General features: G+C 38.8%; 1 protein-coding gene across 1 annotated transcript; it reads left to right on the top strand.

The window, feature by feature from the left end:
• The first annotated feature begins 40,973 nt into the window (after nt 1–40,973).
• Nucleotides 40,974–128,994, top strand: SNX7 (sorting nexin 7). The gene is made up of 9 exons (XM_084755765.1): nt 40,974–41,179; nt 60,755–60,937; nt 67,763–67,873; nt 68,941–69,105; nt 72,004–72,202; nt 75,971–76,170; nt 79,214–79,300; nt 105,620–105,772; nt 128,482–128,994. The coding sequence occupies exons 1-9, from the start codon at nt 41,018–41,020 to the stop codon at nt 128,557–128,559; spliced, it is 1,338 nt and encodes a 445-aa protein (XP_084611891.1). The 5' UTR covers nt 40,974–41,017; the 3' UTR covers nt 128,560–128,994.
• The last annotated feature ends 15,185 nt before the right edge of the window (nt 128,995–144,179 follow it).

Below are 144,179 nucleotides of genomic sequence, written 5' to 3'. Positions count from 1 at the left end.
CTCTCTGCACTCCCTCTCCTTCCTTCTCTCTCTTCAACCACTTCCACTGTCTATTCTATTTCCACTTCTGAGTGAGATTTAATCATCCTCCCTTGGGCATTTATCTTCTTGTTACTTATTTTCTTTGGGTCTGTGACTAGTCATTTGTTTATCCTGTACTATGTGGTTAAAATCTGCTAATAAGCAAGTATACACCATGTGTGTCTTTCTGGGTCTCTGTTACCTCACTCAGGATGATCTTTTGTAGTTCCATCAATTTCTAGTCCCATCCAATCATTAAAAAATTAATGCTTTCCTTGCTTTTAATATCTGAGTAGTATTATGTTGGGTAAATGTACCACAATTTCTTTATTCATTCTTTGGTCGAGAAACATTTAGGTTGTTTTCAGAATCTAGCTATTATGAATAAAGCAGCTATAAGCATAGTTGAACAAGTTTCCTTGTTGTATAGTGGAGCATCTTTTGGGTATATGCCCAGGAGTGGTATAGCTAAGTCTTGAGGAAAGCTATTCTTAATTTTCTGAGAAAGGGCCAGATTGTTTTCCAAAATAGTTGTACAAATTTGCACTCCCACCAGCACTGGGGGAGTGTTCCCCTTTCTCCACATCCTTGTCAGCATGTTCTGTCACTTGAGATTTTTTATCTTAGCCATTCTGACAGGTGTAAGATGAATCTCAGAGTCCTTTTTATTTGAAAAGTAGGAGGATGAAGGACATGGAAATGACAGGAGCTCCACAAGAAGACCAGCACAGCTGTTGGTCCAGGACCAAGAGGGGCGGTGGTTACTGAAACACCAACCAAGGACCATGCATAGACTGAACCTTGGCCCTCTCTACACAGATGCAGCAGATGGGCAGCTCAGGCTTCATATGAGTCTCCTAGTAAGGGAAGCAGGGGTTGTCTCTGACATGGACTCAGTTGCCTGCTTTTTTATCACTCCCTGATGGTGGGGCTGCCTCACCAGGCCATAAGGAAAGAGGATGTGCTCAGTCCTGATGTGACTTGATGAGCTGGGGTGGGAAGGTGGAGGGGTTCCCTTTTCCTAAGGAGTAGGGGAGGGAAAAGGAGACAGTAGAGAGGCAAAGAGGATGGAAGGGGGAGGAAAAGAGGGATTGGGCTACAATCAGGGTGTACAGTACACTAACTCATTTATTCATTTGTTTATTTAAAAAATAACCCAATTAAAATGGGTTCTGATCTAAACAGATTTCTCAAAAGAGAAAGCTCAAATAGGTGAGAAACACTTAAAGAAATGCTCAAAATACTTATTCATCAGGGAAACACAAATCAAAATTACTCTTGAGATTTTGTTATATACCTGTCAGAAAGATTAATAAAGCATATACCATTTAGCTCTTTCTGCTTCTGGGTTAACTCACTCATTATGATCATTTCTAGTTCAATCCATTTGTCCACAAATTTCGGGAATTCCTTGTTTTTAATAGCTGAGTAGTGTTCCATAGTGTATATGTACCACAGTTTCTTTATCCATTCTTCTATTAAGGGACACTTAGGCTGTTTCCATGTTCTGGCTATTATGAATAAGGCTGCTATGAACATGGGGAGAATGGCAAAGTAGGATCCAGAGGTTCCTAGAAACCTACAAGAAGAACATTATGATAGGCAGATTTGGGCCCAGCGGTTCCACTCAAGCTATGGCACCAGCCAAGGACAATACAGGCCATAAACTTCAAACCCCTACCCAGATCTTGCCAATGGACAGGACATTCTCCACAGTTGAGTGGAGAGTGGGTTCTGACTCTCACACGTACTCTGGTGCCTCATATTTGACCACGTCCCCTGAATGGGGAGACCTAGTGGCACTCAGAGGAAGGATAGCAGGCTACCAAGAAGAGACTTGATACCCTATGAACATATACAGGAGGAGTAAGTCCCCCTCAGGCACAGTCATAGGGGAGGGGAGTAAGGAGAAAAGGGGAGGGAGGGAGGAATGGGAGGATACAAGGGATGGGATAACCATTGAGATGTAATATGAATAAATTAATAAAATAAAATTTAAAAAAGAACAATAAAGCAAATGAAAGCTCATACTGGTGAAGATGTGGAGTAAGAGGAACATTCATTCATTGCTCATGGGGGTTCAAACTTTTATAGACACTATAGAAATCAGTATGGCAGCTCCTCAGAAAGATGGAAATTGAGATACCCACAAGTACCAGCTACACTACTCTTGGGCATATATCCAAAGGGCACTTCATCCTACCACAGATATTCTTGTTCAACTATGTTCATCGCTGCTCTATTCATAATAGCCAAACATTGGAATCAACCAGCATGCCCCTTAACAGATGATATGCTACATGTACTCAATAAAATATTACTAAGCTATTGAAAGCATGAAATTTGCAGGTAAAAGTATAGGGGAAAACATTGTGGAAGACAAATATACTATATACTCACTTATGTGTGGATATTATCTAGGTCAATGATACCCAAGCTGTAATCCCTAGAACCACAGAGATTAGGTATAAAGTAAGGAACTAGGAAAGACAGATCAATATCCCTAGGACAGGGAAATAGAATAGATAACAGTGGGTAGATAGAGAAGAAGCTGGAAAGATGCATCAAGTTGGGAGAAGGAATAAAGAGGCTGATGAGGGAGCAAATATGGGAGGATACACCTAAAATTAAGGACCATTTGAGCTGTAGTATAAAAACCTAATAGCGTAAAAGCTTCCTAAATTGCATACCAATATCATGGTGATCTAAATGAAGTTGACAAATAATGAGACGGACAGAACCCCAACTGGCCATCTCTTGTCACAACATGAAGCATCCAGTATATAAAACCAGTTATATCTAATAGAGTTGATAGCTATGGGTCCTATGGAATCACTGAACCATCTTAGGATATTGCCAAGACGATAGGTTGCTCTCCATAAACTTGTCCATTGCTGAAGACATTGCTTACACAATTTATGTAATATGGAAAAGCTGAGCTGGTCCCCACATAGAGCCATCACTCCTCCATGCTGGAAAGTACTTTGTATGCTACCAAAGGTTTTCCAACACAAACCTTGGTTCTTCAGTAGTGTCCTGCCTGCAAGTTTGCTAGTACTAATGGTGGCACAAAGGTGGTAGCAGTAACCAACTATCTGATTTGACTTAAACACCTCTACACAAGATGGAACCCATACCTAACACTGCTTGGGTGAGAAAGAACCTGAGAGTAGATAGCCTATCATCCTAGAGTAAAAAAAAATAAATACTACTATTCAGCTAAAAGAGCATAGCAATTAAATGACTCCTAATGACATTGTGCTGTACTCATAGATCAATGTCTTGCTTAGTCATCATCAGAGAAGCCTCCTCCAGATGCAGATAGGAACAAATACAGAGACAATATGCAGAGAGAAATGTTGGAACATTCCATCTTAAATGCAGTGTCTCCTTCCAATCCCTCCCCATAGGGTTCAGGGAACACTGTGGAAGAGGAGGCAGAAAGAAGAAAGAGTGTAAAAGACAGAGGGTGTGGACAACATCAGGAAATCAAGGCCCTCTAAATCAGCATGGTTGATTCACACACTAAGACTGAGGCAGCATGTGGGATTGTACCATTGCGGTCCTGGAACAGAAAGGAGAAGTGGGCAATGTGTCCATTGTGGAAACAAACTACTCGTAAGGGTAGGCTGCATACCAGCAATCGATGGTACTCAGAAAAGGAGCTCTTTAGAGGTTCCTTTCCCCATAATGTAATGTCACTGCTGTTGATGTTGTTTTAATTTTATCTTATTTTTATTTCTATTTTAATTCATGTGTGTGTGTGTTGTGTGTGTGTGTGTGTGTGTGTGTGTGTGTGTGTGTGTGTGTGTGTGTGTGTGTATTTCTCTCTTTTTACACTTCAGGTCCTTTGTACACAATATGTACAGCACATATCATATTTTCTGGTTTACTCTTTTTGTAGGACTCCTGAGTGGGCAGACATATGTGTCTCGGTGCCTATGTCTGTTTCTTATGCCATTTCTTGGGCTTTTTACTTATCTTTTTTCCCTACTATGAAGTATTTGGTTTTGTATTATGTTATATTATTATTCCTTAGATGCTTGTCCATTTTCTAATGAGAGACACAAAGTGTGTAGATCCACATAGGAGGGGAGATGGGAAGGAATTGGGAAGAATAGAGGGAGCAAAATCCTTAATAAGGATATATCATAAGAGAAAAAAATCTATTTTCAATCAAAGAAAGGGAAGATAGAAAAAAAGAAACATCAATGAGAAATAAGAGAGCTAATAGAAAATGAAATTAACAACACATCTGAAAGATGACTTCAAGGAATAGCAAAGTACAGTATTTACAAATAATAGGGAATGAGGAGCTGCAAAGCATGGTGACTTCTGGAGAGAACTGAAGGATGGGGCCCCTATGTTCTGCTGTAGGTCATTTAATACTAATCTAACTCAGATAACTTTAATAAAATGTACACTTAATGTAAAATATGGATATACACATCTTCATTATAAGCCACTTCAAATTCGCTTAAGCATCAGATAAGTACGATTGTAAATAAACAAGGTGCTTTGTGCAGAATCCTATTGACCACCAGTCATCGATTTTCTAGATAATGGTCCCAATTGTATGGAAATGCATTTCTATAATGCTCTATCAGAGGATTATGCAAAGCTTCTGGTTTATCTGACTCAGCATTGAGAATTTAGTATCAGAAGCTGACTAACTGTGACAGCGTTCAAACAGGGCTGGGCAGTAGCTCCCTCCTTCTTAGTCCAAATGGATGATGTTATCATTTTAGGATCTGGATATGCATCACTCTTTGTCTTGACAGTATGGATCATTTCTGCAAAATGGAGCATCCTCAAACACTCATGGCTGGCTGAGAGTGCAGCCCATTCTGGCACCTAACTTTTCCTTCAGCTTCAGAAGCAAAGCTCACTGGGTGCTCCCTTCCCAGTAGGCTGCTGATGCATCGCACTATTACTGATGGTAGCTGGTCCTCCATAGACATTGCCCCGTCAGCACACCTTTCTTTTCTTCTTCTAGTTAGAGTATTTCACTCATTTCTGGGAATCTGAAAAGTCACTATACCAGCATGTAGAATCTGGATGACTCTGTTAAGCACAAAGCCTGACGTTGAGAGCCTGGTCTCTCTTTGTCTGGTGGCAGAATGGAGAGCAGCTACATACATCATATGGCCACAAAGTTCAAAATGCTCCCTGATTCCTTGAAAATAGACTGTGCTGTCATCTGCTCTGTGTTAGTGCAGAAACCACCATCATGCCTTCTTTTCTCCTTGCCGCCCTCCACCAATAAATTCTGTTCAATCAAAGTCCAAGTTGTACACTTGTCCCTGATACCTATTATATCAGGTGACATAATAAGAAAAAAAAAAGCCCACTGTATCTTCATTGGAAAAATGCTGTAATTATCTTTGTCTTAGTTTTTTTTTTTTAACCATCATTCTGTGATGTTCATCTACCCTGTTTGCATCTTGCTGTCAAGTTTACCTCTCCGATGGCTGCTGATGGTAACGTTTGTTGACATCAGAGCCCCGTTTCTTTGAATTTCCAACAGGAACTGAAGACCAGTGACATCACAGGAATCCCCCAGCACTGGGGACCGAGTTCTGAGCTCAAGGAGTGCGCAGATAGCCATGCCTCTGCCTCTCCAGTCTGAAGACAGCCATCATTGGATTAACCAGCCAGGATTGTGTAAGCCAATCTAATAAATATCTAATAAATTGATTGTGTGTGTATTCATAGGAATTATATCAGTTTTATTACTCAAGAACTCTGTTTAATATACCATCATTCTTCATAATACGTATGCTTTAATGCATATGAAAAGAACAAATGGAAAATTAAGCATCTGAAATGAACAGATAAATAAACATTAAAAAAGGGAACTCATTTATAGAAAAACAGAACAATTTTTAAAAACAGTTCTTTCCAGTTACAAAAAGCTATTAATTGCTCAGGCTACTTTCTTCCAAGTACAAATATGAATTTTTTTTGACAGTAGTACTTCTTGGTTTTCAATCTCTGCCTCTTAAACATCTTGGGAAGAGTGTATACTTATCTACCTTTGTCAGATGTTAAATCCAGTTGGTTCTGTCTCCAAGAATATTCATTGTTCATCTCTTTCCCACTGCCATGACTACCCTCATGCTGTTCTCTGGGTTACTTGTGAATTTCAGGGAGAAACCTGAGACGGCTACCACTCAGTCCTCTCATGTGGAAGGAGCAAATTTCCTCTACCCATCTATCTCCACTCTGGTTTTGATGTTTCCCACCATCCCCTGTCTGGTTGACCACCCTTAAGAAATAAGCCAATTGGGGTGTTACTAAACCAGTAGAAGTCCAGATATCTGCACGTAACTCTCATTTGTGGAATTGGCATTTTAGCACAAGTTCCATTGACTTGTTTAATTTCCATAAGTATCCTTTGGGAGATAATTGTTCCAGTCCTTACTTGACAAATGAGGAAAATATCATTCAAAGAAATTCACAAGCTTGCACCTAACTGTTGGCTGCAGAGGCTGAACAGCATTCTTGCTTTAAAACCCAAAGCCAAATGATAATCAATAGGGTTCTTACAGAAAATGAAATCAGACAAATGGAGCTAATTTCACATGAGCCGCGTTCAGAGGTGATGAATATCCGCTGTCTACAGCAGAAACCTTATTCATTTTCCTTGTGATTCTGTGTTCATCTTCCAGGTTAGAGTGGTTGGTCAATTACTGTGCCAGTCTTTTGCCCTTTGGTTTATCTTCTCCGTATTCCACATCTGTTAACACTGCCTCCAGATATATTTGAAAACATCAATTAGGTTACAATTTTTAATGGTGAAAATGTTGAGTGTATGTTTTCTCTCTCTTTAGAGTGTATATGTTTAATATTAACTAACAAATGAAATGAGTGTGTGTGTGTGTGATTCAGCATAGTGTTTTTTTGCATATGTTTACCTTGGGAAGAAGCAAAATAATAAAATAATTAAAGCAATTCAAAGGAGGTCAAAGGTCAAATAGTCACTATTTGATATCTAGGATAATATAAAAGCTACAGGTCTGAAATAATGAAACAAAAAATGAGTCTGACGAGACGATGGACACAGAAATATGTGAAACAGCATGGAACCTAGAGGGGAACTGATCCTTGTACAAAGATGCAATGGTAGGTTCAATGGAGAAAGCAGTCTTTGCAAAAGTTGTTGAAACAATCAGATGACCTCATACAAAAAAAGTGAATCTTACTCAAGAATAGATTGCAATAAGTAACTGAAAGTGGAATCATCGACAGGGTGTTTAAGTTAACAACATTAAAGGTTTTTTTATTTATTTTTATTTTTTTCCTTTTTTATTAATTTATTCTTGTTACATCTCAATGGTTATCCCATCCCTTGTATCCTCCCATTCTTCCCTCCCTCCGAAAAAACTTTGACCTTCCATGTTGCAAAGAATTTTTAGAATTGGTTCTAAGATGAGATATGATAGATACTGATTTACATTCAGAATTTTAGACTCACCATGATATGAGAGATATTTTCATTGAGGCTGCAAAATACAAATAGCCAAACCACTATGAATGTAAGATTGATATAACTGGTGATTGTTTCGTGGTTCTTCTTGTTGTATGTAGTTTATTTTATTCATGTGCAATAATTTAAATGTATAAAATATATTTTAAAAAATAAAATAGTCTTTAAAAGGATGGACATTACCACCATTAAAATATTAGGTGGGTTCTGATAACTGTACCAATAACAAGCTAGCAGTACCATTTTATTACCCAAGTGAACTGAAATAGCTTGTTCACATATGAATGTTTATGAATTATTTTATAGAAACATGTTTTCATATGCACAATCATCCAGTGCTGGCAACAGCACATTTGACCTCTAGTGACTGTGATAACCCTTACATCATATGTATGAAGTTGACCATGTGACTAGGGTAGGTGTGAGCCTGAAATATCTTAGATGTTAGAAAGGTAACCCCTGGTACCAAGGAGAATAAATAATTAACTGGACAAAAATAATATAATGGAAGCATGTCAAGCAAAAGGAACTCTTAGTGGCCAAACCTGTGACTATTTGAGTCATAGCATTAAGAAAATATTAGTAGATTACTACATAAAGTATACATAAGTAATAAAATTAATAAAATAATAGGGAAATAGTACTTGAAATAAGAAACAATTGCCCAGGATCCCTCATTACACTAGATAGAAGTGTTAGCTCATTGTACTCTTAAGTAGACAGTAAATGTTCCAAGCATTGCCACATACAACACTTGCAATCCTTGCTTTGACAGAAACCATAGTTTTATAAAAATTCATTTTTTATACAGGCTCTCACTATGTAGCCAATGCTGACTACAAATCACGATCTTCTTGCCTCATCTTCCAGAGTTCTGATTTTACACAAATAGGATTATATGCAGGGGATTCCATGCCTGACAAAAATCATAGTTTTGACTGTTAAATAAATACACAGGTTCTAAGAAAATCAATAACTTATTTGAATTAAGCCTTTTCTTCAAATATGAATATTATGTTTCTTTGATTCTTCTAAATTTTTGAAAGACAAGAAGCAAGAAAAGAAGGAAGGAAGGAAAGAAGAAAGGAAGGAAAGGACAAAGGAAGGAAGGGAAGAAGGGAGGGAGGGAAGGAGGGAGGGAGGGAGGGAGGGAGGGGGAGAGAGGGAGGACAAACAGAAGAAAAAGAAGGAAGCAGGTACAGGAAATATTAGCATTTCTTTCATTGCTTAGAGAAATTTGATATAGAACTCCTATTTTCTATTAAATATTTGGTAGAATTTGCTAGAAAAGCAAATTGGATCTGAACTTTCCTTTGTGGGGTGGATTTTAACTATAAATTCATTTTCTTTGACAGTAAACTATTGTTCATTTTATGCACTGCTCCCTGTCTATTACAGAATTAGCATTCCATCTAGGCTGTTAATTTGTTTAGCAGAATTTCATAAAATTTTATTCTAATTCATTTAATACCTAGAGGAGCCATAATTCACTTTAGGCTACTTCTCCCATTTCTAATGTTGGTAATTTGTATCCTTTCTGTTCCTTTTTTAAAAAAATAATTTATTTCTTTACATTTCTATCACAGTTTCTTCCTCCCTCCTTTTGTCCCAATCCTTCCTTCTCACCCAAACCTGCCCTATCCCCTTACTCTTTCTTTTGTCCTTAGAAAAGAGGAAGTCTCTCATGATCAACCAGTCCTGGCGTATCAAGCTACAGTAAGTCTAGGCTCATCTTCTCTTAGTGAAGATAGGCAAGCATCCCAGTTAGGAGAAAAGGATTCAAAGGCAGGCAAGAGAGTCACAGTCAGCCCCTGTTCCTGCTGTTAGGAGCCTCATCTGAAGACCAAGCTGCCCATCTGCTACATTTGTCCCATGAGTGCTCTCTGGTTGAGAATTCAGTCTCTGTGGGCCAAGGTTGTTTTTGCAGGTTTTCTCATGGTTTCCTTAAGGTCTCTGGCTCAATTAATCCTTTCTTCCCTCTTCCTGAGGATTCCCCCCAATTCTGCCTGATGTTTAGCTGTGGGTCTCTATATCTGTTTCCATCAGTTGCTGGGTAAAGCTTCTTGGATGACAGTTATGCTAGGACCTGTCTGCAAATACATCAGAATATCATTAATAGTGCCAGGGGTTGGCTATGGCTCCCATGACATGGGTCTCAAGTTGGGACTCTCACTGGATGACTATTCCCTCTGTTTTAGCTTCATTTTAAAGCCTGCATACCTAGTAAATGGGAGAAAATGTGGGTCTAAGGCTTTATGATTGGGTTGGTGTCCCAATCCCTACATTGAAATCCAGAAATGATGATACCTCCATGAGTTCTTTTTTTGTGCAGCATTGTTTTAGCTTATATTGGGTGTTTGGTTTTCCATAAGAAGTTGAGTATTGTTCTTTCAAAGTGTGTAAATAATTGTGTTGGTATTTTCATGGGAGTTGTGTTGAATCTCTAGATTGCTTTTGGTAAGGTGGCCATTTTTACTATGTTAATCCTACCAATTCATGAGCATGGGAGATATTTTCATCTTCTGATATCTTCTTCAATTTCTCCCTACAAGGACTTGAAGTTCTTGTCATACAGGCCTTTCACTTGCTTGGTTAGAGTTACACCAAGATTCTTTATAAAAATTTGTGGCTATTGTGAAAAGTACAGTTTCCCTAATTTCTTGATCAGCCCGTTTATCCTTTGTATACAGGAGGGCAGCTGATTTTTTTTTTAGTTAATTTTGTGTCTAGCTACTTTGCTGAAGGTGTTTATCAGCTGTAGAAATTTATTGGTAGAATTTTTGGGGTCACTTATGTACACTATCATATCATCTGCAAATAGTGATACTTTGACTTCTTCCTTTTCAATTCCTATAGCCTTGGATCTCCTTTAGTTAGTTTTCTTGCTCTAGCTAAAACTTCAAGTACTCTGTTGAATAGATATAGAGAGAATGTGAGGCCTTGTCCCTGATTTTAATGGGATTGCTTTAAGTTTCTCTCCAATTACTTTGATGTTGGCTATTGGCCTGCTGCATATATCCTTTATTATGTTTAGGGATCTGCTTTGTATTCCTGATCTCTCCAAGACTTTTATCATGAAGAGATGTTGGAGAGGGTCAAAGGCATTTTATGCATCTAATGAAATGACCATGAGGGCTTTTCTCTTTCAGTTTGTTTATATGGTGGATAACATTGATATTATTTTGTGTGTTGAACCATCCCTGAATCTCTGGTATAGTGCCTACTTGATCATGGTAGATGATGTTTTTGATATGTTCTTGTTTTTACTGAGTATTTTTGTATCAATGTTTATAAGGGAAATTAGCTTGAAACTCTCTTTCTTGGTGGAGTCTTTGTGTGGTTTAGGTACCAGGGTGACTGTGGCCTCATAAAATGAATTTGATAATGTTCCTTCTGTTTTTGTTTTGTGGAATAATTTAAGGAATATAGATTTTAGCGTTTGTTTGAAAATCTGGTAGAATTTTGCACTAAAACCTTCAGGTACTGGGTTCTTTTGGTCGAGAGACTATCAATGACATATTTAGATTGTTTACCTCATCCTTATTAAACTTTGGTAAGTAGCATTAATCAAGTAAATTGTCCATTTTATGTAGATTTTCACATTTTGTGGAGTACGGGTTTTTGAAGTAAGACCTAGTGATTCTTTGGATTTCCTTGGTATCTTTTGTTATGTCATCCTTTTCATTTCGGATTTTGTTAATTTGGATAGTCTCTTTCTTTTAGTTACATTGTCTAAGCATTTGTCTATTTGTTGATTTTTATCAAAGGACCAAATCTTGGTTTCTTAGATTCTTTGTATTGTAATCTCTGTTTCTAATATGCTAATTTCATCCTTGTCTTTGATTATTTCCTGATGTCTATTCCTTTTTGATATGTTTCCTTTTTTCTTCTTTTCTTCTTCTAGAGCTTTCAAGTGCACCAGTAAGTTGCTAGTGTAAGATTTCACTAATTTCTTTATAAAGACACTAAGTGCTACAAACATTCTTCTTAGTGCTGCTTTCATTGTGTCTCTTAAGTTTGGGTATGTTGTACATTAATTTTCATTGAATTCTAGAAAGAAATTAATTTCTTTTTTATTTCTTCCTTTACTGAGTAGGCAGTTGTTCAGTTTCCATGGGTTTGTAGGATTTTAGTTGTTTGTATTGTTGTGGAAGTTGACCTTTAATCCATGGTAGTATAGCAGTATACATGGGGATGTTTTAATTTTATTATATCAGTTGAGACCTGCTTTGTGACTGAGTATATGGTCAATTGGGAGAAGGTTCTGTGAGATGCTGAGAAGGTATATTCTTTTGTGTTTGGGTGAAAATTTCTGTAGATATCTATATTTGAGTCCATTGGAGTCATAACATGTTAGTTTCATTATTTATCAGCTTAGTTTCTGTCTGCATGACCTGTCCCTTGGTGAGAGTGGGGTGTTGAAATCTCCCACTATCAATGTGTGGGGTTTGGTGTGTGATTTAAAATTAAGTAATTCTTTCATGAATGTGGGTACCCTTGCATTTGGGCCATAGATGTTCAGAATTGAGATATCATCTTGGTGCAAAAGTGTTGTTGTTGCTGCTGTTTTCTGATATAATTGTCATTAAATAAAACAAACTTTTACATAATATGAGTGGAATTTATCTGGTCCATTGAAATCTCTCAAAGAAGGACTCCCACTCCAGATTACACAAAGGGATCGTGTTGGAGTTTCACCCTTTAGATTGAAGACTGACATCATCTGTATACCATCAATCATCACTCTGTCTGAAACTAGTTCTGTTTATCTTGGGAATCTTAACTAAGAGTTCTTAGAAGCTGGGAACATAGGCATGATGGCACACACCTGTAATCACACTGCTAGTTGGACAGACGTGGGTGGATTCCTCGGGCTTCCTGGATAGTCTGCCTAGTCTTTCGAAAGCTACAGGGTAATAAGATTCTATCTGAGAAAATAAGATGGGCAGTTCTTTAGAAATGACCCCTGAAGTCTGACCTGCACACACAAATGCATACATGTGTGTATGTTTCCTTCTACACATGAACAAACCACGTGCACAAAAAGAAATAAATGAAAAATGAAGTTTTCAAACACTTGGGGATATTTAAAAGATTGTACTATTTGTGGCATAATTGATTTAGTATATTCAAGCAACATAGGTTACATGATTTGATGCCTGTGAAATTTAGTGGGAATTATTTAATTACCAAAACAAACCCATGTGAGTAAATGTTAAATATGCAGTTAAAAATACTATAGTCTGTTGTTGGGGTCGGGGGTAAGAGTGGCCCAGAAATACAATCTAAGCCAGTTGTTTAAATTAGTTGTCTGGATTAGTGTGTGGCTCAGCTTTACTTGTTTAGTATTCCTATGGGAAGTGCTGGATTGCAACCATGGTTCTGAATATGCCGCAGACACTACACTGAGCTTCGTGTCCAGCCAACCATATAAAATGTTTACCTTATTATATTCTATTTTTGAAAGAGGAACATAAATATGTACTATGACAATTGTTGGTTTGTCTGTTTATTTGCACAGTTTTATTAATTTTTGATTCATTATTTTCACTTTGCTATGAATGAATAAAATGTTTAGGGGTGTGATGTCAAATCTACATATTTCAAATTAAAATAGTGTTTTCAGTTTCCTTTGGTTTAGTGTGGTGTTGGCTTTATATTTATTCCCTCTGCTCTCATTATTTCTCCAATTGGCCTTTTCTCCAAGTGTTTCTTCCTTATGCATTATGTATTTTCCACTCAATATATGTTAATATATTATCTATGACTTGTCTGTGTGTATGCTTATGTGTGCATGTTTGTATGTAAATGCATGTTCATGTGTGTATGTGTGACTGCTTGTGCCTGCATGTATATGTGAATGTGTGTGCATCTGTGTGTATGTGAATGCCACGTGCATATTTATGTATATGATCTTGTGAAGATGCATATGTGCTTGTGAGAGTGCATCCACACCTCTGCACTTGCATGCGGAGGCCACACAACAACCTTGGGTGGCATTTCTTAGGTGGCATCCACATTATTTTATTATCTTATAAGATAAGGTCTCTCTCACTGGCCAGCACCTTGCAAATTAGTCTAGGACCCAAAGGGATTTTCCTTCTTGTGCCTCCCAGCTCCAGAATTTCAAGCACTTGACAGTATGTCAAAGGGATCAGGTCTGTCACCATGCCTAAAAGGTATTCACTGTACTGACTTGGATAACTCTTCAGCCCCTTATGCTTGCTTGTTGTTAGTTTTAATGGTCCATTTAGCACTGACAGAAGACATTCCCTTATCACAGCTTTATGCTGGTAACATTAAATCCACCATAACTTGAGAGCGAGTTTCTTATATTAGTTTCCTCCCATTTTCCTCCTCCTCCAGCATTTGTGTTGACCAAAATTTACCTCTGCCTGTCATAAGCTCCCCCACACAAAAGACCTACACCCTCAAGAGTGTGCATTTTGTTCTGAAGAACATTTATATGACAAGATACCTGACTTATGTTCAAACAGGCCCCCCTTCGTTAGATAGGAAAACATGACTTCTGCCTACTCATACCTAAATGAGCCTGCAACAGAACAAACAAACTGAGGCTCCTAATGCATTCAGTAAACTATGTTCCACTTGAAAATATCTGCTAGAGTAGTACTAGAGTTGGAACTGTTTTGACGAACTCCAGCAAAGGATTTTCTTTTTTTCTTTTGAAGATACTAACCAAGACTCACACTTTCATTTTGTGACCTTGTGCTTTACTTGACAATAGGTAGGTTATTTCTGTGAGCATTCAATCTCTGTAATTTAATACCAAATGTCCATAATGAGGAGTAGTTAACATGTCAACTTTTTGCATCTTAATGTAATCCACATGACGGCTATGGGAATCATGTGCATTCTTGAACCTCTTGGCTCAGTCACTTAATAAATTGGTTCATGTCTTCTGAAAAATGGATATAATCATTGGCAAGGACAAGCACATCTCAAGTAATGAATCATCTGACTCATTAATTATTGTATGAAAAGACAATGAAATACATGTGTAGGCAAATAAATCATTCCAGTATCTTTGTAAATTAAGATGCAACTGAATGGCATATGCTGGGCCACATGAGGCAATTTTAACAAAGAAAATTAAACTTATTGTAGAAAACTATAAAATTTCATTGAAAGAATTTGACCCAAATAAACATTAAAATACCGCACTGTCTGCTGTTATTTGACCTGGCATCTTTAAAGTAGCAATGCTTTATGAATGTCTATATTTCTGTTTTTACCCATGTCGATAATGGAATTCAACTTATATGGAACGCACTTGGTAAAGTAAATTTTTAATTGCAGAAAATCACTTCATAGGATAGAATAATACATGACAATTTTTCAGAACTTACTTCTTTCTAATAAATAAATACTTCTAGATAATAACTTGGGAAGACAAATGAGATGTGTTTGATTGAGCACTGTATATTCACACCTATATGTTCATATACCAATAATAGCATACTCCTCGTTGAAGACGGATATGTGTTTGGCTGCTTCTGTTTATGCTAGAGAAAACTTGGAAAGGTTATAGATCAAATTAACTTCAGCAGCACATACTGATGATCTATACGACAGACTTGGTGAGATATGTATATCACTACTTCATTAAATCCTTGGAAATGTTTGCTGGCATTACAGTGAGTGGCTGTTCCTATGGTCCAGGTTCAAACTCATGCCATAGAGGATGCGCTGTCAAGCAAAGATACTTTCAAAATAACTTCTTGTCCTTATTTGCCTTTCTTGAAAACTGTGAAGGGGAAATGTAGCTCAAAATCGCACTCCCTGTAATCCCTTATGCTCCTCTTCCTCACACGGACTATTCCTTCAATACTCCCTTCTTTGAACCTCTCCCAAATGTAAGCCTAAATGCACAAATCTTTGCCTTTTACACTGACTCCTTGCATTGGTGTATTTCACCAAAACCCAAAGAACCAAAGCCCCACAAAATGGTTTAATCAAATGTAATGCACTTGAACTGATTTCCTCACTCAACAATTTCATAGAAGTACGTTTCTCTCATGTACTGAAATAGTGCTTCTCTCTTTTGGGGAGAAGGGGTGGTTTTCAAGATAGGGTTTCTCTGTGTAGCCTTGGCTATCCTGGGCTCATATTGTAGACCAGGCTGGCCTTGAACTCAGAAATCCACCTGCCTCTGCCTTCCTGAGTGCTGGGATTATAGGTATGCACTACCACACCCAGCGAAATTATGCTTCTCCAGTGATACTTTGTGACCACTGATTATGTATCTTCTAATATATTGTGTGTTCAATGACAACACAAAAGACAGACCATCTATGATGAGGTTTTAACACTGCTTTGGCATTTGAAGTGATGGCCATCTTTCCAGGAATGGTGTCCCTCATCATCATTAATAGAGAATATGTCCCCACAGGTGCTCACAGGAAAATCCTCAAATGGGAGTTCCTCTCTTCCTAGGTGGCTCTAGTTACTGTCAAACTGGCAAAAACAGGAAATAGCACAGAATATTCTCAGAAAACAAAAACATATCATATGTTTAAATAATTTGAAGCTGCTTTCGTACTTATGAAGAGATACAAAACAAAACAGTTCCTGCCACTTTGCCTGTTACTTCAGAAATGAAAAAAAATGTTTGAAAACCACACTGCTGGAGAAAGGTTATACTCCACTATTGCCAGTGGGGCTGTAAGTTGGCATAAATACTTGGAGAACAATTTCAATATTAGTTTCTCCATTTTAATGTATGTGTCACTTCATCAGTCACAGTGAGGCATGATAGACACAGAGTCTTAGGCAGAATACTATACTGCCACCTGCAGAAGACTGAGGTGTTCTCTAGAAGGGGCATCTACTGGGGTGAAGTCAGCAGTCACAGTAGATCCACAGTAAAGAGTTTCAAGTATGACCCAGTATAAAGCAGATTTGGAATTTCTTAGCAAAAGGTTTTTACACAGGATTAAGTGTGGAAGTTGGTAGAAACAGGAGCACGTGGGAAATGAAGTATGGAATTCTTGAGAAGGAGACATGACAAGATGCTGTAACAATAAATGCAATTTTGTTCTTCCAAAGTTATACTCCAAAGGGTATATTACAAATAAGGAGGCATAAGTCATTGAAGAAATAAATTAAGTAATTTACTTAAATCATAATAACTAATTAATTAATTAATCATCACTGACTCTTTTCTCCAGCTTCTGCAAACTCTCTGATATTTCAAGAACCTCTGTTATCTCGTCCATAGTACCACCAAAGAAGACTGCTGATTAAAGCACAACTAAAAGGATTACAACTCCTAGGCCCTATGCTGCAAGGGAAGACATTAGCACAACCTATCTCTGAGAACATGGAAGTGTCAAGTTTAGTACTGATAAACTGATATGAACAATGTACGTTACATAACATCTTCCCGAATGAAGAGTGATTTATTTGAAGTTTTCCAGTTTGTTTTGTTGTTGTTGTTGTTGCTGCTGCTGTTGACTTTCCAGGGTTTTTACTAGTCAAATGCACAGGACTGGTTCATTTCAGCTCCTTCACTTCCAAACCAGAGTTAGATACTGCCTCAGCTTCTCTGCCTTCTCCTCATCTATAATGACCAGGGTGTAGAGGTACGTGGTTCAGCGAGCCTTGAACTCCACATTCTCCCTGTTCTTCTTGTTCTGGACAGACTTGCCATCTTTCCACTAGGCTTTGAACAGAAAGTCTTTGATTTACTCAATTTTCTAAGCCATGGTGAAGGGCGATCAGTGCTGGCGACTGCACCCAAAACACTCACAGCGGCAAGAAGCCCAGCTTTTTTTTTTATATGTATGGTAATACACAATCCATATGGAAGAGATGAAGAGAATTCATTTTCTAAACACAGCTCAGTTTTCTTTAATAAACTATAAGTTTTCATGTACTCAAATTTCAAACAGGTGTAAGTATTAGCCACAAGCCGAAAAGAAAAATAGGTGTAGGGTGACTCAGGGAGCAGACGCAGAATGGATGACAAAGGATTCATCTCAGGTGTGTATTACATGAGGGCTAAGTCTTAAGATGAGAACACTCCCAAGCACTCAACAGTTCTTCTGACTCGGACATCAAGGCACATACCAATTACATTCCCACTTATGAAATGAAATGGTTCTATTTTATCTCTTATGAAAAACCCACAGCCATCTTTATAAGCGAGCAGGTCAAACCAAATTGCTTTTCTATGGTATGTAATTACGCTTCCTTTGTTTTGCCTACTGCCACTCTGATAATACTTCTAGGTAAAAATCAGGCTTTCAAAAATCTAAGAACCGAAGTGCTTGGCCATGTCTCTATGGGAATTATTTAAGGTGTTGATGATTCTACTCAGAGAGGGGAATTTGAAAGCCCTTGCTAATTTTTATGTTAATATCAATTCATTGGAAAATCTTTTTAGATTTACTTTCTGATTTATTTTATATTTTCAGTCTAAATATTTTAATATTAGTTTATCTATAGCCAATCAAACATACATCAATAATATTGAGCACGTTTTTGACAATTAGCATTTCAGCTTTTATAACAGAAGCAGATATGCAATATATATATATATATATATAATTTATGTAATTAAAGATGTGTTTTCTTACTTATTCAGTTTTTAAATATTTCAGTTTTAGCACAATGATGGGGTATCCATAGATGTAAATTGCTAGTCTATGGTTTGAAGATATGCCCGAAATTTTATGTCTTCAAAACTTAGTCTAAAGATCATTTCACTGGTACTTGAAAATGTGGAGTCTGGATGGTAGCTAGAGGGTGGGATCCATGGGAGAATGAAAGGCTTTATCAACATTCCAGGCAATGCTGACTTGAGGTGGATACAGTCAATGGAAAAATGCCAGCACACTTTCAGGGTACGTGATTTTAATATGCATAACATATTAACAATGTAACATATTACTTTATTTTTCTACCCATCTGACTAACTAAACAGTGGTTAAGTTTTGTCTCTAGCAGTAGTTGCCAAGTTACCTATTATTTGGCACTGAAAGTGTACTATATTGAGCTATTTTTTTTCCCTGCTAGCAACATGGATAAATCCTAATGCCATATCCATAGGTCTTAGTTCCAACTTTCTCTTTTACCAAGAGAAATACAAATGTTCTACTTATTTGCCACATTCCAATTTCAATATGGCATCACAATTTTATCAAGGATGTAATCATTAGAGATTAAAATAAAAAATAGAAAAGTATTCATAAATGCACGTAAAACCAGATAAACTGGAAGCATAAATCTAGAACTTTTGACTATTCTACTCCAGACTTAGGTTTTAAAGTGATAGAAATTAAACTAATTAGAAATTAAACTAATGCAAAACCAATATACTAGCAGGGGGTTCTTTGTTTTGTTTTATTTTGTTTTGTTTGTTGCTGTTCCTGGGAAACTACTAAACTCCAGTCAAGCAATTGATAGCACCCCCTGAAGCCCAAGAGGAAATATCTGAAGAGAGGTCAGAAAGAGTGTATGAACCAGAATATAGAGGAACACCTTCTGGGCATTACATAGCCAAAGCAACCATGGCCTTATGACAACTACGAGTGACTATTTTGGGTCTGCACAAGAAAGGGCTTTCTACACTTGGCATGGGTGGAGGAGGACTTCAGTAGATTTTACTAGTACCATTGGACTGTTGAATACTGAAAGACTATAGGAGATGGGGTTAGGGGTGGTCCTTGTACCCACTGGTGAACTAACAGTCTCCAATAGACAATTCCAAACCCATGGTTACACAGATTGTTCCAAATAAACTTAAAGGGCTTATAGGGAGAAGGTAGGGCTGATAAGGAGGGAGGGAGGGAGACAGATAAACAGGATGGAAAAGAATAGTAGACAGAACGTACTTGTATGTGTGTGTGTGAAAATGTCAAAGAAAAAAAACTTAATTAATAAAATAGGTTCTTAAATAGTTAACTTCATTCACCCACAGACATCTATTGTACAACCCCCAATTAAGCAGGTCCTCTTTCAGATAAAGCAAATTAGATGTGATTTTGTGTGTGTGTGTGTGTGTGTGTGTGTGTGGACCTCTCTCTAGATTCAGGGATGGGAAACAGTATGTAAGCACATGCTCCTGCTAAATGATTAAACAGTTGTGATAAGGGCTAAGCAGAAAACAAGCCAAAAAAAAAAAAAAAAAAAAAAAAGGAGAGAGGATAATGGGTGGAGAAACGATGAACTCAGATCAGATAAGAGGTTCAAGGTTGCTTTCACTCAAACCAGCACTGTGACTAACCAAGAACTGGACCCCAGTGTGGGTGAGCAGACCAGCAAGGTAGGAGGTAGGCTGAGATAACATGGAAGGCTTGCCAGAGTCCAGTCACTCAGGAATTCACTGACTAGCAACAGGGAAATACCTTGGATTGTAATACACCCTAGCCCTAAGCAGTACCATCACTCCCCTTGCCTTGGCCCTCCTTAGTTCAACTGCCCCTTCACTATTTTTTTTTCCTGTAATCTATTCTGCCAACAGTCATCAAAGCAGATCTAAATTTCTATATGATTGTGTTTTTTTCTTTGTTGAAAGATTCCAACCTCATGATCCTCCCGCCTCTACCCACTTTCAGCAAATACTACCAGAACGTGCCGTGCCACTACAACCAAAAAGACAGATACTATCAGTGTATTGATTAGTCATCATCAGAGAAGCTTCTTCCTGGAGTGGATGGGAGCAAATACAGAGACCCACACCTGGGCAATGTGCAGAGAGGGAGTGACCTTACAACACCTAGCCCTAACTGGGATGTCTCTGAGAAACTTCTCCCCTCAGGGCTCACAGTATTCTGTTCAGGCTTTCCAACTTCAGCAGATCTGATGTGCGGAGTCACAGAGACTGAGGTGTCATGTACACTGTCTGCACAGGTCAAATACAGATGGGGTCCCAGCACTGAAAGGGAGAAGTGGACACAAGCCCTGATCCTTAACCAAGACGCTGTCTCCACCTGTCAGTCATTCACAGAGGAAAAATTGGTTTCCTCCAATGGGATTTTCCTGGGCATACAATCCAAACACTGTAGTAACCAGGAAACTCAAAATGAATTCAATGCTATTTTAGGAGATTTGTTTGTTTGTTTCTTTGTTTTTTCTAGTATTTTGTTGTTGGTGCCGTGGCTGCCATGTTGTCTTTATCTTGTTTTGGTTTTTGGTTTTGTTTCTTTGTTTTTTAACTCCATTAGTGTTTTTGCTTACATATTATGGTTTTCAATTTTCTGTTTTGTGAGTAATTTTTTGTCTGTGCGTGTGTATGTGTCTTTGGTGTTCTTTTTCTCTGTTTTGTTGTTGTTGTTGTTCTATTCTTATATGTTGGATCTAGAAAAAGATGAGGAAGGGGAAAGGGTGACCAGCATATATTTTCAATAAATTTTGCTTATTTTCAATAACTGAAATAAATAAAAATTTAAAAAGCCAAGCAACATGAAACCATTGCAATGAATGAATTAGATCAGAGATTTTAAGGTTTACATGACTATTTTTTATTTCCTATTTTAAAAGTCCCTAAGATTATAGACAGGCTATCTTAGAAAAGCCCATATGGCTCTCCCACACTCCACCCCTCCCACACTTACTTCACCCCTCCCACACTTACTTCACCCCTCCCACACTTACTTCACCCCTCCCACACTCCACCCCTCGCACACTCCACCCCTCCCACACTCCACCCCTCGCACACTCCACCCCTCGCACACTCCACCCCTCGCACACTCCACCCCTCCCACACTCCACCCCTCGCACACTCCACCCCTCCCACACTCCACCCCTCCCACACTCCACCCCTCCCACACTCCACCCCTCCCACACTCCACCCCTCCCACACTCCACCCCTCCCACACTCCACCCCTCGCACACTCCACCCCTCCCACACTCCACCCCTCCCACACTCCACCCCTCGCACACTCCACCCCTCCCACACTCCACCCCTCCCACACTCCACCCCTCGCACACTCCACCCCTCGCACACTCCACCCCTCGCACACTCCACCCCTCCCACACTCCACCCCTCGCACACTCCACCCCTCGCACACTCCACCCCTCCCACACTCCACCCCTCCCACACTCCACCCCTCGCACACTCCACCCCTCCCACACTCCATCCCTCCCACACTCCACCCCTCCCACACTTCACCCCTCGCACACTCCACCCCTCCCACACTCCACCCCTCCCACACTCCACCCCTCGCACACTCCATCCCTCCCACACTCCACCCCTCCCACACTCCACCCCTCGCACACTCCACCCCTCCCACACTCCACCCCTCCCACACTCCACCCCTCGCACACTCCACCCCTCGCACACTCCACCCCTCCCACACTCCACCCCTCCCACACTCCACCCCTCGCACACTCCATCCCTCCTACACTCCACCCCTCCCACACTCCACCCCTCGCACACTCCACCCCTCCCACACTCCACCCCTCGCACACTCCACCCCTCCCACACTCCACCCCTAGCACACTCCACCCCTCCCACACTCCACCCCTCACACACTCCACCCCTCGCACACTCCACCCCTCGCACACTCCACCCCTCGCACACTCCACCCCTCGCACACTCCACCCCTCCCACACTCCACCCCTCGCACACTCCACCCCTCGCACACTCCACCCCTCCCACACTCCACCCCTCCCACACTCCACCCCTCCCACACTCCACCCCTCGCACACTCCACCCCTCGCACACTCCACCCCTCGCACACTCCACCCCTCGCACACTCCACCCCTCGCACACTCCACCCCTCCCACACTCCACCCCTCGCACACTCCACCCCTCGCACACTCCACCCCTCCCACACTCCACCCCTCGCACACTCCACCCCTCCCACACTCCACCCTTCCCACACTCCACCCCTCCCACACTTCACCCCTCCCACACTCCACCCCTCCCACACTCCACCCTTCCCACACTCCACCCCTCCCACACTCCACCCCTCCCACACTCCACCCCTCCCACACTCCACCCCTCCCACACTCCACCCCTCGCACACTCCACCCCTCCCACACTCCACCCCTCCCACACTCCACCCCTCCCACACTCCACCCTTCCCTTACTCCATCCCTCCCACACTCATCCCTCTGATTATCCTCCCCAGTCTTCCCAGTAAATAACAATTTTAGTTATTTGACTTTGAGTATTTCTCTTATATAATTATTTTGTATGCCTCACCTTTGACCATGTCCCCTGGAGGGGGAGACCTGGTGGCACTCAGAGGAAGGACAGCAGGTTACCAAGAAGAGACTTGATACCCTATGAGCATATACAGGGGTAGGAAATCCCCCTCAGGAACAGTCATAGGGGAGGGGAGTAAGGGGAAAATGGGAGGGAGGGAAGAATGGGAGGATACAAGGGATGGGATAACCATTGAGATATAACAAGACTAAATTAATAAAAGAAAAAAATAAAAGTAGATCTTCTGACCTCAAAATACTTGGATCAAAGGTGGTTCTTTCCACTTTAAAAAAAAAAGTGTTTTGTCTTCATATATATATACATATTTATGTGTATATATAATATGGATACATACATATGTATATATGTATATGTATATATGTATATATAAGCATCTAGTATTTGCAGAAGTCAGAAGAGGGAATTAAATTTCTGGAGACTGGAATTACAGACACTTGTGCACTTCTATGTGGGTGCTGGACACCAAAGTAGGTTGTCTGCAATAGCAAGTGTTCTTAACTGATGAGCCATCTCTCAAGCCTCTAGATGTCAAATATTTCAAATTTTAATGACAACCTAATACTATGGTTGAGATAAAAGTGCCCTATAAAAATTCAATGATTTTGTTTTTTTCCCTAACATCAAACAGATATCATTAAGTATGGATATGACAGTATCTTACTTAATGCCAAGAAACAAATTGTTCTTTTATTTCCCTTTGTCTACATCTATAAAAAATCAAGACCCTTACATCCACCATGTCCAGAGGTGGCTGGGGTTGTACAGCGGTATTGGCCAGAAAGAAGGTCCAAAGGGTTTTATTCTAGGCCTACTGGGCGTAGGAACTGGTTGCTTCTAGCCTTTCTCTCTGTACTTAAACTTCTAAACTTTCAGGCTATTCTTTGTGCCACAGGTCTTGGCAAGAAACTCTGAACTTTTCTTTACTCTGTCTCTGGCAAGTAGCTTTGCTATTTGGGTCTGTTGGTTGTAGTGAAAAGAAAGAAAGAACAAAAGAAAGAAAGAAAGAAAGAAAGAAAGAAAGAAAGAAAGAAAGAAAGGGAAATCCATACATTCACATAAACATTAGGAGCTCCCACAGATGATCCATAAATCTACATAAAGACATAGACAATTAGACAGAGAGACACATACTTAGTGGATGGTGAATGGAGGAAAACTCCAATCAAAGAAAAACAACTTCTGTCCTGTGTTTTTATAACATTTATGAAAAAATTACCTCATTCAAAAATAGATACAACCATTACATAAAAGGGGAGTTATAGGGGCTGGAGAGATGGCTCAAAGGTTAAGAGCACTGTCTGCTCTTTCAGAGGTCCTGAGTTCAATTCCCGGCAACCACATGGTGGCTCACAGCCATCTATAATACGAACTGATGCCCTCTTCTGTCCTGCAGGTGTACATGCAGGCAGAGCACTGTATTCTTACTAATAAATAAATATTTTTTAAAAGGAGAGTTACAGTAGGACTTTTTATTTTGTTACTTCATTAGAACTCTATCTAACTAGATATTTTTGTTTATTATAAGTTTAAAGCAGTGTGTTTTATTTACATGCTCATTATGAGTTCAAAGCTGAAGTTTTATGTTTTTCTTATTTCAAATGTATGTTATGTATTCAAGGCAGGAATTTTTATGTCAAGCTTTTTTTCTAAGACATGGGAGTCTGTCTTGTCTTGTATAGATAACCATTTATTCTTTGTTTCTGTATTTATATGGTCTTTATTTTAATATTTCTTTTTTTACAATGCATTTATATTATTACCCATAAATAAAATAAACTACATGCTGCAGGAAGAACCATGAGACAATCAAGAATTATATAAATGTTACATTCATAGTGATTTGGCTATTTGTATCTTGCAAACTTGAAAAAAAGATCTTTCCTATTTTGGTGAGTCTAAAATTCTGAATGAAAATCAGCATCATATCTCATCTCTGTTAACTTAAAACATCTATCTAGACCTAAAGAACATCTTAACCCCTAAACAACTAAGCTTAATTGTAAGACTAAACTATCTGGTCTTCAACCACATCAAAGACTTGAGAAGGAATAAAACTTAATTGCCTGAGTGAACTTGAAGTGCAGATTAGCACCTTTCAAAACGAAAAAATGACAGAGACAGTTTGCTGCCTGAAAACTCACCCAAAACTCTCTATAATGTTGGAGCATCATCTTCAGCCTTCATGCTCAATGTATCTGACAGACATATTTGTGAGGCAGGAACTATTGAAGATTTGCCTACCCTGTCTTGGCAGAGTTTGACCATTGATTCTGCTTGCATCCAAGCTTGCCCATTTTTAGGCAGAATTCTGTCTATGGCAGAAATGAGGACATTTTGCCCAGTGGCTGATTTGCCAAGTTTGAAGCCATCTCCATAAGGAGGTTCTTTGATGCTCATCATCTTCTGTGAGGAAGGCTGGGTGTTGCCAGGAGTTAACCTGTCTTATTGTCAAAGAATCTGTAAAATAATAAAAGCTCCTTTAAATGCCATATCCTGTAGGTCTCTGAGGTTTTTGAAGACTTTATATAACTATGTTACCTTATATATCTATAGAATCATATCTATCTGTTAAGCCTGGTGTATTCCTGTGATAAAAAAATAGACTAGTAATTGACATGACTGTGATTTGATCAGCTAGGTTGAAAAGAAAGAAGAAAGGATATAGAAATATATGGATGTTAGAACATCTTAAGGCATTAATGGTTACTCACAAATAAAGTTATTCTAATTCATTATATAGAATTTCACATATTGATGCAAAAATAAGTTTAATTTTATACTTTGGTATAGAATTCACATTTAAGATCATCCTTTACACACATTATATAGATTTCTACTGTAATATGAGATATTGTACACATACAACTCAATTATAATACAAGATTTACCTGCAATACCTTGAAAGTGGTATTGCAGACTGTTTAAGATAATTTAGTAATACATATGGTCTTTCTGATCATAGGACACACCTCTGCCTTATCCTTGGACTAAACTGAGAGTGAATGTATTTCCTTTATTATTAATTTGTTTCAATCTTGTTTTTCTTCTTAGTGTAATTCACATGGAGATTTACATAGCTCCTTACAGGTTTTGCTATATTGCAGGAGTGTTTACAAATTACCTGAACCAAGTCAGGAACCATTATCAGGAATTATAAAATCATCTGTAGGAAATCTGCCCAACAGAGAGAGTAGCACCTATGGAGGAATAACATTACCCTATAGGCAGTGAGGGTCTATTCATACTCAACTGCCTTATACCAGGCATATGAGACAAGAAGCCTTGAAGCCAAAATCCCTGGGGCTTTGTCTACCAGGGATATTCCCATTTGTCATCCATGCAAAAAAGAGGCAAGCCACCTCCAGGAAGCTCACTTGCTTTCATTTGACAACCTAGAATGTTATTGCTCCCAATACATATCTAATTTCAAATATCACTTTTGATACCCATGTTTGTTTTCAATACAGGTGCAGGTGAGGAGGACATAGTGCCCTGTCTTCTCTCCTTGTGACAATGAAATCTTAATGCAGATCAAAACGCATGTTTCTCAAAACTTATGCTTCACTGAAGAAATAGAACTAGATAATGGTGTTTAAATGTGTATTTGATGAAATGGGTTACAAGGAGGAGAGGGGAATAGGGAGTTTACATTAAGATTTTCTGATTTGCCATTTTTTCCAGGCCATTTGCAGTATTCTAGAAATAGAAGTGAAATCCTAATCAGGAATAGTTAACCTTGATTGTCAAATTGACCAGATTTAACACCACTCAAGAGACAATCAAAGCATGCTTCTATGAAGTAGTCTTAGAGAGTTTTAACTGAGGTAAGAAAGCTCACCCTGACTGTGAAGGATCCCAGTGCAAAGAGGTCTGAGATTAATTAGAAAGGCAGTAAGCTAATCATCCATCTCTCCCTGTTTCCTGACTGCAAACACAATATGGCAGCTGACCCCCATATGAGACAGAATAAATGGGTATTTTATAATAGCACAGAGAAAAACCAGGGACACAGGGAGGTGGGCAACAAATTAAACATCACTATCAACTTGAGACACAGAAAAGTGTCTGATAGGATGCATTTTTTTCTTCTAGGCAGGTTATAAGAAGGTGGGAATAAAAGCATAATGTTTTATAAAAAGCAGAAAATAACTGACAAACTTTTGTCATATTTTAGCAAAGACAAATTCTTCTTTTCTGTTGGTATTTGATACTAGAGCTTCCTTTAAAACTCTTATAAATGAACACCAAATCTTAGGTTTGAATTTGAGAAGTAAATTTATTTTCTTTAAGACTTATGTAAGCTTTTGTATCTATTCAGTTTTGCTCCATATTCTCCCTTTCTCCTTCTGGAACAATCTACCATTTTACTTTGCACAAAATCAATCCTGCTCTGTAACAGAGAGACAATCTATATACCTTGTATAAATAATTTATCACTAGTCTAAGATTTGAGGTTAGCAAAAGACTTTGGAAACTTCTTTCATACTGACATGAAACCCACACAACATAATGATGGTTGAAATAAAATTCTGGCAGAATAAGTTCACCTTCATCAGTTTCTGAGAGTCCTAGGAATATCAGTTTCAATGTAGGGAAAAAGAGATAGATGTAGCGATGAGAAGAGGGATATCTGAGGTGAGCTGGGAGTCTCAGTTTCTTAAAAAAGACTACTAAAGTTCTTAATTGTCTTTAATAAAGTTTATTTATTTAAAATATTTTTTACATTCATTTATTTATTTTTCTGCATATGGTGGCAGGGGTGTCATATGTATATCAGTCAGAGACAGTACAAGTTGCAGGAGTCAGTTTTCTTCTGCCAATATAGTATATTGTTTATAACAGTATATAATAGGATATTGTTATTGTTTATAACAGTGTAAACAACCTATTCCTAAATATAATTATTTTTAATTTTTAATTTTTATTTATTTATTTTGGTTTTCCGAGACAGGGTTTCTCTGTGTAGCCTTGGCTATCCTAGACTCACTTTGTAGGTCAGGTGAGCCTTGAACTCACAGCACTCCCATCCAATCCCAGGCAAGTATCCATTGCTCACCTTCACTTAACACTATGTTGTTGGAATTTCTCTCATTATTTCTGTCCACTGAAGGCTTTGGAAAAAATTTGTTCTCTATTTCTCTGTCTTTACACATCCCATCATCTCACCGACATCACCAGTAATCATCTTCTAAGTTTCTGTAATGGGTATTTCCTTCAAGACTCTTTTCGTGATTCCACACATCGGAAGTCATGCTTCCTCCAGGGGCTCTCTGGGTACCTCCTGCTTAACCATACAACACAGACCACATACTATCACTTTTTCGTGGTTACCTGTCTAGAATGCACATCCTGTGAGCTCAATGTTTATGTGTGTCTTCTTCACCATTTTATCCAAAATCAAGAGTATTTACACTGAATATTTAAGTACACATTGAATTCATATCCTCGGAGTTATTCAATATGCACACATTGATACATCCATTTAAATACAAAGTGGGGTCTTAGACAAAGCTTCTGTCTTTAAAGAACACATCATTTTACTTCCAATACACTAGAAGAACATGAGAAATATTATTATTAATAATATTTTAGTGTTATTCTTTGCATTTTGAAATAGTTTGGTTATTTCCTTTAAGCCTCTAAATATTAGTCAATATAATAACTAAAAAAATATACCTATGTGGAAGACTACATGGAAAAAGGGGCTGCAATGTGTAATTGGCTAGCATGATAGGTTCAAATGAAAATAGGCTTCCCCTTCAACATGCATCTCTTTCTCTTTTTCAATCTGTGCATATGTATTCATGTCCCTCTTTAAAGAAATGATTTAATGGAGTTGATATCCTCTAAAAAACAATTCTTTCCATTTCTCCACTAAAGTTACTCCAGAAACATAATTCTTAAAACATAGAGAAAATGATAAAAAGAAGTATTCATCTAGAAATTATCTATAAATAAAGTTTAACATATGCACATATGTTAAATTCATTATAGTTTAAGATAAAATTAGTGAATTTAAAGATTTCTTAAATATATGACAAATGGTACCAATAAATGTTTTGATTGATGAGCACATTTTATATCATGATTTAGGCTATGGATATACAACTACATATAAGTGTCAAAACTCATCAGAATGTACATTTAAAAATTGTAGAATATATCAAGTATGAGTAATACATTATTAAGGCTGATTTAAGAATTTAAAGCTATGACAGCCTCTGTTTCCAGTAGTATGAGATTAGGTATCTCAAATAGACTTTTATAGATGAATTAGGTACTCAAAATAAATGACATGTAGATTTGTCTTGAAGTCATGTGACAACCAAAAATATGACATTTTCTCCTGTATAAACAGACAAAAATGTTTATGCTAGCTAATATTGGGCTTTACTGGGAGACCCCTATCTCATTTACCAGGATAAACTGTGCTTCCAAATGACTACATTTGTCATGGGTGTATCAGAAATTGGATTATCAAGATAGCTAGATAGCTAATTCAAAATAACCATATGCTTGGTAGGTTTCAGGATGTGGAGAGCACTGTACTGTGAAAAAAATTAACAAGGAAAAATACAAATGACTTAATTAATAGGACACAGACTGTTCATTTCTTTTATAAAACAATAGAATTTCTGGTATGGATGCTTTCAGACATGTCTATTTTTAAACACTTAGTACCATCACTGTTGATCCATAGATTTTCTCATCTTCATATCCACTCACTTCATAAAAGCAACTTTGTTTTCAGAATATCTTCTTACAGTTCTCAAAATGCTCTTAATTGTGCAGATAGCATTTCCAGAATGAGCAACCTTTCGGTTGTCATGTTACTTTGGAGAAGGCGGTTTTTCATGTGGAAAGACACAACTCAACCTGTGTGTTTAAAAGTTGGAGCCTTACTTTCTTTAGAAAACACTAGATGAAGTCATTTGATGGCAGAAGTCCAAGGGTAATAAGACATTTTAAATTGGTCATCATGTGGAGTAATAATCAGAGTTGAAAAAAACAAAAACAAGAGTATCATTGAGAAGGGAAGTGAACTGCATCACTGACAACCATTATACTGATAACCAGTGATCATGTCCAGTGACTCTGCTTTTCCAGGAACTCTGAACTCCTCAGGTGTGAATAATAATTCACGTTGGAGAAAAATAAAAGGATGTGCAGCAAAAAGCAGATGAATGCATAGAGTATTAAAATTCCCACAATGAAGAGACCAAACATGTCAATTGCATGGTGATTTATTAGAAAGCGTGGAGAGCCACACCCCGAGGCTGCAGTAAGTGACAGAATGACCACAGAGGGAATATTGGTGAGAATAAAACAGAACGGGACTGGGGAATGTAGGTCAATGGTAGAGTGCTTGCCTTCATGACAAGGCCCCGAGTTCAATGCCCAGTACCAAACAGAAAAAAAGTTAGAGCAATAGAAAACTGCTCAGAAAACATAATGATTGAACTAGATGACAACATAAACTTTTAAATTTAAATTTTGTATAAATCAAGAAACATTAATGGGTTTCCCTCAGAAATCACAAGCATGTAGTATTTATTTTATGTGCATTACATACATAGAAAAATTAAAATACATTACTGTCCACATACATATTTGCTGTTCATGTCATAAAACTGACATCATGTGTTGCACTGTTTCCATTAATAATCACATCTGATTACTTTTGATGAATCTACCTGCTGTTTATTCCTTTCAGTAACTGGATCATTTCATTATAGGATTAGGTAGATGGTTCCATTGCTGAATTTAGTCATTTTTTTCACAGGAGGAAATGGTACATTTATGCATCAGTGGTGCCTTGCTGTATCAATCACGCTTGCTTCAATGCAATAAATAAATAGTTATATTGTAATCATGCAGATAAAATAGATTTCAACTTAATACTTACTAGAAAGGCTTGGAATAAAAGATCTTCACTAGGCTTTTCAGGAATATCTCCTAAAACAGTAAAAATCCTTACCAATTAAAACATACACTGTGCAGAAGTTAAAATAAAACAAAACAACAAAAACACCTCCCACTGCTTCCACCAAAAGTAGACTAAACATGTTGGAAGATGGTGGTGAATGGGTCCTGGGAAACCGCTGCCAGGAGAACAATTCAAGCAGCAAAATTGCATATTTCTGCTAGTGTGCTTAAGAAATGAGGTGAGGACTGGAGAGATGGTTCTAGCTGTTATGATAGAGCACCTAGATTCAACTCCCAGTCCCTACATAGAGGCTCATAACTGCTGTTTGGGGGCTCTGCCACCCTGCCATTCCCAGTGGAGTGATGGAGACCTCAGCCAGTACGTGAGTGCATGAGAACAGAGTCTCCAGAGGCAAATTTCATTGATCAACTTGCTAACTTGGATGGAAAAAAGACTATTTGAACCATTGGCAAGTGGGTGGAGGCTTTTGGAGTGAGTGTACACTATTGGCCTGGGCTAAGGTGCTGGAAATGCCTTATTTGCATGAAAAGGAGTTCCAGGTGATTGCTGGACTTGATGTTATGAGGAGAGTGGAAGTTAACTAATTGACCTGGGGGGATGGGCAAAGATTGAGTGCGCAGGACTAGGTGCATTAGGACATGCAGTCCAATGGTCCCCACTCCTACTGTTCTGAAGAGGACATTTCTGGGGTTGGACAGGATTCAACCCCACTCCTACTCCTGACCAGCTCCTCTGTTTCATGGTACTCAGGCCTCACACATAACCATCTATGATTGCAGACTTGGGAGTCCTGTGCCCTCTTCTCGCATCTATGGACACTGCACATGTAAGTGGTATGCATAAATATATGCAGGCACAAACCCCAATACACATAAAAATAAAAGTAAACAAATCTTTAAAATAAATAAGTGATATGAAGGAAATGATACCCTCCATTTCTTCCTTTAAAATTTTAAAGAACGCATCTTGTTGATTAACACTGATTTGTTCTATCTGCAAGAGTCTCCAGCTTTATTCTCTAACTTTTAAGAATATGAGATAAAAATGGTATTGAATCAAGCTAATACCTCTGTCATGGATTGTTCTCCCCTGAAGATTTTAAAAGTTGAAAACTTAATGTTCATTTATGTCTTCCATGATCAATTTTTAAATTGGGTGATGGAAAGAAAGTCTGAGGAAATAATTTAAATGATATCTATAGAATGTATCATTTCACACACTTGATTAGTGAGCACTCAAATGGAATAAAATATTTTCAAGATTTTTGGACAAAAAGGGAGATCTTCCCACAGACACACACTATCAGCAGATTTCCTGGTTACCAGTTTTCTAGTCATATTCCTGTAAGTCCTTTGACCATTCAGATGCAACAACTGGGCATGGCCCATGAAAAACTGAATAATTCATACCTGATGTCTTCCTCTTCTTAGACAAGTGAACAGCCAGATGTACTGTTTCTGTTCTATTCAGTCATTTAATTGGTTAAATGAGGTGTATCTAACTAGGAGAAGAGAATAGTGGCAATTTGCTTCACCCAGACTACCAACTACCACTGTCTGAGGACCAGCCAGGTTGACATAAAATATGAACAATCTCTTGTATGAAATGCCAGCCTGTGATCTCCAATAATGTTGACTAGACATTAGAGAATTTTGTTTTTTATTTTATCAGACTGAATTTTTTGTTGAATGCTTTTTCTAAAAGATTTTTTGGCATATATATTTATCTTATTACACATAAGTAGAAAAATTACATACAGCAAGAAGAACCACAAAACAATCAGGGATCATATGAATGTTACATTCAAAGTAGTTTGGCTAACTGCATTTGGCAACCTTGCAGTATCATAGCTAAATTTGAATTTTTCTCAGATTTTCCTATATGCATTAGAATGATAATGATGTATTTGCCCTCGTATTGTAGAACTATCCAATGGTTAAGCAGTATGAGAATGATATAATTTCTGGTATTCTTGGCCAGGTAGACCACCCATCTGAGCAAGGTTCTCAAAAAGGATTGCATGCCTAAAGCAATGTATGTTTAAGTTTAGGGTGATTTCTCATTCCACAAATAGGATACACCAGTCCAGAAAAAAAGTATTGGAAAAAAAGTACTATCCTCAGTAATCCACCAGCAAAGTGCTGTTTCTTGTGCTCTTATCTGCCTTACTAGAAGAAGTCTAAGTTACAGAGGAAGGAATGTGTCCACCAGGGAATCCAACAATGACTCCATTGAGTTGGGGGTTAAGATTTCTTTATGCCTCCCTTGAACCAGCAGGAAAAGAAAGAAGTTACTGTGTTGACTGATGTGATTGAGACCAATGAAAACGCCAATAAAACAATTAAAGGTTCTTCAGAGAATAATAGTTGAGAATAGGAGAGCACTGAAGTGCAAATGCTCATGCCTTAGTGAAGCATGGTCATATGCAGAGAAGTTGTGGCCAAAGGAGTCTTCTAAAGATAAAGAGGAGGAGGATTGCGTCAAATACTTTGAAACAATAATCTCTGGCCACAATCATCAAGAACAGTGGTGCCATTGGTCTGAAGTTGAACAGAGAATTGCAAAGCATGTCTTTGTTTAGTACTTTTTGTATGAGTCTGTGCTAGCCTGTGTGCACACTGGCGGTTCTGATACTCTTTTGTGATTGTTGCTATCGTATAACCAAACCTCCTAAGATTGACCTCTTTCTATACTTTGGTATTTGTTTATTTTATTAGAGTTGAGAAAAAAAATGACTCAGTTTTGATTTTACTAACTTTCACATTAACAACCAAGAGGAAATTAGGCCTCTCCACAATATAATTAAGGACTAAGAAAAAAATTCTGCCTAGAAGAGAAGGGAATCCTTGGGGCATATATTTCTAATATACATTAAAGATTTTTAAGGTCAATTATGATGGAGAGCTAATGGAAAATTACAACAACTCAAAGCTCATAAGACTACTAATGGCCTAGCCCACAGTGGAGTGGAGACTTAGGTCACACACTGAGGTAAAATGATACAACCGTCTGAGGAGCTTGTTTAAGGCAAAGGGAAGACAGACTAGAAATTGACCAAAGTATCTTAGGCTAATTATAAATATGAGTTACAACTGCAGAGCAGTGACAGAAGTGTTGAATAAAAAATAAAAACAAAAATGCCGATGGTAGTTTTCTTGAATATTTATTCTTTTGTTACAAATACATTACTGTATGTGTGGCAAAGGTAAATATCATGGCTTTTCTTTATTACGTGATGTATTGAACCTTATTGCAGTATTTGAAAATTAGTGATTTTTATATAATCTTATATGTGTCCATGGATTTTTTTTCTTTGTATTATTTGAGTATGGGTCTCTCAGAGAAACATGTGTTAAAGTCGTAGTCACTGATATGCCATGAAGTTTGCTCTCGCAACAAGCAGAACCATTGATTCAAGCAGCTGAACCTTGAAACAAAATCGACTCTGGTATTTTACCATGGTACCAAAGCTGCCTAACATGTCATCAAACAGAATAACCATCACCAGTATCGAGTTGGTTGGCTCTTCATTCCAGAGAAGGTCATCAGTGTGTTTACCCCTCTATTTAGGATAGTTGTAGCTCATGAGGGAGCATCACGACTGTGTTATTATCTGTATGTGTGGACTGATGCTCCAGGACTCACTCTGCTAGATCAGTGCTCGGGAGTCTTACTAGCTGCAGCCACATTTAATAGTCTCTCAAACCATAATTATAGACCTCTGGTTGGACTAATCTGAAGTTATGAAGTTGGTTCTCTTTATATATGTCCTACTTAGGGCTTATTGATTTTTTTTTTGTTGGCCCAAGACACTGGTGGGTCTCTGTACCTGCGTGCTGTGGTTCTCTGAGACATCTTCGGCAACATAGGTATAATAGCCATAACCTCTGTCTTACTTGGATACCAGTACTGTGAATCACCATATGTTCTGCTAGAGTTTAACTTAAGGTGACTACATAGTGGGGCACAGAATGTGGAGATGAACATCTGCAGCAAGACTCTTTCTTTGGAATAAGCCGCCCTCGAGATCTTAAACTTGACACTTTTGCATGGGAAATCTTCTCCCACAGTGGCCTTAGAAAGGATTCTGGGTCATGCCATTTGTCTAGGACAGGGGATCTTGCCTTCTGGCCAGATGATTGACTGACTGGCTATCCTTCCTCTGAATGCCACCAGGTCTCCCCATCCAGAAGACGTGGTCAAATATGGGGCACCAGAGTTCGTGTAAAAGTCAGTCTCCACTCTCCACTCAACTGTGGAGAATGTTCTGTCCATTGGCTAGATCTGAGTACGGGTTCGGAGTTTATTGCACATATTGTCCTTAATCCATCTTTCTTACCACACCCAAGGACAAATCATACAGCCCCTTTAATGTTTTCCTCAAAAGTTACCTTCACCAAACATTCAATTGCATTTCTCATGGAGATCACAAAGCACCAAGATCAGAACATAATTCAGCTGTGTTCTTGCTACTTTACATTAGCCTTTCCTATTTTCCAATACCACGTTCTTGTTTCTAGCCGAGGCCCTGAACCATGGTGGTGTTCATTGTATGCATTCCTCCTCTCCTGAACCCTCACAGTCAACTGTTCATTCATGGCAACCCGTCTTTCTTAATTCTAACTTCAAGACATTTTCAGTGTTTGCCTCTTACTCAATTTCAAAGCTATTTCACATTTTATGTGTTTCTTATAGCATCAGACCTCCTTAAGAATAATAATTTTCAGGTTATTATAACAAAAATACCATGGACTATGTGGATAATACAACAGAAATTTAATTTTCATAGTTCTAGAGTCTCAGATTTCATGTTATGCTTAGGGGACTCATACACACATGCATGCATATACATGTGTATTAAACAATGGCTATGAAAGGATTTAAAAGTTTCAGTGTTCCAAGAGGCTAAACTAAGGCACAGAATGGATAGAAAGGCATAAGGAGTCATAGGAGTTAAATCTTAAGAATATCATGCCGAATGGCAAGTCAGTCCTAAAAGACAAGTTACTATTTATTGTTGTTGTTTTATTATTGTTATTATTATTATTATTATTATTATTATTATTATTACTTGTGAAATGTGAACTATGGACAAAACTAGAGATTGGAACCTTAGATCAGTAGTTCTAAGTCCTGAGCCTGGGTGTACTTGGGACTGACTGCTAAAGTAGACAGAGCCTTCCTTGGGGGCGATGAATACGTTTTTACAATGTACTTTGTTGATGTCTGTACAACCAATGATTGTAAACCTCTGACTTGAGCCTTTTACATAGAGAAATCTTATGCAGTATAGATTAAACTTCAGCAAAGATTTAAACCATCATTAGGCTCACTTTTATGAAAGCGTTCCTCTATATCCAAGAGCACCTTCCTTTAAGGTTATCATCAGAATGTAAAGCAATACCTTTATCAGAAAAATATTGTACGGGAACAATTTTTTGTCAAGTTTAAGTAAAAAAAAATAGAGTATCTTCAAGGGAACTATAGATAAAATTGACTCTGTATGAAGCTTTGGCTGCGTTCCGACTAATCTTCGTCCCTGCAAAGGCAATGCAGTGAGATGAGGAGGCTAGAAAACAATGAACAATTCTTTCGGTTAAAAAAAAATCACTTTAGAAGCAGATTTTTCTTTATTTTTATTGTCCTAATTAAACATTTTTATTTTTATATATACATTTATATTATTACACATATATACAATAAGCTACCTATAGCAAGAAGAACCATGACACAATCAGGAATTATATAAATGTTATGTTCTTAGTGTTTGGCTACTTGTGTTTGACAGCCTTGAAGAAGACATCTTTCCTACCAACAATATCAAGCTGTTATAAAGTCAGTCCACTCATGAAAGGAACTGGGTAACGTTTCTTGAACAATGATCCACTGTGTCTAGAGGCCACCCTCACTCTGAGTTTTCCATGGTGTTAAATAACACATGTGCTTCAAATTCTGACTGATCATCGTGCCTAATATCTGTATTTTAAGGCAGGGTCAAGACAGAAGTAGGCTTCTCAGATCATGGAATTACAAGCACAGTCCACGCTTGTTGAGATATCCTAAAGTAAATATGTTTAAAATTGTGCCTGTTTATAATTTCTATTTGTTGCACACAAAAAAGTGACAAGGGACTTGGAATTTCCAGTGTACTACAGTACCATTGAAAACACGTATTTTAGTGAGAGCTGCACTGCTTGGGACTCTGAATGCAATTACAGGGCAAACGTGGCAGCCTGATACTACTACTTAAGTCAATAACGCCAGCAGTAAAAAGCAATAAAACAATTAAGATTTAGATAGATACTTAGTTCCTCTATATTAGTTACTTTGATCTTCATAACCTTTGAAGTATCTATTATTAACTATCGTTACTTTGCTGATGAGAAAATTAAAGTTAATAACTTGAAACACATGCCTGAGTTCTCAAAGCCAGTAAGAAATTTCATGTAAAGAACTGTGTACTTTCAGATAATTGGGTAATAATCACAGCCTTGAGGTCATAGCCCCTGTATTAGCTTGTCTTTGCCTCATGTTAAGCACCTAGCATTAACTGCTTAAAGGTTACAACCGTCATTTGTGCTATTAAAAATATTTTTGACTCACTGCCTACTGAACACACAGTGAGATGGTACTTCATGGCTCCTTCTATATTGAGTAGTGCCATGTGATCTGTCTTGGCCAATGAACTGACACCAACCTAACACTAATAACAGAAACAACAATAATAATGAGGATAGTTGCTTCTGAGCCAGAAAGGTTGGATAGAAAACAAAGTGCATGTTAGTGTGTTATGAGGGATATAGTGACAATATCACTCTTACTTTCATTAGTCAATCATGGGCCACCATGTTCCATTCACATGAAGTCAGATCAACTTACTGTATCTCTGTGCATGGTACATACTGCACCTTCTTAGACTCCTGCAAAGAACAGTAACACTGTTCACTAAGCCAGTCCATATTTTGTTCTTTGTAATGTCCAGGCTATGTAACAGATGGTGGCTCCCTATGCTGGAAATGTGCTTTTTGATCAGATGTTATACTATGTGCAATGCTTACATTGAGATTTTTTTTATCCATTCAGTGATGTCAGAAAATTTAATGGTGGCGAATGTACATTCATATCTAGAATGTGTGCGTTTTAGTGAAAACGACTACTCTGTATGCAATCCTCAAGAACAGAAGTCCAATGGAATCAGTCTGCTGCCAGATGGGGGTGCTGGCTTATGTCCCATATACCAGTCATGTTGCCACAGGGACGGACGATATCATTACTGATGTGTGTTGTAGACAGACTAGACATGCTATAGTAGAATCAGCCAGGCCGACATTGGTGAATTACTGACCTGCACATGAACTCTGTTATCCCAGAGTGCGTAATTCTTTCTACCTTATCTATGAGACACCTTTGCAGTATGCACTCTTCCTGTGGGATGTTTCACATGCTAAAATACCTCAGGTTATTATCATTCTGAAAAGTCCAGCCATATACTTCCTTCAGCTCCCCTCAACAATATGCCTTTCCGTTCTCTGGCAATCCAACCCAATTATGTGCAACTAGCCATGAATTGATGTAGATGTATATTTCTAGGTCTCTTTCTCTCCAGGCAGAGTATATACCCACATAGCATACTAGAACAGCAGTTGTCAACCTGTGGGTAGTTACCCCTTTGGAGGTTGAATAACTCTTTCACGGGGATTGCCTAAGACCACCAGAAATATCAGATAGTTACATTACAATTCATACCATGGAAAAATTAGTTATGAAGTAGCAACATAAACATTTTTATTGAGTGTGTGTGGGGGGGGGTAACCACAACATGAGGAGCTGTGTTAAAGGTTCCCAACATTAGGAAGGTGGAAAAGCACTGTACTAGAAGCTTTGCCTTCTAGGATTGACCTTCATCACTGTCCTTAGGTTTAGCTATGAATGTCTATCCTTTTCTTTCTTATTTCAATTGGCATTAGTCTATTATGAAGAATAGCAATCATGCTAATAGTCCAGGGGACAAAGGGAAAAGACCGAGCCAGCACCTTCATTGCTACACCACTACTCAATGTGTTGGGCATTGTTGTTGTAAAGTCTTCAGCAGCAAATAAGAATTCCTCCTTTAAAGAATCCTTTGACAATCCCCTTTAATGGAAAACAAAGAATTCAAGAGTCAAATGGAACAGCTACAGGTGATGCACATAATGCACTGGCTGCCCAGAGGCTTCCCTCCCTTTCAAGGCAACTCTAGTCCTAGGTACCTGAGTTACGACTGACATGTATTTTGCATTAAGCTGAGGCTGAGTATCAGAAGGAAAAAGGTGGTTTGGCTGTTGGATGGGAAAAGCTGTGAATTATTGTAGGAATTCCCTCTTTTATCTTATTGTCCTCCTCGTCATCTTTGATGACCAGGATCAATATGGGTTTTCCAAGTTTAGAAAACTCCCTTCCTTGGGAAACTTCAAGATACCATATGACTCTGGTCAAACATGGGACAGAAAGAGATAGAACAGTGGGACCATTTTTATGAAAATTGTAGGTATGTTCTACAAACAAACAAACAAACAACAACAACAAAAACAGAAAACAAAACAAAACAAAAATACAGTGCTGACCTCAGGGACATCAGGGTCCATAGCCACATATGAAGGTGGTCCAGCTTCTCAGAATCAGGCAATAGTGCTAAAAGTATTTGCATCAATACATATGGCATGCCTTAGGCTGTGATCTGTCTATCTGTCATTTGTTCTACTGACCTTCTGAGCCTGCTTTCTATGTTCTCTGGGTAACTCTGTGAGTCACAGTATCATTAAGAGTTGCCTGGTTCAAGTTTGGAAATTGGAAACCTCAGACTTCTCTCCATAGGTGCAGCGAGATTGGAGATGAAAACATAAATTGTTTTAATAACTTGCATTCTTCGTAGAACTTAGCAAAGAGTCATTTTGAATAAGTATGTCTGATAATATGCTTTTGTAACATATTTCACGGTTCTCAACCTAAAAACTGCTACTGTTTTTTACAAACAAATATAAGACACACGCATGAAGCACACAATCTGTATGATAAAGCCATAGGAGAATTTGGTACCAGACTGCCATTTCACAAGTCTTACTGTAATTGATGGGACTATGGATAATTCCTGGAAGACAGTCAGAACACAGTATTCTGGGGACAGAAACTATAAGGCAAAGAAACAAATTTGTATATTGAAGTGGCCAGTGGTGAGGCTGGATGCTATGTGGGTCATATCTTGAAACAGATGGCAGGCTCTTGAATAGTTAAAAAGGAATATATTAAGGAACTGTCTCATAATCAGAAATAAAAATAGTTAAACTGGGAATCCCTTTTATCTGTCTTTCCCCTCCTCACTTTTCTTTTCTTTTTCACATTCTGTCTTCATGTGTTAAAATCAGCTGGCCCCAAACTGGAAATCCTCTAGCTTCTTCCTACCCTGTGCTGAAACCACAGGCATGCACTACTTGGCTCTTATATGAATGTTCATTTACTTACAGATTTTAAAGAGAGAAGAAAAACAGTGAGACTGAAAGGAATAATTTTTTTAAAAAAAATGAAGCTAGTTCTAACATATATCAATTTGCATTCATTTTTTTTCATTAATTTTGGATCTATAAAAAATAAGCAATGAACAAACAGCTAAATAGTTTCAGCTCTGAACTGGCATTAAGAAAAAGCATGCAAGACTGTTTCTTTCTCCTTGCAATACCCAGGCCTGCTGGCAGTGCTTGGAGCTTGGAAACATTCTTGCACATTGACTTTAGGAAGACTTCCAGGAGAGAGTTACATTAGAAAGTAGCTGAGACTAATTTTTCAGCCTCAGCTTCCTTGACTTGACAATAAAACTATCACAAAGTCCAATCACTGGGTAATCAATCGAAACCAGGAAGTTCTGGTGTTTTTTATTTTTGCATTAGTCTTTGTAAAGACAGACTGGAGGGGAAGAGAGTCTCAACCCAGGAAAAAGGCACTTTTAGGTTCAAGAAATAAAGCTGGGTCAGCTGGTCCTACATCCAGATCCTGCCACCTCACACACAAACCTGGTGGCCTTTTGCCTTGTAGGCGCGAGAACGCCACCTCCTGTCCTCAGGGTCTCCGTTGCCTACCCTGGCAGGGTTGCTAGAGTCGGGGATATCACGCCAGGCAGCAGCCTGGAGCCAGGTTGGAGGGATTCTCAGGCCGGGGCTGCACTCCCGCCCAGGCCAGCCGCCGCGGTCTCCCGCAGTTCCGCGTCTGCGCAAGGCCGAAGGGGCAGGAGCTGGGCTGGCCGGGGAGGCGCAGGGCGCCTTGGGAGCCAATGGGCGCGCGCGGGGGAGCCGGGCTGGCTGAGGCGGCCGGCTGGGCGCGCACTGCCGGGATGGATGGCGAACGCCTGGCTTCGGGCTCCTCGGAGCTGGCAGTCGGGGAGAGCCCGCGGGGCGGCGCCCCGATCCCGAGCGGCAGCGGTTCCTGCAGCCTGCTGCAGGCCGATGTGTTGGATCTGGACGAGGAGGAGGATGACCTGGAGGTGTTCAGTAAGGTGAGGGCAGGGGACATAGCAGTGGCCTTGGCGGGGGCTGTCTGACCAGGGAAAGTTCCAGGGTGACTCAACTCCCCGACAGATCCGGAGCTGGGGACAGTAAACCCAGACTGAACCAGCCGCTCCCTCCTCAGCACTTTGACCTTACTAGTGGCAGTGCCAAGGTTTAGGGAGTCTGAAAAGTTCTGATTCCCTACCCTTGCTTCCTCTTTCCATTCTTCCTAGCTTGACAGGGACATTCCTAACCAGGGCGGGTGGCTTGAAACTGCTCCTTCCCCTCAAGGCTTCTTGACAATCCTGACTTCTAGGAGAGCTAGTGACTTAGTGCAGGGAAGTGATTTTTGGTTTATTGTTGTTATGTGTGAATGGGAGAGTTGAGTCACATCCTAAGGGAGTCTGGAGACCTGTGACCATTAGGTGTAGAAATCTTTTCAGCAGGAAAGCAAGAGAGTAGGAGAAAGTCCCTCTCCCACCTGCAGAGCTAAGACTTTAAGCTGGGCAGTTACTCTAGTCCAACCCCCAGCGGCTGTGGGCATATTTCCTTCCCATTTGCCTTAGAATTCTTAGCCTCAAAGGCACTCCCTAGCTACTGTAATAGTTGGACAGAAATGGATTTATGGGCATTGACTTGGTGCCTGTGGCCTGAAACACGCGCTTTCTGATAGTTGGAAACAAAAGATACCTTTCTTGTGGCACCGTCCAGTGGCACAGCAATTTCTCTGCGGAGAGGTTAGTGGAAGCCCTGAGCCCAGTGGCAACATAGTATAAATGACTGAGTCCTCAATAGTTACATGTTACCCTGAGATGTTAAAACAGTGTACCTACTTAAAACTGCCACACAGAAGTTAGCAAGTAACCCACACATTGGGACTCCAGCCCAGAACTCAGAAACAGCATATAGCACCCCTTAGGGCCAGTGGAGTGCTACACCCAGCTGCCTTCTAAGTAGGCAGGTAGACAGACAGTGTATTACAGGTCTGTCTACTAGGCTTTTCTATTTATTTAGATTATAAAACTGGAATCGTATCATGTTTAGTTTCAATACTACTTTACATTTTTAATTAATTTTTGTTTGTGCACGTGTGTGTGTCTGTGTGTCTATGTGCACATGCCACTGTGCACAGGTGGACATCAGAGCATAGCCTGCATTCTGCCTTCTCCTTCCACCATGTGGGCTCTAGGGGATTGAACCCAGGTCATCCGGCTTGGTAGCAAGCCCCTCTCCCTATTGAACCATTCAGTGCCCCAACATTCTTTCCCGCCATTACACACATACTTGATGTTTAGATCCGTGTGGAACTTACACAATGAAGGGTGCGGTGTTGAGATTGGAGGTTGTATATCAAGATCAGCTGGAATTGCTGTAAACTCTCCAGGCAGCCTCTTTCCCCTAGGCAGGTATCCCTGGAGAATCTGTCTCAGGGAGGCCCTGTGGTCAGAGATGCCTCTGAGATGGCAGTGCTGTTTGTTTGCTTAGATCTATGGGAATGTTGGGGATGGCCAGAGTTATAGATGTTCTAGGTGAGAGGGAACTGACAGGCTGCAGGCATGAGCCATTTGAATGGATATTCCTAGTAAGTGGCCTAAAGCAGTACCAACGAGGGAACTCTCCCCCCAGGAATCCAGCCATTTGCTGAGGGTTCCTTTTAAAGGACATTACTGGAAGCTATACTCTCCTCTTCACTAAGATGGCTTGCCACATCTCACACTTGTACACCTGCGCCTGCCCTCCTTGCTGCTGCATAACTTCATCTGATCCCTGCCTAGAGAAAGTTAGGAACTATGCCCTTAGAAATTGAAAAGTCGGGATGTGATGACTGGTTACAGTCTAGAAGGGTAGACTGCTGGGAAAACATCCAGTTACTCCCATGCTTTCAAGGAGCTAAAGCTTTCAACCGTTAGCCACAACTAGGCAAGCACAATTAGGAAGGACGTAGTTGTACACAATATTCTTCTTCAGCCTGCCTCTCTTTGGATCGCTACGATTACCCAGCCTTGCCCGGGATTGGGTCTGCCTAGTACATATGAAGCCAACTCTCCCTGCCTCTTAGTACTTTAAGACTCACAACATTCACATTTATAGTCGTGCTTTCTCCTTAGACTGCTGGTGAGTATAGAACGCATGTCCCTTCCAGAATCAACCACAAGAATAAGAACTTCAAATTACTGAAACATTTTCCTTCCAGAATATATTCTATACAGATGGCACGTACATGATCTCCTGTAAGATGCTCTAAGCATTCTTAGGAAAAACATGCACTATCTGTTTCTTCCTATCATAGTCTTGAAGTGAAGATGCCAAGATAGGACAAACAAACTCTAAGTGGTAACATATATCACGAGGAGTGAAAAGAAAAACAAAGTGAGGGCTTGAGCTTTCAAAATTTCACTGAGCAGTCATTGATCCCAAGTGTAAAAATAAAAAAAAATAAAAAAAACCTTTGGAAATGCAGCAGGTATTGACTTAAACAAATAACTAAAGGAGATGCGAGAACATAACTAATTTTTCAGCCTCAGCTTCCTTGACTTGACAGTAAAACAATAAGATGAAAAGAAAATTTATGTAAATGACAGCAATCATTTGAAAATTGCCTTAGAACATGACCACAAAGAGAAGAAAGGAAAATATTAACCAATTCTCTACTCTTTTGCATACATAGACATGGTATGTGTGTGTGTGTGTGTGTGTGTGTGTGTGCATGTTTACATGTGCATGTATGCTTGTGGACCTGAGGTTGACTTCAGTTGTTTTCCATGGTCACACTCCACCATGTATTTTGAAGCAAGGTCACTCAGTGAGCCCAAAGCTGGTGCTTTATCTCCTCTGGATGGTGAGCTTGCTTCAGGGGGATCCCTTTCTCTGTCTCCCATGTGGGAATTAACAGGCAGGCCACTACCAGCCCCACCCAGCCTTGTACTTTGGTTCTAGGAATCAGAGCTCTAGTTCTTCTGCAGTGCAGCAAGGACTTTACCTGTTGAGCCACCCTGCCAGATTACATGCTCTACTTGTAGGGGAAAAGTTTTACCATCCTTTGAAAATAATATATATATATACATAAAATTGCCCTTATTCTTGCAACATGCCATCACATCTAGTTATTTTTGAGGATTAGGATGTATACCTCCAAATAGAATTAGTAAATATGACTTTAAAAAAAAAATACTAGACCAGGGCTGGAGAGATGCCTCAGTGGTGAACAGCACCCGGTCAGTTCCCAGAACTCATGTGAGATAGATCACAGCCACCTGTAACTCCAGGGTAATCTGGCCTCCATGGCCACTCCATGTCTGCACATGCACAGGCACACATATGTTCATGTGAATTAAAAATAAAATAAGTCCTTAAAAGTGGACCATGAAGATGCTCTGAAAGACAAGGCCCAGGAGTAGTCCTAGCTCAGTCTCTAGCAAGGCCACGGAATGGGCCATTTTGTGTTTTGTTTATAACCTTTGGGAATACAGAGCTGATCAATAATACCAATATGTATTCTATGACTATGGAAAGCATAAGATTATTATATGGGCAAAAAAGACATGTTTATTTTGGCAATGTTTGAAGGAATATCACATTCTTTAAGAAAAGGTTATTTTTGAAAGATAACTACTAAGATAATCACTCTTTTGATCACTATTATGGAATACCTAAGGCTAAGTCACTTATGAATAAAAGGAGTTTACTTACTGGTTTATCAGCTCAGCTGTGGAGGGGGCCTCCTGTGAATGCTATCCTATGGATGGAGTACAGGGGAAGACGGGAACTATCATATACCCAGAAAGGAAGCTGGAGGAATCAGGAGAGTCCCCAGTCTTGTTTTATATTAAAGACCCTCTTCAATGAAGCAAGTCTGAGTCCCATACGTACTCCTTTAAGTCTAAAGACCTCCCTGTAGATCCAGCCATCTTAGGGTTCCACCACCGCAGTAACCATACACTGACAAATATGAACCCAGAAAACAAAACTGAGACAATATGAAAACCACAGAGTGGCAAAGGGACATACTAAACTAGCCAACAAGTCTATCAAGTATTCACATAATTAGAAGATACTTGAGATATATATCTATATGTATATCTATCTATATTTGGAAATCTGTAAATTTCAGGTTGGTTTTCCCAATCTTTGTTTTGTGTAAGATGAGCTATCAGTCTTTATCCTGATAAAATCCAGAATTTATTTTTAATGCTTTAATTGAGATATTAGTGCAGGAATGATTTGTAGAATGTTTGGTCTGCATTAAGGAACAAGCAAGGTCCAGTGAAGCACTTAAAGTCTGATAGGAACAAAAAGGCTCTAGCATTACTCTGCTCTGCTGTTGAAGGCCAGAGTTGTGGAGAAAGGGCCAATTTCCTGACAGAGAAACACAGCTACTGCCAGCAGGGTTATAGCCAGGTAGGGAGACAACACGGAGCATGCTCTCTGAGTCCCCTGTTACCTTCCTTGGATAGCATGCTTTTGTTTTACCCCCAGGGAAGCTGCCAAGGTGAGATTATCATGGGGGCAAACCTTCTAGTACAGAGCACATTGATAGATAGAGCCTGAGGCTGAAAATGAAGGATAACTTGGTTAGACCATACATAGCACCAAAAGGTAGCGAGTGCCTTCAAATAAAGATTATCACTTTCTATCTTTCATTTCACATGTTCATCTAGAATGCAGCCTACCACCCTTCTATCAAGCAATGGGATCTATGTATTTCCTGCAATCTCTGGGTGGGAAGGGTATGACCATCTTGACCAATATGGTATGATGGAAATGGTACTGCACTACTTCTAAGGCCAGTTCACAAAAGGAACCACAGGGTCTTTTTTGCCCAGTGGGGCACTATCTGAAAAGTCCATCCACACACTTCCTTCAGACCTGTTATCCTGTCGGAAGCACAGCAAAAGGGCCCCAGTTGGTAAGACTACACTGAGGTCTGTGTTCCAGACAGTGGCCTAGGCAGAATCTCAGGTGCCATGCAGCCCTGGATAATATGGGAGAAGATGTCTGTATTGATTGATTTCAGAACCTGACATCCCTGTTGCTTCAGTCATCTATTCTTCTTTAACACCAGTGGGGAAAACTCAAGCCACCACTGCTGCATGCTGTTGGGATTCCTGAGCCAGCAGACCAGAGCATAGTAAAACATAGAATATATTATTCTATATATAATAAATATAGATATTGGATAACTGTGTTTCAGACTGTTACATTTTGGATATTACATACTTATTTTGAGTTGGTGGATATTGAATTAATGGCCTTATGCATGCAAGGCAAGTATTCTACCAATAAGATGGCTATATTCCTAAACCCCAACTGATACACTTTGGGATGGTTTCTTGCATAGCAGTAGCAACTATAACAGTTACCAAGTCTGTGCAATGTCACCAACGTTCCCATCTTGACAAGTTTTATTAGTAGTTTTGGGAGCAGGCTATGTCATTTAATTGGGTTGAATATTAGTTAATAAAGAAGGTTCTAGTAGTCATTATAAGTGAAGATACAACCAAGGCACAGTGTTCGTGGTCAGGATCAGAGACCATTGCCTGTATTTGAAATCCTGGCTCCACTGATTAGAAAATTAGAAAATTGTTTCTCTGGGAAAGGACACTGAATGGCTATGACTCAGATGAAGACAAACAGTAAATATGAGGATTAAATGAATGTCTCCGCCCCCTCTTTCCCTGAGGCCTGCTTCTGTATTGTGTCTCAGAAAGATGAAAGCAGAGGGTAAAAGCAAGGGAGAGAGGAAAGGAGTGGGGGGGATGAGGAGAATAAATGACTGTAGAGCTGGTCTAGAACTATTTATATTCCGCCCACTGGAAATCCCACTCTGTGCAGTCACAGCCCTCTTATATGCGAAGAGCTCTTGTGGATTATTTCATAAGAGAAGGAAGGAAAGAAAAGTAAGAGATCTCAGCGTTCTTTGTTTGAGATAGCATTTGCGATCCGTTATAATATTAAACATTAACTTCACACTCAGTTGGCTGAGAACTTTTTATAGGACTGCTTTACAGGTAAGTATTTCATATGGATTTTGGTGCCTGGAAGATCAATACATTCAAATACCACAGCACGGGATCTAAACAAATATCGCTTTTTCAAGGTCACAAGGAGTATTGACTATGCTATTACCTGAACTGCCTGTGGGCTCCTCTGAGGAGGTTCCACCCTCCTACTTCAACAAGGGCTTGGGGAGGCATCGCTAGACCTGTGTCAGAAATGACAAAGAACTACTGTCTTACCTCCAGATGTGGATGCTATATGCATTCTCTGGAAAGATGTATTTAGGTAGAGTCTGAGAAGTTGTTGAGGCTTATTTCTGAACCAATACCATCATCTTCTGGTGACACTGGAGTTTACAATAGTTTTGTTACAGCATTGCTCTCCCCCTTACCCCTCACCCCCTGTGCACTCTGAAGGAGAAGAGCCATAGTACTTACTGAGGTTGTGTTTGGGTGACCATGACTGTGAAGGAAGTCTTCAGAAGAGGGAAGGTACTTAAGCTCAGGAAACACTTAGGCTTATTCTTTACTCTTTATGAAGAACTAGTGTGGGCTGGGTGAGTTAAGTGGTTACAATATGAGGGTCACAGCAGGACTGTGGAGCCAAATATCAATGAAGTTTCAGTTTAAAGTTGAGGTTTTTAAGTGTTTGTTTCCAGGGGCAAGAAAGGCTTCCCCAATGCAAGTGTACAGTTCTGCTCTGGCAGTTGGGGGTAGTTGGGAGCAGGTGAGCAGACACAAACACAGAGCAGGAACATTGGGTGGTTTTCCCAATGCAAGCATTACAGCTCTGAAGGAAAAGGTATCCTGGCAGTCTGGAGCCAAGGAAAACCACAAAATCACACTGCACAACAACCTCACATAAGAGTTTTATAAGAGGGCAAAAAAACCAGGAAGAGAACTGAACAGAAGACAGGGTTTAAGCAGGGTATCTTGTTGAGTGGAGCTTTCCAGGGTGGCCTGGGATTGGAGGGATCGTGTGGTCTGATCATGGGACAAGTGCAGGGGTTAATGTTTATTTTATTTTGTTTCATTTTGCTTTTGTTCCTTTCTTTTGTTTGTTTGTTTATTTGTTTTGTTTCTCTGTAGTGCATGGCCATTCTCCTGCCTGAGGGCTAGGAACCTAAGGTAAGTCTGGGAGTTGAGGCCTGGCCATTGGAACTCCTCAGGGGCAGGGCCTGGCTGGTCACTCAGGTAGCCTGTGGGTGGAGCCTGATGGAGGCAGTTTCCAAGGTTCACAAAGGGAGTCTGCCTAGTGCAAGGAAAGCTGGCCTCTGCTGATGGAGGTGGTGTGAATGGCCAGTAAAGTTTTCTTGCTGCAGTTTCAGAAATGAGAAGGATTATACAGTGCCAGTCTGAGGCCTAAAATGTCACTAAAATGTTAGTAAAAGCTGGGTGATTAGTGGTCCCAGAGGAAATCAAGGTGTGACTGTTGAATTGAACTTTCTCACCAGTAAGAAGGGGTTAGAATGGAATTTTAATATACTAAGTTAACTGGATGAGCACTGGAAAAAAAACAAAACATAAGTTGATGAACCTGCCTGTTTCTTCAATTTAATGTCCATGGGAAGAAAGATCCTTCGATTCACTAATTCTCAATATGGCTCTTTGCAAGCCTGTTATTATTGTTGTTGTTTTTTAAGCAAAGAAGGATTTATTTTGGCTTACAGCTCAGGAGGGGAAACAGGCCTTTAAGGTGGGAAGGCACATTGGCGGGAGCACAAGGTGGCTACTATGATCATTGCCTCTGCAACCAGGACATTCAGAGCAATCTGTTCTCTCTCCCATTTAATTTTCTGCTGTGTGTGTCACGGTTTCTGAGGAATCCAGGACACCATGACCTGTATTTACCTTGCATTTGGGCACTACTTACTCATATCTGCCCATATCTCAGAAAAAGTTCTGTCAGTTCTATCTTTCCTTTCCCACTTTTCAGTTAGTTGTGTGTGTGTGTGTATGTGTGTAAAAGCATACACGTGTGTGTATGTGGAGGTCCTAGGTTGATGCTTGGAATGATCCTTTATTATTCTACTTTATTCCTTAAGATAGGCTTTCTCAATCAAACCCAGAGCTCACTGATACAGCTACCCTTGCTAGCCAGTTTGCTTTGGAACTTCCCTACTTCTTTTGGGATTACAGTTGGGCTTCCATGGCCACCCTGCATTGATCTGGGTTCTGGCCATTGGAACTCCAGTCCTCTCACTTAAAGGGCAAGTCTACTCATTTAATCACGGAGCCATGCCCCAAGCCAGGTTTTTATCTTACCTTTAGAATTAGTTCTGCTTTGGCCTCTCACTGCCCCTCTCTGAGTAGTTACTTATGTGGTACGCTCTGAGAGTGATTGATAGAGCCTCGGGGTTTTTACTCCCCTCATCTTCTGCCTCTCTTCCGGAGTGTGCTCACACACTGGACGCGTGGGCAGCTTTCTGGTGAGGGTTCTTGATAATCAGGACGTGCGTTCGCTTTCTTCTCTTCTCCACCCCCTTTTAACTCAGTGTCCTGGGGCTCAGTTGTACATCTTAGAAGCTGTTTTAAAATGCAACTTCTTAGAACCCATTCCAGAAAGGATGGCTGAGCATCTTCTGGAACACGATTCTCTCATGGTGATTTCCATCTGTTCCCTTGCCCCTCGTGAGCTGACTGTATTTTTTACTTCTGTGTAATTATTGTTGGAGTAAGAAAACAAAATTCTTCCTGCTGTTTATGGTGCAGCTTAGAATTACCTCCTCTCAGAATTACTCTCCTACCATACATACAGTTAATTCTTTTCTGTTCTGTGCTCTCCATGACACTGTTGGGAATGATCTAATACCAATAAATTCTGCCTTAGAAACACATACTTTTCCTTCTCTATAAAACTTTTATTGCTCGCCTGTTTCCAATAATCTAAGATCGTTGAAGGTAGGAGAGTATGACAATTAAGTACAGAATGTTTGGTATTTAGTATGCATTTGTATTAGTAAGCGATATGGATCTTGACATTTTTAGACTCGTAGACTCAATTATTAACAATAATTCGCCAACGATTCCAGGAAAGTCAGTTTGCATGGTATTGTTTTTTTCCAGTCCAGATACTAAACTAAGAAGAAGGAAAACGAATTAGGCTTAATCAGTGCTGAGTAATGTTATTTCCAGATGGCAAAGAGCTGGGTTAAGTCTGGATTTTGGATAAAGTCGCCTCCATAATGCAAGGTGTATAAATGACAGGAGAACCATCAAGGGACTCTCCATTCTTGGAAGAGTAAGTCACTAGCACCTGACTCAGAGTGCTTGGCTAGAAGGCTGGAAGGCAGCTCTGGATGGGAAGGAGGAAAATGGTCAGGGATGGCTAGTTTGCAGAGCAAATCTGAAGGCTGGAAAAGCAAGTGCAGAGAAGGACAGAGACCTCCAGGGCAGCGGTTGTCAGCCTTCCTAATGCTGCAACCCTTTAAAACAGTTTCTCATATTGTGCCGACCACCAACCATAAAATAATTTTAGTTGCTACTTTATATAAAGCTGTAATTTTGCTCGTTATGAATTATAATGTAAATATTTGATATGCAGGATGGTCTAAGGCCACCTCTGTGAAAACTCTCTTTGGCCTCCAAAGGGGCCAGGAACAACAGCTGTACAGGGAAGGGGCAGCCGACCCAGTGTTTGTTTCTGTTTACTCTGGAACAATGTAGAATTTTATTACAAATACTTTGGGAAGCTGCTACCAACATTGTTTTGACTTCAGCATCTAAAAAGACTATCTCATTCTCTGCAGTTTCATGTTTTCATCCTTAAGGGACATAGAGTATCCCCAGGCACATCTCTAAAGTGAAAGCCTGTTGCAGTTTTCCAAACAGCCACAGCGATAGAGAGGAACCTCAGATGCCCTAGTGCTCAGAATGTACCTGCTACTTGCGTTTGTTTATTTGTATTCTGTACTTTCTGAAGAAGCCGCACAAACAATGTTAAGCATTGACACAATCTCTTGAGATATATACCTCTCTGTTAGTTGGTGAAAAAATTATGTCATGAAAACAAGTTGGTGTTAAGAACAGAATATTTGATTAACTCTGGTAGTGTATGTGTCAACAATGATGAGCGACACAGCATCACCTAAAGTGTCGATAAGAAAAGGTAAATAGAGTTACTGACCGATACATAAAAACCACCAAGACACAGTGAGATAGGGAAATTTAACGAGTAGTATTTAAAATTAAGAATATTTTAGTCAATTTATAATTTTAAGTATTATTATTAGTGCATGTGGGGGAGTAGAGGTGCCCTTGGGGACAAGAAGAGAAGGTATCAGATCTTATTGATCTGCAGTTATGGATTATTGTGACAGTCCGTGTTGTGAACTGATTCTTCAGTCCTCAGGATGAGCAGTGAGTGTTCTTAATTGCTGAGCCACATCTCTACCTCCCTTATTTTTAATTTTTACTTTGAGAAATGCTAATATATGATGTTCTCTCATTCCTCTTATAGGCCAACTTTACTGAGGTACATTTCACATACATTAAAATTCACCCATTGTTCTGAGGGGGATAGTTTCTTAAGTCAGTTAATTGAGGGATACAGTAAATGTAAACCACTTTCAGGACATTTTTTTGTGTCCCCAGTAAGATCTATTATAGCATCTAGCCAAATCTACCAACTAATCTACTATTTCATTTCTTCAGAGGTGTATTTATTATGAGTAGAACCATACCTGATATGGAATCTAACATCTGACTTCTTTTATTTGGCTCATCTTTGTATTGTTTTACTTTGCCTGAGTCAGCCCTCTTTATCTGTCTCAGGCTGGCTTCAGACTCTCAGTCCTTCTGTGTCAACTTCTTGAATACTGAGATTACAGACATATGGTCCCATGACTACTGTTCTGTAATATTTTTGAAATGTATTTTTTATTGTATTTTTAATCACCATTTTAAATTATTTATTGAATTTTTGTTAGATTTACCTTTGTTTGAGACAAGGTCTCATGTAGCCCAACTTGACCTTGACCTTAGAATTTTTTTCCCTCTTTCTCCTCTTTATTAGACTTGTAGGCCTGTGCCATCATTCCTGGCCACATAGATTGTGTGTGTGTGTGTGTGTGTGTGTGTGTGTGTGTGTGTGTGTGTTTTAAGAAGGTAAACAGCTTCCTTATTTAAAAGGAAATGTGAACAGTATAAGTCTGTTGCCAATTAAAATGAAAATCTTACTATTTATGACCAAAAACATGTTAGATTCTTGGGAGATGAGTCTTCAAAAGAAAAAGAAGAAGAGAAAGAAACAAAGAATCCTAATTGTTTTCTCATACAAAGGCAAAATAGTTAAATGTAGATGTCTGTTTCCATTTCTTGAGCATCTTCTGTTTTCACTAGGGTATGCCACAGTACAACAATCTCAAGGCCTCAGTGGTTGACTTACACAATAAACCTTTATTTCTCACTTGCTACTCTGCCTGGGGTGAGCTGTGATTCTCTGATAGGCGGTGAGTCCACCCCATAAGTCTTCTACATTTTCAGTCCGTGCTAAGGAAGTGACTGATAACTAGGGCATGCTGTACTTCTGTCAGAGGGAAAAGAACACATCCGCTGATGGAAATGGACAATGGTTCTGGAATCTTCTGTTCAGATACATCCTGCTACCCAAAGCAAGTTTCTGTCAGACTTTGAGGTCTCCTATGCTGAAAATCCTACCCCACCACCACCAATTCTAGTCTCCTCCTGGCTGCCTTAAGATCAAGATCCAGCATCATGTCTGCCTATAGGCTGCCATGCTTCCTGCCATGGTGACAATGGAATAAACCTCTGAAACTGTAATCCAGCCCCAATTAAATGTGTCCCTTTATAAGCACTGCACTATTCATAGTGTCTCTTCATAGCAATAAAACCCTAAGACAATGAGAATGCCTGAAAGTCTAGTCCAGTACTTTTCAACTGTTTTGTTGGTTATTTCTTTGTTAAAGCTCTTTATCCACCCACACGCCCATCCACCCATCCACCCATCCATCCATCCATCCATCCGTCCATCCATCTCCTCATCTCCTGTCTGTTCCTTCAGCATTTACCTCTTTTTGCCTTCGTCTTGTTAATCTCATACTGTACTTATCCTGTTTTGTTTTTATTTTGGTTTTTCAAGACAGAATTTCTCTGTGTAGTTTTGGCTTTTATCCTGGACTCATTTTGTAGACCATGCTGTCCTCAAACTCACAGCAATATCCTTGCCTCTGCCTCTGTAAGTGCTGGGATTAAAGGTGTGCTCCATCATGTCGAGCTATTTTTTTTTAAATGGATACTGTAGTACTATGCTGATAGTCTAGGTGGGGGATACAACATGACTAATTAGTTCAGGATAGAATAGACCAAAACTTCCCATGTAGTCAGAGGAGGCTTTGTAGGGTGCTTTTAATTTGGAATAAGTAGAACATATATTTCTCAATTATTAGTGAGAAAGATAGCGAAAATTTATGGGTTTTTTTTTCTAAATGCTATACCTCATCCATAATTGCATTTTTGAGTGGGTCATTATGTGTAGTATGCACCAGTTTATTTAGAATTACTACAAAATGAGACCATTGAGTGTGCCTATTTGAACTGTCTGTTTTTTCTAGTATGTGTATAATGTATATTAAGTCTTTCCTTAAATGATTTATAAATGTGTGATATTTAGGCCCTTTTCCTGGAAATGTCCAAGACCACATCTCTGTTTAGGGGACTGGTTTTTAGCTTATTATATTATAAGATTAATTTTGCCGATGACTTAAGAGAATAGCCCAAGGGCAATGCCAGAAACAGTTCTTAGCCCTATGCTCCAGCTGAGTGTGCAACATTGTGTATCTGTAGGATTCATACCGCCAGCCTCTTTAGAAGTTCTCCTGGTTAGAGTATTTTTCCTGGCTTATTCTGTTTCCAGTTAGTCATCGCTGAATCCACAATTGGAAAATTGGCTGATGCTTCCGGTATGATTCCAATCCCCCAGACTGGCTTTAAAAAGGCTGTTTCAGTAGGTCTGTTATCATGTGCAGACTTAGCATTCCTGGAGTAAATAGCATTGAAATGATAGAACAGTATTTGTTACTGAGCACACATGTAGATTACAACCATTAAAAAAAAATCCTAATTTGTACTTGTAAAGTCCATCAGAATACTGCAAGAAAGCTAACAGACTTTCCCCCCATTAATCATGACTATATCTTTGTCATACTTAAATGAACCATTTTTTAACTGGTAAGATGAGTTTTCTGCTGAGGATATAGCTAAGTGACTGAGAAATTGCAGAGCATAAATAATGCTGTGGGTCCAATCTCATTATTACAAAAAATAAAATAAGTATGAATCTAATAGAATATTCTATTGCATTTAAAATGTAGACAGTATACATACTAGGTAGTTATCTATACAATATCTATCATATAAACAGGGGTAGATATGGTTAGCATTATTTTTATAAATAAAGCTTTATTAGAGCACAGGCTCACATATTCATTTATATGCTGTCAGAAACCAATTTCCTATTATAACAGCCAAGTTGAAAACTTTTAACAGAGAACAGACAGCCTAAGAATCCCCAAATATTTACTGTTTCGTCTATAATTGACAGAGATAATGCATATAACACTTTCCAACAAATATCACACCCATCACGTATATTATTAACTTATTATCTTCTCTTCACTACCCCTCCATGATTTAGGGTAAAATATTACTTTTTCTGAGAGTTTGCAACTGAAAAAATGAATGTCAGAAAAGCCAAACTCTGGGCTAAACTTGAGCTGAGGTTATCTCTTTTTGAATTCTTGGATTTTTTTTTCCTTTTCATGTACTATGTCAGAATCTTGTGTGTGTGTGTATGTGTGTGTGTGTGTGTGTGTGTGTGTGTGTGTGTGTGTGTGTTGCTATGATATAATTCTTGAGATTGACCAATTTATAAAGAAAAAATATCATAGATGTGGAAGCTGGCTATCTCCAAATCAGGAAGCCTCATTGCGTGAGGGCCTCCTGCTGCTCCGGTTCCTGAAGGAGTTGGATGACCAAGTGGGTATGTGCCAGCAGAGTGCAGGAGGCAAGGCACCGAGTCCCTTTGATCATGCTACTTGCCAGAGAACTTACATAGCCCTGTAAGAACCACAGGAATCTCCTGATAGAGCAGTGTGCAGATCAATAAGAAGGCTCAGTGGATAAAAGCCTTTGCTATTCAAGTCTGATGACTGAGTTTGATCCCCAGGACCCACTGTAGATAGAGAGAACCAAACCCTAAAACTTGTTCCTTGACCCCTACCCATGGTTGCAGTGTGCGTCCCCAACCCACAATAAGTACAACATTTTTAAAAGAGTAGGTATGTTCATGGCCTTCCTACTGTGTGATCCCAGGTTATATATGACCTTTCTAAAAGACTGCATATGAGAAATTAAACTTCAGAAAAGTCAGTATCTCATGGCCTTTCAATATCATTACACCGGTAATTAAATGTCTGCATGAGCTTGGGTAGAGACAAAGCATCTTGTAATTATATAGCATGGTTTTTTTTTCCCCCTTGAGGAGAGAAAACTGTGTCAAGTAAAATTATGCAAAAATGTCTTTGTTCAAAATGTTGCACAAAAGCCCAAGGAAATGCAACCGCATCCAAGGCAGCACTGTTAGGAAATTAAAAGATAAAGGAAACTGAGGAATGGGTAAATGAATTGTGATATATGCACACAAGGATGTATACACCACCTAGAAATGGAAATTATGTCAAACAAGATTAGAATGTTGTGTGCTCTGTTATAGAAAACGGCAGTGGTAGCGTTTCCTCCAATCGTGTCTTCAGCACTCTTCCTGGGCCCCTCTCATTTATTTTTATTATTATTATTATAAGCAGGCAGATTGGAAGGATTTGTAAATCAAAACACAGCTGGCAAGCCTAAATTTAGGTCTATCAAGATGAGTGTCCCTCTTTACAACAGCTTCTCAAACTCCTTCCACTTGACGTTGCCTTTTTTTTTTTTTTAAACCAGATGTCTCTTGGTGTTCCTGTTCCTCGTGCCTCAGCAATTTTATTTGCATGGCCTTTTCATGCCAGTATTCTGATTTATCACACTTCTCACACTGATTTCTCTTCCCCTTCTACTTGTAAAAAGAAAATCGTTGTTTGCGCACAGATGGCGGATGCGATTTAGCATTATCAGAGCAATTCATGTTATATTCATGAGAGATCCCCTAGTAGCTTGTTAGTGAGAGATATTAAGAAAGGACACTTCCTGGAGAGGTCACGTCTCACCTTTAAATGTATTTCTTTTGGTGTTTATCTTCTGAACATTCAGTTACTGACATTCATAAAATCCCGCCTGGATTTTAAATTTCGGTTGTGGATTTCATTTATTTCAGTTGTAGCATTTGGAAACTAGGAGTGAGCCAGAGGCCTCTCGCGGGAATCATAACTGGAGCTGGGTGTGACCTACAAAAAAGGAAACCAATGGCGCAAGCAGCTTCATGGAGTGTCTCCCTTCCACGCCTCCTTTTACCCTTGGGTATTTACTATCTACAAAGCTAAGAGTGAAAACGCTGTATTTCACTTTCCTAGCGCTCCTATAACAAGTGATCGGCCTACTAGGCGTTCCAACAATTAAAAAATGATGCATTCCCAGATCTGGAGGCCAATACATCAAGAGTAAGGCTTCTTCTTGGGCTGTAACTGAAGGACCTATGCCATTCTCCTGGCCTGGGCTTATTCATAGCTGTCTCGTCTTTCTTCCCCCATGCCGTTTACAAGAATGCCAGTTATATTAAATCACGTGTCACTTTAATGAACTTACTTTACTTTTAGTGATTTGTTTTTACTATTTTCATTGCGTGTGGGGTGTTGTTTGCACAACAGGGTCAGGAGTGGTGGTGGCATGGTGATGATGTGGGTTCCCATGGAAGCAAGAGGCTTTGGATCCACTGGAGCTGGAATTACAGGCAGTTGTGAGCTACCTAGTGTGGGCACTGGTATTCTGAACTCAAGTCTACAGACAAGATCAGTGTAGGAACTCTAGGCCAAATGAACGTATTTAAACAGGTCCATAAAGATCCTGCCAAAGGTAGAAAGATAGCTCAGATGTTAAAGTTTAGGGATTTTAGTTTATTTCCCCCAAAACCCATGTTTACAAAAAGCAAACAAACACTCAAACCAAACAACAAAAAACCAACCAAACAAAAACAAAAACAAAATCTAGACTTGCTTACATGCATAGAGCGAGGGAGCTTGGGACAGGAATATACTCTGAGAGCTCTGGAGGAAATTATACCTATTGTTCCTCAAACATATCTACACCCCCATATTAGTGCATCCACACATACATGAGCAGGCATGAACACATAGAGACTCACAAAGCCCCTCTTATCAAATAAAGTCACATTCAAAGGTACTAAGTGGTAGATTTTCAAAACATGGGTTTGGAGAATTTGGGGATTGGCAGGCACAATTGAACTGATAGCAGAAACAGTTACTGAACCAGGCATAGCAACAGGTAAACCTGCATTTAATTTGTTGGCAATTTGGCCAATTTTATAGAATCATTTCAGAAGTAGCTTAAATGTTTTCTCTAACAGTGGACTGCTGCTTTGGAGCAAAGATAGAACACAATGAATTTTGCAGTGCGTTTGGCTTCTTTATTATATAATCAAATTTTGGTTTTCTTGGTAGTGTGTGTGTGTGTGTGTGTGTGTGTGTGTGTGTGTGTGTGTGTGTGTGTGTTTTAATTCAGTTGGCAGTGGGGAGGGTATTAAATTTAATTCAAGTAGAGATTTGTCATAGAGATCATTTCCCTTCTGCTGTCATGTCAGGGAAAATTTTTAAAGATGTTTCTCTAGTGCTTAAAAGATTGTAAGAGAATGTATCTGTTTCTAAATTGAGGGAGAAGAAGGAGAGGGAAGGAGAAAGAGATGGTGGAGGTGAATTCTGTATTAGATAAGAATGTATGTGAAGGACACATTTCCCAAATCCACCAACTACAAAAGGCTAAACACGTTGTTAATTGCTTCTGTGTATCTTTTCAAACACTAATACCATCAGTTATTTGTATCAAGGTACATTTTTTTAGTAATGTCAGCATACGTTCTTTTATTTTTGTGGGGGAGAACAAATCTAAAACACGTTGGAGAGTTGGTTTTATTGAGGTTTCAAGAATGTGCTTTGAGGGATTTGTAGTAATTTAAATCCTTCTCCTGAAATCATCCATGTTGCTAAATTTTCAGCCTGTAATTTTCTTCCTTTACTGGATGTAGAAGCATATTTTTATGATACTCCCCGGCTTGCATCAGAATTCTGAGCCTTCATAAACCAAGCCAGATCCTTCCCACTGTATAAAAGGCTACATTTGAAGCAGAGAAAATAGAAGTCAAAATTACTTAGTAGGTAAAAAGCAGTGGGTTGTGGTGAGCAGAGTGGGTGGGCACAAAGAAAGCTGGAGCACAGGGTTGTGTATAGTGTCAGGGAAACTTAAAGGACATTTGCATACCAAATTAAAACTTGTCCGTTTAGAAAACTACTATTTATATGGGATGGGTTTTGAGAGAGGTTTTGCACGTACTGGTGGGATGTTTATTTGGAAGCTCTAAATTCTGTTAATGCCTTCTTAGGGTTGTTACTTAGCATCCCATATTTTATTGTAGACAATTATCCCTTTTTGTCACAATCCTTTAAAATTTTATGTTTAGCTATGTAACCTTGATGAGCTGAGAAAAACATAAAATAACAAAATGTAATTCAAAGTCCCTTGTTGAACGGCCCCAGGGAGCCCTCTTAACTTACCATCATGGAGTTTTTCTGCTTCTGAATATGAGCATATACAATGTGATCCCAGCAATCAATATAATTTTATGATTATAAAACCAAATACATTGATTTTTAGAATATTTTGAAAATAAAAAAAAATCACACAGGAAAGAATAAACCTGAGAACATCTTTGTTAGGGAAGAATAAATGTTAAAGATCTATTCCTCCCTAAATCCCCCAACCTCAAAAGTTAGATGAATCTGGGCTAACTGGGACAACATGAGAAGCCTCAACATCTGAAGCATCTTATGTTAACTTTTTTTTTCCGTGGGGGTGGGTGGGTGGGTATGGTTGCTAAGTTCATTCCCTATCCATTTCTTTTTCTTCCTTCTTTCTTCCATTTTCTTTCCTTGGTCAGGCATATAATAAACAATGGAATCTAGCTTGGCACAGGTTTTATGACTTTTTTGTAGTATTACCTTGGGCTTAGTGGATAGGAGTGTTTAGTACTCTTACAGAGGACTCAAGCTACTCTTCCCAACACCCACACTGTGTGAGATGCAACCACCTATCACCACAGTTCTGGAAGATCTGACATCTTCTAAAGGCTTCTACAGCCTCTTCCATTCACATGCACATATTCTGCTACACACACACATACACACACACACACACACACACAGAGAGAGAGAGAGAGAGAGAATATAGCATTAAAAGGAAAATAAGTGTTGCAAACATAACAAGCCTAACTTTTGATTGTTTAACTATATTCTATTATCTGGGTACAGTTTATTTTAGCCTATCGTATAGGAAGAAATTATCTATCTCATTCAACATTTGTTTTAGGGAATTTATTGTTTCTGTATTTTTGTGTATCTGATTAACCTAATTAACCATGGAATTTACCCTTTACTGTTTAGTTCAAATCATGCCTGGCAGGTTTGGTAGGTGCTAACAGGTTTGGTGCCTTGGTAAGGCCACTCTGCTTCCATGATGGGGTTTTGCGTGTGTGTATACATACACACCACACACACACACACACACACACACACACACACACACACACATACACACACACACACAGGAAAAGCAGAAAGTGGAGAAGAAATTAGTCCTCCTGCGCCAGCCTCACTGTTGGGTTACCAAAGCTATTTATTAAGACTGTACTTTCATAACTCAATCCTGTCTCTTAATATTATTTCATTAAGGAGTAAATTTCAACTTATATTTTAGAGATAATGCAAATATTTAAAGCAAAGGAGTCCTTGAAAGTATATGGCTGTTTTTCTTTTATCATTTTAAGGTAGACTTTTTGAGCAAGCATGGATTGAAAAGAAAAATTTAATATCCATATAAAAATAGTTACCAAACACAGTAACGATGAGCCCAGAAATGCTTTTTGCTTTTGTCATATTTTATTAATACTGGTAGCATCTCAGAAGTTAAAAATTGTTACTATTTCTTTTGAAGTCAGTTTTATATGACTGTGTGTGTGTTATGTGTGCATATATGCACATGTCTGTGTGAATGAATATGGTGTGTGTGTGTGTGTGTGTGTGTGTGTGTTTGTACTTTCAAGTGGAGACGGGATGTCAGTGCTAGGTGTATTCCTTGATAAGTTTCTACCTTATTTTTATGAGTTGGGTTTTTCCATTGAACCTGAAATTAATCTGTTCAGAGAGGAGGGCTGGCAATGAGCTGCAGGGAATCACTTCTGTCTGCCTCCCTGGTCATGGGATTACAAATGTGGGCCACCCCACCGCACCTGAATTTTATGTGTGCGCTGGGGATATGAACTCAGATCCTCATGCTATACAGCAGGCCCCTCCCTGAATGAGCCATGTCTCCTGTGTCTGATGTTAACTTTCTAAGTGCTTTGTCCCTTAGGATGCCTCACTGATGGATATGAACTCCTTCAGTCCAATGATGCCAACATCTCCTTTGTCAATGATAAACCAAATCAAGTTTGAGGATGGACCAGATTTAAAGGATCTCTTCATTACAGTTGATGCACCAGAGAGCCATGTCACTACAATTGAAACTTTCATCACTTACAGGATCATAACTAAGGTAACTGCTGAGCGAGCATTTTCCTGAATGTCATTGGGCTCTCTGAGGTTCTGGGGCTTCTTGGTCATGCTTCCCAGTATTGCAGAATGATGTGAATTGACCTTGTTTTTTATTATTAAACCATTTTTAGGTAAGAGATTTCAACTTACACGCCCTTTCCTTGGTTCCTATGAAATTTGATATTTGAATTGACTTAATTAAGTGGCCTCTTTTTTTAGTTGGACTGCTAGGAATAAGAAGCTTTAGGATTTTATCATAAAAATGATAAGTAACCTGGTGTGGTGGGGCATACTTGGGACCCCAGCAGTTGGAGGCAGAGATGGGAAAAGCTCTAGGTTGAGACCATCCTGGCCAATCAGAGAGTTCAAGGACAGCCTGGGCTTCATGAGCCACTGTCTCAAAAGCAACACCCCAGATGAGTAAATAAGTAGATTAATGCCTTTGGAAAGGAAGAGTTTGGCTTCCTAATACAGAGATCAAGTCAATAAAAACAGGACACATTACATTTTATCCTGATAATTTTTCTGAGGGTTACAAAGTGTAATACTGTTTGTTTCTCGGATAGAAGCAAACTGCCTCATGTGGCTTGCATGTGGAATGCTTGCACAACAATGCAAAGAGAAATTGATTGGAAAGCCAAGCCTGTCATCCTTTACACAAAGAAAGTGAATGTGAGATAAAGCAAAACTAAATATGTATAGTGTGTTTCATTAAGTCCTTTGTATAAGAGTAATTTATGATTTCTCTTTGCAAGCTAAAAATCTTCTTAAGGCAGGCCTACCCATTACCAGTGTGGCTCTCCAGTGTTTGAGAACATTGCTTTTAGCTGAGAGGTTTCAGGATCATACCTCAGTAATCTCACCTTTCAGCACAGTTTCCACACTATGGCCCACTGTGGTTCCTGAATGTATATATATCGACTCTCATTTCTTCCAGTACAAAACGCAGCCCCATGAGCCATGTATCATGAGCTCAGTCCAAGGACAGCTCTGCATAGGAGACTTACCTCTATTATCCCCAAGCCCTGCTCTGCTCTGCTCTGGCAGAGCTTCTACACTGTAAATGTTACAGGTGCCTCTTGGTCTCATGAGTCTGAGTATGCCATCTGTCTGAAGTCTCCACCTCCTTAGATGGAAAGAATACTATTTATATTTCAAGACCTAAGATATCAGCTCCCTAAGAAGGCTTCTCTAGCTGCTCAGTGCCTCCCAGCTTTCCTGTTCTTTCAAAGGAACCCTTAAGGAATATAAATTATCAAGTTGTTACAAAAAAAAAAAAGAAAGATAGAAAGAAAGAAAGAAAGAAAGAAACAAAAAATGTATCCCCAGTCCTTTTATGCCTCATAGTTGTTAAAGATAAACACCTGAGATACTAGCTAGTTTGTAATCCAACCTAGTGTTGCTCTGAGAATCCACTTAGGTGAAGTGATCAATGTGAAACATTTAGCCATGTGCAGTAAGTGGTCTATAACTGCTTTCTACCTCTTAGTAAGTACAAAAGTGTATGTAGGTTTGTATTTATTCCAAGGGAGTCTGAGCTTTTTAAGGAAAGGGCTTTTTGATATATTTTATTAATTTATTCATATTATATCTCAATTGTTATCCCATCCCTTGTATCCTCCCATTCCTCCCTCCCCCCCTCCCATTTTTCCCTTACTCCCCTCCCCTATGACTGTGACTGAGGGGGACCTCCTCCCTCTGTATATGCTCATAGGATATCAATTTTTCAATATAAGTTTTTATTTTTATTTTTATGTGCATTGTTGGTTTTGTCTGCATGTCTGTCTGTTTGAGTGTGTTGGACCCTGCAGTTACAGACAGTTGTAGCTGCCATGTGGGTTCTGGCAATTAAACACAGGTCCTCTGGAAGAGCAGTCAGTGTTTTTGTTTTGTTACAATTTTTGTTAAGTATTTTTATATACATTTATATTATTACACATATATACAATAAATTACCTACAACAAGAACCACGAAGCAATCAGGAATTATATACATATTACATTCATACTGTTTTGGCTATTTGTATTTGGCAACCTTGAAGAAAACATCTTTCCTATCTTGGTGTGTCTAAATTTCTGAATGTAAATCAATCTCCATCACATCTTGTCATTATCAACTTAAAACATCTATCTAGACCTAAAAACATTTTAACTCCTAAATAACTAAGCTTAATTGTAAAACTAAACTATTCTTCAACCCCATCAGAGACTTGAGAAGGAATAAAATTAGTTATCTGAGTATACAGGGAGTGCAGGTTAGCAGCTTCCAAAATGAGAAGATGACAGAGATGGTTTACTGCCTGAACAGTCACCCAAATTTTTCTATAATATTGGAGCATTATCTTTAGCCTTCTGGCTCAATGTATCTGACAAACATACATGTGATAAAGGAACTATTTAGGACTTGCCTACCCCGTCTTGGCAGAGTTCGGCTGTTGACTCTGCCTGCATCCAAGCTTGCCTGTTTTTAGGCAGAATCCTGTCTGTGGTAGAAACAGGGACATTTTTCCCAGTGGCTAGTTTACTCTACCACTGAGCCATCTCTTCTGCCCTGCAAGAAAGGTTTTAGTAATTTGAAATATAATTCTTAAGATCTATTTAACTGATAATTTAATTATTTTGGTAAGTGAATGAGTAAAGTCTTCGTATTTTTATGGTATCAAGAGGAGTTTCAGTGAGGCAGCACATTGAGTGGAGATTTCTTGATATGCGTCTTGGGCATTTTAATCAATCTCTCTCTTTAAAAAAAAATCTGTTTCTTAATATGTAAATGAGATCACAGCACTAAGTTTGAAGACTTTTGTAGAAAGCTGAATAGACTAGTATATGAATACTGACCAGAGCAGACCTGGGTTTCTACTGCTAAGACTGTACATCTTCACAGGATCTGTGAAACAGTTATTTTCCCATCATTTGCATTTCTCACACATACCTTCTTTGAGATACCCAGGAGACCTGATTCTGATCGGTCACATACAGTGAAATTTCTATATTTCTACCATAGCTGAATTACCTTCACTTAAATTACTTCAGAGTTTCAAGAGAGTAAGGGCAGTAGTGTGCGTGCATGTGCTGCAGCACGTCTGGATGTTAGGACAGCTTGAGGTCGTTGCTTCTCTCCCTTTTCCATACAGCTAGTGGGATTGAACTCTGGTTGTCTGGCTTGGTGGTGGGTTTTACCTACTGAGTCATCTTACTGTCTTCCCAAGTCATGTCTAAATGAACTTTTTTTATAGTTGTAATAAAGACATTACATTAGGATGTATGATGCAGATGGCACCAACGGCGAGTACTCGGAGGAACAATGTTCTGACTCTTCTTCCCACTCATTAATAACAGTGACACTGGAACATATGAACCAGCTGACATCTATGCTGACTCCAATGAGTGGGCAATATTTTAAGCATTTTCTATATTACTGAAAACAATTCAAGAATTTAGGTAGTGTTGCTTTCCCTTATTTTCTTTCATTGTACACTGAAACTGAAGAAGTTTGCAAGTTGTACTGTGTAGTAATTGGCAGAGCTGGATTTAGGCATAAACATGAACCTTCATACTTTTTTACATTACATTTTTACCTGTCTGTGTATGCATGTGGCAAACTCTCTTTCACATCATTATAAATTAAGTGGCCTTTTCTATTTTCTAGAATGTAGACTACACATATACATATATGTGTATGTGAATATACATTAAATAAATAAATATATAAGCATTACTAGATGTATATTATGTTATCAAAACTATTTCCCTGTTTATTATCATTCAGTAGTCATTTACTGTATAATTTCTTTTTAATAGTGTTGTTCAGAGTACTTGTCTTATATATGAAGAATCTATCTCTGATCAGGTCACACTGATGGCCAGAGATTTCTGCTTTCATGTTTTAGATGATGATGGCAGTACAATGATGTTAATTGATTGAGTACTTAATGTCTTATGAAGAAATATACAAAGTTGTTACAAACATTGGACATGTGTGGATGGCTTCTCTGAGAAAACTTGGTTTTATTTTAGACAGAATCTCTAGCCCAGGCTGGCCTTGAAATAACTAGATGGTTAGGATGATGTGAACTTAGAACCAGCTTGCCTCCACCTCTTGAGGGCTGAGGGCTGCCCCAGTCTGCCTGGTCTACTCAGGGCTGAATATCATGTTAGCTAGACAAGCTCATTACAAACTGAAATACATTCCCAGCTCCAGCTTCATTTTTATAATACTGAGATATAGGCATACTAAGGTCTCTAATCATATACATATATAGTCACCTGCACATACTGGCGACCTTCAGCTTAGGATCTTTTAAGTGTTATCCAACTATATAAGGGTGAGCACCAAGGACTCCCATGCTCATGGCATCTGTCTCATGAAGAAAAGCCCTTTATTATTGAGACTGACATTTTGAAGTGACTGGTTATATGAAGTGCTTTGTCCTTTGGCTGTATAGGGATGACTTTCTCTTAGACTTATGGAAGTAAATCTAAAAGATTATCTGTGGTCTTTTCTTCCCTACTACCATCATGAAGACAAAGCTACAAGAGCCCGATAGTATGTGGGTAGTGGCCAATGTCCTTCACTGATGAATTGATTATTAGGATTCATTTGTTTCAGAAATGGTTTTGCTAATCTTCTGAGCTTAGAATACTTCCATAGCCTGGACCAAAGGTCAATGTTTGTTAAGCAAATGCATGTTGGGCTATGTTTCACGTGCACCTATTGGTGTTCAGTGTCAAGTTCCTGAGCTCTGTGGTTATAGATGAAACTATAATCACCATTTGTAATATCACTCCCACGGAAGCTTGCATTCTAGTCAGAAGCATTATTGATACTCAAAGCACACTAAGTAGAACATGTGTTATTTCTGTTGGGGAATCTTGTCATCCAACCCAGTTATTCCTACAGTCTGAAAGCTTCTGTTTGTCTATGAATGACCAAATATGACTGGTGTAGGTGGGGTAGTGATTCTAAAGTCTACTTTAGGGAAGCTAGTCATTATCTGAACTCAGACGACTATAGCTGAATTCATTTTTGTATCCAATTCAGGAAGAATAAAAGGTCCTTGACCAGAAAGAAATGGAATACTCTGCCGAGACTTGAACTCGGTTTTTATTTTCTTCAGTTGTTGTTATATGATATAACATTCCTTTCAGCCAGTGATAGAGTGATAAAGACAGAGAGATGAGGACAGAATTGGCTGATTAATTGATATAGTTTGGCATCTTCATGCTGGAATTTTTTAACAGATTGCTTTGTGTTTACTAAAGGGTTGGCAGTGGCTGAGAACGCATATGTCTGAATTACATTCCCCTTGACCATTGCTTGAATGCATTTATTGTTATTAATAGTCACACCATCTATTGTGTTAGGTGTTGTCCATCAATCTGTTTGTGGTTCCTGGTGCTCAGTTGCATAGAAAGCTACTGATTCACAATCTGAGTGTGTACGTGCAAGTATGATGTGTATGCATACATGCATTCACTTATCAGTCAGTGTATATACGTTGTTAAACTTTCTACTTTTTTTTTTTTACTGGAATTAGATTTTCTATTCTTACTGTTTCCACATCATGTATCGTTGTACAAAATAATTACATTTTTGAAGTGTTTTCTGAATACAGAGACTTTTGGGCTGCTGCATCTGGTATATGCCCAGTTTCTCCCTACAAAAGGAACACTTGTTAAGATGTACTACATATATTATAAATACTGACTTTTAAGGATGATGTAGTTTCATGAGCTTATTAGCAATTTCTAAACAATTAAAACTGCCATCCTATGACTTAAACTACTTAATTTTATAGCTAATTTTCCTGTGTGGGTAGTTGCTATTTTCTGTGATAGGAGGATATGTTTGCAATATTTTATTTCATCTTTACTCCTGAAGTAAAATCTCAACATTAATATTAATGTACGTTACTTTTAGAATGCAAAAATCCAGTTAAGCGAGTCAGTGGTATAAGTGGTTATTTTCTCATGGGTGTTGAATATGAATTCGAGAAATGCTACTTTTATTTTGGTCTGAGATTTAGATGTGAGGTTGGTATTGAACCCATGTCCTTGGCAGATTTTTTTGTTTTACTAGGAAGAGAAAGCTTAATGTATTTGTTGAAAATTTTAGGAGTTTAAGTGTGGAGCTCAAAATAAAACTCCTTGAGAAATTACAGAAAAAAATCCTTTCACATTAAATAGCCATTAATTATATTCTTTTGGAAAAAGTGGCAAAAATCACTCTGAAAAAAAAAAAAAGCTAGAATTTTTACATACCAACAGTAAATTTTAGTGAAAGCAGTTCATTTGAACAGATTCCAAGAAAACAGTCTTCTCAGTTATATTTAGATTATTTTTGAGATTTTAAAAATAGAACTTTCCTCAAATTCTGAATTCTAATCATGTCAAGAAAAGAAGAATGTTTGAGACCTACATTCAGAGCACACTTTCTCAGTGAGAAAGCCACGCCAGAGCGCTCGCAGTCGAAAGCCTGTGGGAGCCAGATGGCTGTTGGAAGACAGATTTTTCAGTTTGGACTTCAAATTTAAGCGTGGTGTTTGCTTTCTTTCTGGAAAAACCGGAAAGTTCGCTTAATTTCATCTGCTGCATGAATAGATGACTGGAAAAAAAATACATACGGGCTGACAAACACTGAATAATTAGGACTCAAGTTTTCTTAGAGACCTATTTTTTTTTTCATAGCATCTAAAATAGAATTAAGCAAATGTCTTCTGCCTTATACTGTATGGACTGTTATTTTATGTGTGTGTGTTTGTGTGTGTGTGTGTGTGTGTGTGTGTGTGTGTGTGTGTGTGTGTGTGTGTGTGTGTCCTTCTTTCAGACATCTCGTGGGGAATTTGATTCCAGTGAATTTGAAGTCAGGAGACGTTATCAAGATTTCCTTTGGTTGAAGGGTAAACTGGAAGAAGCACACCCAACCCTCATTATTCCAGTAAGTTCAAAAAGGGATTGTTGATGTTATTGTTTATAATACAACAACTGTGCTTTCTTGAGTATTTTAGAATGTCTAAGACATAATATGAACATACCTTTACACCCACTAAAATTTATCTTAGGAACATTTACTTCCAAACTCTTTAATTTAACTATAGTTTCATTTTTTTTAAACTATTGTAATATGAAATGATGTTTTATTTTTCCATACTAGCTTTATATTTTTTTAAAGACATGTATTATACCTATTTATTTATTGTGGGGGTAGCGCAAGTGTGCTATCATGCAAGTGGAGACCTCAGAACTACTAATGGGAGGTGGGGATCTCCCTCCCCACCATGTGTGTCCACCGAGATTGAACTCAGGCCTTCAACCTGATCCAACAAGAGTCGTATTCCCAGCCTTAACTGTGGATTTGTTAAAACACGTTTATAATGAATGATGAGGAGTTCAACTAAACTTCAGAACTTTTTGCAACCCTGGGTGTGCCGTGTTATAAGCAACTTATAAATCAAGTGTTATTTATTCTGTGTGAACAAGCACGTGTATGAAGGTCAGGGGACAACTCATGGAAATAATTTTTCTCCTTCCACCCTGTGGACCCTGGAGGTGAAATTCATGTGGTCATGCTGGGCCATCTCATTGGCCCTCAGGTTTGTTTTGTTTGTTTGGTTGGTTGGTTTGGTTTGGTTTTTTTTTTTTTTTCTTCCCTGAGATAGGGTTTCTCTGTAGCCTTGGCTATCTTGGACTTGCTTTGTAGACCAGATTGACCTTGAACTCACAGAGATCCACCTGCCTCCGCCTCCCAGAGTTCTGGGATTAAAGGAGTGTGCCATCACTCTGGCTTGACTTTCTTTCTTTAAGTATATATTTTATTTTCTTTTTAAATTGGCACAGAGAGCAACAAAGGTCCCATGAGCATTCGCATACGTGCTTAGCTTGGCTGTTCCCCACCACTCCTCATCCATCTTTACCTCCGTGCCTCTCAGATCCAGCTCCATCCCCCAGCTCTTCCGCTGTCATGTACATGTGTTCTCAGATACTTGTATTTATTTTTGGTCTCAGCCATTGCCAGAAAAGTTTATTGTGAAAGGGATGGTGGAGCGTTTCAACGATGACTTCATCGAGACCCGCAGGAAGGCATTGCATAAGTTTCTGAACAGGATCGCTGATCACCCAACTTTGACATTTAATGAAGATTTCAAGGTTTTCCTCACTGCACAAGCCTCGGTAAATGGCTCTGTTTTATATTCATAAGACCCTTTAGCATCTGTGTGTGCAGCACAGTGCATGCTCCCCCTTTCTCACCTTTACCAATTAGGCAATGGTGTCCTGGAAGTGTTTTAGTGAATTGTTTTGGAAAACGCTGAAGCGGCTTCTTTCAGGGATAGCCCTGGTGTCAAATCAACATGTAGCCAGGATCGGGATATACTGTCTTCTGCGCATACACGTATTATATTCTCATTTCTCTTAACTTTTATTCATTCATGGGATGCTCTTTGCATATGTAATCAACATTTGTCACGCATGAGTATGTTGTTCCCTGTGTGTGTATGTGTGTACAGTATGGTTGTATGTGTTTGTGTGGTATGTGTGTATATATGTGTTCTTGTGGTATGTGTGTGTGCATGTGTATGCACACGCCCATTCTTACGTGGGTACCTACATGCCAGAGCACATATCTGGAGGTCAGAAGACAACCTTGGCTGTCAGTCTTTACTGACATTGACTATCCTTGTTGTTTGTCATGATGTATCTTTGGCCAGCTAGTCCTGAAGCTCCTAAGCAGCTTCTTGTCTCTGCCTCTCACCTCATTCTAGGATACTGTGATTAGATACACAGTGCTCTGCACCTGGCTTTACATGGATTCTGAGGATTTGAACACAGGTCATCATGGTTACACAGCAAGTGCCTTACCCACCAAGTCATCTCCCCAGCTCTTAAATATATTGTTGACATTATTTTGAGTAATAATGGGGTCAGGGTGTTTTGAAGGATGGAAGTCATTACTAAGTTGTTAAAGAGATAGATAATTGAGTGCATGACTGAATAGATGGATGCCTAGATAAAAAATGGTCTCCTCTTTTTTCCTTCAGTTATCTAAAAAGGAGATATTCTTAAGTCTTACTTTTTAAATGCAGAAAATTTGTGTATATTGTTTTATTTTGTCAATGAAACATTAAGTTTATAAGAGACAGGAGTTCAGTAACAACTACAAATGAAACTCAAAATTTACATCTCTGAGATGTTGCCAGAATGGTAGAAGCCAGACCAAAGAGTGGTTCCTGTTGGTCTTGACTCAGGGTTCTGTATCTGGGAGTCCTTTGTAGCTTCTGTGACATGAGCTGTCACGTGACTCTAGAACAGCAGTTCTCAACCTGTGGGTCACAACTTCCTTTGGTGGGGGAGGTTGTCAAATGACCCTTTCACAGGCATCATATATCAGATATCATGTGTACCAGATACTTAGATTACAATTTACAGGTATAAAGTAGCAATATCCTATGTGTTTTGCTCTCCAACTTTTATTTGCTCCCAAACAATCCTGTGTTTCCACAAATGCTATAGTCCTCCTTGGAATCTCATGAGCTCTGTCTTGTTGCTTGCTTAACCACAAGAGATGATTTTCATGGCTGCATATCCTTTTATAATATGTCCTTTTCCCCTCCTAGTGTGTAGCTGTCTCTCTCATGTTAACTCTGAAATAACTAGCTTGGTCTTGTGTATTTTGATGCTAGTGACTGCTTGCTGTCTCTGTGTTCCACCTGTACCTTGTCTAAGAGCCTAACCGGTTTGACCAATAAGAGGCCATCACACCTTGGCTGGGCAAATGGGATAGGCATGGATAAAGTTCCAGGTCTTGGGGAGACAGGCAGAATCTTTGGAGGAAGAGAGAACTGAGAAGAGGAGAGGAGAAGAAGGCTGCTCCGAGGGTTAGGTGAAGGAGATCACATGACTGGCATGGCCCAGGTGATGATAATTAGCACCTATTTTGAGTTTATGGATGGGAGGTAGCTTGATAGAAACTATTAGAAGCAGATGGTATGGGATTGGAGCAGGTTTCTCATACCTGCCCCACGATGGGAAGTAGTTTAGGAGATTAATATCTTCCCTGCCCCAGGTTAACTAAGGCTATTTAAAAAAGCATAACAAGTATCTCTGTCTTGATTGATTGCTAGTGCGTTAGAAAATACTGCCATAATAATAAACATTATTCAACCATACCGATAAAATAATGGCAACAAGGTACATGTCTTATTAAAGAGCTTCCTCTGCATCTGCCTATAAACTAAAATGAGAACTTAAAGGAAGCAGAGTGTGTCTTGTGAGACCTCTGAAATCAGACTGCTGTAATCCCCTCCCACGTCCTCCTGTTGTTTAATTACTCATAGACCTTGAACAATTTACTCTCCTTACCTGTGCTCCTACTTCCCTTTGTAAAATGAGGAGAATTGTACAACCTATCACCGGTTTATTGTCAGTTGTGGGTGTAAGACTATGCATGCAGCTACAGGAACACATCAAGCTGTCAATAAATGTCACCTATTATACTTGAGAAATTAATTAAGGCTTCCGCTCTTTTCAGCAGTAATATAGGCTCTAAGAATCTTCTCTGGATTATGTTCATATGGAGGATCTGTTCTGAACTGTAGACAGGGAACTAGAGAGATGACTCAGTGCTTAAGAGCGCTTGAAACTCTTGCAAAGTTCACAGCTGCCTCTAACTTCACGTTCACTTCCTCTCTTGGCTTCTGAGGGCATTGCATGAGTTTGCTGGGCATGCATGCCTGCAGGGACACACATGCACATAAAATATAAGTAAACCTATAACAAAAGAAATATCGGTTGCTTATCACATCTCCTTAACCACCAATCCCATTGCTTTACTTTGAGGATTTATGCTCTGAGGGCAGATTGCCCACATGTTTTACAGGAGTGCTTTCAAATGGAGTATTAGCCAACAGAGTGGGGGAAGGGGAATGATACCAAAAAGAAATTGAGATGCTTCAAATCCAAATGCTTTAAAAGACACCCACAGATATGTGCTGTTTTCTCTGTCTTCCTCCTGACCGCATCTTGGATGGCTGCTGATCGACTCACCACACTTAACTCACTTTCTTTTTCTAGGAACTGGCTTCCTATAAGAAGCAAGGACCTGGCTTGCTGAGCAGGATGGGGCAAACGGTCCGGGCAGTGGCATCTTCCATGAGAGGAGTGAAGAACCGGCCTGACGAGTTCACAGAAATGAATAACTTTATTGAAACATTTAGCCAGAAAATTAACTTAATAGATAAAATATCTCAGAGGATTTACAAGGAGGAAAGAGGTAAGGGAAGCTATTAAAGACTGATCATGCAGATGCTCAGTCTCTTTCACATCTTCACTTTGGCTGCTGTGGTGTGAGGCAGTGACATTGTTGGGATGTCACTTATAAACAGTGGCTCGTGCCCAGTCACCTTCTGGAACTTTTTTTTAAGGACTGCCTCCATCTTTAAGGTGCTTGGAATACTCTCAGATATCAGGACTGGAGTTTGATTTCCATCACCCATATCAAAACCTGGGCATGGTGACACGTGCTTGGAAACCTGATGTTGGCCAGACAGAGGCAGCTCTCTGAGGTTCATTGTTTGAATCAGTGAGCCTCAGGACCCTTCTCATAATGCAACCTGGGCATCTCCTGAGGAACAGCTCCCAAGATTGTCTCCTGACCCTCCCCACCTCCTGCACACTCATATATGAGTACCTGCTCACACAAACACACATACACCACACACATACACACGCATTTTCCTTAGTGATGAATATTCGGTCATTATGGTCAGTCACCATATGGTTATTCAGAACTCTAGCTGTTATAGTTTCTATGTGTAGACCAGGACATGACGGTAATGCCAGCTCTGAGCTTGACATTTTGAATTTCATCCTAAGAAATTAGTATCAAATCTTCATCATAGACCATGTCTCAAAGATTAATGACTGGCCTTTCAGGAATTGCATTTTTCATATTGTCTAGTGTTTTACTGGTGGTGACAGGTGGGAGAACAATGTGTTGGGTCCTTCCATGTATGTCATAAAGACTTGCATATTTGGAGAGATGGAGGTCTTTTCTATTATCTGCCTTTGGAAACCATACTACTCTTTAGTCATTAATGATTCTACTACAACTTCTTAATGATTAATTTTTAATTTTAAAATTATAAAGAGATGCGTGTGTCACCTGGCATGTTTTCTAATATATGTTGGTGTTGGAGATGAGGAGCCACTTACAGAAGAATTTACCACACTGATGCTTTATCTGTTAATTTCTAGATAGCAGCCTTGTAGTTGATGGAGACACTGACTTCTTCAAGTTGTACTCTGACCTCCACGGCCAGCCTGTGGCACATGTGCTACACCTCTTCCCATAGAAATACATAGATGTATTTAAAGGGGAAAAAGCAGAGACTGGAGGTAGGAGATGGCTCAGTGGTGAAAGCGCTTGTGGCGGGAGCATGAGAAACTGAGTCTGCATCTCCAGCAGTCATATAAATTCTAGCCACAAAGGCATGCAGCTGTAACACCCTGAGTTGAGGAGAAGGGACAGCTGGACTCTAGAGGTTCACTGGCCAGTCAGCCTTGCCAAAATATTGGGGAGCTCTAGACTCACTGGGAAATCCTGCCTGAAAATCAATGGCAAAAAGCCATCAAAGAAGGCACCTAACAAACCACTAGCCATGTGCAGACACATGGCTGAGCACCTTCGTGTATGTATGTACATACATACATACATACATGTACACATACAGACAGATAGACAGAGAATTAACAACAAGCAATAAAGAAATAATTGAAATATAAAATGGAAATGATTTACTTTTCTTCAAGTAAAAGTAAAAGTAATTATATTGTAAAAGTAAATAACTATTTTCCTATATGTATAGTCTTTGCTTTATAGTGTCTAAATTGAATTTAAACATTGGGTTTGGTCCTCTTTATATTTATCTCTCTCTTTCTATCTTTCATTCTTTCTCTTTTTCTTTTTTCTTTTGTGTTTCTTACCTTTTTGTCCTCTCTGCACGGTGTCTCAATATGTCCTCTGCCTAGCCTCCCACATGCTAGGATGTTAGGTGTACACCACCATGCTGGTTTACCATTTTCCCCATTTTCAAGAAGCTAATTAGTGTAACTAGGTTAACCTAGTTAAACTTAAATTCCAGTTCTGTGGGGTAGATTCTGGATGAACTGTTAGGCCAGACAGCAAACAGAACCATGTTCTAGAAACTGCTGTCACATAAAAGCCAGAAGGATGTCTATAAGCTTTGAGATTACTGGCAAGGCGGTAGTTTAATGGACTTCACTCCTTGTGAAGAAAGATTGATTCTGACAGGCTTGCTAAATTTGAGCTCTTGTTTTCAGAGTGAATGCTTCTGGCCCAGATTTGGAGAGTTCTCATTATTTTAGATCAGGAGGATATGGGAGAAATTGGGGGAGGGAAGAAAAATGACCAAACTATATTGCATGAAAAACATTAGTTTAAAAAAGAAGAAAAGGCTGGAGGTAGTGGCGTACACCAGACATCCCAGCACTCTGGGAGGCAGAGGCAAGTGGATCTCTATAAGCTGGAGTCAGACTAGTCTACAAACTGAGTCCAGGACAGCCAAGGCTACACAGAGAAACCCTGTTTTGAAAAACCAAAAGAAGAAGAAGAAAGAGGAGGAGGAGGAGAAGGAGGAGGAGGAGGAAGGGAGGAGAAGGAAGAAGAAGAAGAAGAAGAAGAAGAAGAAGAAGAAGAAGAAGAAGAAGAAGAAGAAGAAGAAGAAGAAGAAGAAGAAGTGAAGCCTATGTAACAGAGCTGAAGACAAGAATTCACTCAAAATAATGGAGATTCCTTTAGGAAACTTGGAATCTAATCTGTGCAGGGCATTTATTCATATCTCCATCAGGACGCATTAGAGGGCAGTATCCAGAAGTCTCTCTTTTAATGTTTTTCATTCTGCATGCTGAAAAAGAACTGCTTGGTTCCCTTTTGTTTCTGCTTCCCAATTTATTCTGCAGAATTCTGTGCTTTTCTCTGTGCTGCGGAGTGAAGGAGAGGTTACAGCTGTACCTGCCTCAGACCTCAGTGTACTTAATACATATATTATCCACTGAAATCCAGAGCAGCTTACTAAATGTTTGTGTGTAGGTGTGATTAGAATGCTGTGTGACTTAAAGACGGCTCTGTGGCACAAATAGTTAGTTGCACAACAGTAAGCACAGTGTGCATACATATTGAGAGCAGAGCTGTAGAAATGTTTCCTTTCTGTTTTAGTGTCTTTGCTCTTTAATGGCGGTGAGATTAGACTCAGGAAAGTAAAGAACTTGTTTAGAACTTTTATCTTCAGAAGATAATCCTTATCTTGGTTGTTTTGAAACTTAATTTCTTGAGTTCATTTGATGATAGGAAAAATAAGCTAGTGGTAGCTTGGAGGGGTGGAATAGATTTCAGAGAATTATACTGGGTGGATGGAATGTGAAGCTCAGGGAACATTGTGGTGTGTATGGTGATTCCTTGAGAGAAAAGGAAGAAAGCCTACGGTTTTACTTAGGTCACTGTTGAAGAGTTTATAGAGCTAAAAGAAAGGAAGACAAACGTTTTGTTTAGAATCTTGGCTTTGATACACTTAGATACAATATCTCTATGCAGTTATATGGTAAGTGGATGCTAGTTTTGTTTGGTCTTAATAGCAGTTCAAAACCTGACTCATACAATCTAGAATGGCTGGCTTAGTAAATGAAGGCTAATATAAGCATTTGCTTGTATCCAAGGGTAAAAACTTGTAGATAAGGAAGCAATGTCCTTTCATACATTCTATGATATAGTAGTTTTAAAAAACATTAATGGGGGCTGGATCCATAGCTCAACAGTTAAGAGTGATTACTGCTCTGCTGTAGGACGTGGGCTCACAACAACCTGCAAATCTAGCTCCAAGGGTCCCAGCACCCTTTTCTGCTCTCTGTGGGAACCTGAACACATATGGCATACACTCACACAACCAACCAAATGAATAAGAAGAAAAAAATAAATCTTTTAAAAAATGTAAATTGACCAAGACACTCTTTTTTTTTTTTTCAGATTATTTTGATGAAATGAAAGAATACGGTCCCATTCATGTTCTGTGGTCAGCCTCAGAAGAAGAGCTGGTTGACACACTGAAAGGCATCGCCAGCTGCATTGACCAGTGCTGTAAGGCCACAGAGAAGCGCATGACTGGCCTGTCAGAGGATTTACTCCCTGTTGTCCATGAGTATGTGCTGTATAGTGAAATGTTAATGGTAAGACCCTCTAACAAGAGTCCGCTGTGATCCCCTACCTCATTCTGTCTCTGTGTTTCCACCACTCTTCCCTGTCCCTGTTGGATGTTTCACATGTAGATGCCCAAGAGATATTTGTTACCTTTATCCATGAACACTGGCAGACCATGTAGAAGAAGACTGGGTTACTCAATAGTAATTCCAACAATTCATAGGATTATCATCAACCCAAAGCATCCTTGATCAAGAATTACTTAAGGACCAGTCTTCTAACGTGTAAATGTTTTACTTTAAAACATGTCTTTTCTTCTGATTATAGATACCTTGAGAGTTACTTTCCTGTATCATTTATGATATGAAAATATATTTGATGCATATTATGTATACATTATATAGGGAGTGATTGAGTAGGGTCTCGATATGTTCTGTGCCTTCCAGCTGTTTCTGAAAAGAAATCTTCCAAGTTAAAATGTTCTCTTATACCATGTGTGAAATATAAAATGTAAAAAAAGATGAAGTAAAAGAGTAATGCATATGCATTTTACATTCTTCTTCATTAGTTCAACTTAAGATTTTCTGACACTCGCATTTTGTAATGATCTGTGTAGTGCCCGTGTTTTTTGTTCTGTGTTGTCCTGTGCTCAGTGTTGTACAGTAAAGCAGGCTCCTCCTGGCATCTGATGTTTTGGGGGGTGGTGTGGTAGAGGATAACATTGGGGGAATATAAGCATAGATTCTGACATTTCCCCTTCTGTTTATAATCAGAGTCATGACTGATTTCTGATACAACCTTGATTTCTAGGAAATCATTAAAAATAATTTTTCTATATTAGTTAGAAAAGGTGGTATAACCAGTTAAACATAAGGAATTGCTCTTGTTTCTCATGTTTAGGTTTTATTTGAGAGGGTCCATTAGATCTTGTGTGAACTTTTTAGACTTTTGATGTTACCTGGATTCTAGGGAATCTTCATAAACAAACACTCCTTGCTTATCAGAGTTTCCATGCTTCGTGACAGTGACGTCTTCTTCCTCCCCATATATTGCTTCTGCCACTTCTCTCGGTTGTCTCTCATTATTCATTTCTCCTTATAGTTTTTTTTTTTTCAGGGAAATATGGCTTGTCTCTTTTCCCTCGCCTCATTAATTTCCCCCATCTATGTTAACTCAAACTGAAAATCATGAAAGCAAAATAAAGTTCTGAAAAATCATAATAGCCACTAGAAAGATTTATTATATAGCTCCGAAGTGAACTGAGATTTTTTCAATATAATCAGTAGTTTTTATATTACACTTTTGCTTCTGTATTATATTGAGATATTTTTATGTAAGTTAAATAATGAGTGGTGATATCTTAATAAAATAATGACTAAAATTGTGCAATTTTAACTTATTAAGTATATAGTTCTATTCAAAATATATTTGTGAATGTGAAGTACAGTACAGAAGCAGATCTTATGTATGTGGGATTTAAGTATAGTATGAATCATTTAAACTATAGGAAAGAAAAGGTATCTTAACATTATGCAAAATAAATGGTGTAAAGAATTTGTGATAATTAGCTGAATTATCTATTACTTTTGCTGAGATTATGGAAAATGTTAATCTCTTACATAATTTTTGTGTTTTATATAGCTTGCTTTAATTATTTAAAATTGACTTCATTGTGGCATCTTCATGCACGTGTATAATTTCATCATATTCACACTCTCGTTGCCCTCTCTTGCCTCCCTTCCACTCCAGATGATACTTTTTCTTCTCAACTTCTACTTTCATGCCTTGTTTATTGATTAATTAATGATTGATTTGACCCACTAAATTTTATTGGGTTTCTTAAAACCATAATAGGGGTGGATATAGGAACATGAGCATCTTATCAACAGTAGCACCATTGGAGAAAAATATCTCTCCCTTCCCTAGAAGTTACTAACATCTAGATCCTCATAGACAGATGGGGCCTCGTGTGCCTCTTAGGTCCAATAGCTTTCAACTGCCTACAGATAATCAGAGTGGGGCAATTCTGCTAGGAGAGAAACCTGACTAATAATAATATGTCTCTCGACCCATTTTTAACCAACTGCCTCCTAGTTCTCATCAAAATGGTTCAGAGCCGTGTTATCTGACTCCCGTGCACCCTGATTCTAGATGCTCCCATCTGTTGAGCTTTTCTTCATAGGCTGTGCCTCTTCTGTCAATGGCTGAGTTGTTCGTTTACCCAGAGTCAGTTTTAATATTCCCACAGTTCACATCATTAAGTCCAAAGAAACATGACCACAAAGGACAGGTGCTCAGGCCTATGATGTTAAGTGTAAGTCTTGTAAGAAAATTGACCTGCTTAAGGAAAGGCAATGTGAAAGACAGGGGAAGGGAAATAAAGGTACAGATTGGTTCTGTATTTCCCTTGATTCTCGAGGGTGTTTTAACTTTAAGATCATTGAAACATGAAGTTACAAATATTCAAGAAGATATATAAGATCAGGCTACCACTGAACCAAAGAAGACATGGTTTGTCACCAAACCTTGGCTAATGGATGAATATTTTTATATTTTGAGCCACAATGAAGTAAATTTATGTCCCAACACTCTGATTTTGTGCTTTAATTGCTGGTTCAATTAGCTGTCCTTTTTTGGTCAAATGAGATGCCCTTCTGACTCCAGGTATTTCCAGGTTAGTGACTGAGCTGACCTCTTGGGTGCAGCAGCGGTTGATGGAACATATGCTTCTGTTACTTTCATTGACCTTTATTTCTTATTTGTTCCAACCTTTGCTCTCTTTGAAGCCTACGCCATCAAATATTAAGCACATATGTAATGATTAAACTGATAAAATGTGCATTGAGAAACTAATAAAACATTTATAAAGATGATTTTTAAGTACTTGATTACAATTGAGATTTGAAAGAGTAAAGAAACATACTCTATAAAAATATTATAATCCCAAATGACTTATTACATTAGAAATATATTCCTGGTGACTGTTTATATTCTAAAATATAAATAGTTGTAATGGGTAAAGATTATTAGAGCACACCCCAACTTGACTTATCCTTCTGTTTTGAAATGAAGGGTGTTATGAAAAGAAGAGACCAAATACAAACAGAACTGGATTCCAAAGTTGAAGCTTTGACCTACAAAAAAGCTGATGCTGATCTGGTATGTTTTTAAGTTTGCTAATAGAATCATTTAGAAGTCATTGTCTAAAAAGAGCACACTAACATTGTAGCGTTCGTTGAGGGGTTGCTTTTCAGTATTCAACAAATAATACCCAAAGTTCTTCCAGAAACCCCTAATATACTATTCTTTAAGTCTTCAAGCTTACCAGTCGTGTTTCTCTGCCTTTGTGACTTGTATTGACTTGAGATGTAAGCAAACATGAATCTGATGTTATCTAAGAAAACACCCAGTTTGGAGTCAGTATAGAAAAGTATTTGATGTCTTTCTAGGTTAGTACTCACTGAAAACATTCATGCTTGGCAAGTATCCTGCAATAAAATACTTTTTAAAAGTTTAATCCCTCCCTTTAAAATATGGGAGATTTCAGTCATGAAATGGGACAGTTTGATGAATTCTTACATTTTGCCATTATGGGGAAACATCATTAATTCTCCAGCTTGTCCATTGGGTTTTTTTTTTTCTTGTACCACTGCCCTTTTATTTTTCCTGGTGTATTCTAAAGTAATGGAATTTCTGGCATGGCATCGTTGTGCTCACAATATTTCAGTATTTATATTTTGTTGTATTTTCATATTTCAGCAAAGCTTTACCAGTGTAGAGTTACTGTTTGTCCTTTTACAAATGAGGAAGTCTTGGAGGAGAAAGTTTGCCTAAGTTTAATTGCTGCTGAAACACAGTCCCGCTGGAGGGGATGCCCTTATCTGTCACAGTCCACACAACTTCACAGTGAAAACAGGGAGGGGCTGACTTAGCCACATTAAGTTACACTGGACGTCATGGATTAGCTATTGAGTACATATGACCAAGTTGTGGTGAGGGAATCCTCGAAGCCTGTGAAACTGTCGTATTGTGGCCCCCTCAAGTTGACCTGGTAGTGGATTTGATTCCTTCTTCCATTAGTCACTTTATAACATAAGATTTTATTTCCTAATTTCTTCAAACTCTCCTTCATCCTTCCCAGCGCCCAGCCCCACTTTGCCTCCTCCCCAACTCTCCCTGTGCGTAGTCTGAAGACTTGAAACACAGGAATCAGTGACTTGCTCAGAGAGTTTTCCCAGCCTGCACTGCATGTGTGGGCTATGTTAGCCACTCATAGATATTTAATGAAAGAATAGAAAACACGATGACCGCTCTGATCCACAAGGAACTTGCTGAAGGCTAAAATCAAGTGGTCACTACATGCTTGGCTTTGTGAAAAACATTGGTACTTCGTACAAATCTGACTGGGAACTTTACTCATGTTTCTTAATTCTATATAATTTCACAAACTGAAATTCTGTATTATAGAAAAATGTAGAATTTTCTATAATAGAATCGTGAAATTCTATCATAGGAAATAGTTGTACATTATTTTCCAAACTGAAACTCTGTTGTCTGAGTGGAATATGAGCAGAGAGTGTTGGGCTGTGATGGACAAAGCTGGAGAAAAGAATCCACAAAGAAGGATAATGACAAATGTGCCTGGAGGAGCTTAGTGATCAAAAGAGGACTCAGATTTTTCTTTACATAACAATGAAGATAAAAGAAGACATTAGCCTTCTTTATGCAGGCTTGTATGTGTTGATCATTTTAAAGTCTGCTAGAAAGATAAAGAGTGGATATATATGCAGAAATTTTAAGAGTGGATATATATGCAGAAATTTAATTACATCATTTAAACATTAGATTTTATTTTATATTTTGTAAATTATAAATTATTTTAACAATAATTAAGAGTAGTGGTTAGGCAAAATTTTCTGCTTCAGTAAACACTGGAGACTTTAAAATTTCTAGAGAGTAATAACATAATTTATAATGGCAGCATTTGTTCAGGATAGTCTCCCCTCCTATATTACATTTTATGTTTTTAATTTAAATTTGTTTATTTATTTATTTATGTGCATGTATGTGTGTGAATGTGTGCACATTTGTGTGTGCGTGTGTTTGTGTTTTGTGCGTATTTGATGCCTACTCTATTTAATATTCTCATCATTGTTATAACATTGAGGAAAAAATTTAATTTAATTATTTCATTATACCTTGTAACATTTGAAAATAAGGTTTGAAGCAGTCATGTTTAACACAAGAATTGCAAGTTTCTTTAAATTAATGTATATTCATGACAGGCTTTAAACTTTTAGTTTTTTATTTTATTACTCATCAAACATATCTGCTTTATACTTCACAAATATTTGTTCAATGATTTTTAAAATTCTCCATTTACGTTTTCAAACAATGTGTTTGCATGCCCTTGCACTCATCACATAGATATGCCCACCACAGTCACGTGTTTTATACAAATGAAAATCCCTGTATTCCATAATGCATTGTTAGTAACCTTCCAGCATCACCCACAAAGGAATCTGCCATGACTGGTCACTGAACAACCAAAAAGATGTTGCTTGGAAATATGCAGGATGGGTGTCACCATGGAAACCTGCCCTTGCGAGGTCCTTCTAAGGAGCAGGTCTTTGCAGTCACCATGGCGACCCTGGCAGAGAACTGAATATAGCAATCTGCCTGGTTGTTTACCATGGCAACTGAGACAAGACCACTTTGGAGACAACCTTGAGGCCATTCCTATGGAGACCTCCTGAGGCTGCCTTTGGAGGCTTTATCAAACCCACATCGCATGGGACATGATGTGCAAAACCAATAAGCAACAGTAAGCAACTTCTAATGATAAGCTCCTGCAATGGTGAAATGAAGCTGCTACAAAGTATTCAACAATTAAGAGGATAATAATGACTGTGTAGAAAGACAGCTGCAGAGTAACATGGGTCAGGTCATGATGAATACATGGGTCACCTTCAACTGAGCCAGGTGGTATGAAATAACAGGCTCTAGTCTTTTTTTACATTACTTGTAACTATATATGGGGGTAGCTAATAATGGCAATATGGCCACTTTTACTCATTACCCAGATATGCCCATCACAGGCATATGCTTTTATATAATCAAAACTGTCAGGGTGTGAATTCTTGCACTTACCACTTGGGTTATAATGAAGTGGCTTCTTTGTAGAGGTTGCGGTTCATAGTTCTTAGCTCAAAGCAGCAAACAGATGGTTTCAAAATGACCTCTGCTTCCTAAAGGCAGAATACTCATTTCAAATTCAGGTCAGCTGTTTATTGAAATTTTCTGGTTGTTTATGCTTTGCAGTTAGATAGACGTTCATACAAATCCTAGCTCACCTACTTAATAACTATGCCATAGAACAGATTTTCTAAGTTCTCTTAGCCTCTCCTTACACTATGTGTATTAGCAGAAATTATTAGCACCTTTGTAATTGGTTTGTTTGAACAGTGAATGATAAGATGCTAGTAAACCACTTATATTATAGCACACACACAGTAGTTGCTAGTTGCTGTTACTTTGAATCTGTAGAAAAGAGACCCTTGTGTCAGGTCCTGAGTAATGACAGATACATTGTTTATTGCCATGCAGAGAAATACTTTATGCAAAATGGATGTTATTGAAGGTGGTATAATTAGGACAGGGGAGGCTCTAGGGAGCCACCAGCATCAAAGAGGATACCACCAGTAGTGAATTATACAAAGGAACAAAAGCTCCACGAGTTAGGGGAGGGGTGCAGCTAGAGATCATATTTTTAAATTATTAGCAAGTGGACGACAGTCAACATCACAGGATTAGCTGAGGTCGCTAAAGTGAGGAAAGAAGTTCTGGCTGTGGCTTTGACATACTCCAATGTTAAGAAGTCGATGGCAATGGGGAAAATAAAGGAATAAATAGCTAGTGAGAAGGAGAAGATGAAACTTATATAGCTTGACTTCTGGTAAGTAATTCAAGGGGTGAATGAAATAAACAAATCTAATTAAGACCATTTAACACATTAACCCGTTTTCCATCTTTGAGAGAAACAATTAGAGAATAATTTATGCGAATACAGGTAGAACAACTCTGTGTTGTGTTATGTGCACTAATAAAGATGATCTTTAGTGAAATAGAGATTTCACATAGAGATAAAAGAATGAGAGGGTAAGAACAAGTGAAATTCTGAGGAGAAAGGAAGATGTGTGGGAGCTAGTGTACTTTGCAGTTTGGTTAAGTTTTCAGTCAGAGCGTCTGTTTGAAAATGCTTATTCACGTCCCTACCTAACTGTAAAATAAATAAAGTTCATCTGTGGTGCTAAATATGGCTGCATATCCTTTTTATTTTTATTTTTATTTTGGAAAGAATGATTTATAGTTTTGCACTCAATGCAGCATTCGGATATAAATGAATATGAATACTTTTGACATTTAGCAATATGTGCATAGACTGAAATTTGGATCCAGATATAATGCCATAGCTGTTTAGCACTATATTTGTGTGAGGAAAAAAATACATTTTCAAAAGATCATTATAATATGAATTTGCATATAGCCGTTTTCAGTAGCTCCAGATACCAAATTAATTCAGGCTGGTACTTGCTCTGTATGCCTTGCTATTTTTGAAACAATGTTTTACTCCCATCCTCAAATGGTGGTTATTAATTTCCAAATGTTCTTACTGGCGTGCTAAATCTGAACAGAGGAAGAATGCCTACTCTCTGATTCTAGGAAGCCAAGGAGATAAGGATATTGATCGAAGAAGCTGTTACCACAACAGGAGCAGGAAATGCTGCACTTTCTTGGATATCTCCCTGTCCATCTACTTAAGTTGTTTTTTTTTTTTCTTTCCTTTTTTTGAGGTTTTAAAAATGCTTATTTACTTAAAGTAATGCACGTGGAATCAATGCACTTAATTCCAGGCCTCTTAAAACATATACATTTATGTTATTACACATATATACAATAAACTATCTATAACAAGATGAATCTAGACACAACCAGCAATTATATAAATGTTACATTCTTAGTGTTTTGGCTATTTGTATTTGACAGCCTTGAAGAAAACATCTCTCCTATCTTGGTTCTATATGCCTTATTCGTAATATTGTATGCACTCATGCCTTTCTCTCTCTGTGTATGTGTATCTGTATAGTATGTTTGCATATATGTATGTATGTTTCCATGAGTATAGGTACACATGTGTGTGTGGAGGCAGGAGTTTGTAGATGGTTGTCTTTATTGATTGCTCCTTACCTTTCGTATTAAGGTAGGGTCTCTTTCTGAACCGAGAACTTGCCAGTCAAGTTAACCAGCTTGCTTTGGGTATCACCCATCTCTGTCTCTGTAGTGCTGTCATTAGGTAGGCTGTCACCCCATCCCATCCCTCAGCATTCACGTAAATGGTTGGATCTGATTTTGGTTCTCACACTTGGGTGTTACTTTACACCCTGAACCATATCCCCAGCCTGAGTTCCTCTCTTTCGGCTATTCATATTGGCATGTGTCTCGAAAGGTCCACAGACAACATGTGCATATGCTCACGTAATCACAAAGCACCTGAGTGTCCCCTGGAAGGAAGGAACTTTTATTCTTTTATATTTATTTTTCTCAATTTATCCTAAATGGCATCTCACCAACCTTATTTCAAGATTTGGGGTCAGTATTATAAAAAGACATTATATAATCAATCACAGATAAGGGATATAACTCCCAGAATTGATTCTTTCCAGCTACCATACATTCCATGAAAAAGCAGTCTCTTCAGTAATGACAGAATAGTCTAAGTTCTGGATCAAAATAAAAACTACTAAGAATACCTCCTTCCATACAAATAGGGTAGTAGCACCTTGCATTCACATATAATAGCTGAGTGGAAATGTGTGGGATTGCTGAGAGTGATGCTGTAACAAAGAGGTCCTCTCCAGCTTTCTCCCTGAAGAATGTACCAGGGGACGCCATGAATTCCTTTCCTTTTCAATGTTCCTTTGCTAAACTCCTATTCACAGATTCATTGGCTTGGTTAAATTATAACACACACACACACACACACACACACACACACACACACACACACACATTTATATATAGGTAGCCTATTTTTAGAAACTTATAGAAGACACTAATGAATATTTGATAAAAGACAGTGAAAATTATTCACAAGCTGGAGGATGTTTAGCCTGGAATTGCTACATGCAACTTTTTTTCTTCTTAGTCATTTATTTTTGTGCCTCTAGCATTTCTAATACAGCCGTCCCTGCAAAGAATGTTAAGAAAAGGTCTTAATCCCAGTCACAAGATTGACTATGCCAGTTAAGAGGACAGTGTTTCCTGGCTGAGGTTTCAGACTGATTGTGGTTTAGGGAAAGTTCCTTACAGTTTGTTGTATTTTCCTCAGCTACCAGAGATATGAGTGAGGAGTACCTTCCTCCAGTACTGTTAAGCCAGCTTATGAAAACCTTTAGCCTAGTGCTAAGCCAAAGTTGGCTGCAAATTTTAAAACATATTGGAAGAACTTTCTTTGGAGTGTACATTGTGCATTTTCATTCTTTTGTTTGGAAATGTAGAGTGGGAGCTGCAGGTTTGTTTCTTAGAACTTCACACTGTTTTATACACACACACACACACACACACACACACACACACACATATGAGTAAAACATAATTAATATATATATAATTATATGAGTCAGACAGACAGACAGAGAGACAGAGGAAGAAAGAAGCTTAGGAGTTAACTCTGTAATACAACCCTTGTCAAGCACCAATCTTCTTAATTTATTTTTCTTTAGGAGAAGGAGGTAGAATTCAGAGTACTAAACCTTTCTCATTTCCCAGCTAGGCACTCTTGCCAGTGGAATGTACTGTAGTGAATATTTTAATGCATCTGGATTCATGTAGACATTTTAAAAATTGTGTTTGGGGAGCATGGTAACTGTTCTAGCTAAGTCACCCTTGGTCCTGTGTCATCAATGTTCAGTGAAGGCCATCGGAAAGTTTGCCACGATTCTGCTTCAGCATAGCGTTAGCGTTAGCGCTGCTGAGTACTTCATCGGTTTCCTTTCTGGGGAACCATGAGAAAGCTTCCAATTCCTCTTGGCCTCAGCAGTCAAGTTTCCCGTCTAATGAGGAGTGCCTTCAGTTTTCTCTGGTCTTGATTTTGCCACCTGATCTCAGCCCACTTAGTATATTCAGCGCCAAAATGTTCATCAATCCATTCTGATCCACCACTGTCTGGGACACGTTTCTTTTGCAGATGTGATGGTCACAGGGCTGGCTTTACCTTGTCCTATTTTCATGCGTAAGTCCTTTTGAAAAAGATGTTTATTTATGTATGTATGGGTGGGTGCCTGCAGAGGCCAGGAAAAAAAAAGAGCATTAATCCTCTAGCGCTGGAGTTACATATGGTTTTGAGGCACCGCAGGTGGGTACTGGGAACAGAACTTGGGACCCCTGCAAGAGCAGCACATGATCTTAATAGCTGACCCATCTCTCCAGCACCTGTACTGTCTTTCTCTACTTAACTGTTTTTCAACCAGTAATTTGAGGGATCATGATAAATCCAACATGGAACATGTGAGAAACAAATGACTAGAGCTAAAACTCCATCTATGAGACCAGCCACTTTTATACAGCGTGTTCATGGCCATGGCTTTTCTTTTGGAATGAACAGACATCAGTTTGTCCTCTGCAAACACGAACTTCAGTCCTGAGTGGCTCCTGTCACTTTGACCCAGACAACTCACCAGCAGATACTTAGGGAACTGAGGGGCGGGGGGGGGGGGGGGGGGGGCAGGGGCGGGGGGGGGAGTACTTCTAAGATGTTACCAATGAAATTATGTATGTTATGTATGGAAGTAACTGTTTATGACTCTGGGGTGGTAGGGGTGCCTCATAGTGTTAACAATGACCTCTGTGTGTTGGTGGTGGGAGAGGGGCAGGAGGAGAGCGAAGGCCAGCGCATACTGGAGATCTTTGTTACAGCTCATTTTCCAAGTGACGATCTTAAAGTTCTGCCTTTGTCCAGAACCCTTCCCCTCCCCATCTTCACTCCAACAGGGAAAGTAGCAAATGGAGCAGAAAAAGAGTAGCTTAAAATTCTAGCCCTTTTTCCCCCTTGTATTTAAAACAACCTTCTATGTCTGGTATTTGGATTTGCAATTTTCTTTGTGCGTTTCTCTGTCCATGGGTATAGTTAAATAGCTGCACTACGCAGACATTCAACAGAGATTCTTTTTTTTTTTTTAATTTAAACATTTTGTTAATAAAAAAATATGCCCCAAAGGTCTGTCTTACATATCTCTTTCACTTCCAGCTCTGCTTGGACACTCAATAAATATTTGATTATGCTTAGAGCAATAACACACAGGGAGCCAGAATCCAACAGAGAGCTTTGATTCACTCGCCCTTAACGTGTAACCTTAATTAGACATTAGCCATTTTTTATCTGTGAACACCCAGAAATGTGTTCCCTTTAAAGAAAGTTTCTTTTTGAAGAATTCATTTTTAAATCTAGAACTTTGGGTATTAAACATTACCTAAGTTACAATACAAATGTGTGAGAAATTTGATAATACATAACAATATCCTAAAAACACATCTTTTGAAGTATAAACACCCTTAAGCATAGTGAACCTATAGACTTAGCATTGGTGAGGCTAGGGCAGGAAACATAAGTTCAAGGTCACACTGCGTCTCATGTGGTGAGATCTATCTCAAAGGAAGAAAAATGCTAATAGCTTTGTTTGCTTCTTAGCATAGTTATCTTGTAAGTGCATTTTGATTCATTAGGAATTTTTAGGCTTTGTTTAGTAAGCCTTGGTTTTTACTGAATCTTTTGTTAGCTGGAATGGCAGTTGGGGAAAAATCCGTGAACACATCACCATTCAAGTTTTAAATACATACTAGAAGGCTGAAGAGATCATCCATCAGTGAAGAGTGCTTGCTGCTCTTGCAGAGGACCCTGATTCCCTTCCCAGCACTTACTTGGCATCACAAACCTGTCTGTAGCCCTAGTTCTAGGGGATCTGAAATTCTCTTCTGGCCTTCTTGGGAAGCAAATATTCACTTGGTATATGTACATATATTTATGCCAATACACACACAATAAAAAATACAGTTTTTGAAAAGAATACAATCTAGGAGTTTCTATGAATGTGTTCAATAATTGTTGGTTGCATATTGTATGACAAGCACTGTTTTAATCTTTTGCTTCCATCATCCAGTGGATAATATTATGAAGTAGGTAGTAACTATAGCCTTTCCCCACTTTAAGAATTATTCTAGTTTTTAAAATTATGTGTATATGAGAGTGTCCATGTGTGGCTCTGTGTACATGATGGAGGAGTCCTCAGAACAGAAGAGGGAGGTGGATCCCATAGAACTAGGGTTAGAGGTGGCTTTGACCTTCCTGAGTTACAGGTGGCTTTGATCTTCCTGAGCAGGTTGGGTACCAAACTCTAGTCCTCCGCAAGAGTAGCAAGTACTATGGACTGCTGAGCCATCACTCTCACCTCAAATCCCATTATTTATAAACAAGCAAATTGAGGTATAGAAAGTGTCAATAGATAGAGCTACTTACACATTTATTTAAAAGATAAATAGGGTACAACAATAGTTATTAGTCCTTTTGATGTCCAGGCATTAGCTGGGGTATAATCCACAGCAAATAAGATTGAGTATATGTTTGTCCCCAACGAACTTATAATTTCAAAAGCTTGAAAACAAGTAGAACAAGATAATAAATGGCGCTGGTAATTGTGTGTGTGTGTGTGTGTGTGTGTGTGTGTGTGTGTGTGTGTGTGCTTTGAAGAAAATAAAGCAAGGTGATGTGATAAGGAACTGTATTTATGGTAATAAACAAAGGATATGTGAGTCTAGGTCGGCAATATGAGGAGGAGATAAGTAATGGTAGGAGGCATTTGGTTCAAAATCTGGAGCACAGCATTCAGTTAAAAGAAAAAAGAGAAAAGAAAAAAATCTATAACTCTCAGAAGGGAATGGGTTCATCTAGTTTCAGGAGCTTAGGGAAAGCATTTGAAGCCAGCGCTAAGACAGAGGACTGGTGGCTGCAGCAGGAGGAATGGGAGGACGTAGGACACCTTGCCGGCCTTGCAGCTTGCCCTGCATCCAGTGGATAACCTCTGCATTGTGCTAAGGCAGGACGATAGACACCTTTAGTTAAATTTTGTATCTGAAAGGGCCGGATTTCCCAACAGTTCTACTACAACCCTTTGACTTTTCCCCCCTTGAACCGTTGAAGAGTAAGCTTCAAGCCTTTTAGCTCTCCCCGACTTCCCCACTTGTCCTGATCCATTCTCGCTCCCTTTTCTCTTCAACAGCCAAACAAGGCAAAACAAGATACAATAAGACAAGGTGGTAGCTTTCATATGGAGGTTGGACAAGACAACCAAATAGGAGGGTTTTACCTTCTTTATACTACACGTCTTAGAGATCATATCAGTTGGCCTTTTGTAACTACATGATAGCCTATTATGTGGATATACCATGGTTTATTTAACTTTACCCTTACTGCTGAATTTTGTTACTTCTCATCTTGTTAACCAATGCTTCTGTGAAGAGCCTTCTATTTACGCTGTCTGAGAGTATACCAATAATCCTTCAAAGTAAATGCCTGGAAGCGCATATCTTGGAATATCTTGGACAAGTTCATTAGCTTCTCAGTTTCTTAGTTTGTGGAATAGAGACAGTAACAGTACCTGCTCAATTGGACCAACTGCGTTAGTTCATGCTTGATAATGCCTGGCACATGAGAAGGTTAAACCATTTATCTATTATTAGCAATAAATTATTATCTAAAGAAGAGGTATTTATGGCTTTAGAACCCAACAACTGTCTGTACTTTCTACCCCAAGTCTTGTTAGTGGGACCAAACTGTAATATGGTCCTATCCAAAAAGAAAAATATAGTACCATGACTAGATTATGCCTATCCCTTATGAAGAATGCATTATTGCTTTCATATATAAGGGTTTTTTTCCTGTTGTGATTCTGGTTTCTGTTCATTAGATACTGTCCTTGTTTCATGACCTGTTGCTGTGATAAAATACTCTGACAAAAGAAACTTAAGGTGAAACAAGTTCACTTTAGCTCACAACTCCCAAGTTATGGCCCATCATTGCTCAGAAGCCAAAGAGGTAAAAGCTGGAAAAGCAAATCATACTCACAGGTAGAAGCAGAAGGAGAAGAAATGCATCCAGGCACAGAGCCACCTCTCTACACTTACATATTTAAGGACTCAAAGCTAGGGAGTGGTGCCTTCCACAAGTAGTCTCATGGAGTGGGCCTTAAGTCAAATCAGATATTGGTTGTTTACTCCCATAAGCCTTGTGCCATATTGCCCCAGCATATTTTGAAGGCAGAACACCATTTAGCTCAAGTGTCTGTAGTTGTGAAGTAGGCAACAGCTTGAATTTGTGTTCAAGGAGATGCGCAGGTGCTGTCTTCAGCAGTGGAGCCTTGCTCTCAGTTTGTGGAAACCAACTTCTAGTTTTGGCCACAGCCTGCATTACTTGTGGGTGCCCACAGGTCAAAATACCCAAGATAACTAATGTATAAGGAAGAAGAGTTTATTTGGAGTCACTGTTTAAGAGATTTCAATTGGAGATCAGTAGGCCTTGTTATTTTATCTTGGGGCCTCTGGTAAGTCATTATGTCATGGTAGTAAGATGTGGCACAGAATGCTGCTTGCTTGAGGTGGCATGGAAGTAGAGTAAAGAAGAGATGAGCAACCTACAGTTCATTTGGGGCCACGTCTCAAGTGATGTAATATCTCCTATTAGCCCCATGTCCTCTTAATGGTTCTACAGATTTTCTATAGTGGAGACGAGGCATTCATTGTGTGGGTTCTTGGGAAACACATCCAGGGACACACATCACATGCACTCTATTACCTAAATACCTTTTTCATGCCATCCAAAAAAATGTACATTTTAAACTTATGTTTATTGACCTATACTTTTCTAGTCATATATTCCATCTCTTTCATAAAGAGTGAATGTAATAATAGTAAAAAAATTCTTATCACTCTAAATGGAAATGGTCATTCCTCCATGCAGCTCTGTTAGCTGTCCTGTACATACACCTTCAAGTCTCTCCCATCAGAAGTTAGAAAACCTGGAGACTAGGTGAAGTTGATTTTTTTATAAAGGGTCTTATAAATGGACTACTGGAAGCTTTAGGAAGAAACAAATGCTCTTTATCCCTGTTCATATTTGCTGTGTTTGCCTGAGAAAAAGATTCAAGGGGGAGTCTCATCATTTCCTAGAATGGTGCTATTTATATAATTGGCTTTCTGTGCCTACAGTGTACTGAGAAGCCATAATTACTGTTTGAAGGATGCGATGCTGTTGGAGGCACTGGCTTCAACCGTGATTCATCAACAGCATTTGTGGGTGTTTCTAGACTCAAGTTGTCATTTATAGAGAATCCATTGTGTACTACTGAACACGTTACATTTGGATAATAAATTTGCAGTGGATTTCAAGGAGAGCGGTTTCTAGTTCTTGAGAAAAGTGTGATTTATAAAGTATGCTAAGAAAGGTACTACTTAGCAGTCACGTGTGTGCCTGAACAGCATTGTATAATCAAGCATTTAATTTCTTCAGACACATCTTACCTCTCTTATGAATCAGAAAATAATACAATTTTATTGTTAAGAGCTCTCTTCGCTCTCCCCTGCAATTTAATTAGTGCTTGTTAAGGAGAGGTAGCTGTCAGATTAGAATTTAATTTTTGAGTTTTCTATTGTCTTCTGATGGAGTGGCAATCTAAATCTTTTTATTTAGGTATGTTATTTTCAAGAACTTTTCCAAATGATAATTTCCTCAGCTTGTCTTACTGTGAAGAGAAAGTTTTAACATTTGAATAAATTGAGCGGCTGAGTTTTTCCTTTTCCATAAAAGGAAATAACAGAGAAGTCTTTGAAAAAGGGAAAACAGAGATATTTTGAGTAAGAACAATAATTCTGAAATCATATTATTTTATGTAAAAATTTTGTGCTTTTTATGGACAGGGTCATTCACATTTTAAGTTTTTATGGTAATTTCAAGTATTAAAAAAAACCCTTAGAGAAATACTAGGAAAAAATGCCAAGCATTTCATTTTTCCTAAGATTGTCTATTCAATCTACAGATTCCTTAAATTCCCATATAAGAAAAGGAGATGATGTAAGTAAAACTGTGTCAGGCCTGTGTGCCAAGCATGGAGGCAATGGAGGCAAACTCAGGCAAAGTTCTCTCCCCAACAAAGGACAAACTGACTCATTCTGAGGCTCTGTGCCATGCTTGCCCATGAATTGTAAGACAGTCACAAGCATGGGGAGAGAAGTTGGGTTCTGTTACTCATATTTTTTTTTCCTCAAAGCTGTAAATAACTCCATTTTCCTATACCAATTTCTATTCTAATTCCCTTGGTATGATGCTTTTGATTTGGAAGCTGTCCCCCTTTTCATCTGAGTTTCTATTATTCAATACCTGGCATGCAAATTAGGATAATTCTGTTTGACTGTGGGAGGAAGCTAACTTTGTCTGGTCTCCACTAATTTGATTGGCTGTGCTCACTCATGTCATTTCTCTACTCAAAGCTTGAGTAGAATGAAGCCATTGTTTTCTTCAATGGTGTTGTTAGGAGTGATTCCTGAACCAGCCTCATACCACGCAAAGTCCCTGATGAACAACTTGTACCCTTTTGGCTTTTTTCAATCATGCCTTCTACATTACAGAAAGTAATAGTGGAGAAAAAGTAGGAGTAATAATTTAAAAAATGGTAACTCCATTTTGAATAGAAAGCTATTCTTTAAAGGATCAGGTGAGGACTAAATTCAGCTGAATTAAAGAACTGTTAAGGTTGAAAATTGAGCAATTGATTCCAGTCTTTATTTCTCTTTATCATTCAATGTTGCTTAAATTTGTTTTTTCTAAAAGATGTTTTATATCTTTAATCAGCTGAACTTTTAACACTTTATATTTTTGCAATTACTATAAATTTTAACTTTAAAACATCAACATTATTTTGGAAAAATTAAACACATGTAACACAGTTTTGCTTATTTAACTTTACTCAGCTCTCTTCTAACTGGTTTTAAACTTTAGTACTTGGTTGACTGTGATCTGTGATTTTTCGGTGCAGAAATTCCTATCACTGATACATATCAGTTATTATGTGTAACTTGCCCAATAATGATACTTTGTATTTCCTTTTTCATTTGTTACTAGCCTGACAAAAAGCATGGTGAAGTAATTAGCAACAGAAAGTACTTATATTGTTCTTGATTCTAAAGTAAATGCTTTCAGGCCTTTTTGATTCACAATGATATTACTGGGTCTTAGTTACTTTCCTAACCGTGTGATAGGACACCATGACCAAGGCCACTTATAAAAGAGTTTATCTGGAGCTGATGGTTTCAGAGGGTATGTCCAGGTCCTTCATGGTTGAGTGCCTGGTAGCCAACAGGCAGACATGGCACTGGAGCAGCAGCTGAGAACTCATAGCTTGAGAAAACAACTACCAGTGACAGAATGGGGATGGGGTGGAGACAGAAGAGAGAGAGAGAGAGAGAGAGAGAGAGAGAGAGAGAGAGAGAGAGAGAGCTAGTTCCTAGGAATGGTACCTGTAAGTCTACCCTAGTGAAACACTTCCATCAAAAAGACAAATCTCCATAATTCTTCCCAAGCAATTCTACCAATTGGGATGAGGTATTTAAATATATGAGCATATTGGGAACATTCTCATTTAAAACACTACAGATTTTTCATATATATATATATATATATATATATATGTATGTATATATATATATATATATATATATATATATATATATATATTTGAGATTGTAATGTAATTACATCATTTCCTTCTACCCTTTTCACCCTCCAAACCTTCTCATATACCCCTCCTAGCTGTCTTTCAAATTCATGGCCTCTTTTCAGTAAGAATTCTTACATACATTTTAGCATATGTACATTTGTCTGTGTGTGTATGTGTGTCTGTTTTATATATATATATACATTCCTAAGTACACCCTGATAAGTCTGCATATTGTTACTTGTATGTATGTTTCCAGGGCTGACCACATGGTGTTGTAGATAACCAGAACACTCTCTCTCCCATTCTCAGCATTCCTTAGTTCTTTGTAGTTGAGTTGTCATTCTGTGTGTTGAGCTGAAGCCTCATGGGCTTTCCCCACCCATGTTAGCATGTGTTTAAGACAGTGATAGAGTGAGGATAAGGTATATTTACTTTTAATATTGGATAGTATAGTGTCAGGAAATTTTAATTAAAGGACCAAAGATTTAATAGTCAGCAACAGTGGTTCCCTCTTTGAGAAGCAGGTAGAATGTCCTCTACATCATCATCATCATCATCATCATCATCATCATCATCATCATCATCGTCATCATCGTCATCACTGTTGTTGTTAGTGCTGTAACTATTATAATAGCAATAGGCTACAAATGTTGAAACAAGTTCTCTCTCTCTCTCTCTCTCTCTCTCTCTCTCTCTCTCTCTCTCTCTCTCTCTCTCTCTCTCCCTATCTCTTTGTGTGTGTGTGTGTGTGTGTGTGTGTATGTGTGTGTATGATTGAGCATGCTACCATACACATGTCTACATGTGTAATTCAGAGGATAACTTGAGAGAATAGATTCTCTCCTTCTACCGTGTGGTTCATGAGGATTTAGCTTAGGTCATTAGGCTTGGCAGCAAGTAGTTTCCTGAGGAGCCATCTCACTGGACTATCTACTTATATTATAAAACAAATAGTTTACAAAAACTGTTGGCAACCATGGCAATTAACTCCTCTAGAATTATCATGCTGAAGCATGTAAATTATTCATTAACCTCAAACACATTTTCTTCTGATGCATATTTTAATGTTGCCTATAGTTCAAAGTTTTTATTTTATCAAAACAGTTTAATTTCTATTGTGGAAAGTATCTGGAATGCATTCACCAGCAAACCTCACACGTGCCAGCATCTAATGTTTTTAAACGTTCTCTGGCTTCATTCATTTTTCATGTACTTATGTATTTACTTTTGTGTGTGCAAGGTGTCTGTGTACATGTAGGCAGGCACATGTACCTGGATGCAGAGCCCAGAAGATAATGTAGGGTGTCCTGCTGCTCTCTTACTCTCTATAGGGTCTCGCATTGAACTTGGACCTAGGCTAGCAGCTGGCAAGCCCCAGCATTCTTTAGTCCCTGCCACCTATAACAGGAGCTTGCCTGACTTGTCATGGGTGTACTGAGATCTGAACTCCAGCCCTTGTGGTTTTCCAGCAAGTGCTTTTATCTATGGATCTGTCTCTTCTGCCCTGAGAACTCTAGTTTTTAAGACTCACGTTAGTGTCTCCCCTCAATCCAAGAAGTCTGCAGAAGAAACTAATGGAAAGGGGAGGGCAAGTGGAAGTGTTTATCTTGCTTTCTGAGTTACACATTGGACATCTACAGGACCAGGTAAAGAATAGTTCAGACAAAATCAGCATCTGCAAGTACCAATCTCAGTGCCAAGAGGATGGCCTCTCATAGCCACACCAGTGTGTCTCTAACACTAACGTGTGAAAAGCTCCAGTCCCAGGCATGTTGCTAGCACACTCCGTAAGATCCTATGAAGTGAGTTGTGCTTTCTCATCTTATAGATTATAGATAAGGAAACTTACCCTGTGAAGTTCTCAGGCAATACTGGTCTCTCAGAGCCTCGGTGCCCCTTACTTTAAATCATTGATTCTTATTGTTTGGTTATGGAATTTTAAATCCCAGACAAGACAGGAGAGGATAAAGCAAAGACAACTTGCTAATATGCTAAGCAATGAGTGAGGTGAGCTGTTATTTCTTTAGGGTAAGGTAGACAATAAATGAAGAAATTGTGTCCTGTGTCCAATCACATGTCTTCAAAGGGTGGAGATATTAACAAGGCAAGTGTGTTGCCCTCTCGGCACATAGTCACCTTTCTCCCTCACTTCTGGGAGAACTCTGAGCATTAAGAAGCCTTATGGAAATGATGATGTCATCCCATCTGAGCTTGATGACTTTTGATTCTTTGTGCTTTCATACACCGTAATTTTTGCACCTGGCAATTTAGAGCCATCATGAATATCTATTGGAAATAAAGGTATAATGTGGATATTAAGTCTGTCCTATATAGATGACTCCCAATGACAAGGACCTTTCCTTACATACACCCTTGATCCCTTGATGTGGGTAGACTTATGCCTAGCTCACTGTACACACTTTAAAATAAAGGTTTGTTAAGGAATGAACATTTTATACTAAAATTGCTTTTTTTTTTAATCCCTTGTTTTTGAAAAGAGTAAGAAACTTCATTTTAGTTGCAAGTGGATTATAAAGGAGCATGGATAAAAGATCTATATCTATTAGGTTTACTTAGATGGATATATGTTTTGTAAATCTTTTTAGAAAATTAAAGTTTATAAAAGTCATTAGTGAAGATTATGCAAATTCTGTAGACTTTTGAGTTAGTTTTACTTCAACTTAGGGTTGGGATTTAAGGGAAAAAATGTTTCAGTGTGCTTAAAGGGCTTGGGAAGCAAGGGCTGCAAAGGTTAGTAACTATTAAAACAATTTAATGGGCTACAGTCATGAAAATGCTCTCCTGAGGCCATGCTAAGGAGAGGCAGGCATTGTGTTTTAGTAAACATGACTAATGTGCTTGGATTCATCCACTTTGTTCTCTCCACTGCCCTGTATGATATGTAAACCTTACACCATGATGAGAAGGAGACAGTACTGTACTGGGTTTTTGGGCACGGTTCTTTCCTAGTCCTTTTAGTTGTAGAATAATTCTCCAGACAATCTCAGGCTGATTCAAAGAAACAAACAGTAATGGCCTATCCAGCAAGGTAATGAAGGAGCTTTTCAGCTTCACCTGGGACTCCCCCAAATGATGGCCTAGAACAGAAGCCTAAAGCATGTTTTATTTTCTCCATAACGCTCTTATCTTACATCATTAGTAAGTAAGTAAAATTAGTGATAAAATATACCCTTAATATGTACTATGTTGATAAAACTGGTTGACTTGCCTTGATGTCTTTTTCCCCCTATTATTTCATTTAACTTTTCCTCTGTGACTTTGTCCTTTCTTGGCCATTAATAAACTAGTTTTGCTTTGCATGAATAATAATTGTCAGGAAGTATGTCCCAAGCCTGCTTATATTTGGTCATGTTCTTTTGTCAGAAAAAAAGTCATTTTTAAATGAAAAATACAGTTTAATCTCACTTTATTATCCTAGAAAAAAGAACCGCAACATTTAAGAGTCCAATTTTTATATTATGCCTCATGTGCATCAAGGAACTTTGTCGTTACTGTATTATTTTTATTTCCTACAACATCTACCATATGTCCTGATCATACTATAGATTATTTATTAACTAAGTGAACAGAGACAATTATACTTTTTTAGTATATGTTTTACTTTTTTCATCATTTTTATTTTATATGTATGTATGTTTTTCCTGAATGTATGCCTGTGTAGCACATCTATTCCTGAAGTTGCCAAGGGTCAGAAGAGTCTGGAACCCCTTGGCACTGGAATTATAGAAGGTTTTGAGCTACCGTATGGGAGCCAGGAATGAAACCGAGCTCCTGTGGAAGAGCAGACAGTGCTGTCAGCCACTGAGCCATCTCTCCAACCCCTTATATGCTTCTCATGGGTTGATTAAATGAGCTGATTCTGATTTCTCTAGTGCCCACAGCTCCACTTTTCTTTGGAGTTTTGTTCTGTTTTGGTATTAGATTAGATCTGACTGTTTCACTCACAGTAGCCTTGAACTCACTGTCAATCCAGGGCAGCTTGAAACTTGTTTCAGTCCTCCTGCACCAGTTTCCTAAGTGCTTGTAGGAGAAGGACCCAGTGAAACCTATGAGCTAGACTATTCCACGTGTAGAAAGAAATGTTTATTGGGAAACCAAGCTGCCAGGCTTCCTTAGAAAATAGAGCACAGGAAGTAGTTAGGGGAAAACCTTGTCAGATTTACTAGAAAAGTGGTGTGGGAGGTGGGGAGAGGGCAGAACATCCCGATGGTTAATATGAGGACTGTTGATCTGTTATAGGCTGTTTGGGTTCATCAGAGAGTGGATGTCCTTGCCCAAGGTAGTTGTCCTTGGGGCCAGAGAAGGGAAGTAGTGGCTTTCCTGGTGAACAGAAACATGCCTTATGAGATTTCTATGAAGGCTGCATTTAGTTTTTTTGTTTCCCCAGTAACAGGATTTCTGTTTATCTTGTCAGAGTCCTGTCTGGGTTAGGTCCAGGCCTTCATTTGAAGATACTGTTAGCAGCACTGACATTTGAGGTGGGATGCTTTGGACTACCACAGTGGGCTTCTTTTAGGACCTTTGAATAGATGAAGTTAAATTACTCTTGCAACCCATTTCCTGTACCCTAGTCACTATGCATAGAGAGTTTTCTGAATATGTTTATATTTCTCAAACTGGCTAGATTCTATTGTAGGTTTATGAGACTTAAAGATTCTATTTCCTTAAATATGAATAGCATTCCAATTACTTAGAAAAGGTAAAATATTTACAATTTTCATATAACCCTGATTCTGTAATAATTCAAAACAAATGATTATACCAGAAGAGGTTACAGTCAACAAACGGAACCCGTTTTAATGATATGAACATTTATTTTATAGAACCATTGTTTTGATAATGTCCAAATGAGTTCCACTACTGTGTGTTTGTTGTTGTTAATTCTAGAAGAAATTATAACAGGATTCAAGGGTGAAAATATCAAATGAAAAACTTTGTGTGCTGTCTGGTTTTCCAGCTCTTCCAGAAACATCTATCCATGGTCATGTGACCTTTTTCCTCTGGGACTGTGGTGAGACAGAACACCATGTCCTGAGGAGGGGAAGGATGCTCACTTTATGGTAATTGAGAAGGAAGGGGAGAAAAAGTAAGGACACAGGTCCTAATATCTGCTTTAAGTATATGTCCCCACTGGCTTAACTTCTCATTAGCCCCCTACTCCAAGCTTTCACCACCTCCTGGAACACGTGGAAGCCTTAACTCATGGGTCTTTGGGGGAATTGTTCCTATCCAAATGATAACTGTTCTGTAAAGGAGGCGTATCTCTTCAGGGTGAAGCTCTGTGTTTGCTGCTCTACCATGCAAAACCCTTTTCTGGGTGGTTCCCATGTAGTGTTACCCCCTTTCTTTTACTTTGTTATTTTACCACTTGAATATTCAGCTCTGCTTACACACAATCAAGATGGCAGAACCAATCATTCACCAGTTTGACAAAACTACCAAAATTAGTACCCAGAGTCCATTTGGAAACTTCAATCTGTAGATGTGATCTTGAAGCTGCTGCTTCTTCTTCTTCTTCTTCTTCTTCTTCTTCTTCTTCTTCTTCTTCTTCTTCTTCTACTTCTTCTTCTTCTACTTCTTCTTCTTCTTCTTCTTCTTCTTCTTCTTCTTCTTCTTCTTCTTCTTCTTTCCTTTTCTTTTCTTTTCTTTTTTTGAAATTTCTTATCTTGAGTTCTCTAGCCTTCCCTTCTCTGGCGTTTAACATCATTTTATAAATGAATGGATCTTAGTTACTATCCAACACTGGGACTCACAATTAAGAAGGGCAGTGTGGGAGAATGACCACATTACTACTGTTGCCATGCCTCATTTCTTGCTCCACCCCACTTGCAGTTCCATTTCACATTTTAAACAACTTGGACTTCTCTCCTGGTACCCATATCTAGGCTCTCCTGTTTCTGCCTTCCAGCATTCAGTCTCCACCTTCCCTGCTATCATAAGAATCTGTTTGTTAAGCTCCTTCAGGGACACTTCTATTACAATCCAAACACCCCCAGGCATCTTAAGATTTCACAGGCCACCCTGCACCACTCTCATACTCTTGTCCTAGGTCCCAGCAAACAAAGAGCCACCCACAGGTCTTCCAAAACTCCAGAGTAAGTGTGTGTCTGTGATCCTGTGCTGGCCACTCCACATGGAATACTGTTCACGTTTTCTTCAACCACTTGCTTTGTATTTCTCCTCCCAGCAGGAGTTTATAAGGATGCCTGCTTGCTTCTCTCCATCCATTTGTACCTAATGTAGACAGGAGGGATGCTGAGTGAATACCACAGGATAAGTGAGTGAATAAGTGGGTGAAAGAATGAGAGAAGCTCAGATCTTCCTTGTTCCTTGGCTTGATCATTTTCTGAGTTCCTATTTCCAACCCACTCTTTCCTTGTCTTCTTTCCTCCCTCTTGCCTCTTTTTGCCACCCTTGTCTCATCTACTTAAAATGGATCCACTCTTAGTCTGATGTGACTTAATGCACCGGGGTGAGGGACTCCCTTTTTTGGAGGAACAGGTTGGGGTGGGGAGCAGGAGAGGGAAAGAAGGAAGGCCTAACAAGGGGGCTATGACTGGGATGAATAAATAAATAAATTTTAAAAACAAAACACTGAACAAAGCCTTCAGTGTTTACCCTTGCAGGATTCATTTGAAACCCAGTCATGTCTACCTTCCATTCTTCAGTCTACTTTCTTTATTACATTTCTAATGTTTCTTCTTTGTCCACTCCCAATTCTACCATCGTCTCTCCCTTGTTTGTCTCGCTGAAGCATAATGTCTGTGTTCATGCTGGACCCTCACCTAGGCCCAGTAAATAAATGCTCTAAATAGCACCCGCCCCACAGCCAGAATTAATCTTCTACCCTGCATCTTTAAATTCATTTTAACACTTCCCTTCATGACAAATGTATTATGTTCTTCATTTTACTCATAGCTTTTGGCTCATTTTACATATCTCTATCTTTACGGATGACAATCTTTTTGAGAATGAGAGCTGAAGTAGGTCACCTATGAAAGTCACAGGCAAGCAAGGCCAATGCATGGTCATATTTTGTTGGCATAGAGAGAACACATGCATGTTAGATTTTTTTTACTTTAAACCCTGGTATATCACCCATCATGTAACCTGCTATTTTTTTCTCCCTGGCTTCCAGCTCTCATAGAAAGATAAGAAAACCTAGTTTACAGTATGTTTATATAGATTAACTGTGATAATATATGCAAAGCATATAATTTAAAACAATGCCCAATGGCAGTGTTCATTGTTGCTATTGTTCCTATTTCTACAGGTATGTACTAGTAGGAGATCTTGTTTTGTGTCCTGGTATTAATGACTTTCATTTAACTCTATGGCTAATTTCTAGCTGAATAAAACTGAAGCTAGAAATTACCCATTAGCTTTCCTATTAAATATAAACCTTTCTCATTACCTTCCAGTATTCTATTAGCACTCTTTTTATTTTTTATTTTTTATTTTTGTCTTAGAACAATTTGCTGGTAATTGCTTGTTTTTTCAGGTTTCACCTGACAGAGCGCCAATTGCTGCAAGTGTTTGTGAAAAGAACAGTTAAGAAAAGTTCAGTCTGATCCATCCCAGGCTTTTCTGCATTATTCTGCAATCGAGAATATGAATTAAATTCCACATAGTAACAGCTAGCAAAGCCTGCCTGTTGTTAGTGCGGAGCACACCGGTGCACAGGAGGGGCTACATTGGCATTGTGGTTTTCAAACACATCCTATTTTCCCCAACTTGTCGATGTTTGTTGATAGGTCTGTGTTCTGTCAGAATCCAGACAGATGGCAGACTCAGAACACCTGCTCTTTGAAATAAAGCAAGTAATAAGGGGCTTGGATTGTAGTTCAGTTCATGGAGTGCTTGCCTAGAAAGCACAAAGCCCTGACTTAGATCCTTAGAACTATATAAACCGGGTTTGAGAATACAGGAACAAAGTGAAGGCATCAGGAGGATGAGGAGTTCAAGGTCACTCTGCCTTGTATTGAGTTTGAGGCTGGGATAGACTACATGAAGACCCAGTCTCAAAAGAGAAGTGAGAAAAATCAAAGTCCACTGAGAAACTCAGGGGAAGACCCTCTGATTATACTACATTCTCATGCAGGATTAGAACGTAGGATGCAGTGCAGAGGATTCTTTGAATTGCGTGTCTCGTGTTTCTTATTAAGTAGCGATTCTTTGAGTTAAAATCATGGGAGGATGATTCACTTTGCAGAAATGTTCTTATTTTTCTTTTTCTTTTTTCTTTTCCAACTGAAATAATGAACTCAAAGCAAAACAAAAGAAACAAACATAAATAATGAACTTGGCAAAAGCAACAAGCAAAATGTAGCAACAAAACCAGCAAGAATTGATCATAGTTATTTAAAGCATATGTGTCATCCTCCACACTGGTAAAGAAAAGGTTGGAGACAGCACTCGTGATTGAAGTAAAGCCCAGATATTGGCAGAAAGATGATGACACATTGCCAGAGACCAAAGTGCCAGAAAAGAAAAGGATGCCTATGTCCATTGTAGCAGCTAATGCTGGCGGTGTGATGTTCTTGGTAGTGATGTCAAGAACAAACATCTAGTAGGCAAATTGTAAGTCAGTGTTTTGCATTTTAAAAAATTTCCTATGAAATAAGTGCTATTATTTTTGTTTGTCTTATGGATGGAGGAGCTAGGACTTTCCTCAAATAGCCTTACAGTATCACATAACTTATAATAGATAGTAGCAGGACTCAGCTGGCAGTCAAAGCCTCTCTCAACTCTCTTAATTGTGCTGCTCCTGACTTTGCCCCTGAGGTCAGAAGAGAACTCCTCTCTAAAACGGCAGTAGACCTTACACAGAGGTAGACCATCTCAAACTAACTGTTTGGAGGGCTTTAATGCAGCGGTGTACAGAGGGACAGAAGACAGTTTTACTGTAAATTGGGTATAGCAGTGGTAACGTTTTAACCTTCACAAGAAATGGAGAAAGAACAAACATAAGAGTGAAATACTGTTTCCTGGAGCCGGTTTCTGGAGCGTCTCCTTGACAGTCATCCCATACAAGTGTATAGTATTATGTGGACCACAAAGCAAAGGTGAAGAGAGTATGGCCACAGTTGGTGAGTGGACCTCTGAGCCATAAATATTTGTTTATTATCTGTATGGCTCTGCAGTTGGGAAGAACCTAGCCAGAATCTCAAAGAAGTAAGTCTAGCAGCCTCAAAGCCCCATCTCACAGGCATGGATCCTGCTTGTGTTTGGTCTTTTAACAGCTTTACTTCAGGCATAGCTGTTAGTACCCGTCACCTATCATTATTAGCTATTCACTTAACATTCTTTGAGACAGTTCCCCTAGGACTTAGCTAAATAATTCCCTAAATGAATGCAGAAACTCATGAAGTGGTTTGTGGTATCATTGAGATAATTCTACCAAACAAAGCAAACAAGAAAACAGCACACCATGAATTTCACCACCAAATAAATCCCCCTTGGGGAGTATAGAATTAAACATGTGCGTACACATATGAGTGGATATATATATATATATATATATATATATATATATATATATATATATGTGTGTGTGTGTGTGTGTGTGTATGTGTGTGTGTGTGCGCGCGCGCGTGTGCGTGTGCGTGTGCGTGTGTGTGTGTGTGAGAGAGAGAGAGAGAGAGACAGAGAGAGAGAGAGAGAGAGAGAGAGAGAGAGAGAGAGAGACAGAGAGAGAGAGAGAGAGAATATGTACATATATAAAATATGCTCTTAGGAAAATAAAGTGTAAAATTACAAACACAGATGTAAAATTTAATGTTAAAAGAAAAAGTTAACTCAAGCACCAGTAAAAATATATTTGACTGACCTTAAGACATTTTCCCATTGTAAATTTCTTTGAAATAAGAAATGCTTCTTAAATGATGTCCCTCCATGAAGTCATGTGACCACAAATGATGACAAAGTATTATGTCCCTTTTAAAACATGAAAAATGTGGTGTCTTGAACATGAGAGAGATGCCATTTCTGATCATAGCTCTTGACTTTGCTCTGGCTCAGTAAACTCCTGAGCCTGTCCATGGAATGGAGCTATGGGATCTTCTTTCTGATGCTTCTCTCACCTCCTCTCGTGGGACTTCTCCTGCTTTTTTCAGTCCACTCCTGCCTCTTGTGTGAGCACTGACAGCCGTGTGTCCTTCTCCAGGTACATGGCCTGCCCATGTCCTCCGCCAAGAGAGCTTTCATCAAGAGGACCCCATGTTTCAACCTCAAACATTATATCTCAATTCTAATGGTGTCTTCTTACTTAAGTTTCCTTTGGTCATTGTGTCTGCAACTTCAGTAGCCTAACCTTTTCTCTCTAGCATTGGGCTTTATTTTCCATGTTAGTTTTTATTACCAGTTGATAGCTCATATTTTATTTATGTTGTTTATAGTTTGTTTCCCCAGGAGAGAATAAACTCTAGGAAAAGTAACAATTTTTGTCTGATACCTTCACTGCTGAATCTTTCAGTCCCAGAGGCATGCCTGGTACAGACAAGGCACTTAATAAATTATTCTGAGTGTATTAACAAACATATACATATGTGAAATATGTCTCAATGTGCTAAATCTAAAGACTAAAGCAATGGACAGCATGCTCCAAGTTTGGTGGGAAAGTGGAACATAAATGTAAATAATGCACTAAGCTTGTCTAATGGAAGATGGATGGGAGGTCAGACATCAGGAGATTGTGAAATTGTTTGTGTCCAATGTGCTGGACAGTTTTATGTCCACTTGACACAAGAGTTATCTGAAAGGAGGGAAGGTCAATTGAGAAAAGGCCTTCATAAAATGCAGCTGAAGGCCATTTCCTTAATTAGTGACTGATGTGTGAGCGCCCAGGTCATGTGGATAATGTCATCGCTGATGTCACTTCGTTCTCTAAAAAGAAACAAACTCAGAAAGCCATGGAGAGCAAACCAATAAACAGCACCCCACCATGGCCTCTGCATTAGCTTCTGCCTCCATGTTTTTGCCCTGTTTGAGTTATTCTCCTGACTCCTTCAGTGATGGGCTACAGTACGGAAGTGTAAGTCAAATAAACCCTTTCCTCCCAAACTTGAAGCAGTCATGGTGTTTCATCACAGAAACAGTAACCCCAAACTAAGACATCCAGTAGTCTAAGTAAAACTGTACAAGTTAATCCCCTAGGTCTACATATTTGAAAACATAATCTTTATGGCTATGCATGTAGTTAATTTGGCTTCTGGTTAAACAATAATTAGAATTGGGAATCATGACTGAGAAGCTAAAGTGAAGTCCCATATCTTTTAGCATAAATATAAATACTATCACCATTAATGATAGTGATCATGAGAGTATTAGTGCAATTCTTTCTCAAATGTGTAATCAGTTTTCTTTGTTTTGTAAATAGTGAGGTTAAAGCACAGGGTTGGAGATCTTATCTAAACTGAAGTGCTCATGAGGCAAACTCTTGAACTGTTGAACAGGATCTACTGAATGCAGTGTCCTTTCCACTTTTAACTCCTATCGATGGTCAGTGCTGATGGCTTCCACACCCCAAAACAGGAGCTATTTTTAACCTTCATCTAATGGTCCGTCTGTATGGACTCAATGAATTCTCCGCATGGCCAGACTGCACACATTGACTTACCTTTCTCTGTTTCGTCTTCAGCTTACCGAAGAAATCGGAAAACTTGAAGACAAAGTGGAATGTGCCAACAATGCCCTGAAAGCAGACTGGGAAAGGTGGAGGCAGCACATGCAAAATGATCTCAAGTCAGCGTTTACAGACACAGCAGAGGAGAACATCCGTTACTACGAGCAGGTAAGCTGTGGGTCCTGAAGGCATTTCCCTGTTAAATGGTACACTCTTTACTGTCTTACCTGCCCTGTTGAAAGAGCCAGCCGTCACAGTCCAAAAGTTCCTTGGTGACTCAATTCTGGTTTGTTTCCCCTCACAAACTCCATTGGTGGTTATGGAAGGATTTGCATTCTTCAAAAGAGAGTGGGATGTTTCTGATGCTTTCCTTATTCCCCCCCTTTTCTGTGTCTATCTTTTTTTCCTTTTTTTTTATTTAAGTAATTTATTCAGATTACATCTCAATTAGTATCCCTTCACTTCCCATCCCCCCATCCCTCCCTCAATTTACAAAGGAAGAAAAAGAGCAGATACTTGAAGGACCACAAAAATCAATCAAGGGTTGTCCCTGAGCCTTACATCTCTGCTATCCCATAACTACTAAAAAATTAACATGGAACATGTAGCTGATCTATATTTCTGTCTACACAAAAGTAGCAAGTATTTGGGGGAAGGCAAGTGGTGCTTAATTAGCATTTTTCTTTTTGAACAATTGTTTTCAATTTTGCAATTAACTTCCTCAAGGAAGCTATTTTCTCAAAGGAATTTTCTAATGCTATTTCTTTTCCACCCAAAAAGGTCTAAACATACTTTTCTACAAGAATATTTAAAATACACATCTCTAACATGCCTCTGACAAAAATGACAAATATATGAAATTGGTAGGTTGAGGAATCTATACTATATATCTACAATAATGATCATTTTATAGGTAGCTTAAATTCAGTAGTTATTTGTTTTGAAGGTGAAAATAATATGGACATTTTCATAAAATAAGAAATAGATGATCATTTACTATTATCCAAGCATTATGCAGTAACCCTATCAAGAGAACACAGCATGTATGACAGTCCTTGTCTGAAGGAGTTATACTCAGTAGAGGAAACAGTTGAAACAAGGGATCCTAAAACCTGATGCTGGTTCCAGGATAGAAAGACATTGCATGGGGCTCTAATCTAATACACAAGAGATACTGTGATCCTCAGAGCCTAGGATGAAGCTGAAAACTGAATGTTGAATAAGACATCTCCATATGAAGATGTGAAAAGTCCAAGCCCATGGACAAAAACACAGAAGTGAGGGACATGTTCAAATCATATAGCTGCACTGCAGGAAGAAATGGGGATGGTGCTGAGTTAAAGATTAAGCTGCAGAGCGCATTATCAGTTTAATTTCATCATCCCTTCTAAGGAGGCTGACAAGTTTTTATCCGATGATGTGGAGTCGCTCCTTATTGTTGATCCTGAATTCATACCCTTTATGTAACCCAAATGGCTGAAAAATCTCTGTAAACCCCAGGGTTGAATGAGCTAGAATATTTTTCCTTAATGAAGTCTTTTTATACACATAAGGAGTTAGTATCACAACTGTTTAAATATGTGCAGTTTAAAACATCTCCTCTGTGGTCCAGCCTGGGCACATTTACCTCAAGGAATCACAGTGACAAGCAGCTATAGTGACATGAGCATACCTTGTGGAGTTGGACAGGCGCACAACAGTTAAGGCCATACCATTTTCTTACAGAGAACCTGAGTTTGGCCCCCAGCAGTTATGTCAAGCCACACAGCTGCCTGACATTAGCTCCAGGATATCCATCACACCCAATGCCCTCTTCTGGATGCATGAGTAGCGCGCGCACACATACATTTGCAAGCTCATGCGTACACACACTTAAAAATACAAATAAATCTTTTCCTAAAAGAAAGAAATAAAATGTCTTGAAAATGAGAATATGTAATATATATGATTAATATTATGAAGCGTAGATACATTAAGATATTAAAACTGCATGGAAAATAATATTGATTTTTTTTCAGAAAAATTCTGCTGATTTTTCCAAGTTTGGGCTTTTTTGTTGTTGTTTGGTTGGTTGAGTTTTTCTTTTCTTTATTTGCTTCTATTTTGAGACAGGCTCTCACTATGTAGCCTTGGCTGACCTAGAACTTGCTATGTAAACCAGGCTGGTTGTCTGGTTCTGCCTCCAGAGTGCCGAGGTTAAAGGTATGTGTCACTACAGTGGACCTGAGTTTAAAGTTCTTAATTTTTTTTTTTTTTTGGAGAAAATGTTTTTATTAATTCAGTTAAATCTGACTGAAATGTTTGGATTTTGGCACCACATCATACATAAATGTGTATCCATGGCATTCTCATGCTAGGACTTGGTTTATAGACAAGAGCTGCTTCTTTGAAAACAGTGAAATTAGCATCACCATGCCTCATTGCAAATGTCATTCCTAGCAGTTCTGTCACTGCTCCAGATATTTGTTGTTCTTTCCTCAGTGATAAATTTTAACATATCTGGTACATCAGTCCACCAAAGCAAGATAAATAAGTTGGCACCCCTTAGTAATAAAGACTTAATTAGTAGAAAAGCTGTGAAGGCCTAAAGATCAGCAGTGTGCTGTCATCTGTTAACTTCAGACTGTCTCAGACACACACGGGAAAATCAAGTGTTTTCTGATCTTCCTGTCCCCTCTTTAGTGTAATCACATTCTCACAGAAATGCCTCCTTTTTCTTCAGTATTCACATAGATAGAGCCCCAAAGGGTCTATTCCTGTTGCAAATGATAAAGTTCAAACATCTGCCTTTGGATTCACTTGTATGAAGGGAAATGATCATAGCTTGTATTACTTTCTAATTTAAATGTCAAAATGACAGAGGGAAATGAGATTACATATATGCCGAGTGGGTCTGAGTCAGACTCTAGTGATTGCCATTCTGAAATGCCGTACTGAGGTCCATGAATCTGTGGGAGACACTTGACTCTGGCTGAAAGGTGAAGGCAGAAAATGCTACTCCATTATTTTCTATATAAAACCCACGCCCAGCTTGGATAGTGCAGGCATGCATCTGTTTGTGTCAGGTGACTGTTCTGCAGTGTGTGTGTGTGTGTGTGTGTGTGTGTGTGCAGGCAAGTCCAACACTCTGAGAACATTGTGGAGTGTGCTTACACAACTAAGTTGATATCACTAGGAGATGCACTATTAATGGAATACCATCATGTGGATGCTTTGTTCTTGACTGAAACTATGTGAAGCAGGGCATGATTGTACAACAGCATCCAAAGGACATCTTGCTAGTGTGGTAGTGTGGCAGGGATGCTGAAATAGCTGAGTATGGCATGCAGAATAAAGTGAGTGGGTGTTTTTCACTGTTCCCCTCTAGGTAAAAAATAACTAGTTTTTGATTACTCTCAATGCTTACAGTAGTAGGGGAGAAAGCTTTGGAGGTTATTGGTCCTTGAGAGAAACAATGGATTACAAGAATGCATTCTTATGAAAGCTTATTTTAGTATCATTGAATCTGTTTGCTTTTTATAGACAGGGTTTCTCTATGTTATCTTGGCTGTTCTGAACACCTTGTAGACCAGGCTGGCCCTGAACTCACAGTAATCCACCTGTATCTGCTTCCTGAGTGCTGAGATTAAAGGCATGCACCACTACGCCCAGCGGGTATCATTGAAGTTTAATTAGCTATCCTACCTCCTCTTACAAAAGAGCTTTGGATATCTCCTTGGATGTTGTGACAGTGCTGTTAGTTTTAAGGTAGCTTTAGAATGGCCAAAACTGTAAAGCAAACAATGACCTTTTGAGTGGGAAATTAGTCTAGTGAAGTCGCTGTTGCTGTTAAGGAGGTTACAAGCAGCCCTGATTTCCTCTACAATTCTGTTGAAGGCCCTTTGATCATGGTAATGTCTTTGCTTTTGTTGTCTCTTAGCACATGAAGGGCAGTCTGACAGGAATAAAAGAACAGGGAATTTACCAGAGGCACCTGGAAGTTGTGGTGAGAGGTGGACTTAGTAAAGGGAACTGAATTCCAGAACATCTGTAGCTTACAGAACTCTTCATGTGTGTTCAGGGTCCCACTTGGTGCTGGAACATGAAGAATACAGGATGTCAGTGTCCAGCATGCTGAGAGGAATGAATCCTGTCAATGCTGATCAAATGTCAGTGTCCAGTTCTTTTGTTCTGAAAGTATATAATTTCTCACAAGCATTATACAATCTTAAAATTATAAGTTTATAAGGTGCAAGTGATGCACAGAACAATTAAGTCTGGTTGTCTGCTCTTTGTATAACCAGAAAAAAGAAGACATCTGTAAATCTTGATTCATGCCATATGAAGAGTGGCATCTACTGCTAATTCACAGGGATTCTGTAGCCCTCAAGAAACATCGTCTGTGCCTAGACATTCATGTCTCACTCAGTCTCAGAGCTATTCCTTTATAATGGGATTAGCAATATAAGTTACGTGCTTGTTCTGCAGTTTAAATTCTTCACATCCTGATTGTATCCCCTCCCTCATTCCCTCCTAATCCCCCTCCCTCCCTCATCCCCTCTCTTTCTCTCCCTTAGTCCTCAGAAAGGAGAGCCCTCCTCCCCTAATATCTGACCTCAGCCTATCAAGTTTCATCTATACTACCTTCCTCTGTAGCCTGGCAAGGCCTTCTTGCAAGAGAGAATTGATCTAAGTTCAGTGTCCAGAGAACATATCCATAGTAGTCCCTATTCTTCACACATGGAACCCACAAGGAGACTGTGCTATTGCATCTGATCAGAGAGTCTTGGTCCACACTATACATGGTCCTTGGTTGAAGTTTCAAGTCTGTGTTGTAGTGTAGTTATCCTACATTATATGGCTAATATTGCTTATGAGTAAGTATATACCGTGCATGTCTTTCTGGGTGTGGGTTACTTCACTCAAGATGATCTTTTCTAGTTTCATCCATTTGCCTGCAATTTCCTCATTTTTAACAGCTGAATAGTATTCCATTGTGTAAATGTACAACAATTTCTTTATCCATTCTTCAGTTGAGGGACATCTACGTTGTTTCCAGGTTATGGCTATTATGAATAAAGCTGCATTGAACATAGTTGAGCAAATGTTCTTGTTGTATGGTGGACCATCTTTTTTGGTATACTTCCAGGAGCGGTATGGCTGGGTCCTGGGGTAGAGCTATTTCCAAATTCCTGAGAAAGCACCAGATTAATTTCTAAAGTGGTTATACAAGTTTGCACTCCCACCAGCAATGGAGGAGGGTTTCTTTTTCTCCACATCTTCGCCAGCATGCGCTGCCACCTGAGTTTTTGTACTTAGCCATTCAGAAAGGTGTAAAGTAGAATCTCGAGTTGTTTTGAGTTGCATTTCCCTGACAACTAGGGATGTTGAGCATTTCTTTAAGTGTTTCTTAGCCATTCAGTAATCCTCTGTTGAGCATTCTCTGTTTAGTTCTGTACCCAGTTTTTAAACTGGATTATTTGATTTTAGTGGTGTTTAATTTCTTGAATTCTTTATATATTTCGGATATTAGCCCTTTGTAAGGTGTAAGGTTCATGAAGATCTTTTCCCAGTCTGTATGGTGTCATTTTGTTCTGTTGATGGTGTCCATCACCTTACAGAAGCTTTTCAGTTTCATAAGGTCCCATTTATTAATGGTTGGTCTTAGGGCCTGGGCTGTTAGTGTTCTTTCCAGGAAATTGTCTCCTGTGCCAATGAACTCAAGGCTCTTCCCCACTTTTTCTTCTAACAGATTTAGTGTGTCTGGTTTAATGTTGAGGTCTTTAATTAATTTGGACTTCAGTTTTGTGAAGGGTGGTAGATAGTGATCTATTTTCATTTTTCTACATGTAGACATCCAGTTAGACCAGCACCATTTGTTGAAGATGCTATCTTTTTTCCATTGTATGGATTTGACCTCTCTGTCAGAAATAGTGTCCATAGATAGGTGGCTCTATTTCTGGGTCTTCTATTCAATTCCATTGATCAACCAGCCTATTTCTGTGCCAATACCATGCTGTTTTTGTTACTATTGCTCTATTGCTCTATAATACAGCTTGAGATCCAGGATGGAGATTTTATTGAATAGGATCGTTTTAGCTCTTTGGGGTTTTTTGTTTTTCCATATGAAGTTGAGAATTGATCCTTGAAGATCAGAAAAGTATTGTATGGGTATTTTGATGGGAATTGCATTGAATCTGTGGATCGCTTTTGGTAAGATGGCCATTTTTACTATATTGATTTTCCCTATCCATGAGCATGGGAGATCTTTCCATCTTCTAAAATCTTCTTCAAATTCTTTCTTCAGAGATTTGAAGTTGTTTTCATACAAGTCTTTCACTTTCTTGATTAGAGCTACACCAAGATACTTTATATTATTTGTGGCTATTGTGAAGAGTATAGTTATCCTAACTTCTTTCTCAGCCTGTTTGTCACTTGGGTGTTTTGTGTCAGGAACTTTTTAGTTTTAATGTTTTCTTTGATTGATGTATTGATAACTTTGATCGTATATTCCACATTTGAGATTCTCTCTTCGATCTCTTATCCTTGGTTGGCATGGCTTGTCTCTATTGTTCCTGTTCTCTTCCCTATGCTTTACAACTCCATGGTTGCTTCAGCTTGTGTTTTCTTTGTTGCTTCTAAATCCCACTTTAGGTCTTGAATAATCTTATTCATTTCTTTCCCCCATTTGATTGAATCTTTCTATAATTCTTTACAGGATTTATTCAATTCCTTCATCTGCTTGGATGTATTTTCCTGTAATTCTTTATAGGGTTTATTTTTTTTTCCTTCATCAGTTTGAATGTATTTGCCTGTGTTCCTTTGAGCAATTTATTTTCCTCTTTCAAAGTTTCTATCATTTTCATCACCTCAGATTTAAAGTCTTCTCCTTGTGCTTCCTGGGTGTTCATATCTCCAGGGCTTGCTGTGGTAGGATCACTGGTTTCCAGTGTTGTTATATGGCTCTAAGTTTTGTTGCTAGTTTTCTTGTGCTGTCCTCTAGGCATCTGGTTGTCTCTGATGTTAGCATGTCTAGAGGTTCCTCCAATGAGGTTGCTGTCTGTGTACCACATTGGCCAGGCAGGTTGGGATGATGAAAAGAGAGCACCAAGCCAAAAGTTGTTTGCTAGGGCTCCCCAGAGGCCTCCTCAGGATATTGGACAATGGGTGTTAGAGCCTGTACCCAGCTCAGCTCAGCCAGGTCCCCTGACTGTATCCCAGTTGCCATTTGGGTCAGGCAGGAGAGGAGTGGGCTGATAGATTTCCAAGCCCAAAGTTGCTCAGGTGCCCTGCAGTCCTTTTTGAGATGGCAGGGCTCTGTCTATCTGCTGTGTTCCAGGTGGGCTAGGCCAGTAAGCAGTTGGAAGGGCTGCAAAAAATTCAAGCTTAAAGCTGCTCGGGTGCCCCACAGACTTTTTAAAAATTTTTTTAAATTTTTTATATGTACATTTATATTATTACATGTATATACAATAAAAAGAACCAAGACACCATCAGGAATTATATAAATGTTAAATTCTTGGTGTTTTGGCTATTTGTATTTGACAACCTTGAAGAAAACATCTTTCCTAACTTGGTGCATCTAAAATTCTGAAGGTAAATCAATCTCCATCACATCTTGTCATTATCAATGTAAAACATCTATCTAGATCTAAAAACATCTTAATCCCTAAGCAACTAAGCTTCATTGTAAAACTAAGCTACCTGGTCTATTCCCACAGACCTTTTTGAAATGGCAGAAAATTTGAATCTTGGTCTTTGCCAGACTCAGCTCCATCTATCTGCTCTGTATCTGAGATAGGTCAGGCTGGTAAGCAGCTAGGGGGTTGAGGGAGACCAGAGCCCAAAGCTGCTAGTGTGCTCTACAGCCTTCTTGATATAACAGGGATCTGCTTACTTTCTCTGTGCCTCTGTTGGGCTAGGCCAGTAAGCCGCTGGCTGGTGAAGAGAGATTAAATCTCAAAGCTGCTCAGAAAACAGTAGCTAATGTGGGGTGTATCCTGCACAGGTCTCTGCTCTGCCTGTCTGCTCTGTGACCTAGGTGGACCAGGCCAATAGGCTGTAGGTGGGAGGGGTAATGGCAGAGCCAGAAGCTGCTAGCAGGATTAGCAGCTAATGCGGAATGCTGCCCCAGAAGATCTCTGCTTAGCCTGTTTGTTTTGTGTTTTAGCTGTGTCAGAGCAGTATGCCTCAGGCGGGGCAGACAGAGATTGACTCAGGCCCGAAGTTGCTCACAGGATGGCAGCTAATGCAGATTTTGTCCAGAGCCTAGATTCAGCTCTGCAAGTATACTCCTTGTTACAGATGGGCCCAGCTAGTGAGCAGCTGACGGGGCTGTGAGGAATCAGAACTCCAAGCTGCTCAGAAGTTCCACAGGCCCTCCTGAGATGGCAGAGCTGTGCTTATCTGCTCTGTGACCCAGCTAGGCTAGGCTAGCAAGCAGTTGCGGTGGGGCGGGGGAGGAGGTTCACTGGATGGTGGCTGAGAGAGATCAGAGCTCAGGGGTACTTGGATGCCCTGCCTTCCTTCTCAGGAGGCAGCTAATGTGGATTGTGTCTGGTTCCAGGACTCAACTCTGCCTGTCTGCTCCCTATCCAGGATCTGACAAGCCGTAGACAGGCAGTGAGAGCCCAGAGCTCCGTGGATATCCCACAGTCCTTCGCAAAATGACAGCTAACGTGGGTTGTCCCTCAGGATTTTTTTTGTGGGTTAGCTGGGTTGGCCAGGGGTCAGACCCACCCATGCTGGACACAGTGTGGATACCTCTCACCTGGTAATCAGTAGCACTGCTGTTTTGTAGATCTCGGTTTGGTCTTTAGGTCACTACGCAGTCCCAGTTTTCCTGCTAATCAGATGCAGTGCACGATCAGTGCTGTCATCTTGAATCCCCCTCCAAAATGTGTATATTTTTCTATCATAAATAATACTATTAAGCCAAGTAGTCTGGCATGTGTGTAAGAGAGGCACAGTAAAGGAACAGGTATTTGTGAGTAGGGACTGAGAGAACCTGGATGCCAGCCTAAAGAAGGCTATCTGTCACAGATATAAGTCCATGGAAAGCCATATGTCCATTTTGCCAGAGGTAAGGAAAATAACTCATCTTCACAGACAGGAACCTGTTTCACAATTTCATAAGGAATGTTATTTTTTATTAAACAATCATGAATCTTTCTATCGTCCATCTTGAATTGAGCCTAGACTCAATTTTGTACCAAGTCAATGGACCTGCCCTTTTGGGGAGAAATGGTTTACCCTTTGGACCTGACACTGTGCTCCAGCAATCCAAATTATTTGTCAAAACTGGGATAGAAATACATAAGCACTTGTCTAAATATATTTTAAGTCTTATGATAACTGTGAGTATTAAGTTTAAATTGGTGTAATATGAATTATAAATAACCAGAATAGTGGATACTGCATTGTAAATGCAGTCAGGAAACATGAAGGAGGGCAGTAGGGAATGTGAACAAATTAGAAGCACAATGGAAATAAAAATTTACAAAGAAAATGTCACAAAGAAACCCATTATTTTATATGCTAACTTTAAAATAAATAAAAAGAAACAATTGTAGTATTATCAATTATATATAACCCACATTTATATTTACTATATTATTACATCTTATTTTAGAATGTCATTTTCCTCATGGAAAATGATTCATTTAAGATTCCATTATTGCCCAGTATGGTGGCAAACACCTTTACTCTCAGAACGTGTAGCATTAAATCAGAAATAGGGGATTATCTGAGTGAAGAAAGGAAACCAGCCAGAGCAGGGCAGGCAACATATGGTGAGCAGTTGTGGAGAGGGACAGGATAGAACAAAGTACAGTGACACATATGTACAAAAATGCCATAATAAAACCCAGTTCTTTGTATACTGACATTAAAATTACTAACAACAAAAAAAAAGGATTCTATTATCAGAACCATATGTTAAGCACCATGGTAGACCCAATTTTGAGCTTAAATCTTGCTCACACAGTTAGTTTATTATAGAAATAATAATATACATATTCACTTGATTGATAGAGCTTTACAGTTGGTTTTTTTTTTTTTTTGAGACAGTGTCTCGTTATGTGGTCCAGGATGGTTTAGAATTCACTCTGTAGCCCAAGTTGGTTTCAGAATTATGGCAACCATCTTGATCAACCCTCTGAGTGATAGCACCACAGGTGATTATCACTGCAGCTTGTGTTGGTGCTTCTGATGGGCAATTTTAAAAATTTGTTCTATTCAATTGATTGTAAGGGACCATACACATCTGGGTCCTCATGGACACCTAGGAAGTAGGAAAGCATTTATGTTGAAGGGCATTTTCTGGGAAGTAAATGAAAAGAGAAGAAAATGTATTGACAAGGACAAATCTCCATGCAAATGAACACTATTGAAGGTTTTCTACAATTCAAATCTAGCTGTTTGTGGGTCATTTAAAAATTACACATGAAAAATTACATTTTATAGCAGGCCTTCTACAAATTAAGTAATGCACAGATAGACTCCACAAGTTCTGAATGTTCTTCAAATGTAGTTTCTTTATTCTGTAACCCATCCTTTGTTACTTTTGGAAAGTGGGAAGCTCCAAAGAGTTGCTTTAACATCAGGGTTACACTTACGACCTGACACATTATTCTGATGTGAGGGAAAATGCTGAAAAAACAGCTTGGTCCAAGTTAGGATAGCTCCCAAGAATTCTGATTATAAGAGGTAAGAGTACATTGATTATAATTATAGAATTGCTACCTAGGAAAGATCCTGATCTAGATTTCTGTCAGAAATTTCACTCATTTGGAAGCTGAAAAATCAGAAAAATTACTTTAGTGAAAGGGACAATAAGAACAACCTCCTAAAATTTAATTCTAACCAGCGAAGGAGGCCTGTTATCTTCATCTGTCATCAGCCTAAGGATAAAGTGCTTTTTAAATCCAGAAGTTGAAAGCAAAGGAGGAAAACTCTAGCCATTTTCATACTCCATAGAATTTAGTAAAGTGGTCTGAAAAGTTATCAAAAAGTTAGTTACACTTTCAAAGTCTGTGACTTTGAATGACACCGTGGTTTAGAGGAGTGAGCAGTTCTAAAAGGTGAAGCATGAATCATATAAAGAATCAACTGTGATTGCACTACAGACAGTGGACCATGAAAGGGGAAGGTGAAAGCTGAATACGTTTAAGGATGAGTCCAGAAAAGAATGAGAGGCATCAGGGGTCACACTTCAGAGTGAGGTCTGAGGAAGGAGAGTTGAGGAACTTCCAAATTATATCAGAGGCAAGCAGGTGGAGGCTCTCCAAACTAGAACTAGAGAAAATGAAGGTCTAATATGCTAATAAAATTATTACAATGAATCTCAGTTGAAGACAGTCATGGAAATAGAAAACAGCTGTGTGGCCTCTCTTCCACCTCAGTGTTCTCCACCAAGGGGGAGGAAAATGGAAATGAAATGGATTTGCCCATCAACAAAACAAAAAGTAAGAACAGTGTAGTTGAAGAGGTTAAATAAAAGCTATCCTTTAAACGAAAGAGAAGGCTGTGTATTTTCCTTTCTTTCTGATTGTTATAAAAATGTCTTGCTTGGAATGCTGATACCAGTTTCTAATTAATGTCCTCTGCTGTGTGCATCAGCATTACACACAGTCACCCAGCACTGCTCAGTTCTTTGTATGAATCATCTTGGAAAGACAAGGGTGGACATGGGAGAAGCTGCTTATGCAGAGGTTTGTCCTGTTGATTTGAAGCCCAAAGAATGCAGGCAGAGTCTCCCTCTCCCTCTCCCTCTCCCTCTCCCTCTCCCTCTCCCTCTCCCTCTCCCTCTCCCTCTCCCTCTCCCTCTCCCTCTCCCTCTCCCTCTCCCTCTCCCTCTCCCTCCCTCCCTCCCTCCCTCCCTCCCTCTCTCTCTCTCTCTCTCTCTCTCTCTCTCTCTCTCTCTCTCTCTCTCTCTCCTCTCTCCCTCTCTCTCTCTCAGGCTGAATCTGAGTGGAGAGATCTTCTTTATAGTTAACCTCCCTATTATTACTGTAAAAACAAAGTCAGTTGAGCTGTAGGGAGTAGAGGGAAGTCCTGAGCAAATGTGTACTGCTGACGTGGGCATGTCTCTGTCAAAGACTGCAAGGCCTCAGCACCACGGGAATGCCAAAGCCTTCTCACCTGGGGATGGCAAAGTGGGGGTATTGCATTCAAGCCAGTGTACACAAAACCTAATGACTGCACCTTCCTCTCCCTCCCTCCTCCAGATGTTTTCAGCCTGAGTCTTCTGCCTACAAAGGCCTCCTACTGAGACCAGTTAACCCTTTCCATGTTGGCTGTACATAATAAACAGGCAAAGGTTCCAAGTTGCTATGGTAGTAGATGTCACTCCATCAAAGTGAGCACAGTCCACCTGATGCCAGCTTCTCTATATGTGTGTCTGTGTGTCCATGCTTTCCTCACTGACTCTAGCAAGAGTTCCAGGACCAAGCTCCAGAGTTGTAGCATAGCAGAGCTAAAAGAGTCTAGAATGATCTAAATCTGGGAACTTGGAATCCATATTAATGGAGTTTTGTCTCTTTTTTTTAATGAGCATAACTCCTAACAGTTACTAATATCTGATGTACATCCTCCCTTGGACCCAGGAAGACAATTATCTTAATAGTATCAAAAACAATTTCTCAGAGAAACAGCCTTTGGTATCTTGTTCACTATGGGAAGGCTGTCCTAGAACTTCATTATGCACCTATTGGAGGAGGATCTTGGGCACTTTGTTTTCAGATGCTGATTTCAGCATCATGAGATCTGATTACCACCCTGCCACAGGCATTGCTATGAATTGTGAACCATCTCCTGCCCCCATGTGATGTAATGAATTATGCCTAATTGGCTAATAAAGATGCTGAAGCCTATGACTGAGCAGAAAAGAAGAAGCAGAGCTAGAAGTCTAGCTGCCTGGGCTTGGGGGTCCAGAGACCACATAGACAGGAAGAGAGGAGCGGGGGGGGTGGATAATGGAGAAGGAAAAGATGGAGAAAGAGGACATGGAGGATCTGATAGAGCAGATCAGACCAGAAAAGATGACTTATTTGGCAAGTAACTTGGGTTGTATAGCTGAGACATAGCTAAATAACTTAGATGGTTGATATCTGCCCAGTGCCATTGCTTGACGCTTGTAAAATAAATCTTAGTCTCTCTGTCTATTATTTAGGCAGATAGTAGGGTCAAAGGAAACTATTGTTTTAATAAATTATATTCTACATGCACCATACAATTGAAGAGTGAGCTGGTGTGTGTGTGTGTGTGTGTGTGTACATGTATGTATAAGACAAGGGTGGCTTTATACTACTATAAAGTCAAAATACTTTGGCTAAGAGGAAAGAGGCTTAAAATTTTATTCAATCTAGCCATTCTTATGCCAGTTAAGAGGTTTTAATCCTCTGTATCTTGGTGCCCCTATTATTTTCTCTCTTAGCCACAGGAAGGCCCCTACTAGAAGCCAAAACATCTGTAGTATGAAATTCAGGCTCAATTCAGGGTTTTTGTATGAACCATCCAGTCCCCTTAGGTGTGGTCATCTTCATCAAATGGGAAATGGCCACTTCTTGTCATCTCAGTGCCATGTTATGGCCATCTGTCAAATGTACAGGTGTTCTCTTCTATTTCTTTTAGAAAGATCAACACCACTGATTGTTTACTAATTAACTCTGTTATTCTTTAGACCATCTACATCATGTAAAAAATTTTCCATGTGAGCCAGTGGTTCTTATTTGAAATAAAACCAGAGCCTATATAATAATAACTAATAAAACCAAAGAATAGGGAATCCAATGCCATTTTATGACCATAGGACTAGGACGTTAAACTTTCTGTTCTCGCTGCCTGAGAAGAGGCTTCACAATTCAATATAGATCCTAATTTTCAGTGAGTGAATTATTTTTAATTTTAATCATTTTGGACTTCTCACTGGAGGCAAGTGAAATTATGAAAGATATCTGAAAGGAATAAATGATTTAAAGCATATAGAATATATGTACATATACATATACACATATATAGATAGATGTATATAACATCTTAAAAGGGGAGTTTACTAACAAAAACTTAGAATTGGGTGTCAGCATGCCACTAACTGATTGAAAATTCCTAATCATGTTATGTTGATGTTCACTGGCTCATATGTCCATGAAAGGTAATTATCTTCCCCCACGTCTCCACTAAACATGAGTACACACACACTCACATGTGTGTGTATGCATATACCACACACACACACACACACACACACACACACACATGCATGCACTACACATAGGGAAGAATACTTGGGCAGTGCTTGAAAATAATATGCCAAAATATCACAGTTGTGCTTTGATCAATTGTGTAATGAGAGAAAGAAATATTTTCACTGTGATTATCTGTAGGGTCAACAGATGATTAAACAAATGTAAGCTTGAAAAAGTAAGCTTGGAAATGCCCACTGTTAAGCTGATGAGCCTCAGGTAACTGGCTGCCTGTAATCAAAAGCAACAATGGACCGAAGAACACATAAGTTGAAAGAATAAGAATGCAAATTCAGGCTCTAGGGTTGGTCTTTCCCAGAAAGATTCTTAACATACTAGACCTCTCACCTCCCCAGTAATTCATGCATAAAAGTGAGAGACAGGCAATGATAAATTGAAGCACCTTCTATCTTTATCAGACTTTTGTTAAGCATCCAGACTACTATGGAATAATAAATAAGTGGGCCACAAGATGGCGTCTGTAGCTAATGAGTCTTTTTTTCCTTTAACCCTTGCAGTTTTCAAGCTGCACACAACGCTTACATTATAATCATAGAAAAGTAGTACAGAAATCCTGTCATTTTTAAAGTTACAGATATTTCTAAAATTAAAACATGAGAGATAGCCCTTAGAATCTGGAACAGACTTTTGCAGAGGCAAGGTTCTTTTTCCTCTTTCCTTTCATTTTCTTTGTCTTCCTTTTTTTTGGGGGGGGGGAGGGGGAGAGACTAGGAATTGAATCTAGAGCCATACCAGGCAAGTGTTCTACCATTGAGCAATATATACAGAATATTTGTTGACTTGAAACAAAGACTCGATGGCTTGCCCAGCTGAGCCTTGAACTCACTCCATAGTCCATACTTGCTTTGAAGTGGTAATCCTCCTGCCTTACACTCCCAACTAGCTAATATGACAGTTTTATACCACAAGAACCCACTAGTATATTTCCTAACCTACTAATTTTACTTAAGCCTGAAACTTCCATATAGAAAACAGGCTTCAAAACTGTTAAATGAAGGAATGAAAAGCTCCAGACTCCATGTCCCCCCAGTTAGTAAGCATCAGGGTATGTAGGGGAACAGTAGTAGCAGCCACTATGGTGATGATTGATAATATTTCTCCTGTGCCCCTGGGTCTGACTCTTGGAAACTGTACAAATGGTAATTACATTTCAAATACCAAATACTTGGGGGAATGCTTAAAATTTTATGGCCACTGTATTTCATAATGGCTCTAGGTAAGCTGAACTAGACAAAATTGTAAATCATGGGTAATTCCATTTGCCAACTTCTTGTCAGCCACTGTCTCTGGAACCTTCCATGTTAGTGTGAACTCACTTATTCTATAAGTGGATTAATAAGCCAAGCAAAGCAGAAAGTCACAATGGTATAGACCTCCTCACATCCCACAAGGTGACACAATTTCAGTATGCACTCCAGAATGTGGACATTTCTGGGGAAAGCTGTTGTGTCTATGGGAACATTACTGTCATCATCGATTCTTTAGAAACCTTGATGACATCTGTTTGTGGGATTACTGTGCAACTGGGAATTAAGGCGACATTTGCCTGCTCTGGTAGCAAAATGTCATCACCACCTCTGCTGAAGCAGCGAGAGATTCACTTTCAAAACTGAAAGTTAGTTTTGGAATTAAAGCTTAGTTGTCCTAGCATCTCTTCATCTTCATGTATTTGGCTCCTTTTCCCACTCTCTGTCTCTCAGAGTCCTCTGCTCTTAAAGAGCTTCAGCGTTTGCCCTTTGGCTACCAAGCCGAGAGAACACTTGCTGGATTTTCAGTTACTTGCTGGATTTGTTGTGAACCTTGTTTTCAGTTTCACCCTTATCCTGGCCAACACACATCCACCACCTCCACCACCTTAATTAGCCTTCCCCAGGGTGAATCACTCACTGTATGTTCTTGTGGGAAGAAACAGTCCAATATTCTGTGAATTAGTTTTGATTTGTTTTTTATATGTATTGCGTATAGTAATATTATTATGTGCACAGGTGTGCATGCACCATGGCATGCCTGGGGAGGTCAAAGGACAACTTTGTAGAGCTGGTTCTCTCCTTCTACCTTTGGTTCTGGGGATCCAACTCAGGTCACCAGGCTTGCAAAGAAGTGCCTTCACCCTCTGAATGGCATAGCCCCCAAACTCATTCTCTAAAATGGAATTGTCTGATTCCATCAGGAAGGACAGCAGGTTACCAAGAAGAGACCTGATACCCTATGAACATATACAGGGGGAGGTAATCCCCCTTAGGAACAGTCATAGGGGATGGGAATAAGGGGAAAATGGGAGGGAAGGAAGAATGGGAGGATACAAGGGATGGGATAACCATTGAGATGTAACAAGAATAAATTAATAAAGGAGAAAAAAAGAAATTTTATAATAAAATGTGGAAAATGGTAACACACTATTCAAGGAAAGCAGAATCCTGTGGTTGAAGTCCCTCACTTCTATAAGTAACAAAACATGATTAAGCTAATTGACACTACAAAGGCCAGAGATGATACCCAGGCATAATGTCATTTTTTAAATCTGTTTTCCCTCATTCTAATTTATACAAATACCAACTTATTTCATTGATAGTAATGATTTAAAAGTAAGAAAAAATAGATGCCTTTCAGTTTGTTTATATGATGGATTACATTGCTGGATTTCCATATATTGAACCATCTCTATAAGCCTGGGATGAAGCGTACTTGGTCATAGTGAATGATATTTTATGTGTTGTTGGACTTGGTTTGCAAGTATTTTGTTGAGTATTTTTGTGTCAATGTTCATAAGAGAAATTGGTCTGAAAATCTCTTTCTTTGCTGGGTTTTTGTGAGGTTTAGGTATCAAGGAGACTGGCCTCATAGAGTGAGTTTGGTAATGCTCCATCCATTTATATTTTACATGGTAGTTTGAAGAATATTGGAATTAAATCTTCTCTGAAGGTCTGGTAGAATACTGTACTGAAACCATCTGGCCCTGAGCTTTTTTTGCTTGGGAGACTTTTAATGACTGCTTCATCCTCCACAAACTGTTGCACCAACTAATGACAATACATGCAATAAACCTAGACCCCCCATTTAGATCTAGCCAATGGACAGCTCATTCTCCACAGTTGTGGGGAGAGCAGAGCCTGCGTCTAACATGAATTCTGGTGCTCCCGATTGGATCATTTCTCCTTGGTGGGGAGGCCCAGCAGCACACAGAGGAAGTGGAAGCAGGCTATCCTGATGAGAGCTGATAGGCTGTGGTCATATGGTGGGGGAAGAGATCCCCTTTCTGTCAGAGGTCTAGTGGAAGGGAATAGGGAGAAAGTGGGAGGGAGGATGGGAATGGAAAGACACAAATGAGGGGATAACAATCAGGATATAATCTGAATAAATTATAACAAATTAAAATTTAAAAAAAGAAAAAGTAAATACTTAATTTCAACTCAAAGCCAAATAACAAAAAACACCTATTTGAGAAGCTAACTTACAAAGCAAGTGCCACTAAGTTTTGAGATATTGATGACTTTTTTCTTAATGTTTTTCAACTGTCACACTGCTGAGCACAGGAATCTTCTGTACTAAGCTGTTTAACTGTGCTGTGTGAACTGTCCACTGCTTGAGGTTTTAGTTAAGTTCTCTAGTTCAAAACAAATAACAAGGAATAACAAGAAATGAGGAATTTTAGACATAAGCTTTTAATTTTTCTATTATGTTTATTTATTTGCTTGTTTAGTGTTTGAGTGTATGCATGTAGAGGTCAGTGGACAACTTGTGGGAGTGGTTATCGCCTTCCACCATATGGATCTAAGACAGCAGTTCTCATCTTGTGAGGCAAGACTCCTTTGGCAGACCTCTGTTTCCAAAAATAATTACATTAAAATCCTTGACAGTGGTATAATTACAGTCTGCAGTAGCAATGAAAAATAACTTTATGGTTGGTAGCCATCGCAATATGAATTATAACATCAAAAGGCCACAGCATTAGGAAGGTTGAGAACCTCTGATCTAAGGAATCAAACTCAGGTTGTCAGGCTCTGCAGCAAGCAACTTTATCAACTTAGCCATCTTGCCCCCCTTTATTGATTTTTAAAAAGAGATATATAAATTGCATGATATATGTGCCGGTTATCAGATAATTCAAATATTACCCCCACATGAGTAGGAAGGAACAGCTAACTAAATATACTTATTTAAAGTTTAAAAATACTAAAATACCAAAAGAGGCTCAGCACATGAGTGCACCTGCCACCACCAAGTCAGGACTCATACTGTATAAAGAGAGATCCAGTTCCCACAAGTTGTCCTCTGTCCTCTACACACACACATCCTGCGGCATTGGCACCACACCCTCAAACACAAAATTACACAATTCAATTAATTAATAAGTATATTAAAAACAATTTAAAATAATTTAAAAATCCCTAAAGAGAGTGAGTTGTATCATGAGTTATAGTTCAAGACCAGATCCTCAGGCTTTGCAGAAAATGATGGTCAGTGAGCTGAAACCCTGAGCAGAAATGAGGCCAGAGAACTTGAGGTCATAACTTAACATTTAGAAATTAAACAGCACCTGAAAACAAAAAAAAAAAAAAAAAAAAAAAAAAAAGGTCTCATGATAAAAATGAAAGTGCAGCCCTTATATTGATCAACATGTTAACACTGATTGTTCAATAAAGTCCTTCTTTGTAGTCATCTGCATTTACTGCAATTAGCTGAAAACCCAGTGTATCTAGACTCCATCACCTTCAAATGATACAGATACTCCCAGAACTAAAGCATGGCCAAGTGATTCATAGAGAATTAGCTTCTATATACACAGAATTTATACATATGCTTAAATTTCGATTGCCCTTATGCTTCCTATATTTTCTTCCCACTTCTGCCAAATAATCCTTCTTCTACTGTGTAAAAGACAGACATCTTGTCGTGTTTGCCATTGACTTATTAAATGTACTCCAGTAGTGGCCTAGGAGATCTATCATTCTCCATATGTTGATAAATAAACACTAGCTATGGTCCCCAGGATATTTGCAGCTCTTTAAGTGTACCTAGATTATTTGAGCCTCAGCTCCCTCACTTGAGTTTATGACAGTAACTGAGCACTCAAAAAAGCATGATGTATAAAACAACCATTGTAATGCCTGTTGAGTATTCATAGCAATGCATGGAATGCTGATTATACATGTTATTCTGTGGGAGTTGTTTCGTGGTTTTCAGTAACCAAAATACATAAGATGTTTTCTCTGCCTCCAGTTGCCAGATGACAAGGAGGCCACTCTGTATCTAATGTCTCCTTACCATGTTTCAGTGGCCTTTGTGCTTACTTTATGATTGAACTGTGGTTCACAATACTGGCCAACATAGAAGGCAGCTATGATGCCAAAGCCTTAAGACTGGCTTAGTCGATGTACAATACGACAGGAACTGGAGAGAAATTGTTTGAGGACCAGTGCCATTCTTTATAACATTTGGAGTCTTTATTTGACATGAATTCTAAACAAAGAAAGCTGCATGGAATTTCACACTAACTTTTTCCTGGGGGATGGGTGGTCAGCTTATTTAGGTGGTAGTTTGGCTGAGCGGTCAAAAAGATATGCTCTTTATCTGAAGGCAATCAATGCTTTGGATAGTTCTGCACAGTTAACAGCTACTGGCTATGGGTGAGCTACCAGAGGATGGTCACAAGCTCAGCCGGAAGGAGGTTTGCAGGGAAAATGGCTCTACAACCCATAGACAAGATAGCGGGTCTTTAGTTTTCATGTTCTTTTTCATTTTTATGCTTAAATCTGGCGATGGAGATCTGAACCTGAGTGTAAACTGAAAATATTGGTTCTTAGATAACCAATATTCTATTACATATCTGCATAAAAAAGTAAACTATAGTTATTTTTCTTACAGATTTTCTTTCTCAATACAGAGAACTTCACATCTATTCTTAATTTTTAGAGAACTTTTGTTTTAATTGAGACCAGATAGGCTTTGAAATTCAACAAATGCTCTTTAATGTGTATTGAGATGGTGCTCTGTTTGATGTGTCCATAGTGTTGAGTGTTAATCAAACCTCGCATTCCATGAATAAAATCCATTTGCATATATTTCTGGCTTCTCTTTGCTAATTTTTAAAGACATTTTTCATCTATATTTCTGATTAAAATCATCTGTAGTTTTTCTTCTCCTACAATGTATTTGAGTACGCTAGAAAGCTTTCCTGTGTCTTCTGTCTTCTGTTTGTATCTGTGCTTCTTTGCTTTGGTCATCTTTGCCTTTTCAGTAATTGGGCATTGTTGCGTTTCATCTGACTTCAAGTATAAAGGCATAAAGCCTGCAGTGTTGCCTCCTTGAAGTCAGTAGTATCTGAGCTAATGTTGTCTTTTCATTCTTCACTCTTGAAAAATTTCTTTGTCACTGTAACAGTGTGGGAGATCTAACCTAGGACCTTATGCATACTAGGCAACTTTTGTACCACTAAGCCCTTTTTCAATCAATTAAGGCACTTTAACATATTACCAATCTTCTCAAAGAGTCAAAAGTTAGTGTCATTGGTTTTTTTCTTTCTTTTATTTTGTCTATTGTCTATTATTGAATCCTCTGGATCATCCAAACAGATAGGCACATGTACAAACATGCACATACTGCTGCTTTCTTTGTTTTTAATATGTTTGTTGGATACTAGTTGTTTTGCTCTTTTGGTTTAAAATAGAAATTAAATTTATCTATTGGACTTTTTCCTCTTCTCTAATGTAGGCAATTAGTCTTTCTCTGTTTGCTCCCTTAGTGGTATTTAGTGGTGTACAAGAGTTTTTTGATACATTGTTATTTCTTTTCACTGTTAAAAATACTTTATTATTTCACTTCTGGTTTCCTCTGTGGTCCAGAAGTATTTAAAATTTTTCTACTTAGATTACAAGTACTTGGGAGCCTTCTTGGGTGTTTCTCTTAGTGGTTTCTAAAGTTAATTCCACAGTAGTCAGAGACCATAATTCATATGGTTTAAACCTTGTATGTATTAATGTTTTTTGAGGTAGGATCTCATTCCATAGACTAACCTGACCTGAAACTCACTATGTAGCTCAGATAAAGATCCTGGGTAATACTCCAACCTCAGCCTGTTGTGTGTTGGGATTATAAGCATGTGCCACTATACCAGTCTGCTGGGACCTCTCACGTCCCAAGAGTGTAGTTCATGAAAGAAGATGTGTTTTTTGGCTTTTTTCCTTTGGTATTTATTAGGTCAACTTGATGGATCACATGCTTCAAATCTATATCATTGTTTTTCTGACCACGTGTTAAACATAAGAGGAGCTAAAAACCAATCATGAAATACTTGCCTTTCCCTTTGTTTTGCTATGGTTTTGTTTAAAATATCTTGAACATTTAGGTTTTCTCCTATAAAAGATCATCTTTATCTTCATAAGGATCTTTGTTCTGAGATCTTTAGTATAGTATTAGTATTCAGCCTTTTCTTTTGACATGTGTTTTATACAAACACACGCACATCATTTTTCATTTTCAATTTTGCCATTATATTTAAAATACGTAAGAAACTTAAACTACAGGTGGGTCTTAGTTTCTGTTCAGTAGACAATGTATCCTTTTATTGAGATATATACTCTGTAGACATTTAAATTGACTATTGATAGGATTAAGTTTGGATATGCTATCTTATTTTTTGTTCATTTAATTATTTTCATTTTCTTTCTGGCTTTAAGTGGTTAATAGACATTTTTATATTATTTCTTTTTCCTCTTCTTGGTGGCATCCTATGTGTATTTCTTTGTTTTCTCATTTTAATGATGTTTTAGCGATTAAATAGTTAGTCTCAACTCCTAGTTTCAGCACATAATAAGTTAACTGGGAGCTTTCTCAGAACTCTTGTGCTAGACTCTGTGCATGAAGTGTATATAGAGTTGAAAACATGCATACCTCATACCTAAGGTAATGAGATCCTAAGGCACCTAAGTTTGTTGGCATCATCATCCCCAGGTCTAGATGCCAATGTGTTCCTTTTCAGGTCCGGATGAGTAACTCTGAGCTCTCTTTTCTCTCCTGTCAGTGAGAGAGCAATGGACAGTGTTTCAGCTAACTCTTCTTTCAGCTTTTCTATGTTTTCCTCTTACTTGTCAATGGTATCTCTCATTAAGAATTAGAATATTTGGCTGGGAGGATGGTTCAATTAGTAAATTGCATGCTTCACAAGCTTGCTCACCCATGCCAGCCCAAGTAAAAAGCCTGGAATGGAGGCACAAATCTGCCATCCCAGTGCTAGGCAGGTGGAGACAGAAGAATCCCTGGTGCTTGCTGGCCAGACAGTCAAGCTGAGTCAGCGAAGTCCATGCCCAATGACAGAGCCTGTCTCAAAAAGCAATATAGAGAGCAACTAAAGAAGACAGTCAACGGCCTCTGTGAACATGCAATGAAAATGCCTACACCCCTTTAAAACACACACACACACACACACACACACACACACACACACACACACACACACCTATCTACCCGAGATAGGGTAGAATATTAAAATATCTGAGAAATGATAGATACTCTCAAGCTGATGGGAGAAATAGCATAGATTGCTATAGAAGTGTGTGTACTAGGTTGCACTATTAAGAATTTTAACACTGGCTACAAACTCTAGCTGATCCTTCTCATGTTGGTTCTGTTGCACAGTGCCTTGCTACCTGGGAGTCATTCCTCACCTCACAGACGGGACTCCCCTTGGAAGAAGACTCTGATGATAAACTTTAATCCTACGGAAAACTCCTGTTTGATCTTTGAGAGACAGCATCTATCAACCAAAGTTATTTTCTTTCTGGATTGGCTATGCCCTTTATAAAGAAGATGACAAATGATTTTGCACTGTCTGGAAAACCAACAACTTTAGAAACTCAGGTATTCCAGGTGATCAACATGAATTTGTGATGTAAATATATCTATCTAGATATATAGGTCTATTATATGACATATATTCTATAGATCTATAGATCTATTATATGGATAGATATTTGTATATGTCTATGTGGTTAGAAAGAGGTTTAGTGTAATTTTAATTATGTTCTTAAATTTATGTACCATTAATTTCATATGGAGGGTTTTTTTTCTTACACATTTGACTGTGGAACATTACATTTTTCAATTTGTTGCAAAGACTTGGTTTTAATAAAATCTTTAATAAGAAATGGATGTCTATGATGTGTTCTTTTTCTATCAGAAGTGAAACCTCTGAAGCAGCTTTAATGTTAATTTATTATGTATTATCAAGTATACTATGCATGTACTTTAATGTCATCATAATTTACTTTGATATTAAGAATTTGAAGTAAATCACAAAATTATTAAACATCAACAGCAATTGTTTAAATTCTTATTAAATATTAAGTGGGTTTTTTTCACCAATGTAATTTTTTCCAGAGTTGTTTTGTTATTATTTGTCTTATTAGCTAGAAATCCACATACAACCTCTTCACATTAATAAATGGATTTTCTTTTGGAGGTAAAGTTTTGCTTATCTTTACAACTTACATCCAGCTTTTATTTTTAAGGTATACAGCATCTCGAGAGTCTACCTATCACAAAGCTGTGCTGAGCGTTCTTGTGGTCCACAGTGATGGAGAGTGCTTATGTGTACTTTGCAGTTACCATGTTCCCTTTTTCAGAAACAACTTGGCAATGGACATGTTTTCGTTACTTTCCTCAAAGCAATTAGCTTTACACAAGAGCAAACCATGGTTTGAGTTGGACATGCCAGTGCCTGTTGCTGCGAATCAATGAAAGTCATAATATATTTTAAAAAACAATTGTTACTATAAAACATTTCCAAATTTTGCAATTACTATGAAGCAGGAAGTTGAGTTCTTTCTAAGGCGTTCACTCCCTCCTTTCATTTCAGTTCCCTGGAGGAAAACTAAAAACATTTTACCTTAACTGACTAATCAATCAAAGCAGAAGATTAAGATGGGGTCTCACTATGTCACCCTGGCTGTCGTGGAGCTTGCTTTGTAGTTAGGTTGTGTGCTTTCTGCATTCTGAGAGATCCACCTGCCTCTGCCTCCCACATCCTAGGTCACTCATTTGGCAGAATGCTTGGGCTCCAGTCATGGATCCCTGACTGGACCACAAACACCACATAAACTGGTAGGTGGCACAAGCCTGTTATCTTCCTGCTTAGGGTGGAGGCAGGAAAATCAAGACTTTAGTTAATTGTTGGCTACATAGCAAGTTTAAAACTATCCTTTGCTACATGAAATGATATGTGTATGTATGTACGATATATGTATGTATAAGCTTACTTATAGATGGGAGGTAAGTTCTTTGGGTGGGCTGGGTGCATGGTACAGAGACCGGGGCAAGGCAAATAGCTGGGAGGTTTAACTTGGAAGCACTGCACAGCCTGTTTTGTTCACAGGTACAAAATCCCATGTTCACGCCTTATACTTCTCCTTTCTAATTATTTACCTTGACTTTTCAAAGAAGGTCTCACTTTGTAGCCCAGAAAGATCTACAGAACTCAGAATGGACCGAATAGGAAACATTATTTGATATATTTTTTTCCAAAACCAGACAAACACAAATATGTATCCCAATATGTCCCCACCCAAACTGAGATTCAGATGCTCAGTTTAAAGTGTAATGATAGCTCATTGTTCACTGGCTGCCACTCTGCACAGGGTAGGAAAGAGATAGTCCCTTTCAGGTTCAAGTCAGGTAAAAATCCCCAGGGACAAATGGGCATAGGGGAAATAGCCAAGCCTCTTGTCACCTCCATCACCCATTCCTGTCACAGGTCATTCCCTGTGGCTAGGAACAAAAACCAGTTCATCCTTCTAACAAAATGCAGTGGGTAGGAATATTCTGGCCAAATTTTTAAAAATGTATAAGTTTCAATCAGGCTAAATGACAATAATAATCATCCAAATGAAAGGACAGTCTTGGGCCTGGAGCAGTGGCTCAGCACTTGAGAGCTCTTGCTGCTCTTGCTGAAGTCCAATGTTAGGTTTCCAGCACAGCAACTCATGACTCCAGTTGCAGGGGACGTGACACCCACTTCTTGCCACTGAGGGTACTAGAAAAACACCCGGTGTGCGCGCATAGACACCAGCATATACTCATACATGTAAAATAAAAATTAAAACAGAAAAATAAAAGAGTAAAGAAATCAAATCACGTGTCCATAATACAATTTTAAATGAGCATGATCCATGTATAGAACTACATTACATTTACTTAATTGGCACTGATCTCGTACCTGAAGTTCTTCAACAAGCAAGGACTAATGTCAAAAACTCCAGAGCACAAGGATGAGAGATTACAAGTGCAAAGAAGCCATTGACGCAGCACCTGTATCAGATGGAAAGTCAGTCGTGATTTTTCTGGCTAAGAAATAACACAAGAGTGTGAAGTTAGAGCTATTAGTGTGTTCATCTATATTAAGAATAACCTTTACGGTAGATTTGATTGAGCATGAGCTTAGTATCCAAAAATGCATTCCTATACTAGCCACTGAACCTAGGATCCACCGAGACAGGTCCCTGTGGAGAAGATAATGCATGACAAGGCTGTCATCTTCTCTTTAACAAATAGGTTGAGCTACGATTATCTCACCCTGAAATCATGGCTACACCCACCATTCCCTAAAGAAGAAATTCAAGCTAGTATTTTTAGATCGTTCAGCACCACGAAATTTTCTTTGTTTTAGAGATTTCTTTTTCTGGGTGTTTTAAGTTAGGTTAGTTCCTAGCAATTTATTGGTATTTGAACACCTGCAGATCAGTGTCTACACAACTGCAACGTGAATCCTGTAAGAACTCAATCTATTGCTGAACCTCACAGTTGTGTGATGTTTTGACCTCTTTTACCGTGCACATCTTCGTTCTGGTAATACGGTACAGAGATGGTGCTCTGCTTTGGATTTTGGAAGCCAGTTTTAATACATCTCAAATGAAACCTTCACACAAACACATTACACAGAAATGCACTCATGACCAAAGCAGTAGTATTGTGCCGATTTGTACCCTATGCAACTGTATATAAAAGATTTAATGTAGCATTTTCTTTTGATCTATTTTTAAAGTATGAATCGTTTAGAGTCTATTCCTTCAGAGGATAAAGGGGACAGATAAGGATTTTTGACAACTATACAGTCATAGGAGCCATAGTGGTATGACCTTCAAAATACCTCTCCAAAGTACCATGCCTCAGCTGGGCCTGAGTGTTGACCACAAGAAGATCTACTTGAATTTTGTCTTTTCACTGGTCTGCTTAGTTGGCTTATCTTAGGATCATGGTGATTAAGAGCTAGGACCTCATATTATTTCTATAAACTTTGAAAAGATGAGGAAAAACTCCAAGTGTGAGTGGCCCCTGACAGTTGTTTTCCTTAACTGACTCCTTGCACCTCCTCCAGCATCACCAGCACAGAGTCCTCTCCTCATCATACTCCTTTAAAGGTTTTATGCTATTTAGACTAGAGGTCATCCAACCACAAGATTCATTAAAGTAGAGTTTTCCATAGTTTCCCACAGTAAGAGAAATTAAGGATCATGTACTTTGGTATTCACATAGCCAAGCCTAACTGTATGTGTGATCTGTTTTGGATTTTTTTTTAATTGTCCTTAAATACACAGATTTTAGAATACAGTAAGAAACAGTTGTAGTATCTTTGCCTGGAAAAATAAGTGTTCATAAGGACTCTGACAAGACCATAGGGTTCTCAGATATTTGTTCAATTGCTATGACTATTTCTTTGAATGTGTGTGCAAATCAGTTTAACATTGATGCCTAAAATGATAGTTTATGTGGACTTCATTGACTCAGTCAAAGACAATATAAGCCACAACACTCAACTAAGTGTAAACCCCTCACATATACTGGCCACTGAATGGATTCATTGGCACTTTTACTGTCTTTAGATTTGAGCTTTTAACTTTTAGAGGTTCTTTAACCTGCCATCCATGACTCCATCAATATTGTCTACTTTCCTAGAATTTAATTCCATATAAATCCCTTTCTCTGCCAATATTCCCACAATTTTCTTTATTTTCATTTTCTTTCTTCTTTCTTACTTTTCTTCTTCTTCTCCTCCTCCTCCTTCCCCTTTTTCTACTCCTTCGCCTCCTCCTCCTCCTCCTCCTCCTCCTCCTCCTCCTCTTCCTCCTCCTTCTTCTTCTTCTTCTTCAAGGTTTCATTATGTTCAAGCCTAGTCTGGAACTCAGTGTGCCTGACTCCCACTCTCCTGAGTTCAGAAATCATGAGAACATCCCTCTATGCCTGACACCAGCATTTATTTCAAAACTGGCTAATGGAACCCAAAAACTTAAAATCTACACGCTATCCTATATTGCTTAATTAAGCCTCATCTGTTTGTAAGTATTGTTACTATCTTGGAATTTTGTGAGCTTAACCTTGTAAAAATCAGGATTTTTTTTTTTGTCTTGTTCATGCCCTTATTCTGAAGGTTCTTGGTGACTCTCCTGTCCCAACAAAGGATGGGAAGAAACTGAAGAGGACAAGGTGGAAGGAACTACTTTGATTTGTATTCCAACCTATTGTTTTTAAGAATGCAAACTACTTTCAAATAAGAGGTACACACCCTTTTCAGATATCTGAAGCCTATAAGAAATGGAAGTTTTAGAGGCAGTATTAAAATTTTTGTAGCCATGTCTGTCATTGCATTTCTTTTGCATGTCATGCAGGCTGCTGGTGGTTTCCTTACATGTTATCATTTCGGCTTCTAGCACTATAGAAACACAGGTAACCATTATAACCTGTCATTTCTGAGAACATAAGAACTCAGGAAGATTATTTTTGTCTAAGTCCACCAAATTGCCAAATAATAGGTCATGATAACGCAGATCTTCTTGAAACATCCACCTTCCCTTTACCATTGGTCCTCAGACTATAAGATATACCAAAGTTACCTGAGAAGCTTATTAGTATTTGAGCTTTGATTTAGTCATTCTGAGTGAAATATTTTCAACAGCCCTCCAGAGGAAACTGATGCTTTCTTTCCAAAGACAAACGTCAAATAGTGATATGATATCATGTGTGGTAAAGAATACCCTATCAGTACACATTAAATGGTGAACATGAAATCTCTATTTATATTTCCTTTAGAATTATGTTTTGTTTTTTAACTGGTATTTTGTTCATAGTTCTGTGACCTTAAGAATGTCATTAATTTTCTGGGTTTTGTTATGATTTTTTTTTTGAGACAGGATCTCACATAGCCCTAGATGGCCTTGAACTCACTAAGTAGCCAGAATTACCTTGACTTCCTTATCCTATGGCATCCAATTTCCATGTTCTGAGACTACATGTTATCTATACCCATTTATTGGGGACTAGGGGTTTTACCCAGTGCTTCAGACATAGAGGACAGGCTCTACCAACTTAGCTACATCCATGTCAAATTTCTTTTACTTACATTATGAAAAGACTACCAATAATTGAACATGGTGTTGTATACAAACATATAACCCTTTCTTAGTAAACCCAATTTATATGGCGCAAGCATCTTCTAAAATGATAAAAATCAAATTGATTTGCTTCATATTCCAAACTGGAAACATATGACTGCTGCTATACCCACAGGTACAAAAACCCATCTGCTGAGGTGACTCAGCAAATAAATGCACTTGCATGAGTTGACTTTGGATCCCCAGCATACACATTTTAAAGTATGTTGGCCATGGTTTCTTAGTAATGTGTGGCCAGTGCAGTTTGGATATGCATGTGCCATGGCATGTATATGGAGGGCAAGAAACAACGTTTGGGAATCAGTTCTCTCCTTCCTTCTAACAAGGGCCCCAAGGATCGCATTCAGGTTATGCTTTCATGGCAACTGCTTTTCCTCACTGAGCTATCTCAACAGTTCTAAAGTAACTATTTACTTTTACTTACAAGGAGTAGTATTAAGTTCTACATCAACTTCCCCTTTGTAGATATTAAATAGTTCCATTCCTTCAGTGAATAAACTCTGAGATAAGACAAACTAATGGTCTTTTTACCAAGGTATATTGTAGTAGAAAAATGGTCTAAGCCAACCTATAATTCAAGTATTCTGAAGACTGATGCAGAAGAATTGTGTGTTCTTGATAAGTGTGGGCCATGCAATGAGACTCTGTTTCAGCAAACAAACAACAAAAGTTTTAAAATGTGATACAACTGTATGTTTCTACATATACATATGTGGGTATGTATGATTTATATGTGTATAAATATACAAGCACATATATGTATAAATTCACTCAAAAGTCTTTGAGTTCATATATGTGTATATGGGTATGTACATATATACATGTATGCTATGTGAATGTGCCTAGAATTAGTGAGAAAATATAACTCAAAATTTAGTAGAGCAATAAGCCAATGGCCTGCATAGGGTTGCTTATCTCCTGTATTTGTTTAATTTCCTGTTGCTGTGATTAAAAATTACATAAGAAAATTAACTTAAGGAAGAAAATACTTATTTTATCTCACAATTCCCATCATAGCATGGGAGTCATAGAGCTAGGTACATGAAAGAATAAGTGCTATTACACTCACAGTCAAACAGAGAGGAATAAAAAAATTCACACATTTGTACTCAGATCACTTTCTCCACTCTTAGGCAGTTCAGGATCTCTTGCCTAGGGAATTGTGTCTCATATAGTAGGCAGGTCTTCCCAACTCAATTGATATAATCAAATATAATATAATATAATCAATCAAATATAATATAATATAATATAAGGCCTCACACACATGTCTATAGGCAACTTGACTTAAATAATGGGACTTTTGTCAGGTGATTTTACATTGTATCAATTTGACAATTAAAACAACTTTTCACTCTCTTATGTTTGCTTTGACCACAGTTCCTCCAAGTTTGAAAATGTAATGTTATTCTTCATATGCTTATTAGTTAGTATGGTATGCTAAGATGAGCAACTCTTTATGTTATAATTATTTAAAACTACAATTAAATATGCTCAAAAGAAAATTTGGACTACCCATAGTTCTAATTTATATTCTTTAAATGTAAGTCATTGTTCAGTAAGACATTTGGTAATTATGCATCAAGACTGTCTCCTCTTACTTGAAGAGTGAAGTATCATGGTGGCTGCTTATAAGATTAAAGTGTCATTTGTTTATTTAAAGAATAGGCAATTCCAAACCCTCAGAAGCACTTCACATTAAAATACCACCATTCATGCATCCAATCATTGAATTATTCATAAGTTCCACAAATATCCCTCCACTAATAGGTTCTAGGAATTGTCACCAGTGCTGCTGCAAACAATAATGGTTAATGAAACAGCCACACACAGCACAGCCCCAGCAAAGCCAAAAAATCTAAGGAGGACACAGACATCTAGCAATATGTAATGAATGCAGCTCAATTAATGTGTAAATTAGTCCCCAAGGTTGCCTTTTAAAGGATCAAGAATGGGGTAGCTGAAGAAACAATCGTATAATAATTGGAGTGCAGGAGTGCAGAAGCATGAGATCAAAGCACATGGAGAGACCAGTCCATGCTAATGACTGAAGAGCATCCTCCCCCCGCCCCATTCCTCTTCTCAGTTCTGGGACTTAAGTTGTGATGATGCTCATCAGACCTTGGCCTATAGTTGCCTGTCTCTCTCCAGCATGTAACCCTTCTTTCTATGTGTCTTCATGTCATCTGTCTGCTCTAAGTCTCTCTGTTTCTAAATTTCCCTATAACAAAGACATTGGTAAACCTGGATAAGTGGATAAAGACCTGCTTTTAATGACCACATTTCAAGTTGATCAGTTTCTGAAATAAATTCATCCTGAAGCATTAGAAGTTAGGACTTCAACATATCTTTGTTTAGAGGGACACAGCTTGCTCTATAACAAGCATCATTACCACATATAGTATTTGGCAGGATTCTGTAGGGACACTAAAAGAGTTATCTGGAGCATTATTTAAAACTAAGTGAATGGGGAAGGGCTATTGAAGAGTGAGAATCAAAGGACCAAGAGAAAAGAAGTGGGTTGGAGAAGACTGACGCATCACATGCAAAGGCCCTGTGGTGGGGACATTTGATGTTCAGGGGGCAAAAAGGCCAGAGTAATGAATTAGAAAGCAGAAACCCAAGGTAAGCTGCTATGTCTTGCTATACTTTGTTTGGGAATTGTCAACAATTACCAAAACTCAGCTAAAAATATTATATTTACAAAGGGCTCAAACAATATGAGTTTTATTACAGCAAATCAGCAAGTAAAATAGGCATGGCAGAGAGGAGTCATTCTCAACCTTCAGGTCCTGACCCTTTTGGAGGTCAAAAAATCCTTTCACAGGGGTTTCCTAAGATCATAAGAAAATACATATATTTACATCATGATTCATAACAACAACAAAATTACAGTTACAAAGTAACAATGAAAATAATTTTGTGGTTGAGGTCTTCCACACAACATGAGGAACTGCATTAAAAGATCTCAGCATTAGAAACGTTGAGAAACCCTGCTATAGATGGAAATAAGTAAGCTAGAAACAACACCAGGGAAAGAAAGCCTACAGAATAAGTGTGAATATCACCAGAATTGCAGACAGCTAAAAGGATCATAACCTGTGTTTGTATTCAGGATGGTTTGTACTAGTACAGCCAGACTAATAATTAAATTATCTAATTATGTCAGCAGTAGTTGGTGGGTAGTGACTGCCAAGGGCTTCCAACATGGAAGTGGCAGCTTCCCTAGAAGACCCTAGGGTTTCAGAAAAAAAAATCTCATGATTATGATCCCAGGACACCTTGCATCAACTTGATCACATGCTTTTCTATATTCTGATTGGGCCATCTATGGTGTGCACTTTACATTAATGTTTCAGATATGGTGGATTTAAAAAGATAGTGCACATATTTATATACACACATGCACATGCATCTAATAACATATGACTTCATATTCCCAGCAATATTTTAAATGTAATTAGAATAAGCTTAAATTTTAATTACCTCATGTGCCTGTCTTGGACATAATCTCTGAAACCTTAACATCTACTCAAAAATAAAAACATTGACTGATCAAGGGTATTTTGAGAACATGAAGACCAATGTAGCAGAAAAAATTGAAAAAAGACAAACATAAAGAAATGAGGAAAAGAAGGAAAGAAGAAAAGAAAGAAGGAAGGAAAGAAGAAAGGAAGGGAGGAAAAAGAAAACCCAAAAGATGATGCAGTTAGCCTTGACACCTTGTAAATTCGCTAGGCAGGTGCACTTTCATTCTTCTGAAAATTTCCTTCTGTTGTTGAACACTTCTGTCTGTGAGACTAACCTCAGACTTAAAGTGAGCCTCTTGGCTCTGCTTCCTGAGTGCTAGAATTCCAAGGATGTTCTATTGCATAGTCTATGTATGCAAAATACAGTATCTCTTAATATTTAGTTATCATTGCACCCTAGACAATTAATTCACCATAGTCATATTCCAGAGATGTAAAAGATAAGACTGTCGCTGTAAAGAGGAGGAAGAGAAGGGAAGGCAAGTAATTAAGCATGACTTTTAAAGAGGAATGGCGTTTCCATGGTATTCAAAAATAGAACATTTTGGAATCAAGCATTGAGAAACTGACTGCCTAACAGACTGCTCAGATCAGAATTTGCTTAGACATTCTTCTGCCATGCCAGGCTTAAGGCCACTGCCATACATGACCTTCCACAGCTCTCTCCCTTCCCTTGACATTCCAGCACATGGACTTCCTTGCTGCTTTCTAAGATTATTCCATTCTGAAGTTTTGCTTCAATTTCTTTGGCTTGATAAACTGCTTCCTCTGCTTTTCAGACCCTGTAGTACATCCTTATGTATTCTGTAATTATCCTGAGCCTTTGAAATGTCCTGCTTTCTTCAAGGATTACTCTTTCTCCCATTCCCACATAGGACTTCATAGCTGGGTTTGTGACGATGTGGTTGCCTGTTGCTTGATTTTGCTTGTGGAGATCATCCAGGGAATAAAAGAGGTAACAGTAATTACTCTATAATACTTGGCCTTGTCATCTCAGCTTCAGGCTGTGCTGAGTCACAGGTACTGGAGGAAATAGGAACCCAGACAGTGTGGAACAAACTAAACAGAGGCAGCAAACGAGAACCTGGAGCTCCGTTAGGGATTTTGCCACTGAAGACCAGCCTGGACATGACTGAAATTTTAACTAAGGGACAACAGCCAATAACAGAAAGGACTTGCTAAAGTGTAAGAATAAGCAAACAAGTCACACAAGATTAGGAAAATAGAAATTTCTGTCTGAGATGAAGGAATACGTGATGTAGAGATGGCTCCGTCGTTAAAAGCTCTGACTACTACTCTTCCAGAGGACCTGGGTTGGATTCCCAGCACCCACATGGTGGCTCAAAACCATCTGTAACTCCAATTCCAGGGAATCCAACACCTTCTTCCAGCCTCCTTGACCTCTACACACATTGGGTATACTTACACATATGAAGGCATGAAAGCCATAGACGTAAAAGAATAAAAGAAAAAGAAGGAAGAAGAAAAGTCAGGATGGATATAAACAAAGTGAACCACTGTATAGAGACCACACAGTAGACTTGTTGAACTTAGAAGCTAGGAAAGGGACTTCAGTACACAGCTTTGTTTGTAACTTCATCGCCAGAATCGGCCATAGTTCACTGGCTAATTCTATGCCACATTTACCTTCAAGGGTGAGTGGAGAACTAAAGTTGTTCCGCACACAACTTTCACTAAATAAAACCAGAGCTCCAGAACTCAGGAAGAATATTTAAGGTACGGAATGGATATGTGCCAGTTTAAATACAAGCTAGATGACTGGCAGGGTGTTCTACAGTTCAGAGATGCCACTACCACCCTTGTGTATCAGTCATACATGAAAAGGCTGAGTATTATGGTATGTCTGGATGCTTGGGCCTAGACTTCACATATAGCCCAGTTGCCTCTGGAGAGACGTATTGATTCTTTACCCCATTTTTCAGTTCATTGAAATTGTCATTGGAGTCACTTGGTTTTGATTTCACAAATGGTTTAATGTAAATAGTCCACAGAGTGACCAATGACACAGGAGACACTTGTTCCTTTCTCCTTTCTCTTATTTTCCCTCTTTTCACATCTTTCTCTTGCTGTTGAGTGAACACATATATTTCTGTCCTCCTCCAAAGCATCCTGCCTAAAATGAAGCCAAATTCTAACATGACAAGAAAGGAGAAATTGTGTTAAAAAGCAATAGGTTTTTTTCTTTCTTTTTGTTTAATTATTATATCACAAAAACATAAAGAGCTCAAGATGGCTTGATGGCGTAATTTGCATCCTTTGGTGAACTGTAAAGTGCTAAAATAGAAAATGCAGCCAAAGAACTGTAATTATCCACTTCCAAACTTTAAGATTGAACTTAATAGCTGCATTTTCTTTTTCCCAGAAGGTTTTACTCAGATTCGTTTTTCTAGCAGGTGAGATTCCCTGAGATTTCCTTCAGAAATGCATGACAATCATTACATATTCTGCTTAGAAGTTATAATTTTTCTCATTTCAGGCAAACTCAATACAAATACTTACCAGAAGGCTTTTTGTGTGAGTAATTCAGTTTTAGAGGGTGAAAAGACAATAACTTTCTCCCAAAACAAGTGAGCATTATGATCTTTCCCATCTGAGACATGTAAGGTTTCAGTCATGACACAGAAGTCTAAATGCTAAAGAGAGCCATGGAGAAAAGTAAATTCCAGGGCTGAATTTTCAAAGACCTTCTTTTCAGGGTCACAGCCTGGCTACCGCACTAGTGCTCTGTGGAGTAATGGAGTATCCCGTACTCATAATGTCCATGACATGGCTTTAAAGGCCCTGCTGTCACTATCCTGAGGTCTAATGAGTTCTCTAAATAAGACCTTCATGATTTCATTTTAGAATAGCTTTTGCAACTTACCTACTGCATCCTGTTCTCATGTGTTTGAAAGCAGAGCTGGACTTAGAAATATTTATCTCCTCTTTCTATATTGTCATCTCCTCAGCTAAACAGGGTTTTAAATGAATCACCTTTCCCCTTTTGACAACTTCCTAACATACCATGTAGGACCTGATACCTCTACTAATAGCACACAAGCATTGAATGCCAGAGTCCTTCATTACCTCAAAGATGGACAGATAGACACTGCTCAGAGTTCTCTGGTACCCAGAGGAGATGCCATGCTCCTGTACCTCAGTACAGTCAAATGCAAAGTAGCATCACAGAGATTCAAATTAAGGAGACTTACTTGACAGAATACAGGAACATGACTCAAAGACACTATCTCTTAATATTATTTCTTTTTATTATAATTTATTCAGTTTACATCCCAATTACTATCCCCTTCCTTGTATCTTCCCATTCCCGCCTTCCTTCCCTCTTTTACCCTATTCCCCTCCCCTTGACCTATGACAGAAGGGGATCTCCTCCCCCACCATATGATCACAGCCTATCAGGTCTCATTGGGATAGTCTGCTTCCCCTTCCTCTGTGTGCTCCCATGCCTCCCCACCAAGGGGAAGTGATTAAATTGGGGGGCACCAGAGTTCATGTCAGTGGCAGTCCTTGCTCTCCCCACAACCATGGAGCATGAGCTGTCCATTGGCTATATCTGAAGAGGAGATCTAGATTTACCGCATGCATTGTTCTTGGTTGGTACAATAGTTTGTGCAGGAGCCCCTGGGTCCAGACCTGCCAGCCATGATGGTCTCCTTGTACTTTGACTTTCCATTTTTGAACTACATATATCAGTGGAGTTTTACTTTGTAATACATTACAAAACTACAGTATATGGGAAGATCTGTACGTAGTTGCATATGATATAGGGTAATTGACAGAAGGACACTGTTTAATTACCTTTTCTCTGATATAAAATTTCAGTTGTAGGATTAGGAAATGGCTCGAGGTAGAAAACATGAGGATCTGAGTTTAAGTTCCTCAAACCCTATAAAAATCTAGGCATGACCACATGGATGTCTGTAACCCCAGCACTCCTGGCAGCAGGAACAGGAGGATTGCTGAACCTTGGTGGCCAGCTGCATATCTCCAGGTTTAGTGAGACACTGAATCTCAAGAGAACAGGCCAGAGAATGACAGAACAGGACATGCATAGTCAATCTCTGGCTTCATCCACATCAATCCGTACACAGGAATGTTTAGTTCTCTTCATAACTAACTTCATAACACCTTGATTGCTAACTAAAGATGCTTCTCCTCCTCTTCAATTGTTCTCTTCATTTTTAGCAAAATACAGCTCTGTCATTACTGCTAAAGACTTCTCCAAAGAAACATTTGCCAAAGCCTCTAAGAGAGCATGCAGGGAGGAGCGTCTCAGGACAAAGATGAGAGCTCTGTGACCCTTCTGACCATTCTGAATGGTTTATCCTGGCCTTGAGTTTTGCACCTTGGCTAGCAGTAAACCTCACTCTGTTTTCAAGCCAGTTTGGGCTTCCAAGTCATTGGGAGTTCTCAGAATTTACCTCATCAAGTAAATTTTCTTTAAAAAAAAACTCTCAAAATATTGTTATGTAAAATGTAATTGCCCATGGGGGCTGCTGAGATGGTTTGACAGTAGCGAGCATCAACTGCTCTTGCAGAGGACTCAGAAGCAATATTTGAAAACATCTAAATCATTGTTCATGTTTACCTTCCTTTTAAAGACATGACAATTTTTCACCTACAGATAGGCATCTCCTACTTATTAAGGTTAGACAATCACTGAAGAGAATGAGTTACAAATTCATTACCAATTATTGAAATCCCAGGCTTCTGAGAATGATCAAAAGCTACAGAAGACCTTAGCATCTAACATATGTGACACCCAGTTACTCTTTTAAATTAATTTATTCAGATTAAAACTCAATTGTTATTTCATCACTTGTATCCTCACATTCTTCCCTCCTTCCTGCTTTTACCCTATTACCCTCCCCTAGGTCTATGACTGAGGGGGACCTCCTTCTCCACTATATGGTCATAGGTTATCAAGTCTCATCTTGGTTACCTGCTTATTCCTTCTTCGAGTGCCACCAGGCCACCCCATCAAGGGAAAGTGGTCAAATATGGAGCACCAGAGTTCATGTCATAGTCAATCTCTGCTCTCCACAAAACTGTGGAGAATAGCAAGTCCATTGGCTAGATCAGAGTAGCAGTTTGATGTTTACTACTTCTATTGTCCTTGGTTGGTGCAGTAGTTTGAGTAGACCCCCCTGGGTCCAGATCCATCCATCACGATGTTCTTCTTGTAGGTTTCTATGACCCTCTGGATCCTTCTATTTCCCCATTCTCCTATATTTCTCTTTCTTAGAGTCCCAGTAGAATGTCCTCACATCTATCCCAATTATGACTGGGCACCCAAGTACTTTTTAAAGTAGCATTTAAGAATGAAGTTGGGATATAGGCTAAGATTTTTTTTTTTTACCATCTATGTGACTTAGGCAGTTTTATTAGCTTCTCTGAGTATTAATGTTTTAAAATATCATTTTGCTTTTCTATGAAAATATTGCATGATTCTGCCATGGTTGTGATAACAAGATATAAAATATCTACATGACAAAAGTCAAAGATCAGGGTGGCAGGAGATTTAGGGTTTCCTATACCTTACTGGACAAGTCACGGTTCAATACATAATGGACATACAGTAAATATAAATGCTCTGGTGTACTTATTTATGTTTTTAAGAACAATCAAGTGGTAAGAATGACGGGAGGATAGTGGGAGGGGCAGGAGGAAATCTGGGGCTGGAAAAGACATCAGAGTAGGTCAGGTAGCATGCCCTCTGATTTCTTACTTTAAAAAGTCAAATAATTTTTTTGTGTCTGTTGACTTTTGAAAGTCAACTGATCATGAAGCCAAATGATCATGTCACAAGTCAAAATAATCATAAAAACATTTCATATGCATAAAACTTTTGAAGCATGCAGTGTATACTGAAGCATCCTGGTACATTAAGACAAGTCAACGTGTAGCTATTGATTTATTTATGATGCATGTTAGCCCCTATAGCGCACAGTTTTATAATGATGTCCTATCTTACTCACCATTAGACAATGAAGTTTTGAGTGTGTGTTTCTTCTAGGCACTCTAGCTAATGGAAGTGTTAACAGCAGAAAAAGGAACATTTTTATTCTCAAGCATTCGTAGACTCACACATTTCTGCTAAGCATAGGGCAAGAAATAAGAACCCTTAAACAACATTCAGAAGAAAACGGGTGCCAGACACTTAAAAACCTGAACATTTATTTTAAAAGGCATCTATGTGAGTTCACATTCCTGACTCGTATTTACATTGAATATGAGAAGGCTTATTCTAATAGATATTTTTATAATTTCCTGGTAGACAACTATTATAATATTGAGACTAGAACAATGGATACATAGTTCTATGAGTAGTGTCTGTCAGATA

The sequence above is a fragment of the Acomys minous genome (assembly GCF_964271855.1).
Source record: "Acomys minous genome assembly, chromosome: 14".
In the NCBI taxonomy this organism is placed as follows: Eukaryota; Metazoa; Chordata; class Mammalia; order Rodentia; family Muridae; genus Acomys; species Acomys minous.
The sequence above is the reverse complement of the archived record's forward strand: the minus strand, read 5'-3'. Positions and strand labels throughout refer to the sequence as shown.

Coding starts and splice junctions, on each gene's coding strand:
- SNX7 (XM_084755765.1), top strand. CDS start 41,018: ATGGATGGCGAACGCCTGGCTTCGGGCTCCTCGGAGCTGGCAGTCGGG. Junction 67,874..68,940: donor ACCCAACCCTCATTATTCCA/GTAAGTTCAAAA, acceptor TTTTGGTCTCAG/CCATTGCCAGAAAAGTTTAT. Junction 72,203..75,970: donor GATTTACAAGGAGGAAAGAG/GTAAGGGAAGCT, acceptor TTTTTTTTTCAG/ATTATTTTGATGAAATGAAA.